This window comes from Odocoileus virginianus, chromosome 23 (assembly GCF_023699985.2).
Source record: "Odocoileus virginianus isolate 20LAN1187 ecotype Illinois chromosome 23, Ovbor_1.2, whole genome shotgun sequence".
NCBI lineage: Eukaryota > Metazoa > Chordata > Mammalia > Artiodactyla > Cervidae > Odocoileus > Odocoileus virginianus.
The window spans coordinates 38,712,665-38,852,474 of NC_069696.1; the positions used below are offsets into that span (position 1 = coordinate 38,712,665).

General features: G+C 50.8%; 5 protein-coding genes and 1 long non-coding RNA gene across 10 annotated transcripts in view; all 6 read left to right on the forward strand.

The window, feature by feature from the left end:
• Positions 1 to 17,139: 17,139 nt before the first annotated feature.
• LOC139030626 (uncharacterized) lies at positions 17,140 to 22,095 on the forward strand. The gene is made up of 2 exons (XR_011483018.1): positions 17,140 to 18,497; positions 21,718 to 22,095. It is a non-coding gene; the product is annotated as an uncharacterized lncRNA (long non-coding RNA).
• A 6,170-nt stretch (positions 22,096 to 28,265) lies between these two features.
• Positions 28,266 to 46,249, forward strand: RAC2 (Rac family small GTPase 2). The gene is made up of 7 exons (XM_020879729.2): positions 28,266 to 28,432; positions 30,490 to 30,561; positions 38,718 to 38,835; positions 39,532 to 39,594; positions 39,921 to 40,080; positions 43,317 to 43,449; positions 44,056 to 46,249. The coding sequence occupies exons 1-6, from the start codon at positions 28,398 to 28,400 to the stop codon at positions 43,445 to 43,447; spliced, it is 579 nt and encodes a 192-aa protein (XP_020735388.1). The 5' UTR covers positions 28,266 to 28,397; the 3' UTR covers positions 43,448 to 43,449; positions 44,056 to 46,249.
• A 12,912-nt stretch (positions 46,250 to 59,161) lies between these two features.
• Positions 59,162 to 67,589, forward strand: SSTR3 (somatostatin receptor 3). 2 transcript variants are annotated; one of them, XM_070453935.1, is made up of 3 exons: positions 59,162 to 59,251; positions 59,465 to 59,615; positions 63,829 to 67,589. In XM_070453935.1, the coding sequence occupies exon 3, from the start codon at positions 63,865 to 63,867 to the stop codon at positions 65,131 to 65,133; it is 1,269 nt and encodes a 422-aa protein (XP_070310036.1). In that variant the 5' UTR covers positions 59,162 to 59,251; positions 59,465 to 59,615; positions 63,829 to 63,864; the 3' UTR covers positions 65,134 to 67,589. The 2 variants fall into 2 exon arrangements, with proteins under 2 accessions (XP_070310036.1, XP_070310035.1); XM_070453934.1 differs by lacking the exon at positions 59,465 to 59,615.
• On the forward strand, positions 59,171 to 84,508 carry C1QTNF6 (C1q and TNF related 6). Of its 2 annotated transcripts, none has more exons than XM_070453936.1 (3): positions 59,171 to 59,251; positions 79,552 to 79,810; positions 82,156 to 84,508. In XM_070453936.1, exons 2-3 carry the CDS (start codon positions 79,558 to 79,560, stop codon positions 82,701 to 82,703), a joined length of 801 nt encoding a protein of 266 aa, XP_070310037.1. In that variant the 5' UTR covers positions 59,171 to 59,251; positions 79,552 to 79,557; the 3' UTR covers positions 82,704 to 84,508. The 2 variants fall into 2 exon arrangements, with proteins under 2 accessions (XP_070310037.1, XP_020735380.1); XM_020879721.2 differs by lacking the exon at positions 59,171 to 59,251 and adding an exon at positions 76,861 to 77,288.
• Positions 84,509 to 105,577: 21,069 nt separating this feature from the next.
• IL2RB (interleukin 2 receptor subunit beta) overlaps positions 105,578 to 139,810 on the forward strand; it is a 37,832-nt gene continuing 3,599 nt past the window's right edge. The window contains exons 1-9 of one of the 2 annotated variants that reach the window (XM_070453938.1): positions 105,578 to 105,602; positions 130,131 to 130,251; positions 130,575 to 130,791; positions 131,581 to 131,683; positions 132,219 to 132,324; positions 133,840 to 133,988; positions 135,125 to 135,290; positions 135,826 to 135,946; positions 137,307 to 137,391. In XM_070453938.1, the coding sequence (XP_070310039.1) occupies positions 130,164 to 130,251; positions 130,575 to 130,791; positions 131,581 to 131,683; positions 132,219 to 132,324; positions 133,840 to 133,988; positions 135,125 to 135,290; positions 135,826 to 135,946; positions 137,307 to 137,391 (1,035 nt within the window). In that variant the 5' untranslated portion in view covers positions 105,578 to 105,602; positions 130,131 to 130,163. Of the gene's footprint in view, positions 105,603 to 126,935; positions 127,083 to 130,130; positions 130,252 to 130,574; positions 130,792 to 131,580; positions 131,684 to 132,218; positions 132,325 to 133,839; positions 133,989 to 135,124; positions 135,291 to 135,825; positions 135,947 to 137,306; positions 137,392 to 139,810 lie in introns of those variants that run through there. The other variant, XM_070453937.1, reaches the window with a different exon arrangement.
• On the forward strand, positions 105,744 to 112,014 carry LOC110124307 (interleukin-2 receptor subunit beta-like). 2 transcript variants are annotated; one of them, XM_070453940.1, is made up of 7 exons: positions 105,744 to 105,943; positions 106,267 to 106,483; positions 107,053 to 107,155; positions 107,702 to 107,807; positions 109,498 to 109,646; positions 110,977 to 111,142; positions 111,414 to 112,014. In XM_070453940.1, the coding sequence occupies exons 4-7, from the start codon at positions 107,729 to 107,731 to the stop codon at positions 111,467 to 111,469; spliced, it is 450 nt and encodes a 149-aa protein (XP_070310041.1). In that variant the 5' UTR covers positions 105,744 to 105,943; positions 106,267 to 106,483; positions 107,053 to 107,155; positions 107,702 to 107,728; the 3' UTR covers positions 111,470 to 112,014. The 2 variants fall into 2 exon arrangements, with proteins under 2 accessions (XP_070310041.1, XP_070310042.1); XM_070453941.1 differs by having other exon boundaries at positions 111,478 to 112,014.

Sequence of the window (139,810 nt, forward strand, 5' to 3'; positions counted from 1 at the left end):
TTCCTGGGTCACTTCAAAAAGAGAAATGGGGAGAAAGGTACCATTCTCTGTGCAGAAAAGTGTTAACAATGGGTCTGAAAATGTTATCCTTTAAAAGACCTGCTTGTATTATTACTGTAGTTAAGACATTGAAACACCCAAGTGTCCATCAACAGAAGAATGGATAAAGAAGATGTCACACACACACACACTCACACACAGGAATATTAATCAGCCATAAAAAAGAATGAAATAATGCCATTTATAGCAACATGGATGGACCTAGAGATTATCATACTAAGTGGAGGAAGTCAGAGAAAGACTAAAGTCATATGCAATCACATATATGTGGAATCTAAAAAAATTGCTACAAATGGACTCATTTACAAAACAGAAGGACACTCATAGACACAGAAAACAAACATATGGCTACAAAGTGGGAAATGGTGGAGTGTGTGTCCTCAGAGGCTCAGTCATGTCTGACTCTCAGGCTCCTCAGTCCATGGGATTTCCCAGGCTAGAATACTGGAAAGGGGTGCCATTTCCTACTCCAGGGGATCTTCCTGACACAGGGTTGAACCCACGCCTCTTGCATCTCAGGTACTCTTACTACGAGTGGCAAAGGGTTTGGTAGAGTCAACAATAGGGGAGCTATGGAGACCTGGATTCAAATCCTGACTCAACATCTGCCGGTTGTGTGAACTTCTCCCTTGTTTTGAGCCTTGTTTTCAGTCATCTGCAAAACAGGGACAGATAAGACTAAGTTTGTTTACATGAAACAGAAAACCCAAATAACAATGGTTTAAAGAAACTAGAGGTATATATACTCTTACGAGAAAGAAGCCCAAGGTAGGTAATATTGGACTACTCTCATGGTAGCCTGGTAATCGGTGTTGCAGGCTCCTTCTAACTTACTGCTTCTGTCCTCAAGGTTTCCTCATGGTCCAAAGTGGCTGTGTGATCTCTAGCTGTTATGCTTGAATTTGAGATGAGGAAGAAGAGTGAAGATGAGAAGGGCTCCCCTTAAAGGGCTGCTCCTGAAGTTCTTTCTTGACCTGATGTTAGAAGTCTCTGTTTCCTCCATGTACACCAAGTGAGGGTTTAGTTGGTTATGGGCCAACACACAGCAATCCCCAAACAACCGCCACAACCGTTTCAGGAGGGCTCACTACCTGGCAAGTGATGTGCCAAGTGCATGTCATCTCATTTAACCCTTTTTACAACTCAATGAAGTGTGCTACAATTCCTGTTTTATACAGGGGGAAACTGAGTTCAGAGAGGTTAAGTCAATTATCCAAGATCACGCAGCCAAGAAGAGGCAAAACTCAGATTGAAGTCCTGTGCTGACTTCCTTGCCACTCTGAATTTATGCAAGCATCATTTTGAACATTTAGAAAGAAATTCAGCAGCCTGTCCACACCTTAGGGGAGAGACAAAAAGCACTTGAATCAAATTGTAGCAAAACTATGTGGATAACATCTTTTGTTTGCCACAACAGTCAGAATTCCTCATCTGAACACAGTTGGCTCAGGGAAAGAGACCTGGAAGGAGCTTCAGTTCAGTTCAGTTCAGTCACTCAGTCGTGTCCAACTCTTTGCAACCCCATGAATCCCAGCACGCCAGGCCTCCCTGTCCATCACCAACTCCCAGAGTTTACTCAAACTCATGTCCATCGAGTCGGTGATGCCATCCAGCCATCTCATCCTCTGTCGTCCCCTCCTGCCCCCAATCCCTCCCAGCATCAGGGTCTTTTCCAATGAGTCAACTCTTCGCATGAGGTGGCCAAAGTATCGGAGTTTCAGCTTCAGCATCAGTCTTTCCAATGAACACCCAGGACTGATTTCCTTTAGGATGGGCTGGTTGGATCTCCTTGCAGTCCAAGGGACTCTCAAGAGTCTTCTTCAACACCACCGTTCAAAAGCATCAATTTTTCGGCACTCATCTTTCTTCACAGTCCAACTCTCACATCCGTACATGACCACTGGAAAAACCATAGCCTTGACGAGATGGACCTTTGTTGGCAAAGTAATGTCTCTGCTTTTTAATATGCTATCTAGGTTGGTCATAACTTTCCTGCCAAGGAGTAAGCGTCTTTTAATTTCATGGCTTCAGTCACCATCTGCAGTGATTCTGGAGGCCAAAAAAATAAACTCTGACACCATTTCTCTTGTTTCCCCATCAATTTGCCATGAAGTGATGGGACCAGATGCCGTGATCTTAGTTTTCTGAATGTTGAGCTTTAAGCCAACTTTTTCACTCTCTTCTTTCACTTTCATCAAGAGGCTCTTTAGTTCCTCTTCACTCTCTGCCATAAGGGTGGTGTCATCTGCATATCTGAGGTTATTGATATTTCTCCTGGCAATCTTGATTCCAGTTTGTGCTTCTTCCAGCCCAGCGTTTCTCATGATGTACTCTGCATATAAGTTAAATAAGCAGGGTGACAATATACGGCCTTGATGTACTCCTTTTCCTATCTGGAACCAGTCTGTTGTTCCATGTCCAGTCCATAAAGCAGAAATAGATGTTTTTCTGGAACTCTCTTGCTTTTTCAATGATCCAGAGGATGTTGGCAATTTGATCTCTGGTTCCTCTGCCTTTTCTAAAACGAGCTTGGGCATCTGGAAGTTCTCGGCTCACGTATTGCTGAAACCTGGCTTGGAAAATAGAGGTAGGTTAATTCAATGACCTCATTTATATATAAGGTAACTAAGACTTGAAGACGGAGGGAACTTAGACTGAGGGAGGGGCAGAACCCGCCCTTGAAACCCTTTATGTTGCACATTTAGAGTGTTCCATCCTCCCACTGATGCACCATCCAACCACCCACGCATCCAGCCACCCACCCACCCATCCAGCCACCCATATATCCATCCATCCATCCACCCATCCACCCATCCATCCATCCAAACATCCACCCGTTCATCCACCCATCCATCCATCCATTCACCTACCCACCCATCCATCCAATCATCCACCCACCTATCTATCCATCCACCATCCACCCATCCATCCCTCCACCCACCCACCCATCTACACACCCATCCATCCATCCATCCATTTGTCCACTCACTCAGTTGGTGTTTATTGAAGACTTGCTATGTGTTGTGTGTTGTCTTTGGCAATGGCACATGACAGACAAAAATCTTGGCCTTCATGGGGCACATGGTTAAGTCAGCTGGACTGGGTGGGACGCGGTGGGTAGGGTGAGTATCTGGGATGAATCATCTCTGAAGTCCCTCCCCTTCACAATTTTCTCTGATTTCTCCTTTTTCTCATGACTCGTAGCTGGAGATAGCATTGATCTGGTGGGTGGGACAGTCCTGCATTTGGGGGCTGCTGGGGGTTTGCCCTGTGAAACCTGAGGAGTAAGCAAGGCTCTCGAGGTCCATGGGTTCACCAAACAAGCCTGATTTCCACCAGACCTGTCACTCCTCATCTGGGTTTGACTACAAGACTTCCTGGGAGCCTGTAGGACAGAGGGACAGAGGAACCTAGACTTCTGGGAGGGTCTGTGGCTCAGCCAAAGACAGGGTTGGATGAATAGGTGTATGCACAGTGAAGCACACTTTCATATTCAAGGTCACATCCAGAAATTGGCTCTAGTGAGATAACTGCACATATGTGGAAACGAGTGAGCGAGCTCACAGAGGCTTCTCCCAGTATCACTGATAATCAGGGAACTGGGGATGAGTCAAAATGCAAATCAGGGACTAAAGGCTTAATAAATTATTTTGTGCCCAGATGATGGGTCAGTGTGAGTCATTAAAAAGAGTGATGATAATGCAGAATTCAAGCATCTTTTGTTTGTAAGTAAGAATAACTCAGTCTGGATTTAACTGGAATATACTGAGTCAGTTCCTGGAGAGTCAGGGGTGGGATTGGCTTTGAGCCACAAATTCAAAATATCCTTGTTCTCTCTTCTGTCTTTCCCTCATTCTCTGTCTGTCTTAGCTATTGCCCCATGGGGCAGCCAGTCTGGCCACAGAAAGCTCCAGGTTCATATCAAGTCACCTTTGACTTCAGAAAGAGGACATACCTAAAAAGATTCTCAGGGAATGACTTTGATTGGCTAGGCCTAGGTCACGTGTCCATCCCTGGACCAGTCACTGCCGCACCACTCAGTGAGGGTTCTTCACAGAGCAGGGACGCTGGTCTGGAGTCTTGGTATGTGTACAAGGAAGGAAAGAATCCTCTGGAAGTTCAAGCAAGAGTCTGAGCTTCAGAGAAGGTGAAGGAAGGGTGTTGAAGAAACAGCACAAGCCAAGGCTTGGAGGCTTGAGTTGAAATGGAGGGTGTGACTTGGGATGAATCCAGGCCTGGATCTGGCTTTGCCTGAGTTCTGTGGCTCCCCTGGCCCTCTTCCTCTTCCCTGGCCTCTGCCCTCCACTCAGCGGTTCCCTGACTCCCACTTCCCCTTTCCAATCCTTCATAAATTTCTCTGATTTCTCATTTTGGGCTGCAGTAGTTTGGGGACAGAAGTTTCTGCTGGGCGCAGGAACACACACGTGCACAAATCAAGGGCACTGTGTGTATAACCCACATGCAGAAGGTGACCCAAGTTCCACCCTCCTCCCAAGTTCACTGAAGTGGGGACAGGGAAGAAGCAGAAGGTCTCCAGTGGGCCTGGGTGGCTGAATTGTGGGGTGGGATGGGGCTGAGGTCTGAGACAAGCCAGAGGCCATGTATCCCTGTGTCCTCCCTCCCACTAGATTGCTGCAGCAGCTCCAGGCATCTCATATTTACTTGACTGTGCCCACCAGGGCTCTGTTCATCCCTTGTGGCCCGGGCAGACTCATGCTCACACCTGGATGCCAGGGATCCTGGTAAACAGAGCCCCTGGTGTCAGCAGCATCTAGGTAGTTGGTGGGATCTCCAAGCCAGGGAGAGGTCACCATGGGGATGGAAGAGGAGCAGCTGGAGAGACCGAAGGAAACCTGGGTGTGGTCAGAGACCCTGAGATGAGGGTGTCCCCAGCAGAGTTAGGGGGCAGAGTTGAAGGTCCCTGAGCGTCCCCTGCATTATGGCTGGGTGGCTGGAGTGGGAAGTGGCCAGGCAAGGGCAGCAAGCAGAGAAGCTGAGGAAGTGGTGGAGGCAGTGAAGGGTTGTTGTAGAAGAAAGAGTGAGCGTAGGAGCTGCTGGTGGGCAGAGGAGGGCACTTTAAAGAAGGGAGTGACTTTACTCGAGCCAGGCTAGGGATCCAGGGTGTTTGTGACTGGAGAGGGTCCCAGGAAGGAGGAGAGGATGTACCAGAGTGGAGGGCAGCTGAGGGGGAGGGCAGAGGAGTCCCCCAGGCCCCTCAGCTCCCTGCCCTGTAGACTAGGAAACTGGCTCAGACATGCCGCACCTCCACCTCACCCCCTGGTCGCCACCAGCAGGCAGGGATTCGGCCCAGAATTTGGTTCTGACTTTTGGGTTACTCTGGTTGAAGTTGGGTCATCTCCCTGGAATATAGTTCTACTTATTTTGGAGGCTGCTCTTCAAAATACATTTCTGTCAGTCTTCAAAAGATGGACACCCAGTACTTCAGTATGTAAATTTGAGTCAGCCTTGGTCTACCACAGTCTCATTTTTTGCTCAGAAGTCTCATTATAGAGCTTTAATAAAATGTTTAGTTTACACATGTCCTCGAGGGTCCCCCAGTCCCCTTTTCTGCAGTCCCTGGTCTGGGAAGACCCCACATGCCGTGGGGGAAATAAGCCTGTGCCCCACATCTACTGAGGCCGAGCTCTAGAGCTCGTGCTCTGCATCAAGAGAATTCACCGCAATGAGAAGCCCACACACCATAACTGGAGAGCAGCCTCTGCTTGCTGCAGCCAGAGAAATCCCTCGAGAAGCAATGAAGACCCAGCACAGCCAAAAATAAATAAAAATTTAAAAAACTCAACATATGCTCAGATGTTGAGACCTCACCAAGGGAAACATTGTCCTCCTCTCTGAAATGATGTCGGGATATATTCCGGGCTTCAGAGCTCTGGGGTCAGCCTTTAGCAAAGTGGTTATTACAGGAAATAAGGAAACCACTTCTGCGTTTGCTGTTGAAGGCATGATGTCACTCAGTGGTCCTTATATTAAGAGTACACAGAGCTTTCTTCTAGCAGGGTGTTAGGAAAATGCAACTCACCGGGGAACTAGCCTGTTTCCGCCTTTCCAGTAAGGAGAACTGAGTAACTCGCCCTGTTTCCCTTTTTACTCCAGCTGCCAGGAAACTCAGGCAAATCTGAAGCTCAGTTTTAGAATCTTTGCCATATTTGCCTTCTTCTTTTCTACTGAACCTGATTTTCTACTTTCACATTCCTAGATTTTTGTATACATGGGAAAGAGTCTGGGAGATACAGATTCTCAACATGAAAGAAAGGGAAGAAGATGGAATAAAAATCTCAGGCAAAACCCAAGTGTAGTGGTCAGGGGAGACCAACTTAAAGTTTTGGCCACCCACCTGCCGTGCATCCTTGGGCCACTCACTCATATTCTCTGATTCCTTCTGACCTCCTGACCATCTCTCAGCCTCCTCTGCAGGCTTGCTTTCTCCACGTGTCCTGAAGTGTTTGTTCATACATATTTATGAAGTGCCAATCTGCTCTGTTGTGTAACAAATCACTCCAAAACTTCCTGTTGGATCTAAATGACATTGATTTTGCTCACACATCTGTAATGTAGGCAGGGCTCAATGGGGACAGCCGGTCTCAACTCCAGCTGGTGTCAACTGGGGCAGCCCAAGACTGGTCCTGGGATATCTGACGACTCTCTGTCTTGCTTGTTTGGTGACAGGTCTGTGGGCTTGAACATCTAGAACTCCTTGGAATCTCTTTCTTGCTGTCTGTGGCTTCTCCACTTGGCCCCTCCAACATGGCAGTTCCAGGGTAGCCAGTAGCTTTGGGAGCCAAGGTGTGTGGCCCGTGGAAGAGCCAGGTGGAAATAGTCTCCTTTATGAGCTGGCCTTGGAAGCCTCTCAGTGTCACTCCCACCTCAGTCACAGGGTCACACTGGGAGAAGATATGTGGATGGGAGAACAGCACCTGCCACTCTTCCTCACGCCAATCAGCACACTGGGCCCTGCAGACGTGGACACAGTGGTATGCAGGATGCTGGCAACCTTTTCTTCATCGCTCAAGGCCTGCACCCCCACACCGACTTTCCGTCCAGTGCTCCGTTCTGGCTCCTGACCTACATTTCCGTTTCCCACCTGACAGCTCCATTCAGATGCTTTCTCAGCTCAGTGGGTCCCCAAACTGGCTCCTTGCATGTTTTCCCGCTCAGCAAAGGGCAACACTGTGCCCCTGCTCCCACCCATCCCCAGTCACTCAGGTGGGATCCCAGACGTCAACTTTGACCCCTTCTCTTCCCTCCTCCCTGCCTGGACAATCAATGTTCCCTAGAGCCTGGTTGTCTGAAATGACTCTCAGAGCCATGGACTCCCTATTCAGGAATCCTTCCTCCTTGCTGCCACCTCCCTATTCGGGCCACCATTGTCCTTGCTCTTGTGACAGGCCGAGTAGGTCCTTTGGCCTCAAGCCTTGGCCCACCCTTACCCTGACCCTTTGCCCTCATAGTACCCAGACTGATTTTTCTAAGACATAAATCTGGTCACGTCACTGTTCTGCCTAAGAACCTTTAGTGGCCCCCTTTTGCCTTCAGGACAACAATATTTGTTTTCATTGCTGGATCATAAACTCTAAGGGGCTGGTTCTAACTCGTTAGCCCGAGGAACATGGTGATGTTAAGTACTTGTTGAATGAATAAATGGCTGGGGTGGGTGTCAGGGTTTGACCAAATCAGTTCTCAGGACCTTTTGATTCCCGACTTTCTACGTCTTACAACTGTAAAGTCCCTTCTAACCAAAAGGCAGGTGGCTAGCCAGCAACTCTTCTCCATCTGCTAACCATGGTTTCAGAGGTGGTAATGCTCCCAATGGGGCCCTGGGATGAAACAAGAGCCATTATTTCACTCTGAGGTTGGTCATCCCCATATGATCATGGCAGATCTGGTAACCAGAACCTTCAGTCATCAGGAAGCCATGTCCCTAGGCCAGGCTGGGCCATAGGACTCATGTCCGGGGGTGGTGATATAGATCAGCTTGTGAAGGCAATGGGCCTGCAATCCTGAAATCCCAGAATGTTCTGCTCAAAGGCCCCTTATGGTTACAGAGGAGAAAATGGTGGCAGGGCTTTTTATTCTCTATCTCCTGTCTGATCGCCTTGGTTGCCCCTCAGACTCTGCTGTTCGGCTCCCCAGGCTGTTGTTGGGAGCGCTGAGAGGAGGACCCATCTGGTTTCTTCACATGACCCCAGGCCCACAGGGTCCTGAGATGGTCCTGGGACAGATGGGGCATGTGAATTGGCTTAAGTCATCACTGAGTGGGGATGAACAAAGACTCCTGACTCCCACCTGCTAGAACTTTCTCTCTGGGCCCAGGTCTGCAGGCCAGGACAAGGGGCCTCACAGCTGGGGGTCACCCTGGGTGGGGGGTGGAGGGCATGGGATGATACCGGGCAGTCAAGCTTCCCCTGCTTCCTCCGTCCCCCATGGCTGTGTGACAGAAGCTAAAGGCCTCAGTCACATAAGCCTCAGTCTCCAATTCTATAGAATGGGCCCATTTGCCCACCCAAGACCAACCCAGAGTGCCCTCTTCTAGGCTCAAGGAAGAGCCTCCCAGTAAGTGGTTGGAGCCTGGCAGACACGGCCAGGTCCCCACCAGCTGCAGCCCACTTTCCCTTCCTGGGCCTCTTTATCCTTCTCTCTAAAACCTGAGATCATGTCAGTACCTTTCATGAGGGAAGGTGTGAGGAATTTCATGAAAGAATTGGGGCCATGGGGGACCCAGAAGGTTCTGACACCCTCTTCCCTTCCGTCTTCCTCGGGTTCCTCTGAGACCAAAACCGGCCCACGGGCTCCACCCTGTGGTGGCTGAGGGCACACCACTCAGAGAAGCCAGGGCCCGGAGCTCCTCTGAGGGGTCTGTGTGGGGTTCAGGGCTGGGCACTGGGAATAGCATGGCAGCGGCGCCCCTAACCTGCCTTCTCTTTCATTCTCCATCAATTCCCTCCATGAGTCTCCATGCTGGCTCAGGGTGGGGATGGGGGTGGTAGTGAAATGATGTCTTGGGGATGATGGGTGAGGGGTAAGGAGGTGCTGGGGTGGTAGGTAAGGCCAGGACCAAGGGAGGCAGACCAGGTCATACAACTGCTGGGTGAGATTTGGTCTTTATTTCAATGGTAAAAAATTAACATTATTTTGATATTTTGTTCACCATGACTTTTTGGCACTGATTTCCTAAGCTATAACCTAAAGGTTAATTTATCTTGATTAGTGACTTTGGCTTCCCTTTAGATTCTGCACCAGAGATGACTGCCTCAAGTGTCTCACCCTAGTCCAGCCCCTTTTGGAGGGTAGTGGGGGTAAGTGGGGGGAGGCTGGGCTTCAGCTGGAAAAGCCTCACAGGCGGCCTCTTGACTCCATTCAGTGACTGGCCCACCCTCCCAGCCTCCCTCCATCATCCACCATCCGTTCTTTCCTCCATCCCTTCACCACCTGTCCATCTGCCAGGGTGCTTGAAAACTTGCATTCTTCATTTAGATGGCCTACATTTGCATCCTGGCTTCCCATCCTGGGTGACCTATGTGTCCATTCAACAACTACAGGTTCAATTTAATAGAGTTTTACATTTAAAAATCATTCCTGTAATACTTGAATACATCATTAAACAATCCATTGATCTCTGATGTTCACAAACATTCAGTGAAGTAGTTATGATTATCCTCATTTTACAGATGAGAAACTGAGGTCCCCAGGGTGAAGTGTATTGTCCAGGGTCCCAGGGTCTGTGAGTGGTAGGGATGTGAGATCCCACAATGACCACATCTGTCTTTTCATGTCACTGCCTCTGCTCAAGACAGAGTGAGGTCCAGCCACGCCCTGGACAGCCAGTCAGATGGGGTAGTCCATCCTCTGATGATGCTATGGGCACGTGATGAGTTCTCAGAATAGGTATGCAGGTCATTATGGATTCCGGGTGGAGATAACCAGTGAAGGGGCCAGAGGGGAGGTTATGTGAACTGGCTTGGAGGAGAGAAGGCAGAAGAAGGAGGGGGATCGAGTGGTGGGAACAGCATACGCAGACCATAGAGGTGAGGCTGAGCAGGTGACCTCTAGACTCATCTGTGGGTCGGAGCACATGTTGTTAGGAGAGAGAATCTGTGCTTGTGGCTTTAGTAGGGGGCGGGGAGATAAGCTTTCAAAGAAAAATGGCCGCTAGACTGTGGGAGGTTTTGCATGCCAGAACACAGCATATATTTCTTATCTTACCAGACTGATAATAGATCAGGAAGGAACCAACCTTGGTAGGAAACCTCTCATGTGCCAGACACTGTAGAGGGGTGTTCATGTCTTTTGTCTCCAGAGCTCCTCACCACATCCCTCTGAGACAGCCATTGTGATCTTGTCTCATAGATGAGTGAGGCTGAGTCCTAGAAAGGTTCTGTGACCCCCGTGGATCACACAACCAGGTGTGGAGAGCTGGGAGCCAAGCCTACCGCTAATTTACAGTTTAGAAAGTTTGCTCTGACAGTTATATTTTTTTAAAAAAGGGCTTGATAAGACAGATTAAAAGTAGACGATACCAATGATTTTCAACAACGAGGCCAAGACCATTCAATGAAGAAAAGTATTATTTTCAACAACAGGTGCTGGGAAAACTGGATATCCACATGCAAGAGAATGAAGCTGGCCCCTTACCTAATACCATCTACAAACATTAACTCAAAATGGATCAAAGGCCTAAATGTAAGACCTAAAACAAGAAATTTCTTTGAAGAAAACACAGAACAGAATTCTCATGGCATTGGATTTGGCATGATTTCTTGGCTAAGACATCAAAGGCACAGGTGACAAAAGAAAAAAATGCATAAATTGGAGTTCCTAAAAATTTTCAAAATTAGTGCAAAAACACACTATCAACAGAGTAAAAATGCAACCCAGGGAATGGGTGAAAATATTTGCAAATCATATATCTGATAAAGATTATTGTTGCTCAGTTGCTAAGTCAAGACTGATTCTGTGACCCCATGGACTGCAGCACACTAGGCTTCCCTGTCCTTCACCATCTCCTGGAATTTGCTCAAACTCATGTCCATTGAATCAGTGATGCCATCCAACCATTTCATCCTCTATTGTCTCCTTCTCCTCCTGCCTTCAATCTTTTCCAGGATCAGGGTCTTTTCCAATAAGCTGTCTCTTCACATCAGGTGGCCAAAGTATTGGAACTTCAGCTTTGGCATCAGTCCTGTCAATGAATATTCAGGGTTGATTTCCTTTAGGATAAGGGATTAGTATACAGAATATATACAGAACTTCTAAAACTCAACAACAGATAAACATACAGCCCAATTAAAAAAATGGGCAAATGACTTGAACACACATTTTTTCCAAAGAAGATATACAAATGGTTAATAAACACATAAAAAGATGCTCAACATCACTGATCATCAGAGAAATGTAGAACTACAGTGAGATACAACCTCATATCCATTAGGATGACTATTGTTTTACAAAAGCAGACAAACAGGAAACAACAAGTGTTGGTAAGGATGTGGAGAAATTGGATCCCTTGTGCACTGTTGGTGGGGACGTAAAATAGTACTATTGCTGTAGAAAACTACAGGGTGGTTCCTCAAGAAATTAAAAATGGAATTACAATATGATCCAGAAATTCCACTTCTGGGTATAGACCCCAAAGAATTGAAAACAGATCCTCAAAGGTACCCACGTTTGTGGCAGCATTATTCACAATAGCTGAAATGTGGAAGCAACCCACAGTTGGTTAGATAGGTAAGCAAAATGTGGGCTATACATATGATGGAATATGATTCAGCCTTAAAGAAGAGGAAATTCTTTTGAAGAAAGGAAATTTTTTGAAGAAATTCTGCAGAATGAAGAATGTCTTCCAGTTCCATCCAGGCAACATGGAACTTGAGGACATTATGCTAAGTGAAAAAAATCCCAAAGGGACAAATACTATATGATTCCATTTATATGAGGTCCTTTGAGTAGTCAAGATCATAGAGATAGAAAGTAGGACAGCGGTTGCCAGGGGTTGGGGGGAGGGGTGCTGGGACTGACTGTTTAACGGGGACAGAGTTTCAGTTTCACAACATGAAAAGAGCCATGGGGGGTTGCTGGATGAACATTATGAGTGCATTTAATACCACAGGACTATACACTTCAAGTTAAGATGGTGAATTTTGTGTTATGTGTGCATTTGTGGTATGTATTTACATATTACAAATGTATGTGTATGTTATATGTGTTTACACATGACACTGTATCGTGGGTTGACACATCTGGAACTCCGCAGAGAGATCTAGCTTGCTGTATGCGTCTGGGCGTCATCACCATGTTGATGACCACAGGGTCATGGAACTGCATGAAGTCACGGTGGCTTTGGAGTGAGGAAAGGACTGAGCTCAGATCCCCGTGGAGCACTGTGCTAAAGGTTCCAAGCTGGATGAAGGGCCCAGAGATGAGAATGAGGTTAGACAGGCAGAAGGACTGCAGGAGAGAGGTCAGGGAAGGTGAGGACAGGATCTAGAGACATCAGCTGTTCATGCTTACCTGGCGTCTGCTCTTCCTTAACCAGAAAGGGTCTTGGCTTTCTTTTGGAACCAGCACATCTCCACTTTCAGTCCAGGTGATTTACGAGGCTGACCTCATCCATAGCTCCAGGAAGTGGGTGGAGAAGGCACGACCCAGGTGCAGCTAATAATATTCCATCCCCTGGCTGTGGTGACTGTGGTTCAGCAGTAGTCCCATGACTGAAGTAGGGCCAGTGAGATTCAATCCTGGGATTTCTGCCAGAACAAGGAGGAAGACAAAACTTTCAGGTGTGATTTCTAGCTGGGTCGATGATGCAAAGCTGGAGCTTCCTGTGCCACCAGAAGGAGCCTGAGAATTAAGCCAAAGCAGAGGATGGTGAGTGGGGAGATACAGAGCAAGAGAGATTAAGTCTGGATGCCCTCTTATAAGGGCTCCCAGGCGATGCAGTGGTAAAGAACCTACCTGCTGGTGCAGGAGACACAGAAGACGTGGGTTCAATCCCTGGGTCGGGAAGATCCCCTGGAGGCAGAAATGCCCACTCCAGTATTCTTGCCTGGAAAATCCCATGGAGAAAGGAAACTGACAGGCTACAGTCCAAAGGGTCGTAAAGAGTCGGACACGACTGAGCACGGACACAGGAATGACATGATATGAGCTCCTGGATCCCTCCTTGCCTGAAGCCTAGACAACCATTAATAATTCCCTTTTTGGCTATGGTAAACATTAAAATTTGTCTCACTCAACACTATTCCCAATCCATCTTCTTTCCTTCCTCTGCGACAGAGTCTGAAATGCTAAATTATTATTTCCAAGCCTCCCTTACAGCCAAGGGTGGCCACGTGACACTTTATGACCAATAAGGAAGTCCCTGGGGAAGCATGCTCCTTCCTGAGTAAAGGAAATTCTCATTAAGAAAATGCAATTTGGGGTCCTTTGCCCTTCCGCCTTCTTGCTGCTTGGAATGTGACTGTGAGGCTGGGGCGGGGGGGTGAGTGTGTGGCCACCGTCTTGCAGATACACAGCAACAAGCTGTAGACGCAGGACCAGCGCTAAGGATGATGAGACCGAGACACCGGCAGAGCCGAGGCTCCCGACGGCATCACAGGACTGCTGCTTCAGGCCTGGGCGGCCTCCTCCTGATGTCTTGCTGAATAGGCAGTAAGGCCCCCTACCTGATCAAACTGACTGATTTGAAAAGCCCCTCAGGCTGGGAAAGATTGAAGGCGGGAGGAGAAGGGGACAACAGAGGATGAGATGGTTGGATGGCATCACCAACTCAATGGACATGAGTTTGAGTAAACTCCGGGAGTTGGTGATGGACAGAGAGGCCTGTGCTGCGGTCCATGAGGTCGCAAAGAGTCAGACATGACTGAGCGACTGAACTGACTTACTAACTGACCTGATCAAGCCCCTGCTGCTGAGTTTCTGTTACCTGCAGCGGAGTGGAGTCTGTAGACACCTGGAGCTCGGGCAAAGGAAGCCAAGTGAATGCAAGGCAAGTATGCTAAAAGGGCAGGGAGTGCAGCCGAGTGATGCAGGCAGGCTGGGGGAACGGAGCGTGTGATGGAGCCCTGGGTGAGCCCACCTGCCTTCTCTGACCCTCCCCTCACTGCTTTTCTGTGCCACTCAGCCTGGAAAGTTCCTGCTCGTGGCCTTGGCTGCAGCTCCCCTTGATCAGCTCTGCGGTGTTCTAGGAGTCATTCCTGGAGGCCCACCCACTCACAGAGTACTTCCTGTGATTTTTAAAGCACCCACTTCTCCACCTTAAATCCCTCTCTGCTGAAGATAACTAGGGTGGCTTTAGTTCCCGCATGAAAACATGACTGATACAGGATCAAGAAGTGGCCCTTGGGTCTAGGAATCTGGAAGTCCCAAGTGACCTTTGAGAGAGTGGTTTCAATGGAGGAGTGGTGAGGTGCAATCCGTTTTGGAGCTCCAATGGTGCCTTCGAAGAACACGGCCTAATACATAGATACAGACCAATCTCCAGAAGTACAGTACTGTGGAAGAGCCTAAGTTTGTAGATTTAGCTCCCAAGTGTGTCTTTGGCTCACTGGGGCCCCTGGCCTCCAGCCCTTCTAGGCCTAGTCCCTGGACCCCTCATCTTTGTGTATTGACATCTGGGTCTGGTCTTGCTACAGTTGTGCCACAGAAAAACCAGATTGCAGTGGGTGAGGGGTTTCCTAAGAGGTAAGGCCAAGAGATGGCTTGGATAGGTGGGTGGATGCTTGGAGGAACACAGAGGAAAAGCCCCAGGACTGTTCCTCTGTAAGATGGGATGCTCAGTGTGGGAAGGGGTGAATGTGGGAAAGCAGCTGGAGATGCTGCAGAAAGAACAGAGCAACATCCTAGAGGAGAGGAGAGGGACAGCTGATGAAAAGAGAAACCTGGCCTGGTGGCCTCAGCCTCCCAGATATTTAGGAGTGTTTTTGGCTCACACATCACTGGCCTCGCGCTCACGGCTCTCCAGCAAGTGAAGGGGGTGGGTATGACCACACAGCTGACTCCAGGCCCGTGAGTCGGGGGAGAAGGAAGTTGGGGGAGGACCCATCTCTGGCTGGGTTAGAGTGAGATGGGAGTTGAGGTCTACTGAAGGAGAAAGTTTGTGGTTCCTGAATAGGTGATGGTCAGAGGGCCCGCGGTGTGTGTGAAAGAGCGCCCTCAAGGGCTCAGTAAGGGGATGGCTGAGACCTCAGTGCCTTGCCAAGATTGAAGGTGGAGTTTGCCCCAAAGGACTTTCTCCAATCACTGTGTGCTGCCCATGGATGGGCTGGGGGCGGGGGCGGGGGCGGGTAGGAGGTAGGCAGGCAGCCAGTGTGTGGTTGGAAGAACAAAGTAGGGAGAAATTAAGGGTGCTTTGAGTAACTTGGGCAGGAAGAGCAATCTGAGAATGAGCTGCTGTCTGGGGTGTGAAGGGGAGGAAGAGATGGGGGGCCAAGGCAGGACCCAAAGCTGAGTGAGGGTGGGTCTCCAGGAAAGCCTGGAGAAGGGACAGATATCCCCCTCACCAGATATTTCATACTCTGTGACAAGTATATGGTAAGAGGGATTTTCCACGCTTATATTTCTAGTTTGGCTCCTTCCCTTGCTCCAGACACATCATCCAACTCCATATTTGACATTCTCATGTCCAACAGTCTTCTCAACCGAAACTTCCTGAACGGAAGCCTGAATTCCCCATCCTGCAAACCCTCTCCTCCCACCGTCACCCCCTCCTGGTTAAACGGCACGTCTGCCTGCCAAGTTGCTAAGAAGGAAACTGGCACCATCCTTGACTCCATCAGCCTGTAGACCGCACAGCATATATCTTGGGTCCAGCCACTTTGTACCCCCACCACCACCACCTTGGTGGTCCTAGCGTCCGTCCCCTCTCCCCTGGACATTTCTGTGATGACAGGGCCTCCCGGCTTCTGCCCTCGGTCCACAGTGGGCTATTCCTCACATGGCCACCAGAGGGCGCCATATCGATGTGGCGCCTGTGGCTTCCCGGTTCACAGACTGAGTGCACAGTCGTGCCTGGCGCCTGTCGGCCTGCTGGCCCCTTGGCCTGGTGCACTTCATTCAAGCTCCACGGGCCTTTTTGCTGCGCCTGAGAACACTTCGAGCTCCTCCCCACCTTTGCCCTTGGCAGGTCCCTCCTGCCGTGCTCAGCCTCCGATCTCTGAGAACTCAGCCTGGTTTCTAGTCGGACTAAGTCCGCCTCCGCCCTTCGGTGTCCATCTCTTCTCCCCAGCCTCCTTTGTTATTTTTTTCAGGGTACTTTCACAACCTGTATTTCATTCTGTTTATTATAGCCTTTATAGTCCGTGTCCCTGCCGGCTCTGAGCTCTCCTGGGCAGAGTCTTGGCCCTTCCCACTGCCGTATCCCCAGGGCCCGGTGCCCAGGACAAGTTGTTGAAGATGCTCTGAGTAGCGCATGTCAGCCTGGCACGGCACAGGTGACCTGTAGTCCGGGAGTGTCCTCCCCACCCCCCAGGCCCGGTCCTATGAAGGTGTTCCCCTCCGCCTCCCTGCTTAGGGTTAGGGCTCCGGCTCACCCACTTGAGAGCAGGCAGAGCTGGACAAGTGGCCATCGCATGGGAACAAGGCAGAAGGTGAGAGTGACGGGGTTAAATGCCTGGGGGTCCGTGTGGGAGGAGGGGACACAGAGCGGATGGAGTAGAAGTGTCCCAAGACTCCTGGCCTCTGTCCTCTGGAGCCAAGGAGTCTCTGTGCCTTGGTTTGTCCTGTGTGGTTCATGTGGTGCCTGAAGGCTGACAGGCAGGCTGCCTGGAGGATGGGGGTGGTCTCTGCTCCTCCCTGCTCACAGTAAGGGTGGGGGCTGTGCTGAGGAGTGGGGAGGTGAGTGGTGGGAGCTGGGGGGACACCCAATGCAGAGTCTTGGGGAGAAATAACATCTGGCCTGGCAGGAGGAGAAGCACAGATTTCTGGCAGGAAGAATGGCAGGTGCAAGACCACTCTGAGTGGGCAGTGGAGGGCCTCTGGGGTCTGGCCTGGTGGCAATAGAGGGTGAAGGGGGGTGGGGACCAGCATGGAGACCCTCCTGCCCTAACCAGATGGGAGTGGGCCTTCTCTGGGGAAAACAGACTCCTGCCAGCACTGATACTGACGCATTGGAACACCTCTGGAGAGAAACGGTGAGTTCTGAGCCAGGCTGTGAGATGGACTGTGAGAGAAGGAGGTAGAACTATTCAGGAGGGAGAACCCTCAAGGCCCTGGATGCTGGATGGAGAGAAAGGGAAGCCCAGGAATGCTGCCCAGTTCAAGGCTAACCAAACCCATGTATGAAGGTAGCATGAGATGAAGGTCACTTCAGACAGTGGGGAAAAGATACACTCTTGGGGTAGATGGTGTTGGTCAAGGGGCAGCCATCTAGGACTTCCCTGGTGGTTCAGTGGTTAGGAATCTGCCTTCCAATGCAGGGGACATGGGTTCAGTCCCTGGTCGGGGAACTAAGATCCCACATGCTGGGACAACTAAGCCTATGAGCCACAACTATTAAGCCTGCATGCTCTAGAGCTTGTGTTCTGCAAAGAGAATCCTACATGCTGCAGTGAAGACCCAGCACAGCCAAAAAAAGAAAAAGGAAAAAGGAGGGTAGCCATTTGGAAAGAATAAGGTAAGAGTGGTACCTCACATGGTACAGATATGTCAACGAGCCGAACGTAAAACCGAGATTGTGACAGCAAGGAGAAACCATGGAAGACTCTAGAAAAGCAATTTCAGGATGGCGGAGGCCTTTCTAAGAGGTACAAAGAAACTAGAAGCCAGGCAAGAAAAGACAGAGAGACTGCATGACATGCTTCTGAAGAAGTCTGCTTGGTTCAAGCCACTATTAATAACATGGTGACAATCTGGGTAAATGTGGTTGTAACCCATGTGACAAAGAACTAATTTCCCTAAAATGAAAATCAATGAAAAAGACCAAGCCAGAATAAGAAAATGGGCAAAGGTCATGAAAACACAGTGCCCAGAAAAGGGAAATGAAGATGGCTTTCAACGCTATGAAAAAAAAATGCCCGCTGGTGTTAAAAGCAATGCAAATTAAGATGCCATTGCTCTCTCTTTTTTTGGCTTCTTGGAATATCAAACATAAGAAAGTCACCTAAAAGACTGCTGATGAGAACAAGGAGAAAAGAGCTTTCATGCACTGCTGGTGGGAGGGTGGCTGACACAGCCCAGGAGGGGATTTGAGACAAACAACAGCTCTAGCACCCAGCAGTCTTCAGACACTCACACCTGACCGAACGGTGTGTGCACGTTGTAATATACGGCAGCAGAGATGGAGGAGAAGCAGGTTGAGGAAAACCAAACCATCCTTCACTAGGAAGGAATCAGATCAGTTCCAGCGTGTGAAATAATGGAATTCTGCCCAGCGGCAAAAGTGAATGAGGAAGCTCTTCATCGGCAAATACGAAACGAACTCGAAGGTAAATAATAAATGGACCAGCTGTGTGAGACACCAGGCATCGTGTGCTCCCTTTGTGGGTGAGATAAAGGAAATAATGAACGCCTTTTTCTGTTGGGATACTTCCAGAAGGAAGCAAAGGAAACTGGCAATGAAGGTGGTTTTCCAGGAGGAGACTGAGTGGCTGGGCTAGAAGATAGGCTTATTCATGACTTGTCGTGGTCAGTTCTTGTGTGCCTTTTAGGTTTTAGGCCATGGGAATGTATTGCTCATTCAGAGGTAATGTCAAAATATTAAAATAAAAAAATTTAAAAGCTTAACAGTGATGCTGTCTAGGCCCTAGTTTAGGATAATTGTGTTGTAATGGGATGGGAGATGGGGAAGGCTGTGGAGTTGGAGGGACCAGTGGGCTGTCTGCAGGGGATGGGGGGGGCGCCTCCAGTGGGCAGGGGAGTGAGATCCAGGAGTTTTGGGGATGGTGATAGAACCCAGAGAGGGCTGAGATGACTCCAGGGGGTGTATGAGGAAGGTCAAGACAGCACCCCAGGAGAAGACATGTGAAGGAGAGGAGGAGGAGGGTGACCTGGCCCGGGAACCAGGGCTGGAGGGGCAGTTCCCAGTGATCCATCAATCAGAGGGTGGTCTGGGGGTATGCGGGGAGGGCTGGGCAGAAAGAGTGGCCTGGCTGTGCTCGGTCCTGGGTGTGTCTGGGACTCAAAACCTGATCCAGGGGCAGAAGGAGAGTACTTGATGAAGAAAGCGGTCTGCGCTCTGCATCCAGGGCTTTGTGGGGAATCTCCCAAGCAAAACTCCCCTCCCTGTGCCCTGGACTTGCCCCCTGGGCGCTTCTGGGCCTGTTCTGGGCTCCTCTAGGAGGAAGGAGGGAGCTGACTGGAAGTGGAAAGTGGCCCAAAGTGATCGGCAGAGGCAGCTGGGTTGGGGCCTAGGGTAGCAAACAGCCCTTAGTGGCTATTTGAACCAAAACTCAAGGAATTTAACTCCAGAGCCCAGTCATTCTGGGAGGATCATGCCAGGCTGGGGGTCAGATTCAATCAATGGGGACTGCCTGGAGCTAGTTACCCTTCCTCTTCATTTTTTTTTAATTTTTAAACTAAAATATATGTATTTTTGGCCACACTGCGTGGCATGTGGGATCTTGGTGCCCTGACCAGGATTTGAACCCACGCCCCCTGCAGTGGAAGTGCAGAGTCTTAAATAGTAGATGGCCAGGGACTTCTCTGGCCACCCCTTTCTGACGTTTCTTGGTTGTGGTGCTGAGCCTGGGGCAGACCAAGGCAGAGTGAGCCTCCACTCAAATCAATTCCTAGCGCTGCCTCTAGGGGGCCTGCAAGAGACACCCAGGGCAACTTCATCCCATTGTTTTGTTTTGTTTTGTTTTCTTAATTTAAAAATTCTTATTTCTGTAACAATTTACTAAGTTCCATATCAGTACCAGATATTAGAATACAAGGAAGACTTAGAAAATGTTGGCTGCTATTCTAATAAAAGGTTACATTTTTATGAAGATTTAACAATTTTAAAGTTGTATGCATTTGATGATACAGCCCAAAGATTTATAAAGAAAAAGTAAAAAGCGACAGAATTACAAGAACTGAGAAATTTGCCATTATAGTGTGAGAGTTCACATATCAATACCCTTCTCAGGAGCTGATCGATCAAGAGACAAATGAAAGCTATCTGTAATGATATAAAAGATTTAAGCAGACAGTTAACAGCTTTGACTCATGAGACACACGTGGAACACTGAAGATCTACACATTTATTTTTAAGCTTTTTATTTTGCATTGGGATATAATCGATTAACAATGTTGTGATAGTTTCAATTGAACAGCAAAGGGACTCAGCCATACATATCCATGTATCCATTCTCCCTCCAACGCCCCTCCCATCCAGGCTGCCACATAACATTGAGCTGAGTTCCATGTGCTATACAGTAGGTCCTTATTTGTTGTCCATCTGAAATATAGCAGTATGCATTCTGAACTCCCTAACCATCTCTCCCCACTGGGCAATCATATGTTCGTTCTCTAAGCCTGTGTGTCTCTTTCTGTTTTGTAAATAAATTCATCTGTATGAAGAACCTATACATTTATAAAAAAAAAAAAAAAAAAAACCTCATACTAAGTCAAACATGAAGCAAGTCTCAACAAATTTAAATGAATCAGTGAAATACAGTCCATGTTTTGTGACCACAATACCATTAGGAAGACAAAACAAAAAACCCCTTTCCCCAACACTTGAAGGTTAATAACACATTTTCAAATGACACGGTCAAAAAATAATAATGAAAACATTAAGATACCTAGAACTAAAATACAATAAAATATTACACATCAAAATTGTACCACAATTTAAAAAAAGCTATAAGCTGTAGCTAAAGTAGTATTTGAGAAAGATTTATAGCCTCAAGAGCTTATATGAGGAACAAAACAAGGCTGGAAACTCATGACCTAAGCATTCAAAACTGAGAACTAAAATAAGAACAATAGAATAAACTCAAAGACCAGAAATTAAGTGGAAAAAATTGTATAGTATAAAGGATATACAAGGCCAAAAGTCAGTTCTTTGAAAAGACTAGTAAAATGAGCAAATTTGGGAAACAATTAAGAACTAAGTTTGGAGACAAAAATAATCAATGCAGAATGAAAAGAAGGGATATAACAAAAATTAAAAAGTAGAGATCAAAAGATACAAAGTAATACTATGAAAAATTGAAAAATATATTGACTATTTCTAGAAAAATAGACAAAAATTGACTCGAGAAGTAATTGAAATTTCAAATAGCTCTGTATCTGTTCAAGAAATTGAATTAATAGTTTAAAATCTACTACTCCCTCCTCCTACATCATCCCAAACTAGGCACAGATGACTTTACAAATATTACAAAATATTCAATGAAGAGACAATTCAACGTTGTCCAAACTTCTGTAAAAATGGAAAAAAGATAATTACTGCCACCTCATTTCATGAAACTAGTATAACTTTGATACCTTCCCCTCAAAAAAAAAAAAAGACAACGTGAAAAAGGAAAATTACTGGCAAATCTCACTGATGAACTTGGGGTCCTCCAAGTTCAAATATTGGCAGTTTGAAGCCAGCAATATATAAAAGACAATCATCATGACTGCATTTCTTAGGGTACAGTTTAAGCTGCTATAACAAAAAAACCTCCCAACACAGTGGCTTAAAGAAGACAAGGTGTATTTCTGTCTCACATCCAGATGTGAACGGTTTGAATCTACCATCTCCAACACATCCAGGATTGCAGCCATATTTCTGTCAATACTTCCTGTCCGGTGAAGAGGAAAAAAAGACATACAGGACACATGGCATGGCCTTCAAGGAGATGGTAATACAAACTGCACTCACCACTTCCATTCATACCCTTTTCCTCCAAATGTAATTACGGGACCACATCTTGTTGCCGGGGACACTGAGAGATGCGGACTTCAGCTGGGTATGCGTGGGGTTGGCTACAAATCTTGGAGCTCTGTTCTTGAAATGGAGAATGGCTATTGAGGGATAGTCAGCAGCATTTCCCAGATAGACTAAATTAGGTTTATGCAGAAATAAACCTGACTTCCCTAATTCATTGTTAAGTGAACGTTTGTTTTTTTTTGTTTAGTTGTTAAGTCATGTCTGACTCTTTTGTGACCCCATGGGCTGTAGCCTGCAAGGCTCCTCTGTCCACAGGATTTCCCAGGCAAGAATATTGGAGTGGGTTGCCATTTCTTTCTCCAAGGGATCTTCTTAACCCAGGGATTGAACCTGTGTCTTCTATATTGCAGGCAGATTCTTTACTGCTGAGCCGCCAGGGAAGCCCCAAGTGAACATCAGGGAATGTATTAATATTTGCAGTATCTCCATAGATACATAAGGAAAAAAAGCACTCAAAACGAAACACTTATGATCAAGATAAAGCTGCTGTTACTAAGAATAGCAAGGAACTTTAACTGATAATAATATATGATAATAATAATAATATCTGCCAAGAAGTGCCTGCATCATGTTCAGTGGCGAAATACTAGAAGCATTCTTTTTAAAATCAGAAATAAGCAAAGATGCCTGCCATCACTGATTCTATTCAACCCAAGGAATTATGTTATAAAAATTGGGAAGGAAGAAATAAAACTGTCATTCTTCACAGATAAGACTGTCTACAATAAGATTCGTTAGTAACAAACTCTCCATAAATTATAATAAGAATTTCCATCCAGGTTGCCACATATATAAGTGCAATCTACAATGTTTGACATTTTTCTATGTATAAGCAACAAACAGAAAATGACATTTTAAAAAGTGTTAGCTATAATGACACTGAAAGTAATAAGGTATCAAGGGATAAATCTTACTTTAAAAGTGCATGACATTTCTTGGGAGAAATTATAAAATTTTATTGAAAGCTATAAAGAAGAAATATGACATGTTAATGGTAGGAAGATTGAAGGATGTTACCAAGATGTCAATTCTCTCCAAATTCTTCTATAAATTGAACAGAATTCTAATCAAAATCCTGTCATAGTTCTTCTTGGAACTTGACAAGCTGATTCTAAAATTTCTGTGAAAGAGCAAATGGTTAGTGACAACTGTAACAACTTTGAAAAAGTTTGAGAGGAGACTTTGCCCTTCTGAATGTAATGACCTAACACAGAATTTCAGTAATTAAGGTAGCATGCTGCTGGCTCCAGGGTGGATACATAGACCAATAGGTGGAGAAGCTAGGAACAGACTCACACACTCATAGACACCCTTGCTGTGGACAGCTCGGCTGCAGCTCACTGGGGACAAGATAGGCAGTTATCCTCATTAATGGTGCTGCTGGGATGTCCCTGGTGGTCCAGTGGCTAAGACTCTGCCTGCCAATGCAGGAGACACGGGTTTGATCCCTGGTCTAGGAAGATCGCACATGCTGCAGAGCAACTAAGCCTAGGCACTACGGCTACTGAAGCCTGTGCTCCTATAGCCTGTGCTCCGCGACAAGTGAAGTCACCGCAATGAGAAGCAAAGGAGAGCAGAACCCACTTGCCACAACCAGAGAAAGTCCCAGCAATGAAGACCCAGTGCAGCCAAAAAATGGGAACAAATAATTAAAAGTGGTGCTGGGGCTTCTCTTGTGGCTCAGTGGTTAAGACTCCACCTGTCAATGCACGAGACGCAGGTTCGATCCCTGTTTGGGGAAGATCCCACTTGCTGCTGGGCAAATAAGCCCGCGCATCACAACTACTGAGCCTGTGCTCTAGAGCCCAGGAGCGCAACTCCTGAGCACAAAGCGCCACAATTACTGAAACCTGTGTGCTCTAGAGCTCGTGCTCCGCAGTAAGAGAAACCACGGCAAGAAGAAGCCTGTGCACCACAGCTAGAGAGTAGCCCTTGTTCTCCACAACTAGAGAAAAACCTGTGCAGCAAGAAAGACCCAGTGCAACCAAAAATAAATAAACTAACTTTTAAAAGTTGTTTTAAAAGTGGTCTGGAGTAACTGGTCATGGAGATGGCGAAATTAAATCCTTAATCTCATGAAAACTGAAGAAATGTTATTTTACTACAGCCTAAAATCCATCCCAAATGTTTAAGGACCTAAATGTAGGAAACAAAACTTTAGAAGCTTTAGAAGAAAATGCTGTAGAATGTCTGTATGAAATTGGGAATAGAGCAGAACTTCGTAAGCAAAACTCACTCCAGAAGCACAAGTTATTAGGAAAGAAATTTAAATCAGACTACATCCAAGTGAAATTTTTATGTATTAAAAGTCAACTGATTATAAGACATGTCTAAGACTGGAAGAAAGATTTGTAATGCGTATAGTAAATTTAAGTTTGAAAATCAGAATATATAAAGAACTTTGCCAAATAAGTATCCGAGAGTAGAGATGTGGACAAGAGATATGGCAAGATAATTTATGGAACAGGAATCATCAGTGTCTGATAACGATGTTCAACCTCACTGGAAACAAGTTAATATAAATTAAAACTGCAATGAGATGCCAATTCACACCCATGAAGTCGGCAAAAGAATAAAAAGTCTTACAAGGCCAAATGTGGGTGAGGGTGTGGACCATGAGGATCCCTGAAAAAATGATTTCTCACTCTGCATTCAGGTGAAAGATGTAGGTGCCTGACGGCTCTGCTATCCCTCTTCTAGAGAAAGCTCATCCATCAGCTTCAGGTGTCCATAAACATCCACAGCAGATCTATTTGTAAAGCAAACATCGCAAGCCTCATGCATATCCAGTAACAGGAGATGGGATAAATGCACTTTGTTGCAATCATGTCACACAATATTAAACACAAGCAAAGATAACTGAACAAGAGCTATAGGTTAAGCATTTACCAGCACACTGCTGTGTGGAGGTGATGCTTCCAGGATGCTAAGGCCTGTGGTTGGGGGAGGGAGCTGACCTGAGCAGCCCCTGGATAAAAACTAGGACCTCTCTGAGCACCATCTAGGGAGGTGGGTTGGATTGAAAATGAGGAAGAGTTTTCTAACAGGCCCGGCTGCCCAAGGATGGAAGAGACTGTCCCCTAAGGGAATGAGTTCTCCATCATCGGAGGTATGTGAGTTGGACTGGGCAGCTGCTTCGTGGGCCAAGCCTTGGATACAAGAAGTTCAGAGGCAGGGCTGGATACAGATGGCCTCTATGATCCCTCTGCGCGTGCCCAGAGACCCCATGCTTCGGTGAATCAGTGAGCTTGCACAGTGTGGTTATGAGAGGACCGAATGAATAATCAAACTGTGACACATCCCTGGATGGAACTGCTCACTAATGAAAGGGGATGGACCATGGGCATACAACAGCACGGATGGAGCTCAAAAACACGCCGAGGGAAAGAAACTGTGTGCAAGAGGCTGGATACTGTGATTCCATTTATGTGAAACACTAGAAAATGCGTGGTAATCTGTAATGATAGAAAGCAGATCAGAGCTTCTGTGCGGGGGGTATGGGGGTGGGGGAATGGATGTGCAGGAGTGAGAGGAAACCTTCCACAGGAATGGGAAAGTTCTCTGATGTTTGGCGTCTTGATTGTGGTAGAGATTTCATTCATGTATGTATTGGGTTGGCCAAAAAGTTCATTTGGGTTTTCTGTAAGATGTTATGGAAAAACTTGAATGAACTTTGGGCCAACCCAGTATCTGTGAAAATGAATGGAACTGAACACTTTAAATGGATTCATTTAATGTATGTAAACTATGTCTCAATATAGATAATTAAAAACAAAAAAGAAAAAGTGAAGAGGCCTGGACAGGAGGCCAGTGCTGCTGTATCTTACTCTTGATCACATGCACAGGAGCTTCAGATGCCCCATCTGTAAAACGAGAATTTGCTTCCAGTGTAATGGTTACAAGTGCATTGAGTCACTGGGCAAATTTATGAACCACTCTGGGCCTCAGTTTTCTCATCTGTACAGTGGGGGTACAATAGAGACACCACCAGCCAGGTTTAGAGCAGTGGTCACCTCATTGGAGGCCCACAGAGACTGCTACTGCCCTTCTTGCTTTGCGGACACCCGGTGGTGGTCAACCAGGCTGCCTTACTCCCCATTTATTCTCCTGCTATCCCTGCCCTGTACTCACAGCCATAGGGCCACCTGCAGATTGGGGCCATCCCAAGATGTTCTGTGGTCCTCAGGCCTCAGAGTCACTCTCGTTACAGGTTATAGGTTCTTCAGGGGCAGCTTCTTGTCTTCCTGGTTTTGTATCCACTGCAGTGCCAAGCCCAGAGCTAGGTATTCAAGTGGTATATAATGGATGCTTGCAGAATGAAGGAGGGATTTGGATGGCCCTAAGTCAGGGAAGATTTTGCTTGTGTTGTCCTGGAGATCGGCTTTCTCAACATGGAGGGCAGGTACAAATTTATGGCCATCATGGCCATGTACAGTTGAGTAGATTGTTCACTGCACAAGGAAGTTCCACCCCAGGGGACAAATGGGGGATAAAACACAGGACATATATCTGCTCCAAATCACATGGCTATCTTCATTGGCTGTGTCTTCCCAAAGAGGTGCATTCTTCTTTTTTCTTTTTAAATAAACATTTTATTTTGGACTAAATTTAGATTTACCGAAAAATTGCAAGGACAGTGAGAGAATTCACCATATCCTTCAACAAGCTTTCCCTTATGTTCACAGCATTTATATAACCACAGAACTTAACCTTGGTATAATACTATTATTTAATTTCAAATTTGTCTTGGAGTTTACTGCCTTTTCCATTAATACCTTTTTTCCCCCTTTTGTTTCAGGATCCAGTCCAGGATCCCACACTGCACTTAGTACATTGTTTTCATTAGATTAACACAGAGATTACCCTACGGGATCCCAGTGGTGGGAAAAGAATGTGGATTTGAGGGGAGTAGCCAGAACAAAGTCCTTACGTGGCCTGTGAGGAGCCCAGCCTGGGTCGTGGGGGGACCCTTGACCTTCCTGACCCCGGCTGGGTGCCTTTAAGTCTTTGCAGTGTTTCCACTCAGCCCATGCAAAGCACAGAGAAAAGACAACAAAGTTGGTTGGCGAGTTATAATCATTGGCTGGCCAAGTTTTTTTAGAGCAAGTCCTCAGGGAGGACCTTTCCCTTTCTGTGGAAGCCGTTTTTGGCAACCCTGCAGCTTGCGTGGAAGGTTCAGGAAGGTTCAGCTCCTTGTGTCTGTTGGCGGGAGGGGGGTCGTTGACCCAGCACCTGGCGTTCCACACTCTCTGGCTGGTGTCCTGGTCTGTCCTGAGTGACCAGTGAGCGACTCTGCCCATTGTCTCCCTCCCCTTGTCCCTAGAGCCGGAAGGGTGCTGGGTGTGCGGAGCACTAGCAATCATAGTAACAGCTAGGTGAACTTGGAGTTCCCTGCGGAAAACCAGTGCCACTGGGATCCTGAGTCTCCTGGAGGCCGAGCGGGCTCACTCCCCTGCCCTACCCAGCTGCAGAACTCAAGTTTTGTCCCCCAGACAGCAGCTGGGGTGACAGAGGAGCTTGAAGTCACCTGGCCCTGGGTTTGACTTTGGGTTGGGCAATCTTAGTGAATCAACCGAAGTCTCAGATCTTCAGTTTCAGCATCGTTTAAACGGACCACATCTCCTGAGCCAGGGCGCCTGTCCCCAGGGCTCCCTCCAGCAAAGGGCCTGGCAGGTGTGGCATTATTGGTCACGTCTCTTCTGTTTCCTCTTCTCCATCAGCTGACCCCCACCTCTCTTCCTGCCTCATCATATTTCCCCCATCCTTGCACACTCAGGGGGTTCCACACTGGTGCCTGCTCATGGAATTCTTCCTGTCTTGCCTAGGCAGTCCCCTCTGGAATGCCCTTTCTCTGACACCAGCTTTAACGTACCTGCTTAAATGCCACCTTGAAGGTCCCAGCTCACCCTCTATGTGACTCTGAGCTCCCCTCCTTACCAATCCTCTGTGCCCCCATTACTTCCTGCTTTGTTTGATGGACACCTGTGATGAAACTGTATCTTCCCGCTCACACCCTGGACTCACCAGTACTAGCTCCTGTGCCTGGCACACAGTAGATGCTCATTAAATGCTTATTGCCTAGAACTGAGGTGAACTCCACTCTTGGAAGCCTCAGGTTCTTTGAGAACAGCTCTGGCCCTGCCCGTGGGAGTCTGTCTCCAGCCCCGAAGGTCCCCAGATCTCCTGCTGGTGCCTCAGGACAGTGATACCCGCCAGGGCCCAGCCCAGCACCTGAGGGCCACCCCGCCCTCGAGCCGTTCTGCCAGACCGCACGCTCCGCCTTCTGCAAACGGCCGTGGGGGCAGCAGCTTGGGTAAGTTCCCCTTCCGCTTCCTCCTGCCTCCTGTCCCGCTGCTGCTGCTCCCCGCTGAGGACGCCTCCACAGCTCTCCACACGCCACGCGCCTGCGGAAACACTCGGGCTCTGAGCTGTCACCACTACCAGCCCCCAGGCCTCAGACACCATGCAGGCCATCAAGTGTGTGGTGGTGGGAGATGGGTAGGTATCTGGCTGGACTTGCTCACAGCTCCCTCCAGGGGTAGCCCTGGGGCCCTCCCACCCTGGAGTCCCTGGGGAAGCCCCCTGCCTGCAGACAGAGAGGGTCCCTAGGAGGCAGCCAGAGGAACCGCTCCCTTTTTCTCCCAGGGTCCAGAGGGAACCCCAGGGGTGGGCTGTACACAGCTTCACTCTCTCTGCCCCACTCACTCCGGAAACTGCCTGGGTAGAGAGTAAAAGCCTGCGCTTAGGGGTACCTGGGGCCTCTCGCCTGCACCCTGAGAGCTGGGGCTGGTCTCCTATGAGCCTCCGGTCTCCAAATCTGTGGCTGCCGGTGGGGGGTGGGTCCCCAGGCTGGCCTGGGCTCTAGTCCCTGACTTGCTCTGCTGTGTGGCCTTGCGCAAGGCACAGTGCCTCTCTGAACCAAAGCTTGGCCATCTAGGAAGAGGCCCACAGTCTCAGGGTTGATGTCGGGTCGCTGGAGCTATTTTGAGTGGTTGTCCTGCACGTATGTGTGCTCTGTAAAGTTCGCCTTCTAAGTCTCAGCCTGCATGGCTGGGGAGGTGGTGTGGGGGATGCAGGTGAGGAGCAGAAGGGGAGGGGCGTGAGAGACAGAGGAGGGCAGGAGGAGGGCGGGGTGGGGGTGGCTGTGGGGGTCGGCCCAGGCTGGGACTGAAGGCCCTTCTCAGCGGTGGGATCTCTGTGACTCCTGCTTGTCATATGCCCTTACAGGCCTCAGTTTCCTCATCTGTAAAATGACAGGTTTGATATCCCATCCCTTGGGCCTGCCAGCAACACTGCCCTCAGGGTCCAACACACAGGCACCGCCTGAGGTTTTCTGTAGGTCCAACCCCAACATATTCCAGCATGTTCCAGCTGGCAGGCCTCTGCTCCAGGCCTCCCATCCTACCGAGGGGCAGCCTGAGGCCTTAAGAGACTCGACTTTCCTGTTCAGGGGATGGTGGTGGGGAAGGGGCTGGTGTATCACGGGGGTGGGGTGGGGAGAGTGGGGGTGGGGGCTGGTTTATCAGGCAGCCCTTAGCTGATTGTGATACACGGCTCCTGCCCGTTATCTGCCCGCCTGTCCAGCCCTGCTCACTTCTGCTTTGGATCTGATCTGAGGAGGGGAGGGCGGAAGCCGAGGGCAATGTTCCAGTCACTCAGAAGTACCTTGCTGGCAGGCGGGGGTGGGAGGGGATGGGGAGAGAAGAGGGTGGGCGGCCCTCGTCAGAGTCGGAAGTGACGAAACCAAGGGGGGCAGGGAAAGGCCTGGGGGCTACCTGTGGCCCCCACCCCCTCCCAGCCCAGCAGACTCGGGGTGCAGACAGCCCCAGTCATGGCCCTCACTACTAACTTAGTGCTTGCCGTGCGCAGGCCCTGGGCTTTGTCACGCTCCTCTGTTTTATCCTCCCAGCAACCCTCATATTAGGCCCGTCTTACAGGTGGGAAAACTGTAGCTCAAAGAAGTTAAGTCATTTGCTTAAGAGCTCATGGGATCTGAGTCCCCCACATTTGGCGACTGCTATGCTGTGCCAGGACTGTGCTTCAGCCTTTTACCGGCTTCACCTAATTTACCTCTCTGTCCTTCCTGTGACGGTGGATTCATCTCATCCCTGTTTTCTGGACGGGGAAGCTACGGGGAGGTTTATGAGGCTTGCCTGAGAGCGCATCCCTGCTGGGTGGGTGATGAAGGATCTGGATCCCAGGGCAGTAATGGCAGAGCCCTGGTCAAGCTTCTGGAGCCTCCCGGGGACCCTCTGCTCTTAAGCCTCTGTTTCACATCAGAGTCACCTGGGAAAGCCTGTTACAAATCCCCAGATCCACACCACACTCGTGATTCAGAATCTCGGGTAGGACCCAGAAGTCTGTCCTTTAACAGACATCTCAGGTGTAATAACGCTGAAACAGAGATTCTCAGATGGAGACACTGAGGCCCGTGGAGGTGGGGCTTGGGTCTACCCTGAGGGTTGGACTAGGGGACCATGTGGGTCCTCAGAAAACCTCCCCGGGTCTCGAGCAGGGCCCCTGACTGCTGTCCTCTTGAACTTCCTGTCTTTCAGAGCCGTGGGCAAGACCTGCCTGCTCATCAGCTACACCACCAACGCCTTCCCTGGAGAGTACATCCCCACCGTGTGAGTTCTGCGCTTGGGTGGGACGCTCAGAGACTGGGGAGACACGCATCGATCACCAGGCTCACCCCCCTTTCAGGCACTTCCTGTGTGCCAGGCACTTGGGGGTCAGGCTCCAGGCAGTCTCAGGCCGGCAGAGCTGCCTGCTGATCCAGAGGGGGAGGTAGCCTCCTGTGCCAGGATGAGCGCCCCGGGCCCCCAGAGGGGAGGGAGGTGCAGGAGGCAAGCCAGGGAACAGGGGCCTTCAAGCAGGGAGATGTGGAGAGCTGGCCTCAGCAGAGCTGGGTGGAAGGGGACTGGGACAGAGGAGTGGAGTGGGTGCAGGAGGAGGGCCTTGACAGTGGGAGACTGGAGACGTCAGGGCACACGTGTGTGCAGGGGGAGAGGACGGTGCCACCGCAGGCCAATCAGGACCCACCCCCGTGTTGGATGTGGAGCAGGGGGATGGCTGTCACCTGACGTGCAGGTATGGAGGAGTATGTGGGGTGAACGGAAGCACCAGCCCCTCTCTCCTTGTCGCTCGGCGGCCCCACCCCTCCCACGACGGCCCCCCAGCTCTGCAGCACAGCACCCAGGGCTCTGCGTGGCCTTCTCCAACCTTTCTTTCTGGCTTCACCACCCAGTACTTCGCTTCTTGTTCTGTTTCTGGTTGCCTGGTCACCAACCACACCCTGGATGTTTCTACGTCAGGATCTCTGCTCCAGCTGCTCCTTCCGCCTCAAGTGCTTTTCCTTCCTATGCCCATGTGTCTAAGACCTCCAGGCCAGCTCCAGCATCCCTCCTCCAGAAAGCCTTTCTGACATAGCCTGAAGGGGTCTCTCACTCCCTAGACAGACTTTATCTCATCTTTTCCATGACCAAGAGTCTACAGAGGGCGGGGGACCATGTCCAGTTCTTCAAGGGTCTTAGGGTCTTACCTGCAGTATAATCTACACATTGTCTTAGAAACAATGTATATATCTTGAGTTGACCTGAACTGAACTTTACAGAGAGGCCCTAGGAGAATGGGTCACAGCTACCATCTCTCAAGGGCCTACTGGGTACCGGTCCCTGGAAATGTCACACATGTGACCTCATTTGATGCTCGTGGGAGGAGTTGGGATTATTTCAGCCTCACAGTGTTCGTGGGGGGAGCTGAGGCTCACAGAAGCTAAGGGACCTGTCCCCCAGGGTCACCAGGTGGGCTAGGATCTCTCTATTTCTCCCTGGCACAAGGGGCCAGGCTCCAGTTGCTTCAGGGACCCCCACCCAGGCAGGAGGATGGCAGCTAGGAGAAGGCAGAGAAACCTGGGTAGGAAAACTGGGAAAGAAATTTCTAGCCCGGTTCTGTTCCCAACTCCCCATAAGGGCACCAGTGGCCCTCTTCACATCAGCCTGTATCTGCCCACTCACCAACACCAAACGTTTGGATCCAACACCAAACGTTTATCAGCACCTCCTGGTGCTGAGGGATGGTGGACTCTGGACTTGGCAGGGAGGCAGGTGTAACATTAGGCCAACCAGCTCCTGCAGAAGGTTATTGTCATCAGGACGGTCACTGGCGCCACCTACTCTCCTGCCTCTGCCTGTCACAGCTGGGCTGAAGGGCCCACGTGCTCAAAGACCTTAGACCAAACGCTTCCCCTTTCTGAGCCTCAGTTTCTCTTTAAGAAATGTGGTGGGGCTGGGAGGTGCCAAGTTCCTTGCCCAGGCACCTTTCCTGTGCAGGGAGATGGGAGGTGAGTTCTCTGACACAAGATGGGGGGACCAGCAGAGGCCAAGGAAGGGCCAGGTGCTCTCAGCAACCCCTGGTGGCCCCGAGCAGATTCGGTGGTCCTGGACAGCTTTATAGGACAGACAGGATGGATCAGACAGGGTTTACCTTCCCAGGAGTCAGGAGCTGGGTCAGAGATCAGGGCCCGTTCCCAGGTGGGCCATCCAGGCAGGCTCACAGCATCCCACACAGGAGGCTCCTGCACTTCATGTAATGCTCGGAGGCCCCCATCCCCAAATTCTTAATGTTTGAACAAGGTGCTGTACATTTTCATTTTGTGTTGGGCCCTGCATGGTATGTAGCCAGACCTGCACCCCACCCTCTTTGTCTTTCTTACGGAGTCACTTGGCTCTGGACAAGCCCTTAGAGGGGCTCCTGCTTCAAAGCCTGCACTTCTGTGACAGAGAGGGGAAAATAAGCCCCCCTGAGCCCTTGACACTGGAGGGTGGGGACAGCTGGGGAGAGTAGAGTTGGGGAAAACAGGCAGCCTGAGATCTCTGACAGAGAGATAAAGGTCAGGAGGACTCTGGGGCTCAGCGTGGCAGGGTTTGCTGGGGCCAGAGGCCTGTGCCACTGGAACCAGATCAGATAAGAGAGAGAGCGAGTTCAGCTTGATGCCTCCGGTTGGGGGTTAAGAGCTCGAAGTCGAAGCCACGTCTCACAGACAGGGAGACTGAAGCCTGCTCTGTGGATGCTCAGGTGCTGGGCGTGGCAGATACAAAGACAAGGTAGAAAGACCCTGCTCTGGGGCATCTGTGACCTGGGGATCTCCCCCTTACCCTCTCCTTATGACCATTCTCAAAGGGAAGCCCAGGTGAGCTTTCAAATGCAAAAATTAGATAGAGGAATACCTTGCTGAAATTGCCCTCTCAAAACCCATTTCCTACCCACTCCATTTTGGTCCTTGGGGACCAGACATGCCAGCCTCCCCCAGGCCTCTGCACCGGCCACTTCCCATCAGTTAGTTCCCTGCTGAAGTAGCCCATCCCTGACCCCTGTCTAAACAATCCCTCCTTCCACCCAGGCCCCCTCCATCCCTCCACACCCTGCTTGATGGTCTCCGTAGCCCATCCTGATCTGACTTCTCCTGCCGGGATGTCAGCACTGTGAAGACAGGGCCCTGGGCCATCTAGTTCGCTAGACCGGCTGCTAGAACAGAGTTGAGCACCTCACTGGCTCTCTGTAGTGACTGGACCACCCTGGCAGGCAGAGAGAGCATGCTCTAGTCTGCCCTGAGAAGGTGCTGGAACTCAGCCACCACCAGGGAGCTCAGCTCTGCGGGGCTTCTCTCTGGGAAGAACACAAGGAGTTAATTTGGGTCAGATGGGTCAGTATTTGGTTTTCACTTTCCTTTGTACACTGGTAATCCCGCCTGGATTCCCATAGACAGGATGGCGCGCAGCCTCCCTCGTGGAGATACCAGGGGTCCTGCCAAGTTTTCCCACCTGGCCTCGCAACTCCCCCTTGCCCCACACTCCTGTCACCAGGTGTGTTAATCCCTCCCTGTGTCCAGCTGGCTCAAGCCTCCTCACTGCTCCTACACAGCTTCTATCCCCTCCCATCCCATCTGGGACACCCATGCCTCCGTGTCTCCTCCAACCACCCGCCTCTCTCCCTGGCGCTTCTGTCTTCCAGCTTCCCCTCTGACCCTTCTCCAATATGTTCCCACCCAGTGACCAAGAGAACCTTTTCCAAATGCAAAGCTGAGCACGTCACCCCTACCTGGTGAAGGCCTTCAGTGGCTCCCTGTTGTCCCGAGGACCGGGCCTCGAATCCTCACAGTGGTCCATGCCTGGCCTGACATATCAGTGCTCCCTGGTCCCCATACCAGCAGCCATACGTGCTCTGTGGTCTTTGTGTTCTGTGAGTCCACCTTCCTTCCCCTGGAGGCTTGGGTGGTGGTCAAGTGATGCCCAAGGCTGAGAGCCATTTCATCTGTCCCATGCCCCTCCTCCTCTCCATGGTGGAGGGCGGCAGAGCTGGGTGTGCAGCCTAGGGGTGCAGAAAGAGGCCACACAGTTCTGGGTAAAGGTACACCAGCTGTGTGACTTTGGGCAGGTTACTCCTGGGCTCTGAATCCCAGACACAGTGTAGAATCCACTTCCTGGGTCCACTGAATGATCTAAGTATAAAGGACCCGGGTGCTCAGCAAACATGGATTCCCTGCCCTCTGCACAGGCCCGGGTCAGCCCCATGTGCTGTGCTGTGCTGTGCTTAGTCCCTCAGTCGTGTCCGACTCTTTGCGACTCCGTGGACTATAGCCTGCCAAGCTCCTCTGTCCATGGAATTCTCCAGGCAAAAATACTGGAGTGGGTTGCCATGCCCTCCTCCAGGAGATCTTCCTGACCCAGGGATCGAACCCATGTCTCCTGCACTGCAGGCAGATTCTTTACCGTCTGAGCCACCAGGAAAGCCCAAGAATACTGGAGTGGGTAGCCTTTCCCTTCTCCAGGGGATCTTCCCAACCCAGGGGTGTAACCCACATCTCCCACGCTGCAGGCAGATGCTTCACCATCTGAGCCACTAGGAAGGCCCTGCACCTGAGCTCAAACTTCACTGAGCCTCCAGCCATGAACTCGCAGTGATGCTTACACCACAGGCTTTTCTGAACTGGGTAACAGGATCTAGTCCTGGCTCTGCCACCAACTGACTGTGAAATCTTGGGCAAGTCCCTTCCTATTTGTGAGCTTCAGTTTCCTCATCTGAAAGATAAGAGTGAGGGTTGGCCACAGTGGTGGTGTAGGTTCCGTTGGTCCTGGCTGCCTGTGGGTCTCTGGAGTGGGGGACTCGGGTTGTGGATCACTGTCTCTGCAGGAATCCCTCAGGCTCTGGGGAGGGGCCAGTGAGGGGGGTGTTTCGGGATGAGGTTGCTCCGCTTCTCAGCATCTCCCCATGGGATGGCTTGAAGGTCGTCTGTGCCTGGATCCTCTTAGTGGCCCTAAGAGATGGGGCTTTTTTTTTCCACAGTGAAGAAAGTGAGGCTCAGAGAAGCTGGGTTACTCACCCAGGGTCACATAGCCAGGACAAGGCTTCACAAGGAACTTTCTGCTCTCTCCCCACTCTGGGGGGCTGTACCCAGGCAAATCCACCCTCCCATGGAGCATTAGTCTACTTTCTCTTGCTTACAAATGAGTGCTCAGAAGGAGACCAGATCAAATCCCAGCTCCTGTGCTCCTGAGCTGGCTGGCTTTGGAAAAGTTATTTGACTTCTTGGGGCCTTGATTTCCTCAACTGTCTAAAGGGAATAATTTGAGGTTGTTTTGTCTTGGGTCACATGGGACTTCAAAACCTAAGATATGAGGGTCCCTAGCCCTCTGCCTGTCCTGTGACAGGTCCTACAAATCAGCTCTTTCCCCATCACCATGGCCTCTGAGACCCTAAAGCTGGTTCAGAGAAGATAGATATCTTTGGCTCAAGGAATCTTGGGGGACTTTTTGGTGTCAGAATTTCAGACTAGAGATTAGAGGAGATAATGTCCCTGTATCCTAAGCTCGCCCCAAAGGAGTGTTTCTGGCCGAAGCCAAAGAAAACACGGAGACTTCTTTTCCCATCATGCCCTGCGGTGTCTCCCTGAATAGTGCCTTTGGCCTGAAATCCCATGGCAGTTTGGGCAGTACCCAGAGCAGACACAGGGCAACTGTTGCTGTTGTCGTTTAGCCGCTCAGTCGTGTCTGACTCCTTTGTGACCCCGTGGACTGTAGCCTGCCAGGCTCCTCTGTCCGTGGGATTTCCCAGGCAAGAATACTGGAATGCATTGCCATTTCCTTCTCCAGGAGATCGTCCCAAACCAGGGACTGAACCTGGGTCTCCTGCATTGGCAGGAGGATTCTTTACCACTGAGCCACTATGTGCCAAATGTGATGCTGGCCTCAGTGCAGTGAGGAGCAAGCCAAGCCTGATGCCTTTGGGTGCTGAGTTCACCACAGACTACTGAGTGGGGGTGGGGGGGGGGGGCCCTGACCTGACTGGGACTCAGGGAAGGCTTCCTGGTGGAGGTGACCTTGAGATGGGGCTGGAAAGAGGATGAGTAAGAGTCAGCCTGGCACCAGGAAAAAAGAGCAGGAAGCCAGGGGAAGGGCATTTGCAGGAACTTCTCAGACAGGAGGGAGCAGGGCCATCTGAGGAACTGAAGGCTGGACAAGCACGGGGTATTAAATGCATCAAGTGGCCCACTTTTTTGGTGGAGGGTGTCTATCACAAGACAGATGTCTTTGAGTTGCTCTGAAGCACTAGGGCTTCTGCAGCCTGTCACTGAGCAACGTTTTGGGAGGGTTTCATGGAGGAGGTGGCGTCCCAAGTGCTTTGGTTCAGTTTCACTCTGTTCTACCTACAGTCACTAGGCGCCAGTCCTGAGACCTCAGAGATAAAGAGACATGGGCCCTGCCCCCACGGAGCCTACAGCTACATGGCAGTAGAGACACATTAATGCCAGCTCATAGTCTAGGCAAAGCAGTTGCCGGAGGGAGGGGATGACAAACTCTTTCCAGGTGAGGGACAGGGAAGAAGGTGGCTGGGATGTTTCCCCACAGAGGAGGAACTGCCTGGGCAGGGTTTTGAAGCATGAATGGGAGACAGGGTGATGAGGGCACAGAAGAATATTCCCAAGAGAGGCACGTGCAGACAGGAGCACAGGCTGGAGAGTGTGGCAGATCGTGTGATCTGGGAGGGAGGATACACCTTCGACAAGGAGAGGGTGGGAGGGCATTCCAGGCAGGGGGCACAGCGTGAACAGACTCAAGGAGGCAGGAAGCCTGAGCCTTGCCAGAAACGGAAACTGCTTGGCTAATGTGTGAAGGGAGGAGCAGGAGGAGAAGCCCACTGAGCCAGGGGTCTCAGTGGGCCAGGTCAGGGGACAGGAAGCAGGACCTGTGTGGGTGACCTCGATGCAGAGAGAGAAGGTGGTGGTCCCTCGCCCACAGGGAAGCTGCGGAAGCAGCTGTGGCACCCGGTAGTGAACACTGGACGTGGAATCAGAACCGGCTTCACACCTGGTTGGGTCACTTGCTCACTGGCTGTGTGGCCTAGGGTCAGTCACTCTACCTCTCTGATCCCAGTTTCCTTTTGCACAGCATTAGGGACCAGCTGCTGCCTCTCAGGAATGTGTGTAGTGAGAAATACTATTGAACTGAACCTTAAAAAAAAATCTGGAAGCTCGTGTGACTGTCCCAGAGGCCTCTCTGATGTCGGCAGGAGATTTTAGCATGTGCACATCCTTCACATGTGCCTTTACAGTGTATGCCAATGGTATTTCCTGAAATCTCTGGTGACTGGCAGCTTTTGGGGTGGGCTGGAAGGCCAGTGAATTAATACCCCAGGATATCCCTCTGCCAGTGCAAGATGGAGAAGGCAGATAAATACCCCAGCTCTCTGCCTTCTCAGGGGGATGCCCTGAACTCAGAGCCCCAGCAAGATGGAGTCCCAGTTCTACTTAGCCTGCCAGTAACACCTCAATAGCTTCTGCCCCCTCCCTTGGCTTCTGGGATCACTTCCCAAGTAAACTTTCATCTCAGGGTTTGCTTCTGGGGGGACCCAAACTAAAATGGGAACGAGCATTTATTCAACAAATAATGGGTACCCGCAGGACTTCCCTGGGGGTCCAGTGATAAAGATTTTGCCTTCCAATGCAGGGGGTGTGGGTTCTATCACTGGTTGGGGAACTAAGATCCCACAAGGCTCTAGGCCAAAAAAACCACAGTATAAGACAGAAGCAATACTGGTAACAGATTCAATAAAGACTTTAAACATGGTCCACATAAAAAAATAACAAAAAAAATTGGTTGACCAGCTGCAGCGTTCAGCCTCAGAGGTGGGTAAAGTTTATTCTGATTGTGCCTTCGAGAGAATGTTATACAGTCTTGAAAAATCATCTCTTCAAAGGATGCGTGCTGTGTGCTGGGCTTAGTCGCTCAGTCGTGTCCACCTCTTTGTGACCCCGTGGACTGTAACCCGCCAGGCTCCTCTGTCCATGGGATTCTCCAGGCAAGAATACCAGAGTGGGTGGTCCTGCCCTCCTCCAGGGGATCTTCCCAATCCAGGGATGGAACCCCGTTCTCCTGCATTGCAAGCAGATTCTTTACCAGCTGAACCACGAGGGAAGCCTAAGAATACTGGAGTGGACAGTCTATTCCTTCTCCAGGGGATCTTCCTGACCCAGGAAGGATAGACAGAGCAGAAAAAGAGTAGAGACAATGTTTTCTTCTTTATGCTCTCCTGCTTAAATGTATTTTTTTTAATATAATGGGTTGGCATTAAAAAATTAAAAATTAACCCCAACTGCAGAGTGCGGTGTGACGTGGGTCCCATCGTAGTCCCTGTCTGGGTCTTGGCCTCTGTCATGGAACCAGGGACTGCAAGTCCCCAGACTCTGGGGCTGGAGACTGACCCTCTGTCTTGCTTGTTGCCACAGGTTTGACAACTATTCAGCCAATGTGATGGTGGACAGCAAGCCCGTGAACCTGGGACTGTGGGACACAGCCGGACAGGAAGACTACGACCGCCTCCGGCCACTCTCCTACCCGCAGACGGTACACTGCCCACCCCTCCTCATGGTCCTGGCCTTCACATTCCTGTTTCCTCCACCTGGAATGCCAGCTCAGCCTGGTGAACCCTAACCCTCCCCTTAAGACCCAGCTCAAGGAGCCCCCACCCTCCACCCATCTCTGTCATCACTGTGCCTTCCCTGTCTTCCCGTGGGCTCTGGCTCCACCTGGTGCCCAGTGGGTGCGGCAGGCAGACCCCGGACAGGGATCCAAAGGAAGCTCAGGATGACCAGCCCCCGGGGGGCGTGGCGGGGGGAGGGGAGATGGGGGCACTCCGGCAGGTGGCTCTGTGGCTTCTCGGCTCTCCCTCCAGGGTGGCAGAGAAAGGGCTGGGACCGGCAAACCGACAGAGGGGTAGTGAGAGCATGGATTCTGGAATCCCAAGTGGCACACCCTTTAATCCTTGTAAACCTCACCTTTCCTGTCTGTAGAATGGGGTAGCAGCAGCATCGCTACAGCGTGATGTGAGGATTGCCCTCTTAGAACAGACTCTGGCCTTTAGGAAGTGTCGGATAAACAAGCAGCAGCCTGATACAGAGAAAGGAAACCCTGCTCTGCCAGATCCTAAAAGCGCAGCATCCCCTGGGCTGCTCCAGCCCTCAGTGGCTGCCCAGGTGTGGAGGGCCCAGGTTGGACGCCTCCAGGCCTCCCCTCACCAGTAACCCTTGCTTGATTCCCCAGGATGTCTTCCTCATCTGCTTCTCCCTTGTCAGCCCAGCCTCCTATGAGAACGTCCGGGCCAAGGTGAATGGGACGGAGCGGGACCTTAGGGGTTAGGGCAGGCGACCCTGAAGAGGGGAGCATGAAAGGGAGGGACTGGAGACTTCGGCCTGCCCCTGGGCAGCAGAGGATGTGGGCAGAGAGGGTTCCCAGTGCCAACCACGGCTGGTGGGAAGGGATGGGGGGGAATCTCGGGTCTCAGAGACGTTTGGGATAGTTAGTTTACTCTCTGACCTTGTCCTCTCTCCTTTCCGCACACCCTCATGCCCCCTTCTTATCGTCTCCCAACCTGGGGCCCCTCGTCTCCCCCGACTCCTTGCATGGCCTCCTGCTCCCGCCCGCCGGCCAAGTGGTTCCCCGAGGTGCGGCATCACTGTCCGAGCACACCCATCATCCTGGTGGGCACCAAGCTGGACCTGAGGGACGACAAGGACACCATCGAGAAGCTGAAGGAGAAGAAGCTGGCGCCCATCACCTACCCACAGGGCCTGGCACTGGCCAAGGAAATTGGTAGGGGTTTGGGCTCAGAGAGGGGAACTCCAACACAGCCTCGTGGTGACCGCGAACATAGCCTCCAGGGCCAGACTGTGCATTCCAGCCCTGGCTGTGCCGGATACTAGCTGTGTGACCCAGGACGAATCACTTAGCCTCTCTGTACCTGTGTTTCCTTATCAGTGAAATATGGCAATAGAAGTGGTTCTGAGTGGTTAGGCGAATTCAATGAATTCACACCCATGAAGCCCCTAGAGAAGCACTGTGCATAAGAGGCACTCTATGTTAATCATTATTAGTATTAGTGAAATCCATAAGCAGATACTGACATGACAGACGGAGGCGGGGTTGGAGTGGGCGGTGCTGTGGTTTCTCAGAGGACGAGCAGTCAACTCAGGCTTGGGTTTTCCGGGAAGGCTTCCTGGAGGAGTTGTTTCAGCTTGGGTTTGAAGGGTGGTGCCTTCCCTTCTGCCTCCTTCTCACACCCCATTCCCCACCCTCCTGGCTTCTCAGCCCAGCTCCTCTTTGCTTCCCGGTCACTGGCCAGAGACGTGAAGTGACTTCTCAGGGTCACACAGCTGGTAGGTGGCAGAAGCAGGATTTGAGGACAGGACCACAAGGCACTGGCACGGGGGCCTCCTCGTGGCGGCCCAGGGCTGTCTGCACCAGCTATGACTGCTGCGTCTGGCCTCTTCCCTGGTGTCCAGGCCCTGACCTGCCTGCCGCCTGGAGACAGGGCACTTGCCCAAGAGCCTGGGACCACCAGCAGGGTTTGGCCGCTATGAATTGCAATCCAGCTACCCAGGGCTCTCTGTGTCACCACAGGGTCCCACAGACCCAGGGTTTGGCCCCTGAACTAGTGGGGCCTCCTCCAGCCCCTCCCTCCTCAACCCTAACCCTCTTCCTTCCGCCGGAAGTGGGAGGGCTGGGGACTCACATCTCTCCACAGGAAGAGAAACCGCAGCCTCCACCTCCCCTTTCTCATGACTTGCCCAGTGACATGGCCACCTTTCCCAGGGGGCCTCTGCTGCTGTGTAAACACTGGGTCCTATGTCCCATCCTGGGGGCTCTGACTCCCAGGCCCTCTGATCCTTCCTCACGGATACTGGGGATTGACCCTGCCTTCTCTTCTTTCTGATCAGCCTGCCCCCGGACTCCTTCCACCCAAGACAGTGCCTCTGAGCCTGAGACCCTTTCCATCTTAAAGCAGAGGCTTTGGGATAAGATGGGGCCTGGAAACCTGGATTCTGGTACTAGCTCTGGCACTCTGTGTGACCTCGGGCCAGGGGCTCCCCTTCTCTGGACCTCAGTTTTTCCATCTGTATAAGTCAGCCTGCACACTCCCTAAAGGTCCTTTCTCTGCCAGAAAGAGATGAATTGGGGGTCCTGCCTTGGCCTCTAGCCAGTTCTTCTTGGAGCTGATCCCAGACGAAAGTGGGGCAGGGGCAGTGACTAATGACTTTGAACTTGCCTGGGACCGGCCCAGGCCAAGGTGGAGGCCTGGGGGGCCTTCAGGTGTGATGAGACAGTGGTGGCCTCTGTCCACCGGCCCGGTGTGCTGACTTGTGCCGCAGCTGCCAATTCCGGCTGACATGGACTGAGCACTTCCTGGGTGCTGGGCCTGTGCATTCTCCTGCTTCATCATCATAGCAACTGTGAAGGAGGGACTCTCATCACCCCACTTTATAGAGGATGAGGTAGAAGGTAGAAGCTTAGGTAGAAGTCAAGAGCTCAAGGTCACCCAGCTGGGATGTGGCAGAGCTAAGACTGGAACCCAGGCTGCATGGCTCCCTCAGTCATGATCAACATGGTCTACTGCCCCCACAGGTGGGAGACTGGGGTGCAGAGCAAGGCCAGGCCCCCCAGTCAGGACTCTTTCTCTAGATACTCCTAGCCAAGAAGTAGGAGGGTGGCAGGTGCCAAGGAGGACACAGTTGGTGGGTGTGGAAGGAAGAAGTGGACATTGGTCACAGTCCCTCACAGTCCCTTGCAAAGAGACAATGGCCAAATGCCCAGGGAGACTCTTCTGGGCTCGGCTCGGAGACTCCCAGACCTAAGTCATGGTGTTTCGTGCCTGCCAGCCTTGCCCTGGGACCGCTGCCCATGCTCCCTGCTGGGACAATGCTCCCATATGCAAGGGTGATGGGAGAGTCCAGAGTGTGACTTTAGACAAATGACATCCTCTCTGAGCTTAACTTTCCTTGTTCCTGCCCCATCCTTTTTTGCCCCTCCTGAGATCCTGGCTCCCCTCTCCAAGCTGTGTGTCTCTGGACCTGGGGCATCCCATCTCTGGGCCCGTTTCCTCACCCAGGAAGTGGGGACTCACAGAATTTCTTCACAGGGTTGCCGGAAGCACCCAGCTCAGCGCCTGGCAGGGAGCAGGTGCCGATCAGTGTCAGCCTGCTTCCTTCCTCACAGAGGAGTGGGCTCTAGGGAGCAGGCAAAGTCCCCCGCTCCCACCCCTCTCTTCCTTCGGTTCCTAAAATTGGCCCCCAGGCTTCTCTCAGGGAGAACTTCTCAATTGCTCACTTCAGGGAGACAGCTGGGGTTGTTGTGGACACAGAAACTCACACAGGTTCCTTCCAGAAGGTCATGAAACACTGCCCCGGAAGTGGGGCTCAGCCTGCCTTCCTCACTGTGCCCTGGGCTCCAGCCCTGAGTGGTCACATGGGAGAAGGACAGTCCCCTTACAGGTGAACAAGGCTCCCCATTTCTTATTCTTCTTGCTGAGAGTTCTCAGCAGCCCCTGGGGGATGGGAAATGTCTAGTGTGTGACTTTGGACTAGCGACTTTTCTGAGCCTCAGCTTTCTCATCTGTGAAATGGGGTGATCTTAAGGACCAGTTCGATGATATTTGGAAGGTCCTGGTGAGCAGGCCATGGGTTCTTCAGGTCTCCCACGGGAAGGTGGAGGCAGGTATGTGGCAATCTTCTGAAAGAAAGTGAAGTGCTGAGAGATTTGGTCACTGTAGCTTGAGCTCTTTTTTTCCCAGGAAGGTATCAAAATTCCTGCCACCTTTTGCAAATTAGGGGCTTATGTGTTTGAGAAAGACACAATCCTGCTGTCGTGGGTCTTAACCTTACTCCCTGAATAAAGCTCCTCCTTTCAGATGTGAGGAAACTGACGCACAAAGGGGTAAATGTGTGAGGGACACAGCCCGGGGGGCCCCCACAGCCTGGTGTGGTTGTATGACTTGGGAGGGGATTTTGCGCAGCCCTGACTTAGGCCTCTGTTCTCTTGCTGCCCTGACCCAGACTCAGTGAAATACCTGGAGTGCTCGGCCCTCACCCAGCGAGGCCTGAAAACTGTCTTTGATGAGGCGATCCGGGCCGTCCTGTGCCCGCAGCCCACACGGACACAGAAGCGCCCCTGCAGCATCCTCTAGGGGTAAGAGTCCCGCCCCCACGGCTTTGTGACACTCCCTGACCCTTCCCCCACTCCCCACACACAGCAGGCCATGGCTGGGAGGGAGGCGTTCAGCCACTGCTTGGTAGCCCTAGGTTTTACCAGGAGTGGCATTTAGGCTAGGACAGAAGAGGGACCATTGAAGTGGCCTCAGTTTGCCCATTTGCCTGAGCTGGGCCTGCTCTATGAGCCCAGTTCCCAGAAAGAAGGTTCAAAGTATCAGCAAAAAATGCCAGGTCACAGGAGCCAAGTGTGGCGTCACTGAGCTCCCAATCTGCCATCCCTGCAGGGGGGCGGAGAGGACCAGGGTGAAGAGATGCTTCAGCTCCTGTCCCTCAAGAGAGCCCAGTTGAGCCGGGGGGACCCGACACTCACATATGGGATAGAGGCAGGGCAGACTCAGCTCTGAGGCTATTAGGGCAGAAGAGGGATGGGTGGGGGCGGGAGGCACCCACAAGAATAGAGAGAACTTGGCCAACCTTGAGCACAAGCTGGGAGCTGGAGTGAGCCGGGAGCCAGGAGAGCTGGGAGCAGACTGTGGATTCTGCTTGGCCCCAAATTCTCACCCCCTGTTTGTCTTCCTTCCAGGACGCACCCAGCCTTCCCAGCCAGATGATTCTGCCTCTCCAAGGCCTGCCATGCAACGCCCAGTGGCCCCCGTGGCTGGCCATGCTGTTCCCTTCCTGTGGCGTTTCTTAGCAAGATGCTGCAGAGCTTGGTTGACTGTCTTCTCTGTGCTGAAGGTCCCCCTGGGGGCCCAAAGAGTGTAAATTTGTAGGTGCTGTGCCCCCATCCCCTCATGCTCCAGCCTTCTCAAGGGCCAGAGGGGGGCCCCAGCACCCAATAAGCCACCCCTGCATTTCTGTGGTCAGATGTCTCACATGGCGTCATCTACCCATTTACGCCTCCCCTCGCCCCTCAACACCTGAATCCCCTCTAGGAACTTCAGGCCAGATGGTTGCTGGCCACCACTTATATACCTTCAGAGATGGGTCTCTCATTCCCTCCTGGGGCAGTAGTATATACTGCAGTATTGATGGTCTTGCTTATCTGAGAGTTCTCCTACTGAGCTAAATTAAGTGTCTCAGAAAGTTTGTTCCTCTCTGGTCTTAGTCCTCCTTTGGGGACAACATATTACCTTCAGATTTTCTAAGTCTCTGTGAGTACCTGCCCAGTCAATCAAAAACCAGGGTCCTGCTGACTCCTGCCATCTCTCAAGTCTTTCTGCTCTGCTCACAGGACCCTGAGCTGCATTTATCTGTGAGAGTCTTAAAACTTTCAGACCCTGCCAGTCAGGACTTTTGCCATTGCAAATAGAAACCCTGCTTAAGCAGAAAATAAATTTATTGATTCAAGATTGGAAATATCATGACTTCAGGGGCAGCTTGATCAAGGGGGCTCAAATGAAGTCATCAGGGCTCACTTTCCTATACCTTCTGTTGTCTGGTTCATTCTTAGGCACAGTGACTGTCAGGGCTTCACCCTTCCAATTTCAAGTTTGGCAGAAAAAGAGCAAGTGTCTTGCCCCGGGCAAAGTTCTGATTAAGGTTTACTCTGATTGGTCCAGCTTAGATCTTGGGCCCCCTTTCAACCAATCACAGTTGTCAGGAGAATCCTGTGCTCTGATTGGCCAAACCTAGACTACTTGAAAAGCTAGAGAGTGGAGAGTAGAGTGAAGGTGGGGGGATTTGGTTCTCAAGAAGAGGCAGAGAGCTTTGTCAGAATTTGGGAATATGGGTATCGAGCAGCCAGAAACCCCAGTCTCCAATATTGGCAGTCCCAGGAAAGTGTCCAAACAGTGTAAGGAACCAATGCAGGACCCAGCAGGCGCTAAGCACAGGCAAGTTTCTTTAAGAGATGCGGCTGCTATCAGGATTAACGAAGCTCATCCCTAAAGCTCCACGGACGGGTATGGAGCCAATCTCTCCTTAGTGTTTGTTGATTCACGAATGCCGGACTTTGCAATCCTGTGGATGATTGTGCTTCTCTATCTGAGCTTCATCCTTCCATTCAACACAAATTTACGAAGCACCTACTGTGTTCCAGGCACTGTTCTGTGGTCCTGCGATGCACCCGAGTTATTGCCCTCAGGGGCTGTCTAGAGAACCTAAAATAAAGAATTTTTAAAAAGAGATAAGAAAAAAAAAATAAAAAGAGATAGGAGACCCTGTCCTAACAATCCAGAAGTCTCCCAATTCCCAACCAGTGAAATGCTTTGAATTTCCATTTCCGGCTCCCCTAGGGCTCCTAGCCATTTCTACTGCCCCAAGACCTGAAGTCCTGATGCAAGATCTCAACTCAACTGACCTTTCCTCTTGAGAGCCCCACCCTCTAGAAAGGGATGGGGTGTAGGCGGGGAAGCACCATAGCCTTTCTCAGTTTCAGCTCAGACAAGGTTGTTATGTTTTTAAAGTTACCTCTCTTCTGAAACAAACCAAAAAAACCATTAACACTGTTATCTCACCCCACCCCCAGCCCACTCGACACAAAAATAGATGTGTGTGGGTCAGAACCCACACTCTAAGATGTCCAACGTTTAAAAACCCTGAGAAGGCCTTTTCCAGCAGGCCAGAGTCTAGAAGAACCTCTTTCTGTTCCCTGCTTTTCTGGGGCCTCGGGATAAATTCAGGACCATCCTGGTGGCCTCAGGCCTGGCCACACCCTGCCTTCCTCTCTCCTGTGCTGACACCTCCTCTGCCAGGTACCTCTTCTACCAAGCCTACCCCAGTGAATACAGTCCTTGTTTTATACCAGTAATAAAGTCAGGAAATAAAAACTCTCACCATTGTGTGGTTTCACGTAGCCTATATGATCTCATTTAATTCTCCTGGCAGCCTCCCAGTGTAGTACTAACAACTCTGTTTTGCAAAGAAGGAAACAGAAACATAGGAGTTAGGGCTCAATTCACTAAGGCAGACACTGTACTTTTCAATCCACTATCACTACTTGCATCCCCCTTGCTAACAGAATCCTAGTTGTGTTCAGAGCAGCAATGTATCTAGACCTAGACAAAAATACTTGTTCCCAGCCTGCTTTGCAGCTGGAGTTCCAAGTTCATACAGTTCCAGCCAATAAGACATAAATGAAAGTAATTGGAGAGGCAGCTTCTGTGAAAGTTTTGGTTTTCCTCCATAAAAAATGATAGGACCAACCAACACTGCCCTGTGTCCTAGCTCCTTCTCTAATGAATTCTGATGAGATGTCTGGAGCTGCAGCAGCCATCTTTGAACCTGAAACCACAAACAGGAAAATACAACCTAACATGCTAAGAATGGAGAAGCAGAAAGATAAAAAAGCCTGGATTCCTCAAAACTTTGGTCAGCAGTTGAACTACTGCCAATGGCTGCCTTGTTAAGGGAACAGAAAAAAAATGAAACCACTTATTTGTTTACGCTGCTGTTACTATAGTTTGAGGTCTTAGGACTCCTAGCTCTGTGCTCCTTCCTCTGTATCACTGCGTACAGAACTTGCTGGACATTGGGTGAGTCACTTGTTTCTGCTTTGCAAATTGGCTGAGGACCAGAAGGGCTTCAGATAGGAAAGAGAAACCTTGAGGGAAGTTAGTGAAGAATTTTGAAATAGGAAGAACTGTTAGTTATGGGCAAGAGCTGACAACATGGTGATGTTCACTCATTTGACAGCAGCCACTCCCAAGCACCCTGCTACCACCAGGCTTGGACTGGGTATCAGGGATTGGCCTCTTGCAATGAAATCATCACCTGATGGGCAGGAAAGCACCTGCCAGATAAGCCTACTTCATTTGGGACTCTCTGTCTTGGAGTCTGGCTTATCCTTGTATCTTCTAAAACAGAGGCCAGGGGTCCCCCTGGCTTTTCCCATTCTGTGCTCCCAGCATTCACTGGTTACGAAGACTGGAAAATTCAGCTTCCCAATATCTGTTAAACCTACCCTGTCATCTGGCCCATCGTCACTTCCTGCTCTAGGCCTTGCAATCATCCTCTAGACAGTAGCTATACCTTCTCACAAGCCTTCCTGTCTGCACTCTCCCTGCCTTGTCTAACCTCCATCAGGCATCTTGGGAGATCATCTTCATTTACAAATGTAATTATGCCACTCAGAATCCTCAGTGTAGGGTCACCGTGATCCTAGCAAGTACCTGGTATCTAGTGGATGCTGGATAAGCCTCTGTTGCTTATATAAATGAACAAGCAGACAAAAATACGGACTTTAATGGAGAGAGAGACCCAATCCTTCTAGTGTCCCAGCTGAGCCCAGCCTTCCAGCATCCTCATCAAGGCATCAGTCATGTGTGGGAGCCACCTTGGATGCCTGCCCAGTCGAGTCCCCAGATGACTGCAGGCCCCAGCCAACATCCTGTGGAACAGAAGAGCCAGCCGACTGAGCCCAGCCATCTCACAGGATCATGAAAGATAATATGATGGTATACTGAAACAATTCCTCTTCTGGGCCAAAGTCCCTGCTGACTCTTCCTTTGATCTCTTAACTCTCCTCCCTGTCCTCTTAATTCCTCCACTGCCCAAGAAATAATCACCACTGGGGCCATTTGACTCCATCTAGGCCTCATGGGATGTGGGAGGTAGGGCAGAGTAGGCTCTGGGGAGTGAAATAGAGATCTAGGATATTTCTAGAAGACTTCGGAAGGCTTTGGGAAAGTGAAATGATGAGCAATCATCCATGTAGTCTGAAGTTCAGTTCAATTCAGTTCCCATATGCTAACAGTACACTCTGCCAAGTGCTGGGAGCTGGAGGGGCAAAGAGGGGTGAGACCCAGCCTCTGCTCCCCAGAGGCTCAGAAGACAGACGTGTAACTCAACACCTGCCACGGGGTTTGATCAACATACCACAAAAGTGTATTCAACAGAAAAAGGAAGAGACCTTGGTTTCAAGGTGCCAGGTAGAGATGCTTCCGCCCCCTCACCCCTGGCCAAAAAGCAGCCTGACAACAAGGACAACATGAAACAGAAACACAGAACTCTCATCTTCAAAGAAACCAGGAGACACCTGTGGCCCCAAACCGCACGCAGCACATAAGCATGAAGAGCAGATGGAGGGGTGGTAAATGATTTAACAGAGCCTAGGAAAGACAAATCTAAGTGCCTGCTCTTCCATGGCGGGGCAGCCAGGCAACCACCCTTCCCTAACCCAGGCAGGGAAATCCAACCAGAGAGTTCTGGACCCGAGGACACTAGCCACAAAGCAGACGGGGTGAGGCCCCAGACCGATTTACTGGGGATGTGGTAGATTCGATTACACTTAGCAGATAATCACTCCCTCCTTCCTCTCCGTCTGGGGGAGGGGTGTGCTTCCCCACTCCGCTGATGCTGCCTCGGCTGTGTGACTTGCTTTTGGCCAATGTGATGTTAGCATATGCCTCAAAAGGAGAGGCTTAATGTGCTTGCACCATGTTCTCTTGTGCTGATGAAAGAAATCCTAGGAAGCCTGCCATTTCCAAGAGTATATAAGAAACATGGAGCAGGAGTGTCCAGATGACCTGCAGACCTGCAGCTCAAAGCAGATCAGCCTATCTGAGCCCTGCCTAGATCAACCAATCCCAGCGAACCTGAGGGTGTGTAGTGAAATAAAAGCTTATTGTTGTGCACCACAGAGGATTTTTGTGGTTGTTTGTTACACAGTAGTAGCTGACTGACACGAGAGGATTCAGTGAAAGTTTGAAGACTTAACAGAGAAGACCCCAGCCTCCTTCTCTTACCCAGTTTAAGAATGCAAGCCCCCAGGCATACGTTCATCCCAAATAGGGAACCATGGACAGGCTTTGACCACCCCAGTGAAAAGCCATATAGATAGTGACCGCTGATGACATCTGGATGTTCTTGACAAAACATCCAGCTATTCCTACAGAAATGTTCACTATTTTGCAAGTCCTGCCTTCCTACTTTTTAATACTTTATTCTGTAAAATGAATGGATAACCAAAGATGACTAGTTATTTGAGGAAAGTTCTAACATGAAAGAGATCCAATCAAACAAATAGAAAAAAAAGGAACTAGCATGAAATAGAGACATAGTAGTGATCAGAAGAAAACTTCAAAGAAACTACCATTGCTATCCTTAGAGAGAAAAGGAAATGCGTTATATCCACAAATAAATATACAATGCCAAACAAAGCAATAATCAGGAAACAGAACTCTTAGAAATTAAAAATGTGCTGATGAAAATTTTTAAAAATAGAAGAGTTGGAAGATAAAATAGACTAAAAAAAAAAGAGAGAGAAAATCCCTCAGAAGATAGAGTAATATGGTAAAAGTAAACAACAAGAAAACCAAAAGATTAATCTATGAAACCAGTAGTAAAATAATAAAAGTTCCAGCAGGAAATAATAATAATAATAAAAATCTTTCCTAGAACTTAATAATATAAATCTTCAGATTAAAATATTTCACTGAAAATAAAATAAAATGTTTCACTGAGTGCCCTCAAACACTTGGGATTGGTGAGGACACAACCCTAGCATTATAAAATTTCAGAAATTTAGGGATAAAGCAAAGATCCTAGAAGCTTCCAGAATGATATTTAAAAAGTTACCTAAAGTTATACACAAAGGATTGAAGATAAGAATACAGCTTGAAGCTAGAGACCTGGACAACTGCCCTTTGCCAATCTAGAGTCAGTCTAGATTTTCAACCTAGAATTGTAAGCCCAGCTGGGCCATCAACAAGGGCAAGAGGAGAATTAATGGTTTTCATGCCTGCATGCATCCTTTCTCAGGAAGTTACTGGAGGATGTATGCCAACAAAATAGGGGAGTAAACAACTAAAAAGGAGGACATTGGATTCAAGAAACAGGATCCAACAAAGGAAAAAAAGGAAGGGAATCCCAGATATGATGGTGGAGAAAGAATTCTGGGATGTCAGAGAGGAGGAGTTTAGGAGTCTCCAAGAAAAAAATTACCACTGAGATTAAATCCTGGAAACCCCACTGCATGGTTTTTATGGAGCTTCAGGAGTGTATGGAAAAGCTCAGTCCAAGAAAACTAAGATTAAAAAACCCTAAGCAAATGAAGACTTTCTTATCTCTCTTTGCTATTCTTTGAAACTCTGCATTCAAATGGGTTTATCTTTCCTTTTCTCCTTTGCCTGTCACTTCTCTTCCTTTCATAGCTATTTGTAAGGCCTCCTCAGGCAAGTATTTTGCCTTTTTGCATTTCTTTTTCTTGGGGATGGTCTTGATCACTGCCCCCTGTACAGTGTCACAAATCCCAGTCCATAGTTCTTCAGGCACTGTCTGTCAGATTTAATCCCTTGAATCTATTTCTTACTTCCACTGTATAATTGTAAGGGATTTGATTTAGATTATACCTGAATGGTCTAGTGGTTTTCTCTACTTTCTTCAATTTAAGTCTGAATTTGGCAATAAGGAGTTCATGATCTGAGCCACAGTCATCTCCTGGTCTTGTTTTTGCTGACTGCATAGAGCTTCTTCATCATTGGCTGCAATCTGATTTCGATACTGACCATCTGGTGATGTCCATGTGTAGAGTCTTCTCTTGTTTTGTTGGAAGAGGGTGTTTGCTATGACCAGTGCATTCTCTTGGCAAAACTCTGTTAGACTTTGCCTTGCTTCATTCTGTACTCCAAGGCCAAATTTGCCTGTTACTCCAGGTATTTCTTGACTTCCTACTTTTGCATTCCAGTGCCCTATAATGAAAAGAACATCTTTTTTGGGTGAAGGTCTTATAGGTCATAGAGCCGTTCAACTTCAGCTTCTTCAGCATTACTGGTTGGGGCATAGATTTAGATTACTGTGATATTGAATGGTTGGCCTTGGAAATGACCAGATATCATTCTGTCACTTTGAGACTGCATCCAAGTACTGCATTTTGGACTCTTTTGACTATGTTGGCTACTCCATTTCTTCTAAGGGATTCCTGCCCACAGTAGTAGATATAATGGTCATCTGAGTTAAATTCACCCATTCCAGTCCATTTTAGTTTGCTGACTCCTAAAACTCCTAACAGAAGCAGAAGATATTAAGAAGAGGTGGCAAGAGTACACAGAAGAACTGTACAAAAATATCTTCACCACCCAGATAATCATGATGGTGTGATCACTCACCTAGAGCTAGACATCTTGGAATGCAAAGTCAAGTGGACTTCAGGAAGCATCACTATAAACAAAGCTAGTGGAGGTGATGGAATTCCAGTTGAGCTATTTTAAATCCTAAAAGATGATGCTGTGAAAGTGCTGCACTCAATGTGCCACCAAATTTGGAAAACTCAGCAGTGGCCATAGGACTGGAAAAGGTCAGTTTTCTTTCCAGTCCCAAAGAAAGACAATGCCAAAGAATGCTCAAACTGCCGCACAATTGCAGTCGTCTCACACACTAGCAAAGTAATGCTCAAAATTCTCCAAGCCAGGCTTTATCAGTATGTGAGCTAAACCAGATGCTCAAGTTGGATTTAGAAAAGGCCAAGGAACCAGAGATCAAATTGCCAACATTTGCTGGATCATCCAAAAAGCAAGAGAGCTCCAGAGAAACATCTACTTCTGCATTATTAACTATGCGAAAGCCTTTGACTGTGTGGATCACCACAAACTGTGGAAAATTCTTCAAGAGATGGGAGTACCAGACCACCTTACCTGCCTCCTGAGAAATCTGTATGCAGGTCAAGAAGCAACCATTAGAACTGGACATGGAACAACAGACTGGTCTCAAATTGGGAAAGGAGTACTTCAAGGCTGTATATTCTTACCCTGCTTATTTAACTTATATGCAGAGTACATCATGAGAAATGCTGGACTGGATGAAGCACAAGTTGGAAACAAGATTGCCGGGAGAAATATCAATAACCTCAGATACACAGATGACACCATCCTTATGGCAGAAAGCAAAGAAGAACAAAAGAGCCTCCTGATGAAAGTAAAAGAGGAGAGTGAAAAAGTTGGCTTAAAATTCAACATTCAGAAAACTAAGATCATGGCATCTGGTCCCATCACTTCATGGCAAATTGATGGAGAAACAGTGGAAACAGTGTCAGACTTTATATTCTGGGGCTCCAAAATCACTACAGATGGTGACTACAGCCATGAAATTAAAAGACACTTGCTCCTTGGAAGAAAAGTTATGACAAACCTAGACAGCATATTAAAAAGCAGAGACATTACTTTGCCAACAAAGTTCTGTCTAGTCAAAGTTAGGGTTTTTCCAGTAGTCTTGTACAGATGTGAGAGTTGGACTATAAAGAAAGCTGAGTGCTGAAGAATTGATGTGGTGTTGGGGAAGACTCTTGAGAGTCCCTTGGACAGCAAGGAGATTCAACCAGTACATCCTAAAGGAAATCAGTTCTGAATATTCATTGGAAGGACTGATGTTGAAGCTAAAACTCCAATACTTTGGCCACCTGATGCTAAGAACTGACTCATTTGAAAAGACCCTGATGCTGGGAAAGATTGAAGGTGGGAGGAGAAGGGGACAACGGAGAATGAGATGGTGGGATGGCATCACCAACTCAATGGACATGAGTCTGAGTAAACTCCAGGAGTTGGTGATAGACAGGGAAGCCTGTTGTGCTGCAGTCCCTGGGGTCACAAAGAGTCAGACATGACTGAGCAAATGAGCTGAACTGAACTGAAGCAAATGAAAAAATGAGACAATTATTAACTCCTGGCTGAGCAGGGAATAATATTTACATTGAATTAATAATAGAAACACGCATTTAACAGAAAGTATGTTATATTGAGAGGATGGGGGAAAGAGACTAGAGTGTTCAAGAAGTCTAAAATTTTTTTACCATAATATGAAGTCAGTATTTATGGGTAAAACTGGGAATTAAAGTGATAGAAAAATAAATGGGGTATTTAACAAAATGGAGATAAATACAAGGAGAAATAGCTAATGGGGTGAAATTTCCTCTGGGATAGAGAACGGATCAGGGCCAAAGGAGAACTCCCATTTTTTTTGCTGTTACAAATCTGTTTAGCACCACTGGTTTTTAACATATACTTACAAACAGTACTTTGATAAAAGCAAATTAAAAATAATTGCATTACATATAGAAAGGAAGCACAGAGGAGCAAGTTCAGAGGATAAAAAGCCTTCAGAGAAGGCTTCCCTGAGCATCTGACACCCTAAAGCTGTTGAAGGATGGTGAGAGAGCTTGGGAACAGCTTGTGCAAAGGGCCTGGGGCATATGTGTTTTCCCTGAAGGCCACGTCTCTTAGAAAGAGAGGAAGGGTGAGTGGGAAGAGACACAAGCAGAGGCGGCTTAAGTGGGTACCCAGCCATGGTGGGGACCGTGGATTTCATTCTACAAGTTACAGGTGGTCTTAGAATGGTGTCAAGGTGGCAGCAATTGACATGACTTGTTTTTAACAGACTCTTTCTCCTTGGTGAGGAGGGGGTGAGGGCAGAAGCAGGCGGACCAATAAGAGGTGATGGTGGTCTGGCCCAGAAGGGAGCTTTCAGGGATGGAGAGCAGGGGACAGGTAGAAAGATGAGAGTTTCAAGTAAAAACAATAAGGCTTGGTGCGGGGAAGGGCAGAGACAAGCTGACAGGCATTTCCTTCATCTGATCTTTTCCTGAAACTTTGGGACTGGGTGAGACGTGGGGGCACATGATACTGAAGAAGAAAATTTGCAGACGAGTTTCTCAAAGTCATGCTGCTTGACTGAAGCAGACCAGGGACACAAACTCACCAGCCCAGTCTGCTAACCCATCTCTCTTGACTGCAGGAAGTGTCCCTGGGAACTGTTGCTGGGTAAAAGAGTTAACGAATTCTCATTCCCTGTGATCTTGTGCAGTAGGTGTTTAAGATGATGGACTACGGTTCAGAGAGGTTAAGTCACATATCTAAGGTCACACAGTCAAATAGTGGCAAAGCTGAGATTCAACCCCAGGAGGACACAGCAGGGGCTGATGAATGAGAAAAGAAAGTGAAAGTGAAGTCACTCAGTTGTGTCCGACTCTTTGTGACCCCATGGACTGTAGCCAACCAGGCTTCTTGGTCCATGGGATTTTTCAGGCAAGAGTACCAGATTGGGTTACCATTTCCTTCTCCAGGGGATCTTCTCAACACAGGGATCGAACATGGGTCTCCTGCACTGCAGGCAGATGCTTTACCCTCTGAGCCAGGACACCCTTAATAGGGACTTCAGTGATGACGAAACCCCAGGCCTGGGCTGGGAAAGGGTTTTGGCTAATGTCTTCTTAGTTGAGAGGACAGGCCTCAGCATCAGTAGCTGCCCAGTGGCCGGCTCTAACCTGTGTGTTGTGGAGGAGAAGGAGGAGAATCTACCCTGCTTCTCAGGAATAGGAGGAGTCTGGGCCCCAGTTTTCGGAAAACCACCCACCTGATGGCAGAGACACAGTCAGTCTTGGGGAGCCCTCTAGGCTGAGGCTGGAGGCATGACCCTAGGTTTGAGGAGGTCAGAGTCTGATGGGGGAGACATAATATTGTTCTGTTTGGGGGAGGTGGGCTCGACAGCCCCTCCAGGACACCAGGTAGATGTGACAGAGCAAGGTGCCAGGTTCAGGCCCAGGTTAGAGGTGCGCCATGGACCTCAGTGCCAAGCAGGGCAGGGCCACTCCACCGCTCCCAGACACAGCGTCCCAGCTCCCCAGAGCTCACAGGTATGGAGTTGCACTTCCTTCTGCCTTGCCATCACCAGGAGGGGCTGATGGGGGGTTCCAGGGCCACTCCTGTTGAGGGAAGTCTCCCTGAGTGGAATCAGTGTCTGACTCAGGTCACGCTTCCCCCATCCTGGTGCCCGGGATCCCTCACCACCTCTTCAACCTCCAGCTGATGTTCAGCAGATCAGTCCCCCCTTCTTCCTTTCACTGCAGCTACCCATTCATCCATCCATTCATGCATCCATCCATTCTCTCCTCATTGAACATGCAGTGCCAGGCTGGTGCCAGGTCTGGGGACACCACGGGGACACACACAGAGTCTGCTCTTCTGGAGCTCACAGCCCAGCACAGAAGACATGAAGAGTATCCAAACAAGCGGCACAGCCTGTGCAAAAGCCCCGAGGATCGCCAATACTTTCTGACTGGTTCCGGACTGGTGAGCCTTTGAAAACCATACTCCAGATCACAAGACTCCTCTGCTCATGTCCTGCGAGACTCCCAACACATTCGGCCTGAGATGACAAAGCCCTGTGTGTTCTGGCCTCGGCGTCCTCCCTGCCTTCCTCTTCTCCAGCCATGCTGGTCTCCTCTGGTCCCTCAAAGACACAAGCAAGTCCTCACCTTGGCACAGAGCACAGCCCTTCCCACCCCATCTCTCTCACCAGCGGAAGGCCTTCTGAGATCACCTGTCTAATAAATGAATGGAAGACAGAACAGAAGAGTGACTGAAAGAGGCTGGGTGTGCCTAACCCACAGGTAGGTGAAGGAAATCAGCAGAGGAGACTCGGGCAGGCGGCAAGGCTGGGAGGGTTGTAAAGCCTGCTGGGCTGCAGTGGCTGAGAAGCTGCCGGAGGGCCTTGGGTGAGAGAGGGACAGTGTCTCTGATGTCACCCCTCATTCCTAGGAGTCTCAGAACCTACCTGCCCCTTTAAACTTGTGCACACAGATCACTGATGCCTGGAGGGAGGGCCTTGTTGGGGAATGGGCTCTAGGCAGAAGCGCTGTGTCCCCCATAGTCCTACTGTGTGCTGACTGCCACCTCTGCAGGCATTGTCTTGCTGGCTCTCTGAGGGTCTATAACACACTAGCACTGGGGACCTAGCCACAGAGTCAGTCCAGCCCTGGTCCTGAGGAATGGCCCTGTGTGGAAAGGAGCCTGGTGCCTAGTAGGTGCTCAATAAAGATTCCTGCCCTACTTCCCTCCCTTTCTGGCTCTTACCTCGCCTTGTCTTCTGAGAAGGGGTCAGGGCACCCAAGTGGGCAAGGTACTTAAGAAGATGTCTTTGGCACAAAGTCACTCTGCCTCTCCACTCACTAGCTGTGTGATCTCAGCAAACTGCTCACCCTTTCTGACCCTGGCTTCTCCATCTTGAAACTGGATGTGCTAACACTGCCCACCACTGGAGGTGTGGTGGCCAGGAGGCTCAGTGATGCGGCCGGTTGGGGATGCAGGCTTCATAAAAGAAATGAAAGTGAAAGTCACTCAGTCATGTCTGACTTTTTGCGACCCCATGGACTATATAGTCCATGGAATTCTCCAGGCCAGAATGCTGGAATAGGTTGCTGTTCCCTTCTCCAGGGGGTCTTCCCAAACCAGGGATCAAACCCAGGTCTCCTGTATTGCAGGCAGATTCTTTACCAGCTGAGCCACCAGGGAAGCCCAAACGGCTGTTGTTACTACCTGATACTCATGTGCTTATGATGCTCTTGTTGAAAGAGGAACTTAGGAATGACTGAGTCCCATCTGCCCAGAATCTGGAATCAAGATTGCCAGGAGAAATATCAGCAACCTCAGGTATGCAGATGATACCATTTTAATGGCAGAGAGTGAAGAGGAACTAAAGAGCCTCTTGATGAAGGTGAAAGAGGAGAGTGAAAAAGCTGGTTTAAAACTTAACATTCAAAAAGCAAAGGTCATGGCACCCGGTCCCATCATTTCATGGCAAATAGGAGGGGAAAAAGTGGAAGCAGTGACAGATTTTATTTTCTTGGGTTCCAAAATCACTGTGAATGGTGACTGCAGCCATGAAATTAAAAGGTGCTTGTTCCTTGGAAGAAAAACTGTGACAAACTTGGACAGCATATTAAAAAGCAGAGACGTCACTTTGCTGATAAACGTCAGTCAAAGCTATGGTCTTTCCAGTAGTCATGTACGGTTGTGAAAGCGGGATCATAAAGAAGCCTGAGTGCCAAAGAGTTGATGTTTTCAAACTGTGTTGCTGGAGAATACTCTTGAGAGCCCCTTGGACAGGAGATCAAACCAATCAGTCCTAAAGGAAAGCAACCCTCGATATTCATTGGAAGGACTGATGCTGAAGCTGAAGTTCCAATACTTTTGCTACTTGATGTGAAGACCCAACTCATTGGAAAAGACCCTGATGCTGGGAAAGACTGAGGGCAGGAGGAGAAAGGGGGCAACAAAGGACGAGTTGGCATCATCGACTCAATGGACCTGAGTTTGAGCAAACTGTGGGAGATGGTGAAGGACAGGGAAGCCTGGCATGCTGCAGTTCATGGGGTCACAAAGAGTTAGACACGATGTAGCAAATGAACAACAATCTCCCTATGGTCCGGATGAGGAAACTCCCCATGGCCCAGAGAGGGGACAACTTACCTATGGTCACATGGTTGGTTGGCATGAGCTGGAGCATGGCATCCAGGGGCAATCAGGCGTGTGCTCAAGCTCCAGACAGAGATCTTAAGGGTTGGCAAATATGGTCCAGGGGCCAAGTCTGGCTCACTGCCTGCTTTTTTTTTTCTTACAGCCTGCCAGCTAAGGATGGGTTTTACAGAAGACCATTTGCAACTGATTTGATGAAAGGAAATGCTAACTTTGAACTCCAATGAAGCAAAATATTACCCTTCTCCAAAAAAAAAAGAGGAAAAAAAGAATTCTACTCTTCTCAGTAGTAGATCTGCATCACCAAAAAAAAAAAAAAAAAGTCCTCTATTACTATTATTATATTTGAAATGTTGTCAGTTGACAAAGAGTGGGAATTTGTTTTCTCCTGTATAACAGCTTTCGTGTTGTCTCTTGGCCCCCAAAGCCTGAAGTAGTTATTCTTTACCCTACCTTTCTATTCCTCACCCTGCCTGGGGGCTCCCCAGACTCAACCAGTCTCAGGGCTGAGAGCCCCTACCCAGCCTCTCTCTGTGGCTGGGGGACCCAGACCATAGCACTGTGGACTCCCCAACCAGTGCTCACCCCATGCCCTCAGCCCTCCTTGCAGCACTGACCTTGGAACCCAGCTGTCTCCCTGGGGGATGTGTGCACCGTGGCCTCGGAGGCGTCGTCCCGCCACTGGCTCTCGGCCCCCAGCTCCCCTGAGTACCACACTCTCCTTTCCAACCCCTTGTGAGAGCCAAGGCCAGCGTGGGTGGCTGAAATCTCCCCGGTAACAAGATCTGTCCCCCCCTCCAGCCTCCTCCCCTAACCTGCCGCCCCTCCTCCCTCACCCGCACCTGCGCTCTGGCCCCTCCTCCGGCCCCTCCTCCCGGCCCCTCCCGCACCCCCACTCCTGCCGCCTCCTTGCCTGGCTCTCCGTGTCACCATCTGTGGCACAATCCTTCTCTGTCACTCTCCCTGCCACCCCCTCCTTCCCCTCCCTCCTTCCCCGCACTCTCTCCCTGCATCTCTCTCTGCATCCCTCCCTCTGGCCCCTTCTCTGCTCTTTCCTCCTCTTTCTCTTCTCCTGTCACGCATTTCTCATCACTCCCCCTCATTCTGGCTTTCCACCCACTCACCGTCTTCTCTCTCTGTCTCTCCCTGTCTTTCCACCTCCGACCGACCCCCTTTTCCCCTCTCTTTCTATTGGTTTCTTATAGTGCTCTGGTCCTCATTTCTCTTCTTTTCCTTGGGAGGTTTCTCCCTGCACCCCACCCCCACCCCCCACCCCCGCCTCCTGCCTGCAGACCCCCCATCTGTGTCCCTTCCCCCCACCATCCAGGACTTGTCCTGCAGTTGGTGGGGGTGACGCACCAGGCGGTGGGAAGTCAGGGCCGGAGACCAGATGGGAGCGGCTCTGTGGGCAGACGTGGCCGTGGCCGCTGCAGGCCTAGGAGGGGGCCCGGTCCTGCCAACAGTCTAGAAGTGGGCACTGTGTGGGGACCCCAGCTCAGGGGTGCTCAGGGACGCCTGGGGACTGGGCAGGGAGAGGGGACAGCGGAATGATAACCAGCCTGGCTGCAAGGAGGGAAGCCCTCGCCCCATGGGCAGGTAAGGAGGCTGGGGCCTGGATGGGGTCCCAGAGGGTGGGGTGCTGGAGCCCACCCTCTGCCCAGGATGAACTTGGGAGGCTGGGGCTGGGGGCTGGGAGAGGATAGGAAGGTCCAGGGAGAAAAGAGGACTTCCTGTGACCTCTTGGTGGACAGAAGGGGCCTGGGGGTGGGGGGTGGGCATTAATCTTGGAATTTCATATCATGACTCCAGAATCTTGGAATCACAAAACAGCAGTGTTGGAGCTGGAGAAACCAGATGCTTCATGGCATTTAGCTTAAGTGCCAGCTTTCCTGAGCTCCTCTTCTGGACTGGGTACTGTGCTCAGTACACTCCCATTTAATCTTTACAACAACCCTGGGAGGTGGGTATACTCGTCTTCATTTTAATAGGAGGAAATTGAGGTCCAGAGGTGGAAAGTGAGTTGTCCAAGGTCACACAGCAATTTGGCATCATTCCTTTGTAGCAGACCCTAAGTCCCCAACCTAGGGGCTGTGGGCTTGTGGGCTGTGCTCCTGGGAGTCAGGTCTGAAGTGGGCACAGACCATCTGGGCCTCTTCCTGGCGGGCAGGCCCAGGGGAGCAGAGAGCAAGCAGAATGTGGAGTCAGCCAGGGACCATCAGCCTGTGTTGGCCAGGGCTGTCTCAGTCCTTGCTGTCTCTCAGCCCGAGGCCTTCAAGGAAGCCTGCAGAACCAGGAGGCACTGACGGTTTAGTAATAGGCAGAACTGATCTCAACTTCTGGCCTCTCATTTACCAGATGAGTGACGTTGTACAACTTGCCAAACTTCTCGGAGCCTCAATTTCCTCCTCTCTGAAAACCCTCCCTCTTGGGCTTGGTGAGGCTCTCATGATGTATGTTTGAGGCCTGTCCCAGGAGCATCCCCCTACCTGGCTTTGAGTTCTACTTGCTGAACTTCTTGGTCTGTTCACATCTGCAGATGTCCTGGGTGCTGCCCTGGGTGCTGTGCTGGGTGCTAGGGTTACAGGTACAAATAACTCAGGGTCCTATACCTAAAAGCCAGCAATCTAGAAGGAAAGTGGGTGGGATATAGACAAACGGGGAATGATCTGGCATCCCTGAGGGCCGTTCTGAATTGCTGTGGGGCTCAGGGCAGCCACTCACCCTCTCTGGACCCTTGTTTCCTCTGGAAAAGTCTTCCAGGGAGTCTGCCCCCGGTTTTCAGGCAAGCTTGTGCCAAAGATAAACCAGACAGGGAGAAAAAGGCCCTCTTCTCCAAAGGATGAACCAGATCATGCACAGTACCCCAGCTCCTTAAAAGGCAGCATCTAAATTGCAGGTCTGACTTACACCCAAGGAAAGCTATAATTTCCTTGCTTCTGGCACTCTGGCCTGTTAAACTTTGACAGGGAAGATCTGCCCAGATAAAGGCAGAGGCAGGGAGTCTTCCAGGGGGGCCAGGGGCTCTGGAAGGGGCTATTTAATTCTCCTGCATGAAGGCAGGGCCTGGCTGGTACACTGTGTTCCTGTCAAGGCCATGTGTGTTAGCACGTTTGTGTGTGTGTGTGGGGGGGGGGTACACAGGTGTGTGTCTGGGCAGGAGATGCCATCCTCAGAGCTCACCCTCCGGCTTCCCCCAGGGCATCTGTCCCTGCAGCCTGGAAATTAGGTTTGCCTGGCTCACTGCTCCTCTCTTAGGAGCCTCCCTCCTCCAGCCCTGGGCTGCGATTGGCCACCTGATGGGGATGCTATAAAGAGGATCTGCACACAAGGAGGTGAGGTGGACGGATCGGTGACGTAGAGCTCCCCAGCCAAGGAGGTCTGGACTCTTAAGTTCCCAGATTCACAATTCTGTGTCTAAAGGCTGATTCCAGCATTCTGGAAATCTGACTTTCTCCAATTCAAAGACACAGAGTCTAAAAATCTATGACTCTACAAGTCAGTTCTAAGATTCTAAAATTCAATTTTGAAGTCTCTAAGGGTCTAGGGACTTGGGTTCCTGATCTTAATAGCTCAAGAGCCTAAGGAGCAGTAAGGAGAGTTCTGAATAGGCTGGTAGGAAAGCTGGATGCCAGCTGGTTTCCCTGACCAGTTATGATCCTAAAATAAGTGCCTTCTCTAGGCCTGGCCTCAGTCTGCCGGCCTGTGAAATGGAGTAACGAATGTTGGTGTAACGAATCCTCCCAGCTTTGCCCCTTCCCAACTATGTGAGCTGAGCGCAAGGCCTCATTTGGTCCCTGTGTGTACTGTGGGGACAGCCTAGTGCCTTCTTCATGAGACCCTATACAATGCGGCATGTCACTGCTGAGCCTGGAGCCTGGCAGTCAGGGCTCAGTCACCAGGGACTGGCAGTACTGTGAAGGTCCTATGAACCCACCATTCAGACTGCCCCTCAACTAGTACCTGGGGTGATGGCAGATTGAGGGCTCTCCTGAGACTTGGAGGAGCAAGGAGGGGATGCTCTGAGCCCAGTCGGCCTGGGGAAGCATCAGGAGGAGCCAGGGCGAAGGGGTTCTTTCCCGTTCTTGGCATCGCCCTGCCTGCTCAGAGTCCTTGGAAAATCCAGGTCATCAGGCAAGGGCAACCAGCCATGCTCACCCATCCAGAGGTGTCTGCTCTGAGTTGGGGTTCCTCCCCTCTGAAGGAGCTTTGCATCTGAAAAGCAGTGTCAGGACAGGGCAGTGGGGACCATAGGTCCTGCTGAAGGCATTTCAGGTCCAGTGCTGGAAAGGCAGGGGGACACTGGAGGAAGGTTCCCCTGAGAGCTTTCTTTCTCCCTTGGGGTTTCCCTAGGGAGTCAGGGAAGCCAGCAGCCGAGGGACTTTGAGAGGGGGCATCATTTGGAAAAGGGAGAAGGTCCAGTCCCAGAGGAGGCTCTGGCCTTCAGTCCTGGCCTATAACTGGATCTCCAGTGAGCCAGGGAGTCCTGCTGAGGAGGCGAGGGCATCCTAGGCTGGGGCCCTCCCCCAGCAGGGCCTGGATCCCCTCCGTCAGCAGTTCATCCTCCCTTTGTGTTGAGATTTGTCCACCCGGATTTTCTCTGATTCACTCAGTACCTCAGACGCTGAGACAGAACTTGTGTGGAAGGGACGCCAGAAAGGACCAGAGCTGAATATGAGCATCTCCATGCTTAAGGAGAGTCAAGTCCAGCAGGGACGCCAGGAGGAGGCCTGGCTCCTCACAACACAGAAGCGCAGTAAGAAGGTGCTCACACAGTGGATGCGGTGCTGGTTCCCACTGAGCCGCTGGGCAAGCTCTTACTCACACTTCAAGGCCCCCTTGAAGTGCCCTCTTCCCAGAGGAGCCCACCCCACCGGTACAAGGGGGAGCTGACTATTCTTGTCCTCACCTCCAGCGTGTGTGAATTGCTCCACCATCAGTCAGCCTTGGGAGCAGGAGGGACGGCCGCCACCCACCCCCCAGGTTCACAGTCCGTCATCCTGGGCAGGGCCTTTGTTGGAGGCGCAGTGGGATGGGCCAGCCTGAGAGGATCCTCAGGGCCTTTGATTCCCATGGAAGGGGACACCTCTGAGCATGTGGTTCTTAACTACATTCAGAATCTGAGGAATGCGCTGGGCTCTGCCCAGAAAATACAAGAAGGTGTTACCTTTCATCGGAGTTTGGGCAGGGGGTGGAGAGTGGTTATGGATCCGCTGAAGTTCATCTAGAGACTTGGGCTCAACGTTAAGGATGGGTGACATGCAGCAGTGTTTTCAAGTGTGCGAGCTGAGACCTGTTGGGGGTGTCTTAGTTTGTCCGGCGCACTCTAACAAAATACTGTAGACTGGGTGGTTTATACACAACAGAAATTCAGTCCTCACCGTTCTGGAGGTGGGGAAACCCAAAATCAAGGTGCCAGGAGATTCAGTATATGGTGAGGACCTGCTTTCTTGTTCCCAGCTGGCTGTTTTCTAGCTGTTTCCTCCCATGGCAGAAGGGAACCTGGGACCTTTCATCAGAAGAGCACTAATCCCATTCACAAGGACTCTACCCCTGTGTCCTAATCACCCCACACTGAGGCCCTCCCTCCTAACACCATCACACTGGAGGTTAGGGTTTTAACATATCATTTAGGGGTGGGAAGGACACAGTCTGTATCAGTGGGTGATCCACTTGGTTCTCTGCCAGTGAGGCGATCATATGTAAAAAGGGCACATATTGTGTTATGGAACAGTATGACGTCATTGAGTTGCAGTATAAAAGGCACTGGTGTCAAAAGCATTTGAAAAGGGCTGGTATAGAGAAAAGGACCTGTGTTTTCAGCAGCTGACTGAATGATGCACTAGTCCCTTTACTGAAACATTTGTGGAACACTCGTCCTGTGAACAGGGGAAGGGACCAGGCCACTGCTGGTCTTGCCCTCTGGAGCAGGCAAGCCCGAGTCCCCTGCTGCACCCCTACTATGTCGTATAGGGTGTTCACTTTACCTCTCTAAGATTCAGTTTTCTTATCTGAGAAGTGGGGCTACCTTGCCAGCCTCCCTTGCTGGCCTGTGGAGAATAAATGAATGACTTGTCCAATTCTGGGCAGGTGCCCAGGGAGTCTCCAAGTTCAGTGTGATGGGGGAGGGGCCACGGAGAGAAAGTCATGACCAAGCTGTGTCCTCCCTCCTCCAGGCCAATAGCTGGCTGCTGACCCGCCTTCTCTTGGCCATGAACACCCCTGGCTCTCTTTCACTGGTGCCCGCGACCTCGGAACCCGGGAACACCTCCTTGGCCTGGCCCCCAGATGCTGTCCTCGGAAATGTGTCCGCAGGGTCAAGTGCAGCAGGGCTGGCTGTCAGCGGCATTCTGATCCCACTGGTCTACCTGGTGGTGTGCGTGGTGGGCCTGCTGGGCAACTCCTTGGTCATCTACGTGGTCCTGCGACAGACAGCCACCCCATCGGTCACCAACGTCTACATCCTCAACCTGGCACTGGCCGATGAGCTGTTCATGCTGGGGCTGCCCTTCCTGGCTGCCCAGAACGCCCTGTCCTACTGGCCCTTCGGCTCCCTCATGTGCCGCCTGGTCATGGCCGTGGATGGCATCAACCAGTTCACCAGCATCTTTTGCCTCACGGTCATGAGCGTGGACCGCTACCTGGCAGTGGTGCACCCCACCCGCTCAGCCCGCTGGCGCACGGCGCCCGTGGCCCGCACGGTCAGCGCGGCTGTCTGGGTGGCCTCGGCCGTAGTGGTGCTCCCCGTGGTGGTCTTCTCGGGCGTGCCCCGTGGCATGAGCACCTGCCACATGCAGTGGCCCGAGCCGGCGGCTGCCTGGCGGGCTGGCTTCATCATCTACACGGCTGCACTGGGCTTTTTTGGGCCGCTGCTGGTCATCTGCCTCTGCTACCTGCTCATTGTGGTCAAGGTGCGCTCCGCCGGGCGGCGGGTGCGGGCCCCCTCGTGCCAGCGGCGGCGGCATTCTGAGCGCAAGGTCACACGCATGGTGGTGGCCGTGGTGGCGCTCTTCGTCCTCTGCTGGATGCCCTTTTATGTGCTCAACATCATCAACGTGGTGTGCCCGCTGCCCGAGGAGCCTGCCTTCTTCGGCCTCTATTTCCTGGTGGTGGCCCTGCCCTACGCCAACAGCTGTGCCAACCCCATCCTTTATGGCTTCCTCTCCTACCGCTTCAAGCAGGGCTTCCGAAGGGTCCTGCTGCGGCCCTCCCGCCGTGTGCAAAACCAGGAGCCTCCCGTGGGGCCTCCGGAGAAGACGGAAGAGGAAGAGGAGGATGGAGATGGGGAGGATCGGCACGAGGGAGCAGGGAAGCAGGGGGGCCGGGGGGAGATGAATGGCCGGGTCAACCAGATCATACAGCCAGGTCCCAGTGGACAGGAGCAGCCTCTCAGCAGCACCACCAGCAAGGAGCATCAGTTCCTACCCCAAGAACCCTCAGCTGGGGAGAAATCTGACACGCTGCACATCAGCTATCTCTAGGGGCCTGTGGAGGGCCAGGGTAGCCCGAGGAATGGGCAAAGACTGTGGGTGCACCTAGGGTGTGCCACCCAAGGTAGCAGGGGCCCGCGATGGAATATTCGGAGGCTTGGGCTCTAATCCCCTTGCCATGTGACTTACTGTGTGACCTCAGACAGGTGACTCCCGCTCTCTGGGCCTTGTGTTCTCCCCTGTGACTCAGAGATGGGAGACAGCAGCCTGGATGAGCTCTATCCAATGAAAAGTCTGGAGGGGCATCACTGCTGGGCTGATCTTCCTGAATAGGGTCAGGATAAGGGGAGGGGTGGGACTTCCCTGGTGGCTCAGGGCTAAAGAATCTGCCTGCAATGCAGGAGCCACAGGAGATGAGGGTTCGATCCCTGGGTCAGGAAGTTCCCCTGGAGGAGGGCATGGCAAGCCACTCCAGTATTCTTGCCTGGAGAATCCCATGGACAGAGAAGCCTGGTGGGATACATTCTGCAGGGTCGCAAAGAGTCAGACACGACTAAAGCGACTTAGCACGCACAGCACAAACAAGGGGAGAGGTACAGATGGGCTCTCCCCTTCAGAGACAGAGATTCCTGAATCTTGGCCCTCAGAGGGATAAACCAAGGCCTTGGATTTCCTGGGCTCAGTCAGGTTCACAAAAGAGGGAGTGGGGCCCAGTATTCATAGGGGTCAGTACTGCAGCTCCAAATAGGAGGAAGTCTTCCCTGGTAGGGAGAAGGGGTGTGAGACTGCCCAGGCCCCACATCAGCTCTGCTCCTCTTGCTGCAAGGCCGAGGGCCAGCCCTTCTCCTCTCTGGACCTCAGGCCTCACCTGCTGAACAACCCAATAACCTCCAGGCCTTCTTGGCCCAGATGGTCAGTGCCAGGACTCCTGTGTTCCTGGACAAGAGGAGAAGAGGCAGAGTTTCCAGGAAGCTAATTAACTTCAGCTTCAGGGTCCCTGACTGCTTGGGCCCTTCTGAGGCTCTGAGTCAAATTTTGTCTTTGTAATTCCGTATTCCTTTTCTTAAACAAGGACCCCATGTTGCATAGGTCCCCCCCCAAAGGCTAGCTCAGGCCCTGTTGGAGGCAGCTGACCAACCCTCAAAGCAGCTTGCTTCGTGTCCTATGACTGGAGGGGGCCTGAGGGTCTTCAAGGGCTCAGGAGCTGTCTTGTAGGAGAAATTCTCCCTGCTTCTCCCCTCTCATTGACTAAGGCAGGGACCCGGCCTGGGCAGACTGGCAATGGAAAGGCAGCACGTCTAAACAGACGTGAAAGGAAGAGGAAGGAGAGGAGGAGGGAGAGGGGAAGAAAAAGGAGGAAGAGATGGGGGAGGGGGAGGGGAAGGAAGAAGAAGTGGAGGTCAGACCTGTCTCATGACCTTGGGGCCAACGTTGGCCCCTCTGGTCTGAGTTCAGTGGAAGCCTCAATGAAACTGAGTTGCCAGTCAGTGCCTGGCCTGATGGAACTCAAGGAAAGGATGCCGTCCGGGTGGGAAAGCTAATGCCCTGAAAGGTGCGGGGCCAGCAACTCCTGAGGGCCTGCAGCACGCTGAAGTGTTGGGCCTTGATGGGAGTCTGGGGGCAGAGCTGAGAAGCAGGGCCTGGCTCCCCAGAGAGGTTGGGAGGAGTGGTACGGCCCTGGCAGGCTGGGGAGCAGGCCTCCTGGCCTCTCACATTCCCTAGGTCCAGGTCGGGAAGGCTCAAGGAAGAAAAGACTAGAGCAGGCTGGAGGGAGACCACTGTCCAAGGCTGGGCCTGGGCTGGCCTGGGCTCCCTCCCTGAGATGACCCCTTAGAGTCACAGCGAGACTGGTTCTGAGGAGGGTGGTAACTCTTGCTAAACTCCCAACCCCCACCCTTCAGAGGGTAGGGGGTCCTCAGAGAAAATGTGGGAGTCACAACCTGGGAGACCTCCAGATCCTGTCCAGCCTTGAGCTCTCTGGGCCTCAGTTTCCCCATCATAAAATGGCAGTGGTTGTCCCAGTGTGCCTGCCTCCGGGGATTTGGGAAGAAAAGGGGTCATCTGGGGTAGACTGCCATGTACTGCAGTGGGTGAGGTTGGAGGCATAACAGACTGCAGAGTGGAGGCGGCCTCCTTCTCTTTCATGAAGTGGCTTCTCTGTCCTCCAGTCCTTAGGGGTAAGAACACGACAGGGCACAGGAAGGGAAGTTGAGGTTCAGAGGCCAAGAACTGGGGGGCAGGGCTTGGGGGAGAGTGAGGCCCCATCAGGGGGAAGGAAGTGTACAAAACTAGAGCCTGTACAGAGGCTGGAGGCTGGAGGCCCAGTCCTCATTCTAGGGTTCCCCTGAGGAGGGTCTGGGGGTCTGAGGGAAGCAGATCCCTGGCATTCCAGCATTTCTTGCTTTCCTGATTCCTGGCGCAAGTGAGCCACTTCTACAAGGGTGGCTGGGAGGCCCTGTGGGAAAATTCTGACCCGAATTCTTGTCAATAAAGTTGGTGATACATGACGACCGGCCTGGGCGAATTGTTTTAACTAGCACTGTGTTTTTAGATTGGTGTGCCTGACTGGGGGTGTGTCCATGCATGCATTTCTATCAGGATACCCCTTCTCTCCCGTCTCTCAGCTCTGCATGCCCAGGCCTCCTGGTGTATTGCCTCCCAGAGCCCTGGTCCTCCAGGAGTCAAGGGAGATGCTCCTGACAAACCTCAACCTATATCCTGAGAGAGCTTGATCCAAAAGCAGTAAACCTACTCTCTTCCTGTGTCCAAATTTCAGATCTCATGGGAGAGAGCTGATTGGTTCTCTTTGGGTCACATGATGGCCATATGGGCCGATGACCAAAGACAAAGTGATAGAATGCCATGATTGGTCAGATGTGAGGCATAAGTCTATCTTTCCAGCTACAGAAAAGGTGGGACCCTGTGGTGGACAGTTTGGCCTGACCGATGGGGTAGGAGTTAGACAGGGAGAGAAGAGCCAGGCAGCAACAAGAGCAGGATGGAGGAGGAGTGTGTAAACACAGTGGCAAAGCATACAGTAGGTGCTCAGGCATCTTAGCCATATCCACGAGTGAAGGTGCACTGGGGTGAAACACAGGGCCTGCTGTGTGTGTGGCAGGTGTGCATGGGCTGGGAGCAGAGGGACTGCTCGCAGCCAAGGTTGTGTGGGGAGTGGGGCCTTGGCTAGGGTCACCTCTCTGGAACCCACAGCCCTTCAGCTTCCCTGACTTCCCATGTGTCACTCACTACTTGTGCACACACATGTGTGTGTCCTACTAGCCTTGTGCTTCCAGGCAGGGTTCAAGCCTGATGCATCCATTTTTCCAGGGCCTGGCAATGCTGTGGGCCCTTCATAAGATGATTTGGGATAAATGAGTGAATGGGAGAAATTCCATTTCACAGCTCCAGGGGGAAATTTTCACACCATTATTCTACTTCCTTTGGTTGGTACAGTGCGGTTGCTGTTGCTATTGTTCAGCCACTCAGTCATGTCTGACTCTTTGTGACTGCATGGACTGCAGCACGCCAGGCTTCCCTGTCCATCACCAACTCCTGGAGTTGCTCAAACTCATGTCCTTTGAGTCAGTGATGCCATCTAACTGTCTTATTCTCTGTCATCCCCTTCTCCTCCTGCCTTCTCTCTTTCCCAGTATGAGGGTCTTTTCCAATGAGTCAGCTCTTGGCATCAGGTGGCCAAAGGATTGGAGCTTCAGCTTCAGCAACAGTTCTTCCAATGAATATTCAAGGTTGATTTCCTTTAGGATTGACAGGTTTGATCTCCTTGCAGTCCAAGGGACTCTCAAGAGTCTTCTCCAGCATCACAGTACAAAAGCATAAATTCTTTGGTGCACTGTGGTGACTCTGAATAAATGTGGGGAGAATCGAGGGGGTGGAAAGAGTCACGTGGGGGGTTGGGGTTAGAATCTGTGGCTTATGGGAACCACAGGGGCTATGGGTTCAGGGGAGGCTCTGGAGCTGTGAGCCCAGGCAGGCAGGAAGGGGTGGTGATGGCCCTCCCTGCCTGATTCCTTCTCTCCAGATGTCCAAGTTGCTCAAGATGTCCAAGACCCAAGACCCTACCTTAAATTTGTCTCTCAGAGACAGTTGCCAGGCAACAGCCCATGGCTACCAGGCTCTGGACTAGGACTTCTTACATCAGCCTCAGCACCGGCAGAAAGGAGTCTGCAGGGCCTGGGACAGGGAAGCCAAGGGCCCAGGGCTACAGCCCTTTTCACCTCCAAGGGGTGGGGGAGACAGAGGTCACTGTCCCATAGGGAAGTGACAGCCTGGGTTCCAAAGGACTCCAGACACAGAAGAAAGCACTCTAAAGACAGCAAGAACTCCAGGCATAAGGTGAGGGGAGTTGTACAAGGCCACAGTCCCATCAAAACATCAGGGTGCTCCTCTGTGGCCGGCAGGCCCTGGTGAGACTTGGTGAGTCTACTACTGGAAGGCCAGAGGGCAAACACATCCCTTAAATGTCATGAGACCCAAAGTCAGGAGACCTGGGACATAGGACCACTCTGCCACGAACCTACCACGTGGACTTGGCCATTCACTTGACCTCTTTGGGCAAAGTTCTTTAAGTTGACAAAGGTTTTCCTGTGTGCAAGGCCCTGACACTGGACTGGGAGTACAGTGGAGGGAAATAGACATGGTTCCCATGCTTTTGGCTCTCACAGGCAGCCACACAGGTAAATGGATCATTATCCAGTGGGAATGCTAGTGCAGGGTTCTCTGGAGGAACACAACTGGGGGGAGAGGTCTGTGTTGGGGGTGCACTGAGAGCAGACTGTGAGCATGAGTGTGTCTGGCAGAGGGACAGTATGTGCTAAGGCCCTGGGGTTGGAGAAAGGCAGTGAATGAAAGGGAGAAAGGCCCAGTTCAGGGACAGAAGTTTTGTCAGACAGGACCTCGTAGGAAGTTAATTCCCACTGTGCATCGAATTGTGTCCCCCTCCCTCAAATTCATATGAAGCCCTAAACTCCAGTACCTTCACACATAACTTTATTTGGAAATAGGGTCCTTGCAGTCATAAGGAGTTCAGATGACATCACCCTGGAGTAAGGTGGGTCTCTATTTCAGTATGACTGGTGTTCTTAGAAAAGGGAAGATTTGGACACAGACATGAGCATGGGGAAAATGCTGGGTGATGCACCCAAGAGTCAGTGCCAAAGACAGTCAGCAAACCACCAGAAGCTGGGAAAGATGTCTGGAACATGTCTGTCCTCTCAACCCTCAGAAGGAAGCAGCTTGCCTGACACCTTGATCTTGGACTTCCAGCCTCCAGAACTATGAGAAAATACATTTCAGTTGTTTAAATCACCTAGTTTGTGGTAGTTCAGTCCAGCAGCCCTAGCAAACTAATACAATTACCACCTGCAAAACAGAGCCAGCAGCCCTGCCTCTCCTGGGCCTCGGGAAGACCTTGGACATTATCATTCATTCATGTCTTCATTCACCAAGTGTTTATAGAACAACTGCCAAATGCAAAAAGTGGAAGGCAGAGAAATACAAGGTCTGTCTTCAGGGGCGAAGGAAGTTGCATTGAACATAAGAGATAAAGGGGTGTTTCTTAAGCCCCCGGAATCTGGAAGTGTCTGGTTTTGAATCCCCACTCATCTAGTCACTAGCTGTTTGATTAACCTTTCAGTGCCTCAGTTTCCTTTTCTCTGAAATGAAGATGAGGGTAGACATCTATGTTAAGAGGATTATGTGAGTGGTACAGTGCATTGTACAGGGCTTCCCTGGCGGCTCAGACAGTAGAGAATCTGCCTGCAACATGGGAAACCCAGGTTTGATTCTTGCGTTGGGAAGATCCCCCGGAGAAGGGAATGGCTACCCACTCCAGTATTCTTGCCTGAAAAATCCCATGGACAGAGGAGCCTGGTGGGCTACAGTCAATGGGGTTGCAAACAGCTGGACACAACTGAGTAACCAGCACTTCACTTTCACAGTGCATTATAGGTACTATGTATTAAATAAACCTGAGAAGTGCTTTAACAAAAGTGAGAAGCCATCCACGGGTGGGGGTGGAAATCTTGCTGTAGAGGTTATAGCCCAGCCAAGTGTCAAGAGGGAACTGGAGTCTGTGCTCTGGGAAGAAGTGTGAAGGATGTTCAAGGTACTATTGAACAACTCTCATACCCATTTTACAGCTGAAGACAATGAGGCCTGGGATGGTCACACGATTCACCCATGGTCACAGCACCAGAGGCTGACCAAGAACCCCATTTTCCTAGTCCCCAGTCCAGCGCCTATAGTTTTTAGAAACTACAAAAATGAAGGTGAGTGTGGCAGGAGTGATGCTGGGTGTGGAAAGAACTTGAGGGCCAATGGTGTTAGCCCCTTGGCAGCCACTGGTGGTGACAGGCGGTGTCCTTGAGCAAGACTCAGCAGCATGAAGGGCAGCCCAGGCCTCTGGATTGCTGATGCCAGGACAGAGAGGGGCAGTGATGTCATCATGCTGCTGGTGGGCAACAAGATGGACCTGGCCAACAAGAGGCAGATGACCACTGAGGACGGCAAGCAGCACGCCAAAGAATTAAGTACCACATTCATTGAGAAAAGTGCACAGACAGGCTGCAACATGAAGCAGCTCTTCCGATCCGTGGGCTCGACTCTGCTTGGAATGGCAAATGTCCAAGAGAGAAGCAAAGAGAGGATGGCCGACATCAAGCCGGACAAACTCCAGGAGCCCCTGGCCAGCGGGGGTGGCTGCTTCCACTAATGCAGCCTGACCTTCCTTTGACACTACTCATTTGTTGTGACCTCGGTTGTGTTCTGCAAGCCCAGCCCAGCCACCCTCCAGCCAGCCCTGCAGCTTTGGCATAGGCCTGTCTGGCAGGCTAAGGTGGTCTGCACACAGGAATGAAGATCACTGATGTATTTGAGCACACACATGTGCATGGGAGGCAAGGCCAGTCTTCACTTTTTCACAAGCTCAAAGACAGTGCTTGGAGCCACACTTGGCCTCCTCCAGGGTCCCAGACACCCCAGGTCCTGGCTCACATAGCCCGGGGACACAGCCTGCAGACAGCCAGGAGCTCCTACCCTCTGGCCATCTTGTAAACAGGAAGGGAAAATGAGGCCTGCAGTCGTACAGGGCCTTTCCGACCTGCTTTCTGCTTTAATGACCAGGAAACATGTCAATATTTGCACACAGAACGGCTGGCCCGGCTGTGCTTGGTCAGCGTGCCCAGAGCCCACTTGGTTGCACCACCTGTAAGAACAGGGGTTATCTCTGTGCTCCAGGGTGGGTCTACCCCGGATCATCAGACAGGGCAGGTCCCTCCTCCTGGATGACCACGATAAATGGCAGCAATTACTGCGAGATCAAAGCAAACGCACAATGATCACTGCAGTGGGTGGCAGTGGCAGGTGAGCTCTCTGCCATACAATCTGTTTCGAACCTCACAGCCACCACTTCTTAGCTCTGTGTGCTTTTGGGCCAGGCTCGAAACGTCTTGGAGCCTCAGCTTCCACATCCATAAACCGGGCTCAGTAGCCCCCGACTGTCGCAGGACTGGGAGGCGGCGGCGCGTTAGCTTCGGCTGAGGCCAGCGCCGGGCTCTGTGTCCAGCAGGGGGCGCCGAGTGACCTTGCCTCTCCCCTTGGCTCCCTCCAGCAGCTCCACTCGGCCGAACTCGGCTCTACTCGTCACCATTCGGTCAGACCCGGCTATGATCAGCCAGACCCGCGTGACTCGGCTGGACTCGGCTCCGCTCGGCCAAATTCGGCTTTGCTCGGTTCTGCTCGGCTCCACCGAAGCTGAACTCTCAAAGGTCCCTCCCCGGCGCCGCTGCGGCTGCCTTCGCCCATCTCGTGTTCGGCTTCTGGCTTACAGGCGCGGTGGCCGGAGCGAATTCGCCGGCGGGTTTCTTTGTGGCAGGGATCTGTTCTAGCAGAGCCCTGGGTGTTGCCAAGAGTGGCCGCAGCTGGCGGCAGTTTTTCCCAGGGTTTGAGCCCGAAGTGGGGGTGGGAGGATGTTGGGGCTTCCCCGGCTTGGGGTGGGGGAGTCGCGCCCCTTAATTTGGCCGGGAGAAGTGGGAGGTGGCAGTGGCCTCCCTCGTACCTTGCCCGCGCCGTCATCTGGCTCTGCCCCTAGTCGGCCGTGAGGAGGAGCCAGTTGGCGCACCTGCTTCCCTCAGCCTCAGTTTCCCGCTGTGTAACCACCGTCCTTGTCAGGGGCCAGGAGGGCTGGGATGGGGCTGGCTCTTCTTTTCGATAGTCCTCTTGTGGATTCGGTTTCCCCTTCTGTAAATGGGATTAAACTCGCTCAAGTCAGATGAACACCTGTAGGACAGACGTGGGTTGCTGAGAAAGCCCAGGACGGATAAATGGAGTCTGGAGAGCGAAGTTCACCCTCGACTACTCAGCTGGTCGAAGGAGGGGCTCTGCAGATCCAGGAAGCCGCGTAAGCTAGCATCTTGGGAGAGCGATGGCCCCATTGGACCCCCTACCCACGTTGTTGGAATAAGTGAGGGAACAGCGCATCTCAGTGGGCCCTCCATCTTCCCCCTTGGACGGATGGGGTACAGCAGAAGGCCCGGGTGGCTGGGGTCGGTGCCGGGCTCCGTGACCTTCCCCAGTGGGTGGCGCTCACGGTTTCCTTTGTTTAGTTTGTTGGTAACTGCCCTAGAACAGTTATTAATAGATCGGTGACTTACCATACACCACTTGCATAGCTGACTCCAGGAATTCTGTTTTCTGTTCTATCTCACTTTACGACAGGCACATTTTATTTTTAAAAAATGCATGAAGGGTTCTTGTTGCAAGCACCAAGTGTCATTATTTTTATATCTTTGTCCAAACTTTGGGCTGGAAGGTGGGTGTGGCTAGGAACTTGGTTCTGAGAGTCCCTGAGTCTGTGTCTCAGATGTGTGCCTGAGGAGAATGGGCTCATGTCCTCATCATATTCAGGATTTAACCCGGGAGAAGCACTGGTTGGTGGCCAGTGTGTATCCCATTGGATATCCTGCCAGGCTGCTCAGATAGTCTTGGTCTCCTCATGTCCCTCTGGCCCAGGGACACCAAGGCTCAGAGGTAGGGGGGACGTGGCCAAGGTCAACAGACCTGGAAGGAAGTGGAGCTGAGATGTAACCCAGTCTTGTCTGACCCAGGGCTGTGACTCTGTCTCCAAGCTACCTGGGCTGCTGTGGAGAGCTGCAGAATGGCTGAGAGACTAAAGGCCCATGCACAAATGCAGAAATTTTCCGGATGATGAAAGAGAGTGGGAGGAAGAATATTATTAAAGTTGTGTGTAATATTCCATAATCCAACCCTCTTGTCTGCCCCGCCCCTCATCACAGCCAGGTGCCTGGGAGATGGGGTGGGGACAAGAGGCCTTTTTCTGGGGCATTGACCACAGCTGGGAGTCAAAGAAGCTAGACCTAGAACCTGGTGAGAATGGTTTTCTTGTCCAGACCTCAGCTTCCTCACCTGTTAAGTGAGATGAGGCTCTTTCCGCCCCCCCCCCATATATATACCTAGTTTATTAAATTTATATAGCAAAGTTAAGTCATCAAAATGACATTAGCACCTTCCTATGGCATTCCAGAGAAAGTGTGTAAAATATAACTGGCTCAAATGTGTGATTAGTCCCTCAGCTGTGTCTGACTCTTTGCGACCTCATGGACTGTAGCCCGCCAGGCTTCTCTGTCCATGGAATTCTTCAGGCAAGAATACTGGAGTGGGTTGCCATGCCCTCCTCCAGGGGATCATCCCGACCCAGGAATCAAACTGTGGTCTCCTGCATTGCAGGCGGATTCTTTACCAGCTGAGCTATGGATCAAATGTGTAATATGGATGTTTCCAATTCTTTTCCACAAAGGATTGCTTTAACAATCCACTTGGAATTCTGTACCACTTTTAATAACTGATGTAACACTTCCCTTAAAAAATATTATTTTCTGACTCATTGGAGAAGACCTTGATGTTGGGGAAGATTGGAGGCAAAAGAAGAGGGTGGCTGAGGAGGAGATGGTTAGATAGCATCACTGACTTGATGGACATGAATTTGAGCAAACTCCGGGAGACACTGAAGAAAAGGGAAGCCTGGCATGTTGCTGTCCATGGCGTAGCAGAGTCAGACATGACTTAGCAACTGAACAATGTTTTCTTCCAAACCTTTGAGTTGAGTCTCCTTCTCTGCAGAGGGCCTGTTGAGCGTGGCAGGAGCACACAATGGGCCCTGGACCAAAGCAATCCTGTGTCCCCACCCTGCCTCTCCGCATCCCCCATTCCTTTGTCCTCAGATGCTAGGCTTTCTAAGCCAGATCTCTGAGAGACAGCCAGGAGCCCTGTCTGCCTCCAGTGCTGCTGATTCAGCCCTTCTCCCTCTGGTGGCAGCAGCGAGGGGAGGGAGGAGAGGGCGGCTCCCCTTACTTCCCTCCCTCTACAGCCTTGGCTCAGTGCCCTGGGAATGCTGCCTGGGGCAGGGCCACATAGAGGGCACAGCCAGCATGGACCTGATAGCTTTCCCAGGGTCCACAGTCCTTCCATCTGTGTTCCTTTGGGCTGCTTTGGACCCCTAAATAGGCCTGGGTGGGGGGCATGCCAGGTGGGCTTGAGAGAGGGAAGCAGCCCAAAGCTAGAAGTTGGGAGAGTCCGGCTCTCATCCCAACTTAGACTCCAGTCTGCTGTGTGACCTTGAGCCAAAGATTTGCCGTCCCTGAGTCACAGTGTCCCTGCTGGACGGGATAAGGGATTGGATTAGATCACCTCTAAGGGTCCTTCCAGGTCTGGATATTCTGTGTGACCATCCCCCCAATGTAATAGAAAAACAGAAGCTCAGAGACAAGAGCTGGTCAACAACACACAGCCAGGACTGTTCCCTCCTTCACAGTTTGCCCAGCTGTGAGTGGGGCTTGGAGTTAACACCCAAAGCTCCAGACTTCAATAAACCCCCCTTAGGTCACTGCAGTCCTGTGCCTCCTGAGAGGCACAATGTCACCACCTCTCTCTGCCCAGGAGACAGACCCTGAACTGCGGCCTTTGCCCACAGCCGTAGCCAGTTGGGTCATCGTGGGAACTCCTTCCATTCTGTAGGCTTGTGGTTCCTCTTCACTCACTGACCCCGGGTGAGTCACATCAGCTCCACCACTAGCTCCTTTTCCCAAAGCTGGGGTAAGAAGAGTAGAAATAATGGATGTTAATACCCTTTGGGTGACAAAAGTCCCTCTGAAGATGAAGTCTGGCACAGGCAGTAAGAACTCAACATATGTAGAGGGGGCTGGAGGGCGAGAGACCTGTGAGTTTTTGTACAGGGCTCTCTGACCCAGGGAGCCAGAACTGCAGCCTTTGCAAAGCCTCCTGCAGCCTCACCAGAAGGAAGCAGAGGCAAGACCCTTCCTGGGGCCCTGGGGTCTTCTGTACAGGTTGCCCTCCTATGAACTTGAGAGTTATTTCCATGGCTCTAGAAGACCAGGAAGATGGATAACCATGACAAAATTCCCAGGCAGAGTAGGACTTTCATGTCATTGGGGGTGGAGCTACTGACCTGGTTGCCACCTTTAACTGATCCCCAAGGAGATGAGACCATCACTCAACAAACACTTACTAAGCCTCCCTTTGTGACTGGAATGGATGAGGCTGGGGACTGGAGTTCTACAGATAACCAGGGCCTTAGAGGGGAAGGGACTGGCCAGAGGGTGCCCGAGCCAGGATTTGAACCTGCGGCAGCTGGGCTGGTGTGCATGCCCTCTGTATGCCTCCTGTCTTGGTGACTCAGGACTAAGGAGCCCTTCAGCTTAGGCTGGAGCCTTCCCCTTTCTGAGCAACTTAGTGGGCTCCTGCCCTTACCCGTTCCGGGGCTTGATTTTCCAGCCCACACATCAGGGACCTCAGACCCCTTCCTGCTGGAAATTAATAGGGTCTCTGAATTAAATAAGACCCTCTAGGACTACCAAAGAGTTAAGCAAAGGGAATCCACCGGCTCCCTTCATCTCCGAAGAACCTAGAGGCTGGAGGGGAGGGAGCAGGGAGGAGGGGCAGTGGGAAGCCAGCCTGCTCCCTCCGCCCTCCCTCCCTCCCTCCCTCCTCGCTGCCTCCATCCCTTCCTCCCTCCCTCCTGGGCCAGCCCGCCAGACCTGGGGGTCTGGGCCAGCAACAAGTTATTATCATCATTGCAAACATGGATCAAGGAACCAGAGGCTGCCGGGAGAGCCGGGGTCCATGAGCTGCTGTACGAGGCTGTCTGACACTGAGTGAGTGATGGGAAGTCCTGCAGCTTCATCCAGCAGGGCCGAGGGGGTTGGGGTCAGAGCCTGGAATGCCTCTCCTTCCTCCTCTTTTCCTGGACACATCTGGGGCCCTGCTTTCTCCCCCTGACCCCGGCCAGCCCCTCTGGGCTCTCTCCTCCCCATCCCTTCCTCTGGCTGAGACTTTCCGCGCTGGTGAAGGGCTGCCCTCCTCCGATGCTCCTGGCTTGTGCCCACTCCTGCCTGGACAGGCGCCGAATCTGCTCCAGCAGGGCTTGACTCTCCTTCGACCCCGAAGAGGCCCCAGCTCCACAGTGGAGGCAGCAGGGATCCCCAAACCACCCCCACGGCATGGTCCCTCCACTTGATGCCTGCATGACCCCCTCCCCCAGGGACAGCCAGTGACCGTGGCTGTGGTTATTACTTTTGTTAAAGGCTGCTTTGCTTCCTGCTTCCTGCGTCCCCCTCCCCCCGCCCCAGGTCACAGTTCTGTGTCACAGATATTTTGACTCCCAGCTGTCTGGCCCAACAGAAATGTCCCCAGACCATGCCAGTTCTCTGGGAACAGTTCTGCTCTTCCTGTCCCATGCAGGACTAGGGGAGAGGTCATGTTGGGCAGCAGAAAGAGGAACAAATGTTTAATTAAGAGTCTTTTACCAGACAGGTGATTTTCCTGCTTTTAAATCCTCCCAAATAGCCTGGTGGGGGAGGTAGTGTTGTCTCCTTTTTGTAAAATGTTAAGCAGCAAGAAGCCCAGAGAGGTTAAGCCACTAGCCTTAGGTCACACAGCTTGCAAACCATTCTGGAATCTCAGGTCTGATTCTAAAGTCTCACATCTGTGACCAGGAAAGAGGGGGTTCTGCTCTTCTCAAAATCGCTGGGATGTGTATTATAATTTACAAATAAAAGGAAAGGGTGATAATCTTGGCCAGAGGGGGTGCTGTTCCCTGAAGACCTGGCCTGACTTACTGAGCAGACCAGAAGACCAGCCCAGGGTGGGAGTGGCGGGCAGGGAACAAGGCCACCCCCAGGAGAGGGTGAAGACCCTGGAGGCTGCTGCCCACTGCTACCACCCAGCTCCGGGGAGTGGGGAGTGGGAGGGGGCTGGTGCAGGGACTGTTCCTGCCCCTTTAAAACTCAACTCTTACTTCAGTGCTCAGGTTAGGATAGAAGGGCATTTTAAAAAATAATAATAATTTTACCTTCTCTACGCGTATTAACCACAGAAAAATATTTTTGAATTGTACTAAATGTTACAGGAGAGCAAAAAGGAAATAAACAAAGAAACGCCAGAAGTGTAAAAACCAGTCTGGTTTCAAAAAACGAGTTTCTGATCCTGCGATAACGTGTGCCAGCCCCCAAAGACTGCCACCACCTCAGAAGCTCTTTGCCTGGCTTCCTGCCCACCAGCCCGGCTTGTCTCCAGTCACTGCTGTCCAGGCTACCTTCTGCCCCTCTTCTGGAACTCTGGATCCCTTCTAGGCCAAGGCCAAAGACAGATCCTCACAAATCCTTGGACTTCCTTGTTCCTTTAAAATTTTCCAGAACTCCTGGGTTCTGTCCCTTAATTCCAAATTACCACCCTGGCAGCTGATTGGCAGGTCTAAGATGATTGACACAACCACCTTCCAATGAATTTTACTCTCTCCTGCTCCCTCCCTATAGGGTTTTTTGGGCGAGGTTGAGTTGTGTAAGTTGTTGACTGCACAAAGATGCTGAGTGAGGTGGTGGGCTGACACCAGCTACGTACCTTCAGTTTTGCATGACTGCTGGGACTTCTTTTGTTTGTTTGTTTCTAATTAGTCTGTCCCAAGGGGGCTCCTTCTTCTAACTTGTATTCCATTGACTATGGAGTCAGTGACAGGAAAACAAGGCCGAGAGAGACTGGCAGTGTGGGAAAAGCATTTTACAGTCTCATTGGCTATGTCACATGGGCAGCAGGACGTCTTCCTCACCCACCCCAGCAAAGACCTCCCAGGACGTTCATCTTCAGAGGGGGTCCTTCTTCGTGGGCCCATGTGTGAGGGAAACCGCCCAGGACTGGAGACTCAGACTCCAGGCCCTGCACTATCTCAGGTCTCTTTGTGAACTTGGAGAACTTGTCTTCCTGTTTAGGCCTCTGTCTTCTTGTCTGTTAAATGGGGCACTAGCGCTCCCTCCCTGGGTTACATCAGGAACACCCATGCTGCAGGTGGCAGCATCCACGCTAGGCATCAGCAGAGTGTAGACCTTCAGGTAACTATATTCCTGTCCTTCCTTCCTGCTCCAGGTCGCCATGGGGACGGCTGCCCTGGGCCTCCTCTGGGCAGCGCTCCTGCTCCTTCTCTCGGTGTCTGGACTCCCCACCGAGGAGCCCACCTCTGGGGAAGCTGTGGCCTCTAGTTCCCCTGGGCCCTGTCGACGGTGCTGTGACTCTGAAGACCCCATGGTCCTTGCCGATGCTGCGCATGCGTCCTCAGCCTCTCCGTCTGCCCTCCCATATGTGCTGCCTGAGGTCAGGCCCTACATTAACATCACCATCCTGAAGGGTGAGGACCACACAGGACTCGGGCTGGACTGGCCTGGTTGGCGTCAAGGAGGGCATGTGGGAAGGTCTCTTCCTGGGCCTGGGGGAGGTGAGATGAGAGGAGCAGGAGAAACCAGGACAGAAAACTGTCTCAGACCCTTTCTGTCATTCACACGTTGTATTGAGTACCCACCATGTGTCAGGATCATTCTGAATTCTGGGAGGGAGTGTGTACAAACCAGACAGAGATGTCATGTCTGTGGAGCTTCTGTTCTAGTGGGGAAGGCAGACAATGAGCAATAAACATATCACCCAAGTTAAAGAGATGGATGGTGATAAATGCTATGGAAGTGCTGAGGTGAAAAAAGGTAAGGGAAGCAGCATTGGGAGTGCAGGTGTGGGGCACAGGTTGCATATTGAATGGGAGAGGTCAGGGGAGGTCTCCCTGAGAAGGTGAGGAAGAAGCCATGTAGATACCTGGGGAAGAGCATTGCAGGCAGAGTGAATAGCAGGTCACTCTATTCACAGAGTGAGTAGTGGACCTGGTATGTTTAAGGAGCAGGGGACAAGCGGAGGAGCTGAGGTTAGAAACAAAATGTGGGTTTCTTCTCTGAGTGAGATAGGGAGGGAGGGAGGAGTTGAGCAGACGAGGGGCCTGACCTGGCTTAGGTTTCAAATGGATCCCTCTAATTTCTCCTGGAGACTAGATGGTGGGAGACAAGGGTAGAAGTGGGGAGAGCTGTGGGGACCCCCTGAGCCATTCAAGTGAGAGCTGACTCCCTGTCCTCTAAGACCAGACCCCAAGAGAGCTACTTCTCTTGGGGCCTGCGAGCAGCTGGTCACTCCTGGGGCCAGGCCCTTGACTTCCTTACATCCGTCTTTGCTCACAACAACCCCGTGAGGGCGGTAAGCTTCATCCTCCCACTTTGCAGATGGGGAAAACTGAGCCTCTGAGAGAGATCTCCTGGGGTCATGCCACTGTCAGGAGCAGAGCTAGGATTTATGGGGAGGAATGCAGAGGACCACTCCACTCCGCGGATCTGAAACCCTCTCTTCCTCTCCCCACTTTTCTCACCACCTCACACATCACCGCTTCCCCAAGGCCAGCAGAGCCCTCCGTGTGAGGTTAACGAGGTAGCTGGTTGTCAACAGTACTTCCCCGTCACTGCCCTCCATGAAATCCCATGTCACCTCTTCTGGGCCGCCCCTCCAGCTGCCTGTTAGGTGGGCGGGCATCTGCTGTGGCAGAAGGCACCTGGCACCTTCCCTGGGTCCCAGCCCCAGCTCTTCAGCTTCCTCACTGTGTGGGGCAGCAGGATCTCTTCCTCCCTGGGCTCGCTGCATCATGTATAAACTATAACTACCATCCCTTGGGACTGGGACGAAGAAAGTGCTCTGCAAACTGTAAAGTGCAGGGCATGTAATGAGGTAGTTACTTCACCAATGGGGCTGGTGAGGAAGACTTCTGCAGAGACCTTGATCCCCTCCTCCTTGCTTCTCTCCTGGCTTCTCCTCCGAGGGCCTGTGCCCTCTTTTCTGCCCCTTCTTCCCCTCTTCCTAGCAACATCGCTGTGGTCAAAGGGGGCCCCGGGAGAACACAGGGCTGTCCATTTCATTCAAAGTGATGTGGCTGAGGGTGATTACCGGCACTGTAACAGGCAGCAGCGAAATATTTGGGATCTGTTTCCTCAAGAAGCACAGCTTCCCAGGTGGCTCAGTGGAAAAGAATCTGCCTGCCAATGTAGGAGACCTGGGCTCGATCCCTGGGTCAGGAAGATCCCCTGGAGGAAGAAATGGCAACCCACTCCACTATTCCTGCCTGGGAAATCCCATGGACAGAGGAGCCTGGCAGCTTATAAGTTCATAGGGCTCACAAAGAGTCGGACATGACTGAAGCAACTTAGCATGCACAGTGGCGCTTCCCTGGTGGTTCAATGGTAAAAAATCTACCTGTAGGAGATACGAGTTTGATCTCTGGGTCAGGAAGATCCCCTGACAAAGAGAATGGCAACCCACTCCAGGATTCTTACCTGGAGAATCCTATGGAGAGAGGAACCTGGTGGGCTACGGCCCATGAGGTCACAAAGAGTTGGACACGACTGAAGCAGCTTAACTTGCATGCATGCCGCCCTGCTCCTAAGCCATGCCATGCCACCCAGGCGAGCCCTTCACCTCCCTATGAACGGCGGTGGACATGGTGTCTCCCTTAAAGGGTCATTTGGGGCAGTGATGCCTGGCATGCAGTAGGTGCTCAGTAAATGGTGGTTCCTCTGGCCTACCTTCTCTCGGTCAGGGTAGAGCCTTCTGCAGATGCTTAGAAACAGCCCTGGGCACCTGCCCTGACTTTTCCTTTTCTTGTCCCCACAGGTGACAAAGGGGACCGAGGCCTGCTGGGCTCACCTGGGAAGCTGGGCAGGGAGGGTCCCCGGGGGGACCGTGGCCCCCAGGGCATCAAGGGTGCCAAGGGGCAGGCGGGCAGCCCTGGCAGTCCATGCCAGATGCGCTTCTCGGCCTTTTCGGTGGGCCGCAAGACGGCCCTGCACAGCAGCGAGGGTTTCCAGCCGCTGCTCTTTGACACGGTCTTCGTGAACCCTGACGGGCACTTCGACCTGGCTGCTGGCCACTTCGTCGCCCCACTGCGCGGCCTCTACTTCTTCAGCCTTAACGTGCACAGCTGGAACTTCAAGGAGACCTACGTGCATGTGGTGCACAACGACAAGGCGGCCGTCATCCTGTACGCGCAGCCCAGCGACCGCAGCATCATGCAGAGCCAGAGCGTGATGCTGGCCCTGGCCCCGGGTGACCGCGTCTGGGCACGGCTCTTCAAGCGCGAGCGTGAGAATGCCGTCTACAGTGACGACATAGACACCTACATTACCTTCAGCGGCCACCTCATCAAGCCTGAGGATGATTAGTGCCTCCCCTGGGGCAGCTCTGGTCTGGGGTGGCTGGGGGCAGGTCTGTCTCCTGTGGGGGCCTCATTTTGCCCATCTGTAAAATGGGCCCCTGACCTGGCATTCTGGGCAGCCTTCCTCCTCTTTTTTTCCCCTCCATCACCCCTCCTGGTCTGTTCCTGCCTCTCTTCTCTTGAATATTTTAAGAAACCTCCTAACCTACATCTTCTAGAACTTTCTCCATCTTGTAGACCAGCCATTTTCAAACTTGAATGTGATACAAATCACTGGGGCATTGTGCTGAAATGTAGAGTCTGATTCAGCACATGTGGAGTGGGCCCAGGATTCAGCATTTCTAGTACATTCCTGAGTGATGCCGGTGCTGCTGGTCTCTGGACCCCCCCTTGAGTAACCAAGTCCTACAGCTTTCACAACATTTTGGTACTTTCTGAACATCCTGGAATCTTCCAAACATTCTGGAATCTTCCCAACATCCTTAAATTTCATCTTTCTAGGATACTTCCTCCTCCTGTCTCTTACAACCTCTTCCTTCTCTCTGAACTCCTGTCTGCCCGCAACATGCACACCGTAGTGTGTTTATTCAGTCGCTGAACATTCACTGATCACCCTCTCTGGGCCCAGCTCTGGGAAGGCTGAGGGGAAGCAGACACAGGCCCTGCTTTCGGTAAGCACCCAGTCCAGCTGGGGAGGGGAGGCACAGAGGATCCTGAAAACAGCTCCAGAGAACTTCTTGGGGCTCTGATCATATACATCTGTGTTCTGGGCTTTCAGACACTATGGCCCCTCATTACCCACCACTCCCCAAGGCTGACAGGTTAGGGTACCAAGGTGAATGGGTATCCTCTGCCTGTTCCTTTCTTTTCTGCCCCATGCCCATCTTTAAAGCAAACCCAGAGGAACCTTGGTCAGGGGATGGTGCTATCAGGAGAGGACTCAGGGGTTTGGAGGCATTTTGGGGTAAGGCATCCCCTGAAGGAGGAAGCCCAGACCAAGCTCCCTACGCGACTGGGATGGATGCCTGCGAGGGCTCCTACCCCCACCACCCTCAGGGCATGCCCTCTGTGCCCCACTCCCTGGTGCTGTCAGGGCCGTGCACAGCCCTCTCTGCCAAAGCTGCCTGGGCCTCCGTCCTCCCAGGCTCCCAGCCACTGTCAGACACTGACGTCTGTCCCCAGGTGCTCTGAGCTTCTTGGTGCCCCTCGCCAGCCCATGCCCCTGGCCCTCCACACTCTGTTAAGGTGCTGAGGCCCTGCTGCCCAGCAGAGCTTCCCCTGGCTGCTGCTGCAGTTACAAATGCCACTGCCAGGCAATGAGCCAGGAAGGAGGGCACTGGGCTTTGGACCCCTCAGCAGGTCTGGGGAACTGAAGCCAGTCATGTTCCAGGTCAGTCCGGGGACGCTGCTCTGAGCCATGATGCCGAGGGAGGCACTGGGAGAGGCTGAGGCCAAGTGAGGGACATCAGGACTTCTGTCCTTTCCCTCCTCCCAGGGTGGGACAGCCTGGCGGCCCCCAGCCTTCCCCTTCCCTTTCCCCAGCCCCAGGTGGCCTGACCCTCTTCCTAGAGGGAGGCAGCCTCTGCCCATTGGTGCTTGTGCAGACTCGGGGGCAGAGGTGACCCCGGTGGCAGTCTCTGGTGCTTCCTCCTGGCCAAGGGAGCCCTGGCCACGTGGCTGGGGGTGGCAGCAGGGCCTGACCCGGTGCCGTGAAGGCCGGCCCTGTGCAACAGTCCCAGCCTCCCCAACCTGACTTCACCCCTGCCCTGCTTGACCACGTGATTAAAGGTTTTACGTCTTCTTGGCAACTCAGGTTGCTTGTTTCTGCTCCGTTTTGTTTGCCCACCTTGGGAGGCCAGTGCGTCCCATTCTGCTGCGCCCAGGTTCCGGGCTCCAGAGGAACCAAGGCAGTCCAGGGATCTACTGCACGTGCTCACCAGCCACAAAGAAGCCCGCGCCCCCAGTCATTCACGCAGCCTGTGCACCTCGGAAGCGGGGGAGCCGGCTGAGTCTGCTGTGCCACTCCCTGGCTGTGGCCTTAAGAAAGTCCCCACCTCTCTGAGCCTCCGTTTCCTTGTCTGGTAAAATGGGAATGCTGATTGTCCCCTTTTTGGGGGTGGCCGTAAGGATTAGAAGAGAGGTTGCCTAGTGAGAGCAGTGTTCATCCTTGGAGCCACAACTATTGAGCACCTACTGTGTGCTGGGTACCCCACTAAGCTTGGAGGCTTCAGTGGAGGAGGGCATAGTCCATCACCTCCCAGTGGAGAACACCCATGGAGTTTATGTCCTAGTGAGGCCCTTGGACATGCAGAACAAACTACAGATCCTCACGTGGGACTTCGGTCTCACATTCTGTGTGTAACGTTTACTGGAGAATCGCTGGATATTCTCTGGAGGAAAGCGCTGCACGTGGTACAGAGGGCAGTCTCTGTGGGTTCTGACCTCTGAGTCAGCACAGCAGCCACTCACGTGAAGATACTTAAAGTCATCTGTGTTGACTCCCCTTACTGGCTTGATGGTGGTGTCCTGTGCTGCCTGCGTGCCTATTGCTGTGTTCTGTGGTTCTCTGGGTACCACGTGGAAGAGGATGCTATAAAGATAAGCCCACTATAACTGTGCCAGGATTCCCAGGATTCATCTGAACCTGTGGCCACCCAGGCAGAGGGAGACACAAACCTTAGCTTTCTTGGAGCCCATCTGGCCTCTTAAGGAGGTTTCCTACCACAGCTGAAGTCCTCACAGCTCTCACGCAAGAGGTCTAACAGGGCAGCTTAGGGGAGCAAGGCCACTGCATGCTCTTTTTTATTTTTGGCCATGCCCCGTGGCCTATGGGATTTTAGTTCTCCAACCAGGAATTGAACACATGCCCCCTGAACTGGAAGTACAGAATCTTAACCACTGGATAACGAGGGAATTTCCCCCACTCCATGGTTTTAGCTCAGGCTCTGTTGAAGCATCATCAGCCTCACCAGCACCCCACTTCAACTCTGGTGGTAAATGTCACCTCCAATGCCAGGCAGGAGCCTTCCGTCATGGACATCATGAAGACCTGGTTTGTTGATTGTTGTTGCTTGGTTGCTAAGTTGTGTCTGACTCTGTGATCCCATGGACTGTAGCTCACCAAGCTCCTCTGGCCATGGAATTTCCCAGGCAAGAATACTAGAGTGGGTTGCCATTTCCTTCTCTAGGGGATCTTCTCGATCCAGGGATTGAACCCGTGTCTCCTGCTTGGCAGGCAGATTCTTTACCACTGAGCCACCTGGGAAGTGGTTTGCTGATTACTGAGACAGAAAAGCTTTTGACATTGCTTGCCAAGCACCTGCAGGACTGAAGTTTGTCCTTTGCAAACTGAGGCCAAAGGTCCCAGACATTTCCAGGCCACATGAGTTCAGGTCTCTGAGACCAGCAGCCCTCCATTGCCTCATCAGAGTCACTGCAGATGTGTCCATCTGTGCTTCAGCGGTGGCCTCTGGTCTGTCTGGGCCCATTGTTCCAGTGGGATCCCAGTTCTTGACTTGGAGGCATATCAGTCATGGGTAAGAGCCACTCCATCTTTGTTATGGAGACTCTCCCAACAGGTAAGGTTTTGGTGGGGATTGGGCAAGGGCCCTGGAAAAGTGAAGCCCCCCGCCTAGCCTGCTGCCTGGACTGTGGTGACATCTCCAGGGCATCAGCAATGCATAGTCTCAGGGACCTCAGGGAGCTGGCAAAATGCCTGTCTTCCCACCATGGGGGCCATCCCCTTCCTGTCCTAAGTGAGGACCAGATGTGATGGTGTTTGTGTGTTAGCAGTGGCAGCCACGTGGGTTCTTGAAAAGCAGAGAGTGTTTGTTGGATGAATGATTTTTACCTAACAAAGGGCAAGTGGAGCTGAGGGAAGCAAGAACCAGAGTCCTGGGCCAGGGAATAAAATCATGCAACTCCCTGCTCCCTCCCCTCCTGCCAGCTCCGAGGGCCTGTCCCAGTAGCCTCATGCTGCCACGTGTACGTCTGGAGGCAGGGAAAACATAGGCAGAAACTCAACAAGACCAGAGACAGATGTCAAGAACATTATGGGTGGGGCCAAATTTGGGGAGAGCTGCGGCCAGCGGGCAGCTGCGGGAGCCAAAAAGGAAGGAGAAGGATTTCCATGACATGAGTCAAGAGTGCACGGAGCTAAGCCGGCGTGGCTGGGAGCAGCTGGTCTGTGGACCCAGGAGGACAGCAGGCTGGGGAGGCCAGGAACCAGGCTCAGTGCTGCTGCACGGGGTCAGGATGAGGTGTGAGGTTGCCTGCAAGCCGTGGCGTGGGTGGGAGGAAGTAGTAATTGGGGTGGAGGCACAATGGAGGAAACAGGCGCCCCTCTGCAGGGCAGCAGCAGGGCGGGTGGGCGGTTGGTGGTGGCTGACCTTCCTCTGGCTGACTGCTCTTCACCACTGTGGGCAGTGAATTGATGCCACGAACTCAGATGTACACAAATAGATCTTGCTTTGTTTCTTCACAACTAAGTTTAATTTCCATGCTGCTGAAGTTGAAGAAATGTGATTTTGGCCAGCTGGGGTTCTTCTCTTACCACACTGCCTAGGGAGCTGCATTGAGAACCGCATTCTGGCAGCGGGAGGGTCGCCTGGGAGGGCATACCCACAGGACATCTATTAAGTGCGTCAGGACCCCATTCACTCCAGGCTTCTGGTCCCACCCCCACACCTGCCGAACCACACCCGTTACTGCAAAGCCTCATGTGTCCTCATTCCTCTCGGGACAGCCAGCTGCTCCCTGCATGCATGCTTATCTCACAAATTCTGTATCCCTCAGAGGTCTGAGCCTAGCTAGCCCCATCTGGCTAGATGCACCATCTGACCGTTCCTTCCCTGGGGTCTCAGCCACCTCGCCAGAGTTCTGCTCAGTGAGAGGGGAATGGCTCCTCTGAGTCCCAGATGCCCCAGACCTGCTGGAAGTCTTCCCTGTAGCCCTTGCCACCAGGCTCAGCTGGGAAAGAGGGGCCAGGATCCAGGTTCACCAGGGGCCTCAACCCTGACACTCCTTGCCTCCCCTCGGCCTGTCTCTCCCCCCACCCTGGGGCATCTTGGGCATTGAAATAGAGGGGACTGTGTGTCCAGTTACAGTAACCTCTCCAAAGCTCTTGACTGGGAACGCAGGCTCTTTCCTTCTTATGTTGAAACATCAGTATCAGTTCAGTCCCTCAGTCATGTCCGACTCTTTGCAACCCCATGGACTGCAGCATGCCAGGCCTCTCTGTCCATCACCAACTCCCAGAGTCCACTCAAATTCATGTCCATTGAGTCGGTGATGCCATCCAACCATCTCATCCTCTGTTGTCCCCTTCTCCTCTTGCCTTCAGTCTTTCCCAGAATCAGGGTCTTTTCAAGTGAGTCAGCTCTTCGAATCAGGTGGCCAAAATATTGGAGTTTCAGCTTCAACATCAGTCCTTCCAATGAATATTCAGGGCTGATCTCCTTTAGAATAGACTGGTTGAATCTCCTTGCTGTCCAAGGGACTCTCAAGAGTCTTCTCCAACACCACAGTTCAAAAGCATCAATTCTTCTGCACTCAGCTTTCTTTATAATCCAACTCTCACATCCATACATGATTACTGGAAAAACCATAGCCTTGACTAGACGGACCTTTGTTGGCAAAGTAATGTCTCTGCTTTTTAATATGCTGTCTAGGTTGGTCATAACTTTTCTTCCAAGGAGTAAGCATCTTTTTATTTCATGGCTGCAGTCACCATCTGCAGTGATTTTGGAGCCCCAAAAAATAAAGTCTACAACTGTTTACACTGTTGCTCCATCTATTTGCCATGAAGTGATGGGACCAGATGCCATGATCTTTGTTTTCTGAATGTTGTGCTTTAAGCCAACTTTTTCACTCTCTTCTTTCACTTTCATCAAGAGGCTCTTTTGTTCTTCACTTTCTGCCATAAGGGTGGTGTCATTTGCATATCTGAGGTGATTGATATTTCTCCCAGCAATCTTGATTCCAGCTTGCACTTCATTTTGAAACATAAGGCTCTGGAAAAGCCTCCTTTCTTCTCTCTGCTTTTTGTTACATACCCTTCCTGTATTTGTTAAGATGATCTTGGGTGCAAGAAACACATATTGAACATAGAGCTTCGAAAAAGGAAAAAAAAACCCTAAATCCCGGGGTGAGGTAGCTCTGGAGCTGGTTGGTTCATCAGCTCAGCAGCATCACTAAGGACCCTGACCTGTTCCGTATTTCCACTTAGTCCACTCAGTACAACAGCTTTGTTCTCAAGCCAGCTTCCCTCAGAGCCACAACTAACCCAACCTCTGGGAAGGAGAGCAGGATGATGGGAAGCAAGATTTACCAGTGAGCCCCAAGGGTCTAGGCTAAACCCCCAGGTGAGATCAGAAAGGTTGTGGCAGGTGAGAAGTGGTCAAGACCACAGCTGGTTCATTTCTCATCAAAGCTCTCCGGCCACATCATTATCTTGCTGAAAGTTTCATTTTCATTTAAGTTTGAAGGATTCGTTAACAAGAGAAACCACTTATTACACACATAAACAATTTCAATGTTTCATAGATTATTTTACTTAATTTCAACATACAGGCATTAAAAGAAAAGAAACAATAGAGAAAAGTAACTGCATATATATCACCGAACGGGGCCGACCTACCTCCAGACTTGAACAGTGCTGTGAGGTCCCTCTTTAACAGCAATTTGGAGTCCAAATTGGGAAAGGGGCCCTGGTGGTGCATCCACCCCACGGGTAAGACTTCAAATTGCAGTTTCAGGGGCTCCTGCTTATAATCCCAGGCCACAAACTGATATCATCATCAGTTTTACATGCAGCTCTGGTTCTACTTTAACCTTTTTACAATGCTGCTTGTTTCACCTTGTGAGGCATAGGATTTTCTTAGGCCTTGGGGGGTTGGCCAGACTTCCAGGGACTCAAGAGTTCCAAGTTCCATTCCCTTTTTTGTGATATCTAAAGTGTCACTTGACTTGCCGTGCTTGCAGGCAGGCACGGAATCCAGGCAGTGTGTGGGCAGGTCAGAAGCAATCAGAGGCCTGCTCTCCTGCTTCTGAAGCCTGAACAAGACTTCCTCCATTTTAGTTTCCCTAACAATCATTAGACGTGAGTATCTTCCTCAGCCAGGGTATCTTGGTTCTAGGGAGGCTGCTCAGACTTGGAGACAGCTTTGGCCCTGAGTGATCCCTGATCTCAGCACTCATCAGTTATCAGCCCTGACCACTGAACTGCAAGGTCCTGGGGCACTGGGGCTATAGCAGCAATAAAATATCACCAGCTCCAGGAGTCCTCCCCAACCCTCCCTTGAAAGGTTGGGCTTCCCTGAGTTTAGCTGAGGCTGCTGGAGACACTGCCTGGGTTTAGTTCTAACCAGGTAAAGGAGAGCAGGTTATCTGACATATTAGATCTTCAGTTTCCTCATCTGGAAAATAGGGATAATAATAACAGCTTTGGAACTTCCCTGGTGATCCAGTGGCTGAGACTCCATGCTTCCAATGCTGGGGGCCCAGGTTCAATCCCTTGTCAGGAAACTAGATCCCACATGCTGCAACTAAAGATCCTGCATGCTGCAACAAAGATCAAAGATCCCATGTGCTGCAACCAAGACCCAGTGCAGCCAAATAAATATTAAAAAAGTAATAATACTAACAGCATCCACCCCAGAAAGCTGTTGTGAGGATTTGAAGGTGTAAGTGTATGTAAAATGCTGACACACCGTTGGCTCTTCATTGGTGTTAAAGACTATTTGAAGGTAGGCATTGTATCATATTCATTTTACAGAAGAAACTGTGACTGGATAATTTCCTCGATGTGTCATGTGTTCATTCATTCAACACTTAGGGCTTCACTGCGTATGATGGGCCCTGTGCTATGCTGGTCAGAGGGGCAAAGCAGTGAACAAAAGCCCACATGGACCCAGCTCTCATGGGGCTTTTCGTCTAGTTGGGAGGGTGGACATCATACAGATGTTGACTTTAAAATAATTCACAACCTAAAAGTTGAGTTGTTTTTGCTGTTCAGTCACTAAGTCCTGTCCAACTCTGTGACCCCGTGGACTGCAGCACGCCAGGTTCCTCTGTCCTCCACTATCTCCCGGAGTTTGTTCAAATTCGTGTGCATTGAATCAGTGATTGTAGGGGAAGAGCAAATTAGGCAAGATGGTATGGTCAGGCTCTCTCACCCCACGGCCTCTTGCATTCGCCTAACGTTTTATAAATAATGACTGTGTAACAGCTGAGATCATTTATAGTACTGTGCATGTACCTGACGAGGTACTCACTTAGTCACGCAGTCCTTGCTTGGTCATGAGCTACTTTGTGTGATACACCTGTAAGAGCTTCACTATGAAATCCCTGGCTGCTACAACATTGGGGCTACACTGGAGTGGCCTCATGGTTATGTTATTTGAGGTTATGTCATGGCTATGTTTGAAGAAGGCAATGGCAACCCACTCTGGTACTCTTGCCTGGAAGAATCCCATGGACTGAGGAGCCTGGTGGGCTGCAGTCCATGGGGTCACTAAGAGTCAGACACGACTGAGCGACTTCACTTTCACTTTTCACTTTCACGCATTGGAGAAGGAAATGGCAACCTACTGCAGTGTTCTTGCTTGGAGAATCCCAGGGACGGGAGAGCCTGGCGGGCTGCCGTCTATGGGGTCGCACAGAGTCGGACACGACTGAAGCGACTTAGCAGCAGCAGCAGCAGCATGGCTATGTTATTGATGCATTAATGTGGCTGCTGCTACAGCTGCTGCATCAGCCAGGAGAGAGGCTGTGTTACGGCTGCTGTGCCCCCAGGACAGAGTAAACGCGTCTGCAGTTCCTATGGCTCCTCGAGTCTCCTTCCAGCCTCTGAGCTTGCGCCTTGCCTGCCCTGGGTCAGCGAACAGTGTGTGTGCAGTGAGCAGTGAGACAATTGGCATCCCAAACAGGACTAGCAATACAGTGACACTATCTAACCATCTCATCTTCTGCTGCCTGCTTCTCCTTTTGCCTTCAATCTTTCCCAACATCAGGGTCTTTTCCTAATGAGTTGGCTCTCCACATCAGTTGAGAGTTGTTTTATTTGGTGGGAATTTTTAAAATTCCTCCTGAATAAAACATAACTGGAAGCCTGGAAGATTGCATCTCATGTGACCCTGAGAGAACGGACCTAAGGAAATGGGGGAGGACCCAGGTTATATAGAAGTTTTGCAACACGGGGCAAGTACTCTGAACATCAAAAGATTATTCACAATTAAAACCAGATAGTCCAAGTTTAGGAATTTAGTGCTTTTCTGTGTACAGGAAGATGCAAGAGTCTGGACTCGTTGAAATCATTCCTTCCGTATGAACGTCAGCCATCTCGGGCCCGTATCTTGTGTTTTTCACAAACTGAGCTTTCTTTCTTTGGGGCTTACCATAGGGAGTGGCAACAGTCTATAGACAGCAGGTCTTCTTCTCCTTCCTGAGTCCCTCCTGACTCCCTCCCTCAGAGTCCACCTGCTCACATCAGAGGGCTGCAGTAACTGATGTGACATCCTTGTTTACTGATATTGCAGAAAATATTCCATTTCTTATAGATCATCACACTAGGATCTCAAATTAGGGTCAGTGCTCTCAAAGTAATAATGGAAGAAGCTAATTTGGAAGGTTGGGGGGTGGTCAGAGATGGTCTCTCTGAGGAAGAGGTGGTTCAGCCAAGCCCCAGGTGGGGAGAGGGGATACCAGCACTACAGGCAGAGGGACTCCCAAGGGCAAAGGCCTGGAAGTGGGAAACTGCTCAGCATGTCCTGGAAACTGAACAAAGGCTAGGAGGCAATAAGGAGCAGGTTGGCATTGTCACGGCAGACAGAGCGCAGGTTGGAAAGGAATTTCCAGACACGGAGCATTTCAGAAGGGAGTGAGTTTAATAGGAGCTGGGAGCAGAGATAATGAAGGTTCTTCAGACACAGCAGGCCAGGGAGCACTTACAAGACACTGTTAGAGCAGCGGGCTGGCTCAGTGGGCTGTGCTTTTCATGGGCTAGTGGCCAATTTTTATAGCCTCAAGGCAAAGAAAATTCCTGCTAGAAGGGTGGCATTAGATGATTGATTACGGTGGGACTTCCCAGGTGGCTCAGTGATAAAGAATCTGTCTGCCAACGCAGAAGACACAGGAGATGTGGGCTCTATCTCTGGGTCAGGAAGATCCCCTGGAGTAGGAAATGGCAACCCACTGCAGTATTCTTGCCTGGAGAATCCCATGGACAGAAGAGCCTGGCAGGCTATAGTTCATGGAGCTCCAAAGGATTGGACATGACTGAGCATGCACACCCCATTGTAGGGCTCTATAGGCTAGGTACTGGGGTGGACATTTTTGCCTAATATGGGGCCAGCGAGCTTGCTGGTTCTGATCAGGGGGGTTTTGGCAATGGTTACAAAGGGGCTCAGTCAGTTCCAGGTATGACCTTCGTTCTGGGCTCCTCTTCTGTGGCCTTGGTACACTGTTTCACTGAAACAGTGACAGACTTTATTTTGGGGGGCTCCAAGATCACTGCAGATGGTGACTGCAGCCATGAAATTAAAAGATGCTTACTCCTTGGAAGAAAAGTTATGACCAACCTAGACAGCATATTAAAAAGCAGAGACATTACTTTGTCAACAAAGGTCCGTCTAGTCAAGGCTATGGTTTTTCCTGTAGTCATGTATGGATATGAGAGTTGGATTATAAAGAAAGCTGAGCACCAAAGAACCGATGCTTTTGAACTGTGGTGTTGGAGAAGGCTCTTGAAAGTCCCTTGGACAGCAAGGAGATTCAACCAGTCTATTCTAAAGGAGATCAGCCCTGAATATTCATCGGAAGGACTGATATTGAAGCTGAGACTCCAATACTTTGGCCACCTGATGCGAAGAGCTGACTCATTTGAAAAGACCCTGATGCTGGGGAAGATTGAAGGCGGGAAGAGAAGGGGATTTCAGAGGATGAGATGGTTATATGTCATCACCGACTCAATGGATATGAGTTTGAGTAAACTCTGGGAGTTGGTGATGGACAGAGAGGCCTGGCATACTGCAGTCCATGGGGTCACAAAGAGTCGGACATGACTGAGCGACTTAACTGAGGCAGGACCTGGGCTTCTGGATCTATCCAGCAGGTAATCTTTGAAGGAGTTTAAGGTCATTGGATCAGAGGTGGACCCCGGATTCAAACCCACATACTGAGCTATTATTTCTCGGAGGCTTCAACACCTTACCACGTTCTTTGTGTGTGTGTGTGTGTGTGTGTGTGTGTGTGTGTGTGTGTGAGCCCTCAGTCATGTGCACTCTTTTGTGACCCCATGGACTGTAGCCACCAGGCTCCTCTGTCCATTGAATCCTCCAGGTAAGAATACTGGAGTGGGTTGCTATTTCCTTCTCCATGGGATCTTTCTGGCCCAGGGATCAAACCTGAATCTCTGCATTTGCAGGTGGATTCTTTACCACTGAGCACCAGGGAAGCCCACAATGCTTTGGGGGCTATAAAAGAACTTTGTATGGGGTGCAAAGTTTGTATAAATATAGGTAGCTGAAAAGAGAGAGCAATCAACTCTGCCCATGTAACTTTCGGTGTTCAAGGATGAGTGGGAGTTTGCTAGGAAGAAGTGAAAAAGAAGCTTTCCATTCTGGACAATCTAGTCCACAAATCCTGTAAATACTCTTTGAGAGCAAGTCTGTTTCATCCCATCTGGAACTCACCAGCTGGTATGGGCAAAGGCGTGGGCCGGGGATCACGGGGCATGTTTCAGGCAGCTATCAATTGCTGTGCAGTTTTTTTTTTTTTTTTTTTTGATCCCTCCTCCAGTTCTGCCTGGCTCCAGATTTTGGCATTACCTTCTCATGTGGTCTCTGGCTGCCTTATTTAAACCTGTGTTTCTGATCCCCTGTGTCCTGCTTTCTTTTCTCACAGTGTTCATCATTTTCTAACTCCCTATGGGATTTTAAAGATAATTTTATTTATTTTTGGTTGCTTCCAGGGCTTTTTTCTAATTGTGGCAAGTGGGGGTTATTCTCTAGTTGCAGTGCATGGGCTTCTCACTGCAATAGCTTCTCTTATTGGGGAGCACAGGCTCTAGAGCACAGGCTCAATAGCTGTGGTGCTTGGGCGTAGTTGCTCCGAGACATGTGGGATCTTCCTGGATCAGGAACTGAACCTGCATTGGCAGACAGATTCTTTACCACTGAGCCACCAGGGAAAGCCTTCCCTATGGAATTTACTTGGCTATTGTATTTATTGTTTCTGTGCACTGGCTGCTGCTGTCTCCCCCAATCTCTAGTCTCCCACCAGACTGTTATAATCCACAAACCTAGAAGAGAGCTTGCTACATAGTAGGTACTCAATAAAAATTTGTTGACTGAATGAATACATCTTATTTTTAATTTTCATCATTTTTTGATGGGATTAAACTTTTTTAAATTTTATTTTTTCAACACCAAAATCATTTTTTATTGGGGTATAGTTGATTAACAATGTTGTGATAGTTTCAGAAGAACAGTGAAGGGACTCAGCTATACATACTCATGTATCCATTCTCTGCCAAACCCTGCTCCCAACCAGGCTGGCAAGTAACGCTGAGCAGAGGTCCTTGTGCTATAAAATAGGTTTTTGTTGGTTATCCATTTTAAACAAAGCAGTGTGTGCATGACCTTCCCAAAGTCCTTAATTATCCCTTCCCCCTGGCAACCATGAGTTTGCTTTCTAAGTCTGTGAGTCTCTTTCTGTTTTGTAAGTTCATTTGTATCATTTCTTTTTAGATTCCACATATAAGGGATGTCATATGATATTTCTCCTTCTCTGTCTGACTTACTTCACTCAGTATGACAGTCTCTGGGTCCATCCCTGTTGCTGCACATGGCATTATTTCATTCTTTGTAATGGCTGAGTAATATTCCTTTGCATATATGTACCACATCTTCTTTATCCATTCCTCTGTTGGTGGAGATTTAGGTTGTTTCCATGTCTTGGCTGTCGTAAACGGTGCTGCAATAAGCATGCATTGGGATGAACATTGGGGTGCATATATCTTTTCAGGCCATGTTTTTCTCTGGATATATGCCCAGGAGTGGGATTTCAAGGTCATATGGTAGCTCTAGTTTTATTTTTTTGAGGAAACTCCATATTGTTCTTCATAGTGAGTGTAACAATTTACATTCCCACCAACAGTGCAAGAAGGGTCCCTTCTCTCCACACCCTCTCCATCACTTGTTGTCTGTGAACTTTTTGATGATGGCCATTCTGACTGGTGTGACGTGATATCTCGTTGTAGTTTTGATTTACATCTCTAATAACTAGTGATGTTGAACATCTTTTCATGTGCTTATTGGCCATCTGTATGTCCTCTTTAGGGAAATGTCTATTCAGGTCTTCTGCCCATTTTTTTGAGTGGATTGTTTGTTTTGATGCTATTAAGTGTCATGAGGTGTTTGTAAATTTTGGAGACTAATCCCTTATCAGTCACATCATTTGCAAATATTTTCTCCCAATCTGTGGGTTGTCTTTTCATTTAGTTTATTGCTTCCTTTGCTTGGAAAAGCTTTAGAGTTTAAGTAGGTTCCACTTGTTTATTTTTGCTCTTAAGTCCATTATTCTGGGATGTGGATTAAAAAGATGTTGCTGTAATTTATGTCAGAGAGTTTTCTGCTTATGTGTCTGGTTTAGCATTTAGGTCTTTAATCCATGTTGAGCTTATTTTTGTGTATGGAGTTAAGTTAAAGTGAAGTGAAGTCACTCAGTCATGTCTGACTCCTAGTGACCCCATGGACTGCAGCCTACCAGGCTCCTCTGTCCATGGGATTTGCCAGGCAAGAGTACTGGAGTGGGGTGCCATTGCCTTCTCTGATGGAGTTAAGGAATGATCTAATTTCAAATTTTTACATATGGCTGTCCAGTTTCCCCAGCATCATTTGTTGAAGAGACTGTCTTTCCAACATTGTGTAGTCTTGCCTTCTTTGTCATAGATTAATTGACAGTAGGTGCATGGGCTTATTTCTTGGTTTTCTATTCTGTTCCATTGTTCTATATTTCTATTTTTTTGTGCCAGTACCATACTGTTTTGATGACTGTAGTGTGGTAATATAGTCTGAAGTCAGGGAGCTTGATTCCTCCAGGCCTTTTGTGTCCACGGGTATGTGTATTCTGAGGTATTTTATTCTTTTTGATGCAATGGTAAAGGGAATTGCGTCTTGAATTCCTCTTACTGATCTTTCATTGTTAGTGCATAGAAATGCAGTAGATTTCTATGTATTAATTTTGTAAACTTCAACTTTACTAAATTCATTGATGAGTTCTGGTAGTTTTCTGGTAGCATCTTTAGGATCTTCTATGATTAGTATCATGTCATCTGCAAACAGTGACAGTTTCACTTCTTTTCCAATTTGTCTGCTCTTTACTTATTTTTCTTCTCTGATTGTTGTAGCTAGGACTTCCAAAACTATGTTGAATAAAAGTGGTGAGAGTGGATATCTTTGTCTTGTTCCTGATCTTAGAGGGAATGCTTTCAGCTTTTCACCATTGAGTATGATGTAATTGTCAGTCTGTCATACATAGCCTCTCTTATATTGAGGTATGTACCCTCTTTGCCCACTTTCTGGAGAGTTTTTATTATAAATGGATGCTGAATTTTGTCAGAATCCTTTTCTGCATCTGTTGAGATGATCATATGGTTTTTATTCTTCAATTTTTTAATATGGTGTATCATGTTAATTGATTTGTGGATGTTGAAAAATTCTCTCATCCCTGGGATGAATCCCACTTGATCATGGTGTATGATCTTTTTAATGTATTGTTAGATATGGATTGCTAGTATTTTCTTGAGGATTTTTGCATCTATGTTCATCAGTGATATGGCCTGTAATTTAATTTTTTTTGTGGTATCTTTGTTTGGTTTTGGTATCAGGGTGATGGTAGCCTCATAAAATGAGTTTGGAAGTTTTCCTTCCTCTGTGAATTTTTGGAACAGTTTCAGAAAGACAGGTGTTAACTCTTCTCTAAATGTTTAATAAAATTTGTCTGTGAAGCTGTCAGGTCCTGGACTTTTGTTTGTTGGGAGGTTTTTAATCACGGAGGTTTTAATTCAATTTCAAAGCTTGTGATTGGTCTGTTCATATTTTCTACTTCTTCCTGGTTCAGTCTAGGGAGACTACCTTTCTAAGAATTTGTCCATTTCTTCCAGATTGTCCATTATATTGGCATACAATTGTTCATAGTAATCATTTACGATCCTTGGTATTTCTGTGGAGTCAGTTGTAACTTTTCCTTTTTACTTCTAATTTTACTGATTTGAGTCCTCTCTCAATTTTTCTTGAGTCTGGCTGAAGTTTATCAATCTTGTTTATCCTTTCAAAGAATCGGCTTTTAGTTTCGTTGATCTATGCAGTTGTTTTCTTTGTCTCTATTTCACTTATTTCTGCTCTGATCTTTATGATTTCCTTCCTTCTACTAGCTCTAGGTTTTGTTTGTTCTTCTTTCTCTAGTTGTTTTAGGTGTAAAGTTATGTTGTTTATTTGAGATTTTTCTGTTTCTTAAGGTAAGATTGTATTCTATAAACTTCCCCTATTAGAACTGCTTTTGCTGCATCCCATAAGTTTTGGACCATTATGCTTTCATTTTCATTTGTTATTTATTTTTAATTTCCTCTTTGGTTTCTTCAGTGATCCGATGGTTGTTTAGTAACATATTGTTTAGCCACCACATGTTTGTGTTTCTTAGAGGTTTTTTTTTTCTTGTAGTTTATTTCTAATCTCATAGTATTGTGATCAGAAAAGATGCTTGATATGATGTCGATTTTCTTAAATTTAACAAGGGTTGCCTTGTGGCCCAGCATGTGGTCAATCCTTGGGAATGTCATGTGCACTTGAGAAAAATGTGTAGTCAGCTGCTTTTGGATGGAATGCTTTATAAATATCAATTAAGTTCAACTTGTCTAAAGTATAATTTAAAGCCTGTGTTTCCTTATTGATTTTCTGTCTGGATGATCTGTCCATTGATGAAAGTGGGGTATTAAAGTCCCCCACTATTATTGTGTTACTGTCAATTTTCCCCTTTATCTTTGTTAGTATTTGCCTTACATATTGAAGTGCTCCTATGTTGGGTGCATATATATTTATAACTGTTATATCTTCTTTTTGGATTGAACCCTTGATCATTATGTAGTGTCTTTCTTTGTCTCTTATAACAGTCTTTATTTTAAGGTCTGTTCTGTCTGATATGAGTATTGCTACTTCAGCTTTCTTATTATTTCCATTTGCATGAATTACCTTTTGCTATCCTCTTGTTTTCAGTCTGTAAGTGTCTGTAGGTATGAAGTGGGTCTCTTGTAGACTATATATATATATATATATATATATATAGGTGTTGTTTTTGTATCCACCCAGTCAGTTTACGTCTTTTGGTTGGTGCATTTAATCCATTTACATTTAAGGTCATTATTGATATATATGATCCTATTACCATTTTGTTAATTGCTTTTGGCTAATTTTTTGTAGATCTTTTCTTTCTCTTGTGTTTCCTGCCTAGAGAAGTTCCTTTAGCATTTGTTGTAAGACTGGTTTAGTGGTGCTGAATTATCCTAACTTTTGCTTGTCTGAAAAGCTTTTGATTTCTCCATCAAACTTAAATGAAAGTTTTTTTGGGTAGAGTAGTCTTGGTTGTGGCTTCTCCCCTTTCATCACTTGGAATATATCATGCCACTCCCTTCTGGTTTGTAGAGTTCCTGTTGAGAAATCGACTGATTTGTATGTTACTTGTCTTTTTTCCCTTGTTGCTCTCAATATTTTTCCTTTGTCTTTAATTTCTGTCAGTTTCGTTACCATGTGTCTCGGTGAGTTCCTCCTTGGGTTTATCTTGCTTGAGCGTCTCTGTGCTTCCTGGACATGGTGAACTATCTCCTTTATCATGTTGGGGAAGTTTTCAGTTATTATCTCTTCGGATATTTTCTTGGGTCCTTTCTCTCTCTCTCTCTTCTCCTTCTTGGACTCCTATAATGTGAATATTGGCGTGTTTAATGTTGTCCTAGAGGTCTATTAGGCTGTCTTCATTTCTTTTCATTCTTTTTTCTATATTCTGTTTTGCTGTATTGATTTCCACCTTTCTGTCTTCCAGGTCACTTATCCACTTTGCTGCCTCAGTTATTCTGCTATTTATTCCTTCTAGTGTATTGTTCATCTCTGTTTGTTTGTTCTTTAGTACTTCTAGGTCGTTGGTAGACATTTCTTGCATCTTTTCAATCTTTGCCTCCATTATTTTTCAAAGATCCTGAATCATCTTCTCTATCATTATTCCAAATTCTTTTTCTGGGAGGTTGCCTATCTCCACTTGCTTTAGTTGTTTTTCTGAGGACTTATCTTGTTCCTTCATGTGGGACATAATCTATTTCTTTTCATTTTGAGTAGCTTTCTGTGATTGTGGTGTTAGTTCAGGAGGCTGTTGGGATTGTAGTTCTTATTTCTTCTGTCTGCCCTCTGGTGGATGAGGATAAGAGGCTCGTGCAAGCTTCCCGATGAGAGGGACTGGCTGTGGGGGAAACTGGGTCTTGCTCTTGTAGGCAAGGTCCTGCTCAGTAAACTTGAATCCAATTGTCTGCTGATGGGTGGGGCTGGGCTTCCTCCCTGTCAGTTGTTTGCTGCTGCTGCTGCTGCTGTTAGGTCGCTTCAGTCGTGTCTGACTTTGCGCGACCCCATAGACAGAAGCCCACCAGGCTCCCCCGTCTCTGGGATTCTCCAGGCAAGAACACTGGAGTGGGTTGCCATTTACTTCTTGTTTAGCCTGAGGCAATTCAGTCCTGGGGTCTATAGACTTCTATAGTAGGGCTATTGATAAACTTTAAGAGGACTTATGCAAAGATGCATCTCCTAGGACTGCTGCCGCCAGTGCCCCCATCCCCGTGGCAGGCTATTGCTGACCCATGCCTCTGCAGAAGACCCTTAAACACTCACAAGTAGGTCTGGCTCACTCTCCTCTGGGGTCACTGCTCCTTTCCCCTGGGTCCTGGTGTGCACAAGATTTTGTTTGTGCCCTCTAAGAGTCTCTGTTTCCCCCAGTTCTATGGAAAATCTGTAATCAAATCCCACTGGCTTTCAAAATCAGATTCCCTGGGGAGTCCCAATCCCTTGGCTGGATCCTCAGCCTGGGCAGCCTGATATGGGGGTCTAGAACCTTCACAATACTGTGAGAACTGCTTTGGTATTGTTGTTCTCTGTGAGTTACCCACCCAGTGGGTAATAGGATTTGATTTATTATAATTGTGCTCCTCCTACCATTTTGTTGTGGCTTCTCCTTTGTTCTTGGATGTGGAGTATCTTTTTTTGGTGGGTTCCAGTGTCTTCCTGCCAATGGTTGTTCAACAGCTAGTTGCCTGAAGAAAGTCTTAGATTTGGGGAGGTTCAGGGCATATGTGGGGAGATATTCCCTGCTTGACCTTATCAATCAAGAATCTGCTTTCTTTTTTTCCCGCTGCATGTGTTTTATTTGAACTGACCTACTCTATGTCTTTTGGACTCATTATGACCACATTTTCAAAAGACAAAATGTGTCTGAAAAATGACTTACTCTGTCTTATTACTTTATTAGATAAAAACTTGAAAGGTTTAAAATCAAATCATGTATATTTACTCTTTTCATTTGATAAGGGTCCTGAAAATTCAACCCAAAGGACATGGTACTGACATACTCCCTCAGTAGTTATTTACATATTTGTCCTACTCCCATGGGTTTCCCTGGTGGCTCAGATGGTAAAGAATCTGCCTGAAATGTGGGAGATTTGGGTTCAATTCCTGGGTCAGGAAGATCCCCTGGAGAAATGAATGGCTATTCACTACAGTAGTCCTGCCTGGAGAATTCCATGGACAGAGGAACCTGGTAGGATTCAGTCCATGGTGTTGCAAAAGAGTCAGACACAACTAAGAGAATAACACTTTCACTTTTCCTACTCCCATACTAAAAGATGCTTCCTTGATTTAGACAGACCTCAAGTCCCACACATCCTGTAACTCCCACAGTGCCCAGCATGGTGCTGGCAGTAGATATTCTGTAAATCCTTATTAGATTGATGAAAGCATGAATAGACACTGTCTCAATCCAGTACCAAGACCTTCCTTCTTTCCATCCTCCATCCTTCTTTCCATTCATCTATCCCTCCATCCATCCATCTATCCCTCCCTCCATCCATCAATCCCTCCATCCATCCATTCTCTCAACAACTACAATTTGAGCACCTACCGTGAACCACACATGGCTCCACTTGCCAGAGAACCCATGGGACTCCATGGACTCGACCTGTGATCTTGAGGAGCCACAGTCCAGTCAGGAGGACAGATTCCAAGCAAATCCTTCAATGTCCAACCAGTTACAAATGAGAGTGAGTGCTCTGGGGAGACAGGTGGGTGCCAGGACTTAGCAGGCACATGTCGGCTTTAGATGGGGTGAGGCTGGTCTGGGAAGACTGTAGTAGGAGCTCAGAGGGAGCATGATGAGGGTCCGGCAGGTTTGAGCTCAGAGCCCTCCAGGGGCTGACAGGGAGGCAGGGGCAGGGGCAGCAGGGCTGAACCTTGCAGGGTGAGCAGGTGAGGCTGTATCATAAGTGCAGCAGGAAGCCTTTGTTGGGCGGCAGGTAGTTCAAGGACAGGATGTTATCTGATTTTCATTATAAGAGGACAGCAGCTGAGGCTAAATGCTTGGGAGTGGTACTTGGGGGACAGAATGATGGCCAGATGAGCAGAACAAGGGAGATGGAGGGCTGAGGAGGTGGGTCAGAGCGAGAGCTTCAGGACTGTGAGTCCTTGGGTAGTTAGGGTTGGAGGTGGGGGTGTTTGGGAAAGAGATACAGGAGGAGCAGAGGGCTGGGGCCTGGGGCTGTCTCAGGAACCCATTTCTGGTCTGTACCAACTAGAGGAAGGGGAGGAATCCGTTGAGTTAAGCTTCCTTCTCTGCATCTGGGGGTTAAATGGGATGAAGGGTTCAGGGGGGCTGGAGGGCAGGGTTTAAGCCTCCACCCTGCTGTGTGACCTAAGGCTGACACCTGCCCCTCTCTGGGCCCGGGCTCATCATCTCTACAGGGAGAGGACAGACCTGAGAGTCTCCAAGAGCCCTTGTGGGTCATTCTCTTGGCTGTCTCTTTCCTGGTTCCCCTCATGCTGTCTGCCTGGAATTGACGGGTCCTGCTTGCTTCCCCATCTTGTCCTGTGGGCACCTGGAGCTCCCAAGGAGGAAGAGTCCACTGTCCACTTCGGGCCGCCCTCTTTGCTTTCATCTAACCTTCCTGCTCTGGTGTGGAGGCTGGGAAGAGGCACACATCGCCCTCTAGTGGCAACTTCTGGGCTCATAATTTGTGGGTTTTTAAAAATTTATTATTTGCAGGATGCCGGATCTTAGTTGAAGCAGGAGGGATCTTCCTTGTGTCATGCCAGATCTTTCCCTGTGACCCTTGGACTCTCTAGTCGCCGCATGCAGGCTTAGTTTTTCTGCAGCCTTGTTCAGTGTTGTTCAGTTGCTAAGTCAAGTTCAACTCTTGGCAATCCCATGGACTACAGCACATCAGTCTTTCCCGTCCTTCACCATCTCCTGGAGCTTGCTCAAACTCATGTCCACTGAGTTGGTAATGTCATCCAGCCATCTCATCCTCTGTCATCCCCTTCTCCTCCTGCCTTCAATCTTTCCCAGCATCAGGGTCTTTTCTAATGAGTCAGCTCTTCACATCAGGTGGCCAAAGTACTGGAGCTTCCAGCTTCAGCATCAGTTCTTCCAATGAATATTCAGGATTAATTTCCTTTATGATTGACTGGTTGGATCTCTTTGCAGTCCAAGGGACTCCCAAGAGTCTTCTCCAACCAGGGAAGCCCTTAAAGCAATTATTGAGCACGCTTTGTGTGCAAAGTACTGAGGCTATGCTCTGTACTATAGGGGATTGGAGGATCCAAACAGACAACCAGCCTGGTCAGGGAGCATTGCTCTAGGGAGACATTGGGCTGGGCAAGGAGGAGCAACTAGGTACCTTTCTGGGCCCAGGTCCACACTCAGGCCAGATGCACTCTGGTGGGCCAGTGCAGCTTAGGAGGGGAAGCTGTGGGCCTTACTTCTGGGACAGGGTCTGGGTGGGACAGAATGATAGGAGGGAACGGGCCTCTTGGCACAGCCCTGGGGTGGAATAACAGCTCTGCTTCCTCTGTGACCTTGGGTGGGCTCATGGCTTAAAACCTTGGTCTCCTCATCTGAGTAATGAGACCATACATGCTCCCAGCCCCTGCTGCTGGCAGATTAGATGAGCTGGTGCAAGTGAAACCCTGGCACAGTGTGAGGGCTTAGTCCCCATTCCCCCATCCAAATCCGTACTCAAGAATTGCTATGAGGTTTTGTTACAAGATGATCAGCATAGTTTACTGGACTCTAGGCAGTGTGCCTTGGCTCAGATTCCACAGCTGCCTCTTTTCAGCTGTGTGATCTTGGGTAATTTGCTTCACCTCTCTGCCCCTCAATTTCTCTTCTGAAAATGGGAATAATGAGTGTATCTCCAGTAGATACCCTGATCGCCATGGTTAAAGGTTTGAAATAGAGCCTGGCATAGAGGAACTGTAACAGGAGGGGAAGGGGCAGGGCACAACTTTTGAAAGAATGACTGAGCCCAAGGACGCAACATAAGCACATTTGATTTAGAATCAAATGGGTCCAAGAGAGCAGACAAGTGGACTTTGATTAGACCTTGATCCTCAATCAGCAAGCTTAATGACATAAGAGACCCGGACAGTTCCAAGGCACTGTCAAAAGAGCAAGGAGTGCGTGGTGGCCCAATTCCTGGAAATCTCCACCCTTTCCCAAAACTGGTTGGAATAATCCTCCCTCTCATTAGCATATGAAATTACCCAGTCTATAAAAACTAACCAGGCCACATTTCACTGCCACTTTACAGCGGCCCATATCCTGTCTGTTGAGTGTTTCTCTCTGAGTCTGAATAAATCCACTTCATACCTATCACTTTGCGTCTCACTGAATCCTTTCTGTGATGAGACACAAATAACCTGAGCCTCAGTAAGTTCAGACATCAGGTGAGTGATTCTGATTAAAAGATTGTGGGTTCAAGTCCCAACCTGGGATTTGGCTGGGTTCCAGTCCTGGCCATGTGGGTTCAAGTCCTAACCTGAGGTTAATGGTTTCAAAGCATCTTGACAAATAGTTTTGGTGTGGGTGAGTGAGCAGCCAGGTAGAGAGGTTGTGTTCAGTCACTCAGCCGTGGCCAACTACTTGCAACCCAACGGACTGTAACCTGCCAGGCTCCTCTATCCATGGAATTTTCCAGGCAAAAATACTGATTTGGGTTGCCATTTCCTTCTCCATGGGGATCTTCCTGACCCAGGGATCTAACCTGCATTTGTGAGCTCTAATTCCATCTATATGCTGGCCTCTCTATGTGGATGTAAGCAGGTCTCCCCTCCTTCTGGGCCTTATTTTCCCCAACTTTTCAACAACGATTGGGCCCACTCAGAGAGTCCTTTCAGCAATGATGACATGGGGCCCTGAATCTCCAAAGGAAAGGAAAGAGCAGGTGTGGGGCAGAGGGACTGTAACCGGAGGGAAAGGGGCCGGGCACAACTTTGACATAGCCCAAGGACACAACATAGGCTGATTAGAATCAAATTGGTCCAAGATGGCTGATGAATGGACTTGATGAGAACCTGATTCTCAATCAGCAAGCTAAATGACACACCCAGAGGCAAAAGACCAAGGAGTGGGCTGTGGCCCAGTTCCTGGAAACCTCCACTCCTTCCCAAAAATGGTTGGAATAATCCTCCCACTCATTTACATATGAAATTACCCAGTCCATAAAAACTAGCCACACCACACTTCCTGTCTGCACTCGCCTTCTGAGATGGCCTACACTCATTCTTGAGACATCAAGAACCTGAGTTTCATTAGGTCCTAAACACAGGTACCGTGGATTTTGACAGGGCTCGAGTCCTGGTCACGTGGGTTTGAGTCCCAATCTGAAGTAAATGGTTTCAGAACCAGCAGGTGCAAAATCCCTGAGGCTGGCATGGCGGGGAGCCGATGGGTGCACCTCAGGAGGACAGAGCCCAGCCTGTCTCTTGGGTGGGGGAGGAGGTGGCTGGGTGCTCACTCACACTCTCTCCCCTTCTTCCTCCATCCAGGGCTCCCTTCCACAGCCCCCACCCGTGGATGTGATGGCGGCTCCGGCTCTGCCCTGCTGCCTGTCCCTCCTCATCCTCCTCTTGCCCCTGGCCATCCCTCAGGCATCTACATCAGTGAACGGTGAGGACCCTGGCATCTGGGCTTTCCTCAGGAGGGAGGCCGAGGCCCTTCTAGAACTTGTTCTGAGACCCCTGATTCTTGGCAGAAGCTCCATCAGCAGGGGCAGGAGGTGGGGGAGGGGGCCAGTGGGACCAGAGATCAGGTATCTACCTTCTCCCTCCACCATCCTGTCTACACTGTACCCACAGGCCTCTCCAAATCCCAGGAAGACAATGTCTTCTTGTCCTTGCACTGCCTCGACCAGTCTGGGAATCTTTGCAGGCTGTGGGACTCAGTTTTGTCTTCTCTGAAGTGGACCCACTAACCCTTTCTCTGCCCACCAGGACTGAGCATCTCCTCACCTGATGGGGACAGGAGTGGCGGGTGAACCCTTGAAGGCCATGGGTGCCCTACAGCCAGCCCCACAAGCCACATTTTCACGGCATTTGCTTCCAACATCACATGCTTCTACAACTCGAGAGCCAATGTCTCCTGCATCTGGAGCCATGATGAGGGCCTGCAGGCCACCACCTGCTGCTTGCACAGCCATCAGCCTAAGAGGTGCGTGTGGGGTTGAGGGCCAAATGTACAGAACCTCAGGGCATGGAGATATTATCATCCTGAACTTTAAACTCTTGAAATCCTACTAGCAGCTCTCAGACTTCAAGAACTCTGCACTTTGAGAATTTCGGAGGACCGAATGGGGTTCCCCAAAGTTTTTGAGTAATCTGGGATTTTGTGAGATGCCTAGGACAGCTGTGGGGACAGGGGACTGGGGATACCCATCAGCTGAGAAGGAACTGGTGAAGGGGCACTGATCCAAACATCCTGCTGGTAGCAGCCAGCAGGGCGGCTCTGACCTTGGCTCCTAGGTGGGTGGTGATTCTAAGGATCTCTGGAGGGCCCACCAAGGATTGTCCACATCCTCAGCCCTACGGGGAGAATTTGGAAGGCTTTAGGTGGGAAGGGCCATGTGCCCTGAACGGATTTGTTTCTGACTGGGAGGGAGAGATGCTCACAAAGGGACACAGGGCAGGTGGGGTTTGTATAAAGCCTGGGCTCAGATCAGTAATGCTGCATGGGGACCCTCCTGAGGCCTGCTCTGAGGGGGTCCCTCTTTTTCTTCAAAGAGAGGAACTTTTTCCTACAAAACGGTGGAAACACACCTGTGAGCTGCAACCAGTGAAGCCGGGATCCTGGGCATGCAATCTGGTCCTAGGACCATCTCCAGAAGTGAGTAGCCAGAGCTGAAGGGGCGGCCAGAGGGGCTGGAGGGCGCAGAGGAGCATCTTTCTGGTGGAGGCGCCAGCACACCCAGTGGTCAGGGGCTGCGGCAGAGTGGGCTTCCTGGGCTGGGGAGGCAGGAGGAAGAAGGCAGCATCCGTGAGAGCAGATGACTGACCCACGGGTGGAGGGATCCGAGGTTATTGAGATGTCGGCTGCTCAGCTCTGCTCCTGCCTGTCTGCTTTTATAAATTAAGTTTTATTGGCACACAGCCACACCCATTTGCTCTCTTGTTTTTTATGGCTGCTTTTGCAGGACAGCCACAATGGCAATGTTGAATAGTTGTGACAGAGATCATATGACCTGTAGCATCAAAAATATTAACTATCTGACGCTTTTCATAAAGTTTGCTGAGCCGTGCCTTAGATGGAGGATGTCAGGGAGGAGGTCCAGTTTATTAGAGCCATGGTTTCCCCTGCCATCCACATCTCAGCAGCCTCTCCATCCTCACACCAGCTACTGGAAGTTTTATCCCCAGTCTCCTTCCCTTTCAGGCTCAGAAACTGACCGTAGTGGACGTTATGAAACTGACGGTGATGTGCTCTGAAGGCGGGAAGTGGAGGAAGATGATGACCCAGGATATCAAGCCCTTTGATTACAGTGAGTGAGGACTCCAGGGTGGAGCTGGTGTTGGGTGAGAAGGGTGGGCACTTCCCTCCCTGTCTTCCCCTCTGGGATCACCCAGTACTAGTCTCTTCCTATCAGCTTTCACACCCCTATCAGCTTCATACTCACTACTCCCTGAACTTGGGATGAAGTCCTGGACAGTTACCCTGGTGTTCAAGGTCATTTGGCCTGGCTTCCTTCTCCAGCATGCCTCCTCTTGTGGCTTATATTCCTGCCACACCAAGGGCCAGCTCTCCAGGCTCAGCTTGCCCTTCCATGCCTCTAAACACTTGCACACCAAGCAGCCTCAGCCTGCTTGAAAGGCTCTTCTCACCCCAAAAATTGCCACTCACCCATCAAGTTCAGTGAGGAGTCACCTCCTTCAGGAGGCCTTCCCAGACTCCTGGAGCCCTTGGTACCTCCTCTTTCAGGGTGTTTATGTCCTGGGTCTTTGCTGCCTGATAATGGGTCTGTCTCCCTCATTGGGCTGTGAGTTTCCCTGAGGGCAGAGCGTCTGCCATCCTTACATCTCTGTTCTGAATACTCAGCATCAGGGCTGATCTGGGTGGTGCTGGGGGAAAGTTTGTTGAATGACTGAATGTCCTCCATCACCTCCAGCCTATCCCCCTCCCTCTCCAGCCTTGGAGGTCATCTTCAGGGAAGAGATGGGAGCATAGAGTGAGATCCAGGGTTCTAAATGCAATCCTGCATTAACTGAGTGCACTCTGGCTGGCAGGTCATTTAACATGTCTGAGCCTCAGTTTCCTCATCTGTAAAGTGGGGATAACCAGTTACCTGCTGCCTGTGGTTGCTGTAGGGCTTCTGTGATGGTGCAGCGATAAAAAACCCACCTGCAATACAGCAGATGCAGGTTCAACCCCCGGGTCAGGAAAATCCCAAAGAAGGAAACGGCAGCCTACTTCAGTTTTCTTGCCTGGGACACTCCACTGACAGAGGAGCCTGGTGGGCTACAGTCTATGGGGTCAGACACAACTTAGTGACTAAACAACACCAAAACCATGGTTGCTATAGGGGTCTATAAGGTAAGATACAGAAATTGCTTAGCACTTGCTCAATAAACATTTGCTAATTATTATTTGTGGAGTTCTACAGAGTCTCAGAAGTATAAAAATTAAGATCAATTGAACTTCAGAATCATACAATCTTATAATCATATAAGAGTGATGAAGTAGAATTAAATTCAATAAATGAGATGATCCAGGTAAATCTCTTTGATCAAATCTAAATGCAGAGAAAGGCTGCCTCGATTCATTCATTCCACAGATATCTAATGAAGTGCCCACTACATGCTGGGTAATGGTCCAGGCACCAAGGATACTTGAGAAAATCAAGTTCTTGCCCTCAGAGAGCTCAGTCTGGTGGGGCAGACAGAAAACAAAGAATCAGAAGTAGATATTTAATATGTCAGATGACGATAAGTACTAGGTAGAAAAATGAAACAAGCGAGGGGGACAGAGAGTGGTGGGTATTTGGAGCAGGCTTCTCTGAATGGGTGGTATTTGAGCAGGAACCTGCCGATCCCTGGGAGAAGAGAACATCGGGAGGTAGGAACAGCAGGTACAAAGGTGGAGGTGGGAGCTCGGCTCGGCTTTCTCATCTCAGCGTCAGCATGTGGCATCCCTCAAGCTTGTTCTCTCTGCCTTTGTCTCTCTCCTGTCTCCAGTTCGTTTGGTTCCACCCCACTCACTCCAAGTCGTCCACATAGAGACCCATAGGTGCAACATAACCTGGACCATCTCCCAGGTATCCCACTACATCCAAAATGACGTGGAGTTCGAGGCCCGGTTAAGGTACGCCGACCACAGCTGGGAGGTGAGTACCTGGCTCCATCCCACCTGCCCTGACTCCTCCCTGTCCTGGTCACCCTGTCCATCCTTCATCTCAGCAAAGCCACAGAAGCCCCTGATCAACCCCTGCTGCTCCTTGGAACTGCCCCCACTCCCACCACCACCTCTCTCTGGGGTCCCCTGACAAACCAAGGGTCCAGTTGGTACTGTATTCAAGGCAAGATTTACAGGTGACTCCCTCTCTGAAGATTCCAGAGGCCTTGGGCAGCCACCCTTCCCTCCTCAAATCCAGTGTGGTCCACGTCCATGGGGGTTGATCACTTACTCATTCACTGTGTGTTAGTCACTCAGACGTGTCCGATGCTTTGTGACCCCAGGGACTGTAGCCTGCTAGGCTCCTCTGTCCACAGGATTCTCAAGGTAGGAATACTGGAGTGGGTTGCCATTCCCTTCTCCAGCAATCTTCCTGACCCAGGGATTCAACCCAGGTCTCCTGCATGCAGCAAATTATTTACTGCAGAACCACCACTCATTCACTTACTCATTCCTTTATTCGTTCATTCATTCAACAAACATTCCCTGAGTACCTACTACATGCTGGATGCTGGGGAGAGAATGGAAGGAGAGTCGGACAAGCTGCCTCTGAGGAAACTCACATGGGGGAGAGGAGCAGACTCTGCAATGTTTTTACATACTCTCATGAAATTTCATTGTGATAACACAGCTGAGGACTGGGCCAGGCTCCTTCAGACTCATGTGACCAGGCCTTTCTGAGATCTGGGCTCAAGTAGGAGCTGATTATTTGAGGATCTGGGGAGGGTCTTCCAGGCAGAGGAAAAAACCATTGCAAAGGCAAAACACGGTCTGTGTGTCTGGTGTGCTAGAAAAAAAGCAAAAAGGGTGATGCCGAGCGGGGAGAGGTCTATGGGAAGCCCCTCTTTCTGGCTGAGTGTAGAAGAGACTGCCGTAGAGCACAGGGGTATGGGGCGCAGGGAAGGAGGGAGACCTTGGATGGGGCTCAGAGGTCGTGGGAGCTCAGACCTGCAGGAGGAAGGAGTGGAGGGAAGAGAGAGGGTCCAGAATAGGTTCTGGAGGTGGAACCAGCTGATTGACAGATGGCTTTGGATACTGGAGTTGAGTGAGGAGGAGGGGTTCAGGAAGACCCTGATTCTTGGGGCTCCTGCAAAGTGATTAGTTGGGGAGCCTTTCTGTAAGAGGTGGGGGACAGTGCAGGGTGCATGGCTAGAGGGGATAAAGGAAGGTACTGCTCTGCTCATATGCTCAGCCAGCCCTGCCACAGGAAGTGAGGGGGCAGTGCAGGCCCCTCTGGTCTGACAGCCCTATCTCTGCCCCAGGACACCCCACTGCTGACCCTCAGGCAGAACCAGAGATGGATCTACCTGGAGAATCTCGCTCCAGGCATGGAATATGAGCTTCAGGTGCGGGCCAAGCCCCAGCTAGGCAGGCATGAGGTTTGGAGCCACTGGAGCCAGCCCCTGGCCTTCAGGACGGTCCCTGCAGGTACTGATGGGAAGCTGAGGTGGGGATGAAGCCTGGGCAGGGGGCAGAGACTGGGGGCAGCTGCTAGGGCGGCCTTGGAGTGTGGGTATGGCGCCCTTTGACCATCATTAACTCAGTGGATGTGACCTGCAGGGTGGTAACGTGGGTGTGTTTGACAGAGGGGCTCAGAGAGGGGGTGGGACTTACCAGTGGGCTTGTGAGTTAGTGTGTGGCCAGTGAGATTCTTTCCACTCTCTCCACCCTGAAACCTCAAACTTTTGATTTCTTTTAGTTGCTCTGAGACATATGGGATCTTATAGGACCAGAGATCAAACCTGTGTCTCCTGAATTTGCAGGTGGATTCTTTACCTCTGAGCCACCAGGAAAGGCCCTCCTTATGGAATTTACTTAACTACTGCATTTACTGTCTCTGCCCACCCACTGCTATTGTCTCCCCTGACCCCCACTCCCACCAGACTGTAAGCTCTATACTGTTATAGTCCAGGAACCTAGCTACATGGTAGGTACTCAATAAAAATTTGTTGATTGAATGAGTACAAGTCTAGAATTTTGGAAGGTTAAGGGCGTACCTAGAAGGTTTAGAAGGTATCTAGAAGGTATTCCCTTCTTGACTCAGTCAAGCAAGAATCTGTTTTTCTTCTCTCTGCATATGTTTTATTTGAAGTGGCCTACTCTATGTATCTTATACTTATTATGACCACATTTTCTAAAGACAAAATTGCCTATATAGTCTGAAAAATCATTATTTCCCCTGCATTGCTACTTTATTTAGATAAAACCTTGAAAGATTTAGAATCAGACATAGTATTTACTGTTATCATTTGCTGTTTGGACTGTTGTGAAAATTTAACCCAATGGTTATTGTACTGACACACTCCGTTTGTTGTTATTATTTGCATATTTGCCCTATTTACATACTAAGATGCTTCTTTGAGTTAGACAGATTTCGAGTCCCATGCATTCTGTAACACCCACAGTGCCCAGCACGTGCTGGCAGTAGGTACTCAGTAAATCACTGTTAGATCAATAAATGGATGAACAGACCCTTTCTCAACCCAATGCCAAGATCTTCCTTCATTTCATCCTTCATCCTTGTCTCAGTCCATCCATCTATCCCTCCATCCTCCAGTGAAAAAGCTAACTTTAAACTCAATGTTCAAAAAATTTAAGATCATGGCATCCAGTCCCATCATTTCATGGTAAATAGAAGGGGAAAAAGTGGAAGAAGTGACAGATTTTATTTTCTTGGGTTCCAAAATCACTGTGGATAGTGACTGCAGCCATGAAATTAAGACACTTGGTTCTTGGAAGAAAAGATATGACAAACCTAGACAGTGTATTAAAAAGCAAAGACCACTTTGCCAACAAAGGTTCATATGGTCAAAACTATGGTTTTACCAGTGTTCATGTATGGATGTGAGAGTTGGACCATAAAGAAGGCTTAGTGCCAAAGAATTGATGCTTTGAGACTGTGGTTCAGAAGAAGACTCTTGAGAGTTCCTTGGACCACAAGGAGATTAAAAAAACCAGTCATCCTAAGGAAATCAACCCTCAATATTCATTGGAAGGACTGGTGCCGAAGATCCAATACTTTGGCCACCTGGTGCAAAGAGCTGACTCATTGGTAAGGACCCTGATGATGCTGGGAAAGATTGAGGGCAGGAGGAGAAGTGGGCAGCAGAGGATGAGAAGGTTGGATAGCATCACCGACTCAATGGACATGAATTTGAGCAAATTCCAGGAGACAGTGAAGGACAGGGAAGCTTGGTATGTTGCAGTCCATGGGGTTGCAAAGAGTTGGATGTGACTTAGCGACTGAACAACCACCACATCCCTCATCCATCCATCCCTCTGAGAGAGCTGTTCTTAGGTAAGTTGATAAGGAGTCTGGGGCCCTCAAGGAGGAGAAAGGGACAAATGTTTCTTTCTACATTCCTTCATCTTAGTTACATAAGACTTTTTTCCCTTAAACTCTGGGTTGTTATGGCAACAATCTATTTTGCCTAATACTAACTTTCTTTAAGCCCAGAGCTAATGATTACACAACAAAACAATTCATCTTGCTCAAGGGTATGTTTTTCCTTAAGCTCTGTACTAATGATTATATAACAACAATGTATCTTGCTCAAGGACATGTTTCTCCTTTTTAACAAGAACCTTCTGGCTAATCCTGTTATCCTAAAATGTATGTTATGGGAGTGGGTCTAGTAAGACTTTTAAAACCTTGAAACATTCTTTTAATCTATTGTTAGTAACCAATTGATAAAGTATATAAAGCCCCATCCCAACTAGTGAGTGGGGCACTGCCTGCCTCCTTCTGATGTCTATGTCAGAAGCTTTCTCTCTTTTTCACTGTAATGAAACTTTCGCAAAGCTCTGAGTGACTGAAGCCATGTCTTTGGTCCTGAAGCAAAATCCTCTCCTTTGGAGATCACGAATCCGAGACTGCTCATTGTAAACTATCACCTCCATCCATCAGTTCTTTCAACAACTACAATCTGAGCACCTTCTCTGAGTCACAAAGGGCTTTAGTTGCCAGAGAACCCATGGGACTCCATGGACTTGATCTGTGATCTTGAGGAGCCACAGTCCAGCCAGGAGGACAGATCCCAAGCAAATCCTTTCCCAATGTCCAGTCAATTACAAATGAGAGTGGGTGCTCTGGGGAGACAGGTGGGTGCCAGGACTTAGCAGGCACATGTCGGCTTTAGATGGGGTGAGGCTGGTCTGGGAAGACTGTAGTAGGAGCTCAGAGGGAGCATGATGAGGGTCCGGCAGGTTTGAGCTCAGAGCCCTCCAGGTGCTGACAGGGAGGCAGGGGCAGGGGCAGCAGGGCCGAACCTTGCAGGGTGAGCAGGTGAGGCTGTATCATAAGTGCAGCAGGAAGCCTTTGTTGGGCAGGGGTTCAAGCAAGGACAGGACGTTATCTGATTTTCATTCTAAGAGGACAGCAGCTGAGTCTGAAGGCTTGGCAGTGGTACTTGGGGGACAGAATGATGGCCAGATGAGCAGAACAAGGGAGATGGAGGGCTGAGGAGGTGGGTCAGAGCGAGAGCTTCAGGAATGTGAGTCCTTGGGTAGTTAGGGTTGGAGGTGGGGGTGTTTGGGAAAGAGATACAGGAGGAGCAGAGGGCTGGGGCCTGGGGCTGTCTCAGGAACCCATTTCTGGTCTGTACCAACTAGAGGAAGGGGAGGAATCCGTTGAGTTAAGCTTCCTTCTCTGCATCTGGGGGTTAAATGGGATGAAGGGTTCAGGGGGGCTGGAGGGCAGGGTTTAAGCCTCCACCCTGCTGTGTGACCTAAGGCTGACACCTGCCCCTCTCTGGGCCCGGGCTCATCATCTCTACAGGGAGAGGACAGACCTGAGAGTCTCCAAGAGCCCTTGTGGGTCATTCTCTTGGCTGTCTCTTTCCTGGTTCCCCTCATGCTGCCTGCCTGGAATTGACGGTCCTGCTTGCTTCCCCATCTTGTCCTGTGGGCACCTGGAGCTCCCAAGGAGGAAGAGTCCACTGTCCACCTCGGGCCGCCCTCCTGGCCTTCATCATCTCACCTCCCTCCAATGTGGAGGCTTGGGCGCGGCACGCATCGCCCCCTGGTGGCAACTTCTGGGCCCATAACCCCGTGGTTTTTTTTTTTTTTTTTTAACAGTTATTTATTATTTCACTTCTTTAGGGTCTTAGTTGCAGCATGCAGGATCTTTGCTGCCTCACGTGGGATCTTTCCTTGTGGCCCATGCCGTACGCGGGCTTCTGGCACGTGGCATGGAGTGTGACCATCTCCTGCATGGCCGGGCAGGTTCTTAATTAACCGCTGAGCCATCATTAAAGTCCCTTAACTCAAATGTTCTAAAGCAATTACTGAGTGCCCTTTGTGTGCAAAGTACTGAGGCAAGCATGGAGGAGGTGGGCAGTGAGGGGAAGGAGGGAAGGAATCTCGTGTGGGTGCTCAGAACTCAACTCTAGGGTCGCTGAGCTGAGCTCAGATCCGGATTACGAGGGAGCCCTGGGTGTCCTCCTATCTAGTGGTAGACATGGTAGAGGGAGGTCCCGTGGCTGCAGTGGGCGTTAAACGGCGTTGTAGGTGGACCGCATGTCAGCGTCGCTCCAGCCCAGGACGAGCAGGCTGTGTTTAAGACACGCGCATGCTCAGTGGCTTCAGGAAAGACCACCTGGGGGGCACCCCATCTAGAAGGTCTCCCTGCTGTGTGCGAGGACATGCCAGCCTCAGAGTTCTTCCAAGCAGGGTGGAGTCCAGATACTAAGGGCCCCTTTCCTGTGCTGGCCAATACTCTGGAAGGGTGTCCCACAGAGCCAGGACTTCAAGGCTCTAGGGTTGGGGGCCTGTCTGGTACAGCAGATGTCTTGGGCATTTAGGCATCTCTTACTCCCCAGGTAGCAGCAGGATCAGCTGGATCTGTGTAGCTCAGGTGTGCTTGAAGGACATCTACCTGTACACAGTTGTGCTGGCTAGAAAGAACACATCTGTGGGCACATCAGAGATGGCCTGGGCTTCATGCTATAGGAAGGAGTGGTCTCCTCATCACAGGGGGGCATTCAAGGGAGTCTGGGCACTCTGGGTGAGATGCTGTGGAGGGGAGCTGGGCATCAGTTGAGGGTTGGATGGGAGGGATGCTTTAAGCTGAGCTCCATGCACCTGCTTCAGCCACACAGGCCGCTTTACACCTGTATCTACACCCCACTCTGCCCCTTCACTCAAGCTGACGCTTGCCCTGTGTTAGGCATTTCAGCCTTCAAGGTCTGGCTCTAAGCTTCTTCCTCCCTGTGTGGCTGCCTTGAAGAGGCAGCCACACAGGGAGTGTCTGAACACCTCCAGATAAAGTTATATTCACACATGTGAACATTCCTGTTTTCTGTCTCTTCTATTAGGCCCTGGACTCCCTGAGGCAGACTTGAATCCTGAGCATCTTTTGTAAGTGTCGTAACTCCCAGGATGACACATGCGTGACGAATGGTCGGTGCAATTGGTGGGTGTTCTTACCTTCTGTGCCTGAGAAAACCATGATTCAGACTCTCCCTAGACAGGTGGGGGCAGGGGTGCAGAAAAATAGTGGGAAGGCTGGAGTGGCTTCTGGAAGGTAGGGCAGCACAGATAAAACAGGCACTGAATGGCCAGCAGTGACTGGAACCCCCGTGGTCCTCTCATTCTGAAGGCAGTGGCCTCCCAGCAGTGAGGAGTGTGTCCTCTGGAGCCAGATTGCCTGGGTTCAAGTCCCAGCCCTGGCACTAACTCCTCTGTGTGGCCATGGGCAAGCTATTTAACCTGTGCCTTAGTTTCCTCATCTGTAAAAGAGGGTCATAAGAATACCTACCTGAAAGTGTTAGCTCAGTTGTGTCTGACTTTTTGTGACCCCATGGACCGTAGCCCACCAGGCTCCTCTGTCCATGGAATTCTCCAGGCAAGAATACTGGAGTGGGTAGCCATTCCGTCCTCCAGGGGATTGTTCCAACCCAGGGATTGAACCCAGGTCTCTCGCATTGCAGGCGCTTTCTTTACTTTTTGAGGTACCAAGTGCTGTTATCAGGATTAAATGAATTAGTATGATGCTTCTCAAACTTCCATGTATGCAGAAATCACCCGGAAACCTGGTTAAGATGCAGATTCAGATTCAGTCTGGGGTGGGGCCTGAGATACTGCATTTCATAAGTACCTGGGGATGCTGGTGCTGTTGGACCTCAAACCTCACTTGGCATATTCAGGACTTAGCACCCGTAAAAACTAAGAACAGGGCCTGGAGCATGGTAGGGACTGGGGCAGTGTCGTCATCTCTGGTACCTGGTACCTCTCAGAGAGGCTCTTTCTGGCCTCTTTCAGTGCACCTTCTCGGTGCTCTGCTGTCTGGATCCTTGGTGATGCTGGTGCCTCTGCTACTGTCTGAGGTTGGCCGTTCTGAACCTTCTTGGTGGTCTGTGCTCAGCGCGCTGAGGAGGGACAGGTGTTGGTGGGCAGGTGTCAGGACAGAGCTGAGCAGAGAGACACAGGAAGAGGGCCTGGCAGCAGAAGCAGCTCACCAGGTCCGCTCACTCGAGTGTCCGGGCTCACCCTGGTGTGCGCTTCACAGTCTTAACCGCACACCTCGCAGCTTCCCCTGCCCCCTCCGCTCCTGCCGCCCCCTGCTTCCTGCGGGAAGGGCACAGGTGACTTCAGCCAGGGGCCAGCAGCGTTCTGGCTGGAACCGCAGGCCCGAAGCCCCCGGCCACATCCTCTCGATGGAAGTGCCCCTCGGTTCCTTCCTTGCTCTGCCCAGGCCCCCCAACCCCGCCCGGTGTTCTGGTGCACTGGCCAGGCCTGGCGGGTCCCTGAGTCCTGGCTTGGACAGTGGTGGTGAGGCTGGGGTTCCTGGGTGCTTCTGAAGAGGTGGAGGTTGGGGGGTGGGAGAGTGAGGAGGTTGTAGACAGAGAACTCTGTATTGGGGGCCTGGACGGCTGAGCATCTGACTCAGCTCTGCCTTCGAGACCTGCCCCTCCCTAGGCGCCCTCATCCCACAGTCTTTGTTTTCTACCTAACAGGGTGTTTCCAGAGGGTGCCATGTGGTGACCCATGAAAAGTGGGTATACAAATCACCTTCCTCAGTCAGGAGCAGGTGAAGGCCTCCTGGCGGGTACAGCCAGTTGCTGACTGAGTTCCAGTTTAGGTTATTTCCCGGCTCCAGGCCCCGAGGAATGAGCTAGTCACAGCGTTCCTCCGGCCTTGCCCTGAGAAAGCGTGATGCAGCCTGGGGCCCTTCATCTTTTGCTGCTTTCAGGTTAGCTCATGAGCTCCCTGGGGCCCGCGAGATCAAGGTCACTGGTTTAAGCCCCATGTGGGGGAGGAGGTAAGCGTCCCTCCTTCCCACTCAGGCAGCTGCCCTGACCTTGCCTGGTTCTCTCTTATAGGGAGGCTTCAGGGTGGGTGTGCAATGCACCCTTATGCCCGGAGTCCCCGCTGAGGGCTGAGAAGAACCTCTCCCACAACCCCGTGGCTTCCCCCTCACCCCCCTGCACCCCATCCCAGCAGGGAAGCAAGGTGCCTGGTTCGGATTCTTCCAATCAGAGGATGCCTTTCCTGGAAGAATTCGTCTGACCTGATCCTGTCCTTGTAGGGCTGGGAGGCTGGGCCCAAAGAGGAGTGGTCTGACCCTTTTGGTTCTTGCTTATTCAGCATCATCTGGCCCCCTGTTTCTGGTAACATCACTCATTTCTCTTTAGAGATTAACTTTCTGCATTAGACAGTTTGGTCAAGCTGTCAAAGTACCCCATCCAACCTCTCCAGCCAAGGGGTGGCCATTTGACCTCATCATAGCCAAAGGTACTCTTTGAAGAGGAGTGGAATGAAGCCAGGAAACAGCTGGAGTTTGGTGCCTCGAAGGCATCTTTGCAGCCAGGTCCCTGCAGCTGGTCTGGAATCTGCTCCCCTGAGGTCTTGGTCTTCGGAACCACTCCAGATCCTTTCATTTCTGTGTCTCCTGAGTTAGCCACAGCCTGTTCCTGTGGTCCGCAGCCCCAGAGTGGTGATTACCGCAGGGGAGGACATGTGACTCAGGGGTTGGGGGCACTGCTGGGACTCAAACCCAGGTCCCTAGATTCCCAGCCTGTGTCCCCTGCAAGGTGCCCTGGCCTGGGAGGAGGGACAGGACTGAAATGAAGTAGAATCGCAGAGAAGATACATGTGTTCTCAGCTCCAGCCCGGTGTTGGGTGGGGGTGTTGGTGGTTTGACTGCTGGGCAGAGTGTGAGGAGGCGCGTGAAGGTGGGAAGGGGTCAGCCAGTGCTTGAGGCTCCCTGGCACCCTCACACACACCCTGGCCCCTGCCCAGAACCCCTGGCATGTGGTAGAAACTCCCTCCGGGTAGGGATGAGGGGGTGCAGACCTTCCCCAGGGAAGGAGGAATTGGGAAGCAGAGCATGCGCTGATCTGGTTCAGACAAGTCAGGGTGGGTCTGTGACTCTGTGCAGTGGGAGGACTCACAACGGGCTGAGTCTAACTCACCCTGAAAGTGAAACCAGCCACCCACCAAACATGGGGGCCTCCGGCAGGCTGTCTCTTTATTAACCAGCACCCAACGTGGAAACCAGTCAGCGAGAGAGATTCATTGTCAGCCAGCCCACTGAGTGTGCATGGGCCTCCCAGGCATTCAATCATGGAATTGGCTAGGAGGACATCCAGCTGTGACTGCCTCTTTAGAGTCACCTACAACTGGAGAACACAAGGCGGGTTTTTGTCTTATCCCCCTCTGTTTTGCCCTCAAGAGCTAGTGCTCACGCCTGGCCATCAGATCTGCATGACAACACAGATTTTATTCCAAGGGCCCCAGCAGAGAGAAAACCCCACACAGACACACTCCTCGTGTGCCCTCTCACTTGGTTTTCACTTTGCCATCACCCTAGCTGGTCAGCTCTACATGAAGAGTGGGATGATGCGTGTGTGTGTGTGTGTGTGTGTGTGTGTGTGTGTGTGTGTGTGTGTGTTAGTCCCTCAGTGGTGTCCAACTCTTTGCAACCCCATGGACTGTAACCCACCAGGTTCCTCTGTCCATGAAATTTCCCAGGTTAAAATACTGGAGTAGGTTACCATTCTCTTCTCCAGGGGATCTTCCCAACCCAGGGATCAAACCTGGGTCTCCTGCATTGCAGGCGGATTCTTTACTGTCTGAGACCCCAAGTCCCAGGATGGGGTGGGGGGCTAGTAATTAAAGATGATTTCGAGTCTTAATCTGCATGCCAAGTGACTGCTCACCCTGTCTGGCTTCAAAGCACCTGTGTCAGTCAGGAATCTCAAATGCAAACCAAAGAGCCCCACCTGGCCACTTTCATTAGAAAAGCATTTGGTTCAAGATCTTCTGCAGCTCAAGAATCTATAAACCAGGCTTGGAGGGGTACAGTTTCTGAAATGCTCTGATGTCACCCTTACCAGCCTCCTGGAATTCTCTGCCTCCTAACCCGCATCCCTGGCTCCCATCCCGAGGGAGGTCTGCAGCAGACATTCCTGAATGGGTGAGCCTGATCATGTGCTCACTAACCCCGCTGCAAGGGAGACTGCAAAAGTAAAGCTTGAGCTTGTTACTTGGGACCCAGGGCTCCTAAAGAGGTAAATACCACAAACACAGGAAAGGTTTGCAAAGCTGCAGTGTGACCACGATGAAAAATAAATATCCGGCCAGCACCTAAGAAGAAACATCCCCAACAGAGGGTCCTTGTCAGCCCTCAGCCCCACCCCTGCCTCCTAAAGTTGGCTTCCCCACACCTCGTGGCCGGCAGTGTGTCTCTCTGGGGCAGGCTTGGTGGTGGGTGTCTTGCTGTGGGTTGAAGTTAGAATAAATGACCGTTATTTTAAGTGAGAGAATTTCACATTAAAAAAAAAAACAATCCTCAATTTTCTGCTTTTTATGAAAATTGAACATTTCCTGGCAGTACTGAGCCATCGTTCCCATCTGCCATCTCCCACAGCAATAGAGACCCTAGTTTGCCATTGTCCCCTCCTGCCAGCCTCAAGCGTGGGTCCCTGTCTGGCCCCTGTGGCATCTGAGTTGGGGTCCCCCACCCAAACCCACAGCAAGGGAGAGACGAGGCCACCTCCCTCACCCAAAGAAAAGCCTTTGTTGTTGGGAGGCCAAAGGGGTCAGATGTATTTTAGTGAATTGCCAGTTGTCCGAAAACTCTCCTTGGTCCCTGATATCTCTGCAGTCCAGCTGGGGTGGCCCTCGAGTGAACCTGAGGGAGTAACCTGAGAAACAATGTCAAGAGAAGCCTGTTTTAAACTTGGTGGAGCCGCTGTAGAAGCACACAGCTGGGAAAGCTTCGAGCTGCCGCTGTGGGGGAATAATGACAGGGCTTCCCCCCATCAGCATGCTTCCCAGAGTGCCACCCAAAGAGGCCCTTCTCCATGAATCCTCGATGCTGGCCCAACACCTTTCGAGGCTTTGCACTTTCCCAGAGCTCCCGCTCATCCGGCTCAGTTCAGCCCGTTTGTTCTGCAGGAGACTCAAGGTCTTTTCTGTACCCTCATCGTGGTTGTTTTGGAATCTGCCAAAATATGGCTGCCTCTCTTCTCTCAGTCCCACCTTATTTAGATCCTTGAGGTGGCAATGAGACCCACATGCCAGGACGCCAAGAATCAAGGGCCAGGGGAAGGTTTCACAGTCTCTCTGTATGATCCTGGGCCAGGTGGTAGCCAGATCTGCCTCACCTTGCCCCTGCCTACAGCCTGAAGCAGGCATCTTCACTGTTCAGAGGAGTTCAGGGTTCCCGTTCTCTGGGTGGAGGCAGCCATCTAGGGTTCCCAGCCCTGTGGTCAGGCTTGACTAAGGCCATAATTCCAGAGCTGGGTGAGCTTCTTACCCTGTTTACTGCTTTCCTCCAAGCAGACACTGTAGACAGTATTGACAGCTGGGGACAATCTAAGCAAAGGGACATTTAAATGTTTTGCCATTCCTTAATAAAAACACCCAGAAAAGAAAAGCAAGCAAGCATACCTCTAGATAGAGAGGAACTTCTCACAGACACTTTGCAAACATCACACGTCCTCTTTCCTCGCTGCAACACCTAGATTGTCTTCTGAGAAAGATCACAGATCTTGGTGAAACCTACTTAAGAATAAGAACTAGTGAAAAGATATTTTTTCTACCTGTTTCTCACGGGAAAGGGGGGGGAAACATTACAGGAGCTGTCAAAGGGCCCTCAGAGCTTTCCCAACTGTCCCCATAGCAGGACTCTGGCCTGGCAGTCAGGAGACGGGGGTGAGGAGTTGGTGGACTGTGGACAAAACTCTTCCCTTCCTAAGCACCATCAGCACAGCGAGGTGACCCCCACTCTGGGGCACCCCAGCCTCCCTCTGCAGAGGTTGGAATTAAGCAGGAGCAGGTCTGGTGTCTGGTGACCCTTGAGGAGAACCCCAGCCCCAACCAAGGGTCCCATGCTTTTACAGTTTAATTCTGATTCCTATTTTATTTATTTTCTTAAATAGATATTTTGTTCCCATGAAACAAAGCTCAAAAGGTACCAAAGGTTATTCAGGAAATACCCCCCACCCTCCACGGCTTCCTGGGTCTCCCAGCTCCCTCCCTGAGGTCAATCCAGTCCCTAAGAATTCGTTCCAGAACAACCCGGTGACTGTACCTGCCAGGACACAAACACACACACACAATACACACTCACTTGCACGCACATTCTCACAAATGCACAAGCACACACCCCACTCCCCCTCACACACGCACGCCCTCTCACACACAGACAGGCTCATCCTGCACCCATCAGGCACTCACACCTTCCCACCCCCACACACTCACACACACCCTGGCACATGTCCTCTCACAGTCACATGCTCATGCAGTTACACCCTTCCACTGCACACTCTGAACTGAACTTGGCTTGTTTGCACCCACTGGCACATCCTGGGGATTGTTCCACATCAGGATTAGACAACTGTCCCTTTTTTTTTAAAAAAAAAGAATTTTATTTATTTGTTTTTGGCTGTGCTGGGTCCTTGTTGCTGCATGGGCTTTTCTCGAGTTGTGCTGCGTAGGTTTCTCACTGCAGTGATTTCTCTTGTTAAGGAGCACAGGCTTCAGTAGTTGTGGCTCCTGGGCTCTGGAGCATAGGCTTTACAGCGGTGGCACACGGGCTTAGTTGCTCGGCAGCAGGTGGGATCTGCCCAGAACGGGGACTGACTCAGTGTTCACTGGCACGTGGACTCTTTACCACCGAGCCGCCAGGGAAACCCTGGCAAACCTTTTGAGGCTTCAAATATTGATACTCTGTGTTGTTTCTAATTTGCCATTTCTGGCTCCTTTAGGGCATTAGAGATTTGGAAACCTCAGTTCTTTTCCTTTTCCTTTCTTTCCTTCCTTCCCTGCAGCTTGACACCTCTGTGTGTCAGGTCATTTTCGAGGCTCTGGGACAATCTGGGTGAATCAAACATGATCCCTGTTCTCAGGCAACTCCTAGTGTAGACACCTGAACAGACAGTCATGACCCGAAATAAGCAAGTGATGTGTGTCTCAGATCCGATCAGGCTGGGGTGGGGGTTCCAGGAAGAATTGGTTTGAAATCAGCCAGTTGAGTTAGTCTGGAAGAGTGGGCTGGCAATGGGGTGACCAGCTCTGTCCTAGTTTTGCATTGAAAGTCCTGTGTTCTGGAAACTGCCTCAGGCAAAGCAGAACAGCTGCTTCCCCTGGTGCCATGCTGGTGAAGAACAGGAACAGGGAATGACTTTCTATGTGAATGTCATTATTTGCATGAGACATGAGTTGCTCAGGAGCTAGTGCTGGAATGGCTGATGAACCAGGCCACTCATGGTGGAAAGCAAACAAATGGTCATGTGACTCAGTTATAGCCAATGGGATGTTAACTTAGGGCAACTTTGGGGAAAGGTCCTTACCTGGCAGAGGATGCCCTTCTTTGCTGCTTCCTCCACTGTCCAACTGCAGGAATGCATATGTGATGGATGGAGCTTGAACTGCTTTCTTGGTCCACGAGGCAGAAGAAAGGTATTGGGGATGCCCCAGTAGCAAAACGGAGTGAACTGAGGATTCTGATGTCATCATAGGGCCCCTCCACCAGCCTTCAACAGCCTTCCTCTGACAACTTTTTAAAAATTTGTTTGTTATTTTATTTGTCTGTGTCTGGTCTTACTTGTGGCACATGGGCTCAGCAGTTGCAGCACATGGGCTTAGTTGCTCCATGGCATGTGGAATCATTAGTTCCCTGACCATGTCCCCCACATTGATCGGGAGACCCTTAACCACTGGACCACCTGAGAAGTCCCTGGACGGCTTTTATGTGAAAGAGAAATAAACTTGCTCTCTTCCTTTATGGTCCTGTTACGCTCTTCAGTTCTCTTTTGACAGACACAGCTGGACTCAGTGCAAACTGGGACATTGTTGCAGAGTGGAAGGGGTGGTGGCCGCAAGGGGGTCTGGGCTGGCATAAATCAGGGTGATGATGGGGTCCCGGGCTGGACCTGGGCTGCAATGTGGAGTCAGCAGAGAGTCCCTGGGGAGAAGATGGTGCAGAAGTCCAAAGGCTGCTACGGGGCCCTGAAGTTATCTGGGAGCTGGAGCACAGAGGAAGGGGGAGGGGGCATTTGGTAGCGGCCACGGCCGAGGTGGGCACAAGGTCTGGCATCCCCAGAAGAGGCAGCCCTGTGACAGGTGGAAGCGTCATGTTCAGAAAGGACACAGGAGCCGAAGGGCCCAAGCACACGTGCCCCACGGCTCCTGTGAAAGTGGGGTCCCTGGGCAAAAGCCGACTCTGTCCATGAGAGCCAAGGGTGCAGGGAGGTCGGTTCACAGTGGGACCCTGAGGACGCAGTGTGGAAGGCGCGGGACAGGGTTTAAGGGGCTTTGAATATTGGGTACTGGGACAGAAGGGGGATGGCTGGAGGAGGCTGGGTACAACCCCCAAACGCCTGAGATCAAGGTCTGGGCAGGCCTGAGAGGGCTCTGTCAGGCCCCTGCCATTGGAAAAGTTTCTGGATTCCTCTTCAGGTCATCTCAGAGAGAATCTGATGTCCTCTGTCAGACTCTGGTTCTAATCCCAGTCCTGCCGCATTCTGGTTGGGTGACCAGTGAGCCTCAATTTCCTTGCCTGTAAAATGGGAAGGAAGGCATTAGCTCTGCAGGGAACATGAAACCAGCTAGGTGGGCACCAGTGTGTACACAAGGGGTGGGGGTAGAGGTGGGGTGCTTGGCATGCTTGCTGATGGCAGCCATGCCTGAGCATGGACGAAGCTGGGTCCACAGTTTCTGCCTTCACCTGCAGATGGATTTTATCATTCTCTTTTTTAACCTGAAGTGTGGCTCAGACAGTGAAGAATTTGCCTGCAATGCAGGAGATCAGAGTTTGATCCCTGTGTTGGGAAGATCCACTGGAGAAGGGAGTGGCAACCTACTCCAGTATTCTTGTCTGGAGAATTCCATGGACAGAGGAGCCTGGCGGGCTACAGTCCATGGAGTTGGAACGAGTCGGGCATGCCTGAGAGACGAACACTTTCACTTTTCACTTTCATAGTTAATTTGCAATGTTGTTAATTTCTGCTGTATAGCAAAGTGACTCAGTTATATACCCATATGCATTCTTTTTTATATTCTTTTCCATTATGGTCTATTCCAGGGGATTGGATACAGTTCCCTGTGCAATATAGTAGGACCTCGTTGTTTATCCATTTTGTATGTAAGAGTTTGCAAGTTCTACTAACCCCAAACTCCCAATCCATGCCTCCTGTTCCCACCTCCCCCTTGGCAACCTTGCGTCTATTCTCTATGTCTAGGAGTCTGTTTCTGCTTCATAGATAGGTTCATTTGTGCCATATTTTAGAGTCCATATGGTATTTGTCTTCCTTAGATTTTTCTTTATATGCATTTTTTTTCTTTATATGCATTTTTAAAAGCTTTAAACTGAGTTCATGAGTTTGGGGACAGGAAATACATGCATGTGGTATAAAAGGGTCTACAGCAAAAAGCGGCCTTTCTCTCCCTTCCTGAGCCGGCCTTCCCCCTGGGAGAATCAGCATCCCTCGCTGAGAAGCTTCCAGAACTACTCTAGCCTTAATAAATCTCAGCTGTTATCTTCATCTTTGTGGTGCTCGAGTTTGTCACTCTCTCCTGCAGCCAGAAGACTTGCTCTAGGGGAGAGGGGAGATGGGCTTATTGAGGGCCCACTCCATGGGGTCACCAGGTGAGAGACTCACGCCCTCCTGCCATTCGGTTCTCCTGACATCCCCACAGGAACAGCCACCCCTCATTCTACAGCCGGGGACAGGGAAACACAGGTGAGCAGGCCACTCAGCTTCCAGGAGCCTCGAATCCGGTCTTGTTCTTCTCAGCCACACAGGCTCCTGCCTCCTGCTCAGAAGGGAGTTGGCCTGATTGTCTAAGGGGTCTTCCACTCTGTTTTCTCACTTCTCTGCTGACAGAAACTTCTGCAGAGCCGCTCTTTTTACTCCCCGTCCTGCTCACCCCATTCCCTGTGGTGAAAGAGATGGCAGCTCACAGGAAAACCTTCCCTGAGGCAGAGAGTTTAGAATCAAGAGGCAGCAGACTTGCTTCTTCTGACACTGGATGGAACGTCACGGGGTCCCTAGGCCTGTGACACTGGATATAGGTGGATATGCACCTTCCCAAAGAGGGGGTTTGTAACTGCTTGGTATTTAAAAAAAGGAAAAGCCTGGAACTGATTCTCTCTGCCAAAGAAAGGAGGAGAAAGGGGATTATAAACCGTGACTTGAGAGGCAGAGGAAGGTTCTAGAATGTTCAATAAGTGGCCAGTTTGTTTGCAATTGTTTGCGAAGGCCCCCCAAATAGTCACCCCTGAATGCTAAACTGAGTCAGGGACTTCTTGGAAGGCCTGGTGAGAAAGGATGTCTGAGGGAGTTGAGGTGTCTCATTCCATGGCTGGGGTGCACCTAAAGGGACAGGTTTGAGTGAGGCCTGGGTGTTAGTGGACATGTGTGTGACTGGATGAAGGTGTCAAAGGCTTGAGGTGGCCTGTGAGATGGGGTGGGGGTGGCATGAGAGGGAGAAGAAGGGGCCTTGTCCCCATGGGCTCTTGGGTGCAGCGCAGCACCTATTTAAGAGTGAGAGACGGCATGTATGCGACGGCGTACACGCGCGCCTGCTGCCGCAACACCCACAGTGCCCCCCCGACCCCCCCATACCCCGGCCGCCCCCAGCGGAGGAGGGAGATCTTTATCTGGCCCCTGGTGCTGCAGGAGTTTCAGGCTTTCTAACCAGTCAGATCTCCCCCGCCTTCCCACCCCCAGACCTTACCCCCTCCATCCTCTGCACAGGAAGTGGGCTGGCCCTGGGGTTTTAGTCTCTGCCTGCTTGGCCCCGGCAGCCTTCTACTACCTGGGCCGAGGGAGCCGGAGCCCGGCCCTGGGGAGATGGCTGCGGTCCCAGCAGCGGAGAGAAGCAGAGAGAGCGCGTCGCAGCTCCATGTCCCAGCCAGGTAAAACCCACCCTGCCCTGGCCCAGCTCGGCCTGATCCCCAGGCAGCCGAAGCCTCCCTCCTGGCCCCTGCCACCAGCCAGGGGGCTGGAGGTGAAGGACACGGGGATTTCTTTCAACTCTGACTCAGACCCGACAAAAGTTTCTGCCTGATCTGCCATCTCTCAGCCCTTGCCCCCAAGCTTAACTTAGAGCCCCTCAGGGATGGGGCAGGCCCTGTTCCCATGGCTCTGGCTTCAGGTTCTAGTCTTTCCCTCCCTCCCAGCTCTCACTGTGGGAGGCTGGGAGATACTCTAGGATGAGGGGCTTTCCCAGGCCCTGTGCTGGGCCCCCCAACTGAGAAGAGTGGAGAAGGAGGTTAGAGACCTGGGAAGGGGAAGGCTGGCTGAGACTCAGATGTGCTGGGTGCCAGACAGGGTGTGGGGTGTGGGTGGGAGAGATGTGGCCTGTACTGGGGAGGTGCCCCTGGGTAAAGGGCACCTCAGAAGGCTGTGGGGTGAGGGAAAAGGAGAGGGACCCCTCTGAGACCTGGCTATGAAGTGGGTGTTCTGGGAGGTTTCTGGGAGCCCTGGGCTGGAGGCCGGACTCCTGAGCTTGAGTTCATCTCTGTTGTCCCTTACTTGTATGTGTGACCCAGCAGGTCAGGAGGGTCTCCAGGTGTCCCCAAAGTCAGGGTCTCCCTCCACTCCTGGGGGCCGAGGCCTCCCACCCTGAGCTGTGTTTGGAGTACCTAAGGGGTGGAGCCACCCCCTAGGGTTCCCTTTCTTCCCCTAAAGCCAGCATCCCACACGCAGCTGGGGAGATGCTCCCAGACTTAACAGCAAGAGGGAGTCCTAGAGTGGGAGATGAGGGGTTGGCTGGAGAGGCCGAGGGGAGATGGAGCCCATCAAGGTCAGAGGAAAGGTGGGATGTGACTCAGACTACCAAGCCCCTGCTTCAAACCCTCCCCCAGCCCCTGGGTACCCCACATCCCATGATATTAGCCCTGGCAGAGCCTCAGGCTATACTGACTGGGTTCAAATCCCAACTCCAGCCCAAGAGGCTTACAAAGGACTTAATTTCCTCATCTGAAAAAAGGAGTCATAACAATACCTACTCATAGGGTTTCTGTGAGCTTTGAATGAGGTAGTATCTGAAAGTGCTAAAGACAGTGCTGGGCAGAGGGCGGGCTGAGCATTAGTCATCATGACCACTGTCATCACGACCACCGTCACCATCACCATCACCATCAACTCCATCATCATCACCATCACCATCGTCATCATCCTCTTCTAACTAGACATCAGATAACCTGCATTAGAGGCCAGTTCCTTGGGCAGCTCTGACAGTCTTGACACCTATCAAATGGGGATAACAATACACATTCCCAGGGCAAGGTGGGGACCCAATGAGGCCGTGAGTGTGCTCGGCTGTGCAGTCATGAAGGGCAGGGCACAGATACGTGGACGTGTGTGAGATTTCAGGATGGAGCCAGCTGGGGACTCAGAGATCCCACTTGCCCTCCCTGAGGCTGGACCTCATCATTCCTCTGCCATCTTGAGCAGGTTTCTTAACTGACCCGAGACTGTCTCCTCCTCTGCAGGAGCGGGCAGCCTCAGAGACAGTTGGGAGCCCTCCTCACCCCATCCTCCTTGCTCTTTGCCCTCTCGGGGTTCTGCCGCACGCTTTTGGCTATGGGTGGCGGGAACTCATTCTAGATGATGCTTCTTCTCCTGCCCAACTCACTTAGGCTGGGGCTGTGGTTTGGCCCTGACCTTCCTGTGATCTTGCACAGCTTTGCCTCTACGCCTCTCCTCTCACACGGAGACTCTGTGCCAGATCCTGTCCTGGGCCTAGGGTGACCCTGCAGGTGGGGGTCTGGCACCAGGCAACTCCCTCCGGGGGGCCCCCAGGGCCATGATCCACAAAGAGAGGGCACCAGGGGCTTGCTGGAGCTGCTTTCCTGGGCTCCCCAGCCTCTGGGATCCCAGCCCTGGGCTCCGCGCTATCGTAGGTTGGAGGATCCAAAGAGGCAAACGGCCCCATCCTGGGAGCGTGGCCCTGGGGAGACAGTAGGCTAGTCAAGGAGGTGCCCCCAGGTACCTCTTTGGGCCTTTCTACACAACCAGGTCAGGTGCTTGCTGCCCCTGCCAGGGTCTGACTCCCCAGGGAGGGGAAGCTGTGGGCCCTATCTCTGGGACAGAATCTGGGTGGGGCAGAATGATGGGAGGGAATGGGCCTCAGGGTGCAGTCCTGGGGTGGAAATCCAGCTCTGCTTCTTCTGCGATGTGATCTTGGGTGAGCTCATGGCTTAGAACCTTGGTCTCCTCATCTGAGTAAGGAGACAGTATATGCTTCCAGCCCCTGCTGCTGGCAGATTAGATGACCTGGTGCAGCAAAACCCTGGCAGTGTGAGGGCTTCGTCCCCATCCCCCACCCCACTCGCCTCCTCTAGAATTGCTATGAGGTATCCTTACGAGGTGATCAGCACAGTTTACTGGGCTCCAGGCAGTGTTTCTTGGCTCTGATTCCACAGTTGCCTCTTAGGAGCTGTGTGACCTTAGGTAATTTGCTTCACCTCTCTGCACCTCAGTTTCTCATCTGAAAATGGGAATAATGAGTGTATCTCCAGTAGATACCCTGATTGCCATGGTTAAAGATTTAAAATAGAGCCTGGCATAGAGGAACCTCTTGACAAATAGTTTTGGTGTGGTTAAGGGGGCAACTGGGTAGAAAGGAGGTGGGTTCTAATTCCAGCTCTGTGCTGGCCTCTCTACGTGGATGTAAATAGGTCTTTCCTCTCTCTGGGCCTTATTTTCCCCAACTTTTGAACAAGGTTGGACATGCTAGAGAGTCCTTTCAGCAATGACAACATGGGTCCCTGAATCTTGAAAGGAAAGGAAAGAGCATGTGTGGGGCAGTGGGAACCGCAGGTGCAAAATCCCTGAGGCTGGCATGGCGGGGAGCCGATGGGTGCACCTCAGGAGGACAGAGCCCAGCCTGTCTCCTGGGTGGGGGAGGAGGTGGCTGGGTGCTCACTCACACTCTCTCCCCTTCTTCCTCCATCCAGGGCTCCCTTCCCCAGCCCCCACCCGTGGATGTGATGGCGGCTCCGGCTCTGCCCTGCTGCCTGTCCCTCCTCATCCTCCTCTTGCCCCTGGCCATCCCTCAGGCATCTACATCAGTGAACGGTGAGGACCCTGGCATCTGGGCTTTCCTCAGGAGGGAGGCCGAGGCCCTTCTAGAACTTGTTCTGAGACCCCTGATTCTTGGCAGAAGCTCCATCAGCAGGGGCAGGAGGTGGGGGAGGGGGCCAGTGGGACCAGAGATCAGGTATCTACCTTCTCCCTCCACCATCCTGTCTACACTGTACCCACAGGCCTCTCCAAATCCCAGGAAGACAATGTCTTCTTGTCCTTGCACTGCCTCGACCAGTCTGGGAATCTTTGCAGGCTGTGGGATTTAGTTTTGTCCTCTCTGAAGTGGACCCACTAACCCTTTCTCTGCCCACCAGGATTGAGCATCTCCTCACCTGATGGGGACAGGAGTGGCGGGCAAACCCTTGAAGGCCATGGATGCCCTACAGCCAGCCCCACACGCCACATTTTCACGGCATTTGCTTCCAACATCACATGCTTCTACAACTCGAGAGCCAACGTCTCCTGCATCTGGAGCCATGATGAGGGCCTGCAGGCCACCACCTGCTGCTTGCACAGCCATCAGCCTAAGAGGTGCGTGTGGGGTTGATGGCCAAATGTACACAATTGCAGGGTGCTGAGATCTTGTCATCCTGACTTTTAGACTCTTGAAATCCTACTAACAGCTCTGAGACTCCAAGAATTCTGCACTTTGAGAATTTTGGCCTAAAAAGACCCACAGGCTGCTGGTGTCACAAGACTACGGAAGAATTGGGGGTCAGATATTTAGACTCCTGGAACCTGAGTAGCAGTAGCAATCCAGGCTGCAGTGGCAGGCCTGGGCATGAGCCAGACTAGATAGTTTGGGGACACTGGGCTGCTCGCCTGATACACCAAGGATGGACTCAATGTTAGAGGCAAGGAGGAATGAATGGGGTTCCCCAAGTTTTTGAGTAACCTGGGATTTTGTGAGATGCCTAGGACAGCTGTGGGGACAGGGGACTGGGGAGACCCACCAGCTGGGAAGGAATGAAGGGGCACTGATCCAAACATCCTGCTGGGAGCAGCCAGCAGGGCAGCTCTGACCTTGGCTCCCAGGTGGGTGGTGATTCTAAGGGTCTCTGGAGGGCCCACCAAGGATCGTCCACACCCTCAGCCCTGTGGGGAGAATTTGGAAGGCTTTAGGTGGGAAGGGCCATGTGCCCTGAACGGATTTGTTTCTGGATCACTTTCACTGCCCTGGGGCTTGACTGGGAGGGACAGATGCTCACAAAGGGAAGCAGGGCAGGTGGGGTTGGTATAAAGCCTGGGCTCAGATCAGTAATGCTGCAAGGCAACCCTCCTGAGGCCAGCTCTGAGGGGGCCCCCTCTTTTTCTTCAAAGAGAGGAGCTTTTTCCTACAAAACAGTGGAAACACACCTGTGAGCTGCAACCAGTGAAGCCGGGATCCTGGGCATGCAATCTGGTTCTAGGACAATCTCCAGAAGTGAGTAGCCAGAACTGAGGGGGTGGCCAGCGGGGCTGGTGGGTGCAGAGGAGCATCTTTCTGGTGGAGGTGCCAGCACAGGGGCTGCGGCAGAGTGGGCTTCCTGGGCTGGGGAGGCAGGAGGAAGAAGGCAGCATCCATGAGAGCAGATGACTGACCCACGGGTGGAGGGATCCGAGGTTATTGAGATGTCGGCTGCTCAGCTCTGCTCCTGCCTGTCTGCTTTTATAAATTAAGTTTTATTGGCACACAGCCACACCCATTTGCTCGCTTGTTTTTTATGGCTGCTTTTGCAGGACAGCCACAATGGCAATGTTGAATAGTTGTGACAGAGATCATATGACCTGTAGCATCAAAAATATTAACTATCTGACGCTTTTCATAAAGTTTGCTGAGCCGTGCCTTAGATGGAGGATGTCAGGGAGGAGGTCCAGTTTATTAGAGCCATGGTTTCCCCTGCCATCCACATCTCAGCAGCCTCTCCATCCTCACACCAGCTACTGGAAGTTTTATCCCCAGTCTCCTTCCCTTTCAGGCTCAGAAACTGACCATAGTGGACGTTATGAAACTGACGGTGATGTGCTCTGAAGGCGGGAAGTGGAGGAAGATGATGACCCAGGATATCAAGCCCTTTGATTACAGTGAGTGAGGACTCCAGGGTGGAGCTGGCGTGGGGTGGGCAGCCACCTTTCTCCCTGTCTCCCTCTCTAGTCTCTACTCTCTCCCCATCAACTTCCACATCCCCATCTGAGCAACTCACTGCCCGCTGAACTTGGCATGAAGTCCCGGACACTTACCCTGGTGTTCAAGGCCATTGGGCCTGGCTTCCTTCTCCAGAATGCCTCCTCTTGTGGCTAATATTCCTGCCACACCAAGGGCCAGCTCTCCAGGCTCAGCTTGCCCTTCCATACCTCTAAATACTTGCACACCATGGACCCACTGCTTGAAAGGCTCTTGTCACCCCAAAAATTGTCACTCATGCTTCAAGTTCAGTGAGGAGTCACCTCCTCCAGGAGGCCTTCCCAGACTCCTGGAGCCCTTGGTACCTCCTCTTTCAGGGTGTTTATGTCCTGGTTCTTTGCTGCCTGATAATGGGTCTGTCTCCCTCATTGGGCTGTGAAATTCCCTGAGGGCAGAGCTTCTGCCATCCTTACATCTCTGTTCCGAATACTCAGCATAAGGGCTGATCTGGAAGTGACTGTAATCTGAATGGCAGGTCATTTAACATGCCTGAGCCTCAGTTTCCTCATCTGTAAAGTGGGGATAACCTGTTACCTGCTGCCTACAGTTGGGGCTTCTGTGGTGGCTCAGTGGTAAGGAATCCACCTGCAATGCAGCAGACGTGGGTTAGATTCCTGGATCGGGAAGATCCCCTGGAAAAGGAAATGGCAATTCCAAGTATTCTTGCCTGGGACATTCCACTGACAGAGGACCTGGTGGGCTACAGTCCATGGGATCGCAAAGAGTTAGACATGACTTAGCAACTAAACAACAGTGACAATAACATGGTTGCTTAGGAGCCTATGAGCCAAGACACAGAAATATCTCAATAAACATTTGCTTATTATTATTTGTGGAGTTCTACAGAATCTCAGAAGTATAAAAATTTAGATCAATTGAACTTCAGAATCATACAAACTTATAATCATCCAAGATTGCTGAAGTTAATTAAATAAAATAAATGAGATGATCCAGGTAAATCTCTGATCAAATCTGAGTGCAGAGAAAGGCTGCCTTGATTCTTTCATTCTGCAGATAATCTAATCAATTGCCCACCACGTACGGCCAGGTAACATTCAAGGCACCAAGGATACTCCAGAGATCAAGTCCTTGCCCTCAGAGAGCTCAGTCTAGTGGGGCAGACAGAAAACGAATAAAGAATCAGATATTTAATATGTCAGATGACGATAAGTACTAGGTAGAAAAATGAAACAAGCGAGGGGGACAGAGAGTGGTGGGTATTTGGAGCAGGCTTCTCTGAATGGGTGATATTTGAGCAGGAACCTGCCGATCCCTGGGAGAGGAGAACATCGGGAGAGAGGGACAGCAGGTACAAAGGTGGAGGTGGGAGCTCGGCTCGGCTTTCTCATCTCAGCGTCAGCATGTGGCATCCCTCAAGCTTGTTCTCTCTGCCTTTGTCTCTTTCCTGTCTCCAGTTCGTCTTGTTCCACCCCATTCACTCCAAGTCGCCCACGTAGAGACGCATAGGTGCAACATAACCTGGACCATCTCCCAGGTATCCCACTACATCCAAAATGACGTGGAGTTCGAGGCCCGGACTAGGTCTGCGGGCCACAGCTGGGAGGTGAGTATACCTGGCTCTGTCCCACCTGCCCTAATTCCTCTCTGTCCTCATCACCCTGTCCATCCTTCATCTCAGCAAAGCCACAGAAGCCCCTAATCAACCCCTGCTGCTCCTTGGAACTGCCCCCCAACACCCTCCCTCTGATGTCCCCTGACACCCCAGGGGTCCTGCCAATGGCAGTTTCTAGGCAAGATTTACAAAGCTAAGAGGCAGCAGACTCCCCCTCTGAAGATTTCAGAGGCCCTGGGCAGCCACTGTTCCCTCTTCAAATCCAGTGTGGTCCAAGTGCACGGAGGTTGATCACTTATTCATTCACTTACCCAATCCTTTATTTGCTCATTCACTCAACAAACATTCCCTGAGTACCTATTACGTGCTGGATGCTGGGGAGAGAATGGAGGGAGAGTCGGACAAGCTGCCTCTGAGGAAACTCACATGGGGGAGAGGAGCAGACTCTGCAATGTTTTTACATACTCTCATGAAATTTCACTGTGATAACACAGTTGAGAAGGACTGGGCCAGGCTCCTGCAGACTCAAGTGACCAGGCCTTTCTGAGATCTGGGCTCAAGTAGGAGCTGATTATTTGAGGATCTGGGGAGGGTCTTCCAGGCAGAGGAAAAAACCATTGCAAAGGCAAAACACGGCCTGTGTGTCTGGTGTGCTGGAAAAAAAGCAAAAAGGGTGACGCCGAGCGGGGAGAGGTCTATGGGAAGCCCCTCTTTCTGGCTGAGTGTAGAAGAGACTGCCGTAGAGCACAGGGGTATGGGGCGCAGGGAAGGAGGGAGACCTTGGATGGGGCTCAGAGGTCGTGGGAGCTCAGACCTGCAGGAGGAAGGAGTGGAGGGAAGAGAGAAGGGTCCAGAATAGGTTCTGGAGGTGGAACCAGCTGATTGACAGATGGCTTTGGATACTGGAGTTGAGTGAGGAGGAGGGGTTCAGGAAGACCCTGATTCTTGGGGCTCCTGCAAAGTGGTTAGTTGGGGAGCCTTTCTGTAGGAGGTGGGGACAGTGCAGGGTGCATGGCTAGAGGGGTAAAGGAAGGCACTGCTCTGCTCATATGCTCAGCCAGCCCTGCCACAGAAAGTGAGGGAGCAGTGCAGACCCCTCTGGTCTGACAGCCCTATCTCTGCCCCAGGACACCCCACTGCTGACCCTCAGGCAGAACCAGCAATGGATCTACCTGGAGAATCTCGCTCCAGGCATGCAATATGAGCTTCAGGTGCGGGCCAAGCCCCAGCTAGGCAGGCATGAGGTTTGGAGCCACTGGAGCCAGCCCCTGACCTTCAGGACGGTCCCTGCAGGTACTGATGGGGAGCTGAGGTGGGGATGCAGCCTAGGTAATGGGGAGGGACTGGTGGGGCAGCTTTGGGGTATATTCACAGCACCCTTCGACCATCTTTAGCTCACTGGATGTGACCTGCAGGGTGAGAAATGTGGGCAAATTTTGCAGATGGGAACAGGGATTCGGTGAAAGGGTGGGACTTCTCAGAGGCCTTGTGAGTTAGTGAGGAGGCCAGTGAGGCTCTTTCTTCTTTCTCCACCCTTTAACCTCAAGCTTTTGGTTTCTGCCAAGGTCTGGGGTGGGCTGTTTTCACCTGTTAGCCTATTTCTTCACCTGTGAAGTGGGTACCATGGTACCACGGCAGGGCTGCTGTGATGAAGTCATACAATGCCCCATGTCGGCTGAGCACACAGCAGGTCTGCTGGGTCACCTGGGACCTTATAAAGGCCTTGGGTCATCCCTCAGCACCACATTATGGGTGGGGGATGCTGGAGTGACTGGGGGTGGGGCACACTTCTTTAACCCCTCTCCTCCTCTTCCTACCCTCTGGGCAGAAACCAGGAAGAAAATCCCACCTCTCCCTTGGTTGGGCCACATCATCTTGGGCGTTGGCAGTTTCGTCGGTCTTGTCCTCTTGGTTTACTTTCTGGGCAACTTCCGGTGCATCAGGCTATGGTAAGAAGAATGCTCCCCTCCCCGGCTTCCACGTCTCGGTCTGACATCTCCCATGGCCAGGTCAGCTTCTGGGCTGAGCCCCGTATTCTGACAGTCCAGTGCCCCCTCTGCCATCCCAAGGGTCCTCCCTGCCTAACATCTGGCCTTTTCCCCAAAAAAGGGAGGCCCAAGGGACCAGCCCGAGAGGAGAGGAGTAGGGAGAAGCCCATGGGAGCCCTGCCCAGAGCATTAGGGTCAGGACTTGAGTATGTACATGTATATGAGCCAGCTGCTTTGTGTTGGGGGCTGGGGTGTCGTTATGGGTCTGACCATTCATTTGTTCTTTCCTTCATTTGCCGAGTCCCAGCTCAGAACCAGGTATGGTGCTGAGCGCTGGGAATGTAAGCAAAGCCACAGGCATGTCATCGCATTTTCAGGGACTCACCATCCCATGGGGGATGGCAGATATTTATCATGCAGGTTTATAATGACATGAGATTAGGGTGGTGAAGGAAGGTGCTAGATGTACTAGAAGTAGACAATAGGAAGGGGAGCCTCAGCTAAGAGGTGACCAGGGGATGCCTCCCCGAGGCGGCGATGATGGCATTGAAATCTGGAGGAGGAGCAAATCAGGCAGGGAAGGGTCAGGAGCTTGTCCATCCCAAGCAGAGGAAAAGCTTGTGCAAAGACCTTGGGTGGGAACAAGGGAGAAGCATTCCAGGAACAGAGAGTATAGGAAAGTGGGTGTGGTCAGAGACCAGAAGGAAGTTTGGGACCTGAGCCTGGACTTCTGGGCAGCAGCCAGGTTTCCTGGAGTCTTGAGGCATACATCTTGAAGTGGATGCACACAGACACTGGGGCACTCAGCTTGGCAAGCAGTGCATGGGCTGGGATTCAGCTTCTCATCACCATCGGTCCTCCCCCTTAAAAAAAACACATAAAACCCAGGCGCCCTTGGGCAGTGCACAACTTGAACCACGGTCTATGGCAGCCTTGACGAGGAGGCCCACAGTCTGGCCTCTCTCTTACCTTCCTCCTCTTGGTTCACTCTGCTCTGGTCTTCTTCATGGTCTCCCACCCCCACGTCCTTCTGCTCTCTCCACAGAACAAATGGTATACTTGCATACTTGGGTCATTAACTGGCTCCCCATTAGAACGCCAGCTCCTTTAGAGCAGGGACCTCCTCTGTTGATTCTTCTTGTGTTCCCAGTGCCCAGCACAATACTCTCCCTTACTGGGCATGCAATCAACATCAACAGAATAAACGAACGTGTGTGGTGAGGCTCTGTGCCCTGCACTCAGACCTGCGGGGCTGATGGCAGGACTCTGTGGGCCCCCTTCCCTTCTCACCCTTCTTCCCTCCCTCCTCTCCCCTCTGCAGGCTGAAGAAGGTTCTGAAGTGTCACATCCCAGACCCCTCGGAGTTTTTTTCCCAGCTGAGCTCTGAGCATGGAGGAGATTTCCAGGTAGGAGTCTGGAGGAGGAGGACAGAGCAGGCAGTTGACACAGGCTGGCCAGAGGGTGGGCTGGGGTGTGGACAGGGTGGGAAGGAGGTGGAGAGCAGCAGGTTTTGCACTTCGGGTGAAGAAATGTAAAGTCAGCTGCCTCTAGGTGTGTGTGTGTGTGAACAGTCGTGTAGGACTCTTTGCAACCCCATGGACTGTAGCCGGCCTGGCTTCTCCATCCATGGGATTCTCCAGGCAAGAATACTGGAGTGGGTGGCCATGGACTCCTCCAGGGGATCTTCCTGACCCAGGGATCAAACCCAAGTCTCTTGCATCTCCTGCACTGGCAGGCAGATTCTTTAGCAACTTCACCACCTGGGACGCCCTGGACCCCTCTCCCCAGTTCTGGTACCCGTGTTCTCAGGCTGAATGGCAGCGTCCATCTGAGTGAGCCAGCCTACCTGGGCTCTAACTCTGGCTCCACCACTTCCTGGCTGTGTGGCTTGGGGCAAATTATAGAACCTCTCTGTGTCTCAAGTTTCCTCACCTGTAAAATGGGTGGTGGGGTAAGGTGAGATAATATTAGTATGATTACGATCCCAAGGACATAGCCCAGCATACAGCTAATGCTCACAAAACCCTCACTGGAATTACCCACACTGGGCTGTTGTTGGAACAGGATTCACCAGGTTCAAGTTCTCACCCCACTCTCGTGCAGATCTGCTCTGAGGGGCTAGTGCTTTCCCTGCTTTCGAAAAATTCCCCCAGCCAGCCTCCATGACTTATCACAAGTGCTAGCAAGACCTCTAGGCATTTCTAGTTACAAAACAGATTCATTTTAAAAGTGCACCCCTGTATGTCGGAATGCTCTGAATGCCATGCAGAGTTCAGCCGTCTCCCTCAGCCCACACATGCTTCAGGAAGGAAGCTTCCGGGAGGGAGGGGGGTGTGGTGGGCCACTTCTACCACCCCACCCCATACTCTAGGCTCACTAGATTCGTGTTGGTGGAGGGGGTGAGGTGGGAGTGGACAGAGGTCAAGAGAAATGCCCAGAGGCTGGGAAGCCATGCTGGAGCAGGCCTGTCACAAGCTGGCTTTGGCGTTCTCTAATGGGGCTGATCAGGGCCCCTTCTGGAAGTCTCTGGAAAACTCTCAGGACTGGGCACATTTTGCCTGCAGTGCTCCTTATGTGGGAAATGTATCTCCTTAAAACTCTTCCTTTAGCCTGAAAATTAGTGATCTCCCCACCAACAAAGGTATTCAAGTCAGCCTTGGCTGACTGTGTGTTGGTCACATGGTAGAAGGGATACCGAGTGAGAAGCTGGACTAGATGCAGCCTCAGACCTCTTCCAGCTTGAGGTCCTTCTGAGTCTATGGGCTTGGGACATTTTGAGGCAGGACTGGGGTCCTTTCTAGAGAGCTGCATCTTCCCATGAGATCAACCCTAGGTCGAAATGCCTAGCCCAGGTCTGTCATGTGTGGTGGGGGGTATCCCGAAAAGGCCCTAGGGATGCAGATGTGACTAGGGGCGACAGATGGCCGAGAGGGACCCCACCCTCTCCTCTGCATCTGGGTGACAGGCCAGCTCCTCTCTCTCTCTGCCCCAGAACCCCGAGCTCCAAGACCCCAGGGCCCACTGCCCTGTTCGTGGGACCCAGGAGTGCGTGTGCCAGTGTGTGTGACAAGAATGAATTTCTTCCTGTGCCGCACCACAATCCCCCCTCCCCCGCCCACGTCCACTTCAAGGCATTGTGGATGGAGGCCCAGGCCCCGGAAGTGGCTGACCACACAGCTCTGAGGCCTAGCACACCAGTGCAGGCCACAGAGCTGCCCTTTCCTTCTGGCCGCTGCTCAGCACTGCTGCCTGACCCTGCCTTCTGCTTCCTCTTCGAGTGTTGGAGCCCCATCCGGCCTGGCTCTTGCCCTCTCTCCCGCCTCTGTCCTTCGCCATCCTTAGTTGGCCCTCACTGTCCTTCTCTCTCGGCCTTTTCTCCTGTAACATGAACACCTGGTTTGGGGAAGGGGGTAGATGTTGTCAAGTGGTCCAGTCATTAATTCACCTGCAACATATCGACTGGGCCTCTTGATCCCCATGCTGGGCACAAGGGTGCAGAGGGGACCCGTCACACCTGGTCCCTGCACTCAGGGGACCACAGTCCAGCTGCATAGGACTCCCAGGACAGAAGGCTGTTGGGGTTCTCAAGTGCAACCTCCTGAAGCCCCATCTCCCTGTCCTCAGGGGTGTACTGTCCCCTACGCCTCTGCTGGGCATGTGCATTTAACTTGTGCCAAGTGTTTCCATCTTCATTTTCTTCTTTAACATCTCTCTGCTGGGCCATAGTGAGGCAATCAGGAAAGAGGCAGCTAACTATTACAGAACTGAGGCTCAAGAGGTGCAGTCACCTGCCCAGGATCACACAACTAGTGAGTGCCAGGGCCA

Coding starts and splice junctions, on each gene's coding strand:
- RAC2 (XM_020879729.2), top strand. CDS start 28,398: ATGCAGGCCATCAAGTGTGTGGTGGTGGGAGATGG. Junction 28,433..30,489: donor TGTGTGGTGGTGGGAGATGG/GTAGGTATCTGG, acceptor CCTGTCTTTCAG/AGCCGTGGGCAAGACCTGCC. Junction 30,562..38,717: donor GGAGAGTACATCCCCACCGT/GTGAGTTCTGCG, acceptor TTGTTGCCACAG/GTTTGACAACTATTCAGCCA.
- SSTR3 (XM_070453935.1), top strand. CDS start 63,865: ATGAACACCCCTGGCTCTCTTTCACTGGTGCCCGCGACCTCGGAACCC.
- C1QTNF6 (XM_070453936.1), top strand. CDS start 79,558: ATGGGGACGGCTGCCCTGGGCCTCCTCTGGGCAGCGCTCCTGCTCCTT. Junction 79,811..82,155: donor TAACATCACCATCCTGAAGG/GTGAGGACCACA, acceptor TTGTCCCCACAG/GTGACAAAGGGGACCGAGGC.
- LOC110124307 (XM_070453940.1), top strand. CDS start 107,729: ATGAAACTGACGGTGATGTGCTCTGAAGGCGGGAAGTGGAGGAAGATG. Junction 107,808..109,497: donor TATCAAGCCCTTTGATTACA/GTGAGTGAGGAC, acceptor TCCTGTCTCCAG/TTCGTTTGGTTCCACCCCAC. Junction 111,143..111,413: donor CTTCAGGACGGTCCCTGCAG/GTACTGATGGGA, acceptor GATTTCTTTTAG/TTGCTCTGAGACATATGGGA.